Below are 122,302 nucleotides of genomic sequence, written 5' to 3'. Positions count from 1 at the left end.
ATATATATATATATTTATTTGAAATTTATATATATATATATATATATATATATATTTAAACATTTATATATGCATTTATTAATGTTTATATTTTTTTAAAATATATATAGTTTTTTTTTATAAATAAAATTAAAAAAAATATACTAAAATATACATGTCTATGAATAATAAATATATATAATTAAATAAAAAAATAAATTTTTTTTATAAAATAAAATTAATATATTTACATAGAAAAAATAAAAAAAAAAAAATTATTAAAATATTAATATATTTAACATTAAAAAAAATATTAAAATCCATTTATGGATATTTATATTTAAACAAATAAAATTTTATATATATACAATTATTATAAATATATTTTTTATAATTATATATTTATTTATTTAAAATATAAATAAAAAATAATAAATATAAAAAAAAAAATTAAATTTAATTAATTATAAATATTTATAAATATTTATATATATATAATATTATATATATATTAAATTTTTGAGTTTAAAATTTCAATTAAATAATTAATAAAATAATTTAATTACATAAAATTTAAAAAAATAAACTATAAATTATATTTTAATAAATTAATAAAAAAGGTTACTAATATTATTATATATTTATTTGTTAATTTTTTATTTTTTTAAAAATATTCATAATTTTACTAATTCAAATAATATCTTTGTAGAAAAAAATATATAATATAATTATAATATTTTATTAAATTTAATCTTTTCAATATAAAATATAAATTTAAAATAAAAATCAATAAATAACAATTAAAAATTACTTAGATGTAAAAAATTAGATCTATTAATTTTTGGCCTTTCCATACTAAAAATGTTATAGGGTAAAGCTTATTTTTAAGTTAAAAATATTTTCTTTGTATAAAAGCTATTCTTTCTATTTACGTTATTGCTTGTTTTATTATTCATTAAATAGTATCAATAGATTGGAAAATATTCTAATTATTTTTTATAACAATATGGGGATTTTATGCAACTTTTGCATATATTATGCTAAGTTTTATTCATAATTTATTAAACTTTAAACAGAAAAAAAATATTAGTCAAAATTTCGGTTTATTTGGAAAAATAATTCATGTGTTATTCGAAATTTCATTTTCAGTACAGCTTACAGTTACATTATTATATTGGGCAGTAGTATTTCCCTAAGAATAAAAAGATATATTTGAAATTTTAATAACTGCTTAATATCATGGAGGAATGCTTATTATTTTATGGATTGATAATATTTTTAATAACATAAAATTCTACAAAATTCATTTGGTTTTTTTATCTATTTTCATTACTGCATATTTAATTACTAATTGTATATATAGTGTTACTTAAAACGTTGAAGTTTATCCAGGTCTGAATTGGAAAACATTAAAAAGTTATGCTATGATACTTGGGGCTACAGCAATTGCTTTTTTGCATTTTTTTATTGGCCATTACTATTATAGTTATAAGTTAGCAAAATATAATAAAAATTAAGAGGTTGATAAATAAAGAATTACTTCATAATTAGATGAAGAAAATATAGAAAAATATATTATTGATGAAAAAGATTATGTAGAAGAAAAATCATCAACAGTAAACTAGGTTAATTAATAAGTAAAAAATTATAGATGAATAATTTATATGGAAATCATATATAAACAATAGCATTTATATACATAAATTAAAATATATTGTAAAAATATAAAAAAAAGTATAAATATATATCATAACATGTATATTTAATTAAAAAAATATAGGATATATTAAAATTTTTATATTATGTTAGTTTTAATAATTATTATATATATTTTATTTATTTTTTAAATATATTATTAATTTTATTCTTTTTATTAAATTTTATTTTATTTAATTTAATTTATATTTATATATTTAATTTAAAAATTTTCGCTATATTTAAATTTATACATTTAAAAAATATTAATTATTAATTATTAATTAATAATTAAATATATAAATATAACTATAAAAACTATAAATCTAAATTTATATTTTTTTATTCTAAATAAAAAAAAGAAATTATTCATTTTTCTTGTTATTGATTGAGTTTTATAAAAAAAATATAGAAAAAATAAAAATTAATATATTAAACAAAAAAAACGAGAATTATTTTAAAAATTAATAATTTTTATTTTTTTAGATATCTTTTTTTTTAATCATATTAAAAAAATAAATAAAAATAAATTATATGAAAGAGATTTCACTATATTTCTCAAACATAAAATTAAAACATTTAATTTACTTCTTCATATTTAGAATAATAAATTCAGTATAATAAATAAAGAGTATATATTTATATAAAAAAAAATATTTTATTAAAAAATAAAGTTCTTATTAAATACATATTATGTTCCTGATGAATACTGGCAATCGTTAGAAGTAGCTCATAAAGAAGTATTTGGTTATGGATATTTAAGTTGGGAATGGAAAGTTTAAGATCCAATAAGGACTCCATTACATATGTTAATATTTGCTTTTCTTTATAAATTTTTAAAAATAACAGGTTTAGATTATCCATTATTAATAGTTTATTTACCAAGATTATTATCTGCTTTTATAGCTTCACTTCATGATTTTTATTTACTCAAACTTGCTTAAATACATTTTGGTAAAATATATGTAGTCCCTGTGATGATTTTTAATTTTACTAATTGGTTTTCTTTATTTGCTTATCCTCGTTTAATCATAAATAGTTTAGAATCTACTTTATTTATTATAAGCCTTTATTATTACAAATTATCTTTTTAAATTTCTAATATTAAATATGATTATATTTCACGTTTATTAGTAATTGTAAATTTTATAATGAGACCTACATCTATTATTCCTTTTGTCTTTATTTGGGTATTAATTATTATTAGATAAATAATATTACATATTCATATTGTCTTTTTTTTTAAAAAAAAAAAAATCAATCAAAAAATAAAAAAGGTTATTAGCTAATTGATTTTTAATTATAATAATAATTTTCTTGAAATTACAAATGATTTTTTGTAATTTGTTATAAATATGAAAAAAAAAAAATTATTTTATATTAGAAAATTATTAGTCAATGGCCTTTTTTTATGTTAATTAGATTTTTAAAAAAATAAAAATAATAATATAAAAAAATCATATATAATTTTTATTAATTTATTTTAAATATTAAATAAAAAAAGCCTTTCAAATTGTTTACTATGTATGGAGATATGAGAAAAAAAATAAAATATTTTTTTTTGAATGTATAAACTTTATTATTGATGTTAACATTTTCAATTATTTTTGATATTTTATATTTCTAAAAATTTACATGGACAGTATTAAACTTCTTCATAGTAAAAAACAAATAATTAAATAAACGTTATAAAATAATATTAATATAAAATAATAGTTTAATGTAGTTAAAAACTTTAGTATAATATATGGAACACATGATAAATTATGGTATTTTACAGTATGTATTCCTCATTTCTTTTTAGCTAATCTTCCTTTTTTATTATTTGGCATATTTATAATATTTTCTTAAAAGTTAAAGTCAAAGATATCTGAATCATAAGATATTTTATATGGAACAATTTTTTATATAATTTTTATCAGTATGATAGCCCATAAAGAAAACAGATTTATATTAAACGGTTTATCTATTTTAATACTTTATGCTGCATATGGATATTAAAATATGACTTCTAAGAAATTATAAAAGCTTATTTTATTATTAGGTATTCTTTCCAATATTATACTATTTATTTTCATGGGTTTTTACTTTTAGTAAGGTTCTTTTTCTATTTTTTCAGAATTGAGAAACAGAATTTAAAACGTTGATTCAGTTTATTTTTTCACAGAATGTCATTCTACGCCTTTATATTCGTTCTTGCACAAAAATATTCCTATGGATTTCCCAGATTGCAGTCCTGAAAATAGACTATAAGAAATTTCAGACTCTCTTTTATTATTTAAAGATCCTTATAATTTTATTAATAATGCTCTTTCCCTTTTTAATTATAGTCATATAGTTTTACTAAACACTTTCACTAATTTAGAAAACATTCAAGAGCTTTTAAGTTAAAAAGGTTATTAAAAAATCAAAGAAATATTTCATTCACCTTTTATGGAGAGTCCTATAGGAGATTTATCTAATGTTTATTTTGTATTATATGAGAATAATAATAAATAAATTTGAAAAGTATACTTTATTAAAAATATAATATTTATTAAATAAATATTAATTTTTTTTATTTTTTAATAATAATAATTAACAAAAAGATAAATTAATTAATAAAGTTCTATTTAGATAGTTATTAGAAAAAATTAATTTATATATATTTATCTTTTAAAAAATAGTAATTTTATTTACATATATTTATAATTAAATATTTTCATCTATAAAATAATACAAAATCTTAAAAAATAATACAGTAAGTTTATAAATATTAAAAAAATTAAAACATAAATATCAATAAAATATTATAAAAAGAAATATATTTTTTATAATATAAAAATTGTTAAGTAAAAAATAATTATTAATTTTTTTAAACATTTTTTAAAAAAAAAAATGGATAGCAAAACAAAAATCCTAGAAAACAATTTTAAAATAACATAAACCATATAAACTCGTCGAAAATAATTATCTCATCCAAACGCATTATAATTAGATAACTAATATCTCGAAAAATAACCCTAAAAAGAACTCTAAAAATAGTCCGAAAAATAATTTTAAAAATAAAGCTAAAAATAACAATAACAACAACAATAACCACAAATCCCTTAATTCCAATTTAGAATAAAAGATCGCAAATTAAGTAATAATTCAATATTTTAATAATGCTTAGAAAACCCAAAAATAATAAAAATACAAAAACCTTCATAAACATATAGAGCAACAAAACTGGATTTTTTCTCAAAAAAAACTCCGTCCTAACCATTATCATCACGTGAATCTAAAAGCGAACAAAGTAATTTAATAAGGCTTTTGAATTTTTCAACTCCAAATAATATTATTCCTTCTCCACAAACAGAATTTAAAGCTTTTTAAAACACCACACTTAAAAATGAAAATGAACTATAAGATTAATTATTAAAAGAATATGATAAAATAATGAACTAGAATCCTGAATCAATATAAAAAAATATTCTTTTTGCACTCCAAAGTGTTTTTTAAAATCAACCTACGTAATAAAAAATACCATAGTCTTTGTTTGAAATGCTTATTTCATTTAAAAAAAAAGAAAAAAATCAACCTGATAACCATTTAAAATTAAATTAGTGGACTTATGAATAACTGAATTAAATATTAGCTAATAAATTATAATAATATTCTTTAAAAAATAAATAAATTCATGATCTTTTTACTTTTTCTATTAGTTAATCAATTCGTATTTTATGTAATGAAAATAAAGAAAAAATAAATTTAGTATTGTCAATATTAATATGCTTTTTAAAGTCTTCAAGAGAATATAGTTAATAGAACTAAACAGAGATATATAACGAAAAAATTGCTTCTTTAGAAAACGAAAAAAGTAAACTGTAGTAATAATTGTCAAATTTAATTAATTCATAATCTAAATATGAATAATAAAATAAAGAAGCATAAAACCAAAATACAAAATTAAAAAAAATAAACGAAATTACAAAATTCGAATTATTAAAAATGCAAAAAGAAAATAAAAAATTATAAGATTATTTAATAAATTTAAAATATAAAAATAATAATATAAATAATTCAAATAATAAAAGTTTTGATGCATCACCGCTTTAAATATCTTTTAATAATGTTTTGAATACTGCTTTAACTCCTGATAATATTAAAAAATAAAAAAAAAAATTAAATAATTAATCTTTTATATAATAAGTAATGATAAAGCATGATTACTTAGATAATGAAGGTATTATATAAATTAATTAAGAAACATAAACAACATAAAATGATAAAATATTTAAAAAATATAAAAGTGTAAAAATTTAAAGCGAATTAAGCGGATTATAATATTAAAAATATGATAAAATATTGTCTTCAAAATCAAAATTAGATGAAATTCTAACAGAAATAAAATTAAAAGCAGACATATTAAATTTAAACTAAGGAAATTTTGCAGAAGATAATATAAATAATATAGATTTATTCTCATCAGATTCATTTAATTCATCAATTAATAATTAAATAAATAATAACTATATAAATTTATAAAAAATTAATAGTTATAATAGTAATAATAGTAATAAAAATATTAATGATAATATTAATAATAATAATAATAATAATAATAATAATAATAATAATAATAATAAATTAGAAAAGCCAATTTTGACTGATATTTTTAAAGGACTTCCATATAATAAAATTAAAAATAAACCTACTTAAAATGCAATTGAGAAATTCATTGAAAATATAAGCGCTATTTTCGCTATATTGTTAGATAAAAAAGAAAAAATTAATAAGAATAATAAGATAATATTTAATCAAAAAATCTGAAATAAATAATACAACATTCAATTAAAAAAGAAGAATTAAAAGAAATACTATAAATGAATGAAATAAAAGAAGTTGATGAATAATAAGAAATAGACACTCCTTAAGTACTATATATATATATATATATATATATATATATATATATATATATCTATTTTAATATAATTTTTTTCAAGATACGAAGATCTTCTAAAGTATATATTAAAAATAATAAAAAAAAATTTAAATTAGCTACTTAAATTTTCGATAAAGAAAAATAATAATAATTATTAAAAAATTAAATCTAATAAACTATTTATAATAATATTATTTTCAAACTTTAAAGAGATAATTCTCCATATCTATTTTCATAATAATAGAGTTTAACTTAAATTGAAGAATTACAGTAAAGTCGTCATTCTTCGATCTAAAAAAATGTTTAAACTTAGCCAAATATACAAAATATCAGCTAGCCTACATCTCCTTCCAAAAACACAAAAGAAGATAATATTAACACTAATTCACTTAACTCTTTAGAATAAGATGATTCACATACCCAATACAATGATTAAAAGGATATTTTAAAAAATCAAATTATAATTTTTATCTAATTATACAATCTGGAAATAGAAAAAGTAATAAATTTAAAATTTTCATTGGAAGAATTAATTAAGCTACTAAGGGAAATGTATTAATTATGTAAAAGAATGTTTCTTCATATAAAAAGAACTTAAAAAAACACACATAAGTCAGTAATTGAATAATTTATTTAATCTCTAACTTCTATAAAATGGAAACTTCCGAAAGAGTTCGACATGTAATTTTTTGAAAAAGACATTTTAAAATAAGAAGATAATACTTTAAAGAAAAATATTGGAAATAATAATATATAAAAATAATAATATAATTCTAAAAAGTTAATGATTAAATACTTATAACATATTTAAAAAAATTAACCATTTAAAAAACTTACTATTTAAGATAAAAATCTACATACAGGAATTATTTTAATTAAAAAAATTAAAGAAAGTCCTTCAATTAAAAAATTTAATTGTTATCTTCCATTAAAAACAACAATTAAATATATTTAAAATTTATACGATGAAAGAGTTAGGATGATAAGAGAGAATAGACTTCCTAAAGACTAAGAAATGAGTATTTTTTCATTTAATAAGTTTTTGTAAATATTTGGCTTTAAGAATGTTGCTGAAAGCAAATTTCTTTAGTTTTTACTTTCTGTTTTGAATTATTAATAAATATTTAGGGTTAATAGTTTTGGGAAGTTAATTGGGATTTATAGAGATTTTTCATTAAATTATAATATTGATTAAGTTTAAAAATATTTTTAAGCTTATTAGTATATTATTAATGTTTCTAATTTAGGCCCTACATAATCTTGTTATTCAGAAACTGATTCAATACTTTTTGTAAAAAAAAAAAAAAAAAAAATTATAAAATAAATAAAACTAAAAGGTTTCAATAATAAAAATATTAGATTATATAAAAGTATAATTAGAAAAAATATTTCCGAACGAAGATATATTAGAACTCCGTTAATATGTAGAATAGTCAAAAGAAATAGACATGAAATCCTCTAGTAAAGTCCAAGTAATAGATTTTGATATGTTTATGTCTAAAGTATTATAAAAATACAAAATGATATTATAGAGAACATAATAACATGTCAAAAGTGCCTTTTTCGCAGCAGATTTAGACAATAATGAAAAAATAAACTTGAACGAATTTTTAACTTTATATAGGTTTTTGATGCCTTAGTAATTTAAGCTTTTAAAATAAATATAAATGTTTGATGAGCATGCTGATATATTAACTGAAACAGAAAAAAACATTTCCTTTGATAAATTTACAGCTTTGTGTATTGAATATTCTCTTTTTTCTACATAAATATAGTATTAATATATTGGAATAATTTCCGAAAATCAAATAAATGATAAATTTACATAAATCAAATAAAATTGGGAAACATCATAAAAACTTGTTATTTAAAAAATTTAATAGTTAAAACCTTTTGTAACATAAGAATCGTATAAAAGCTGGCTTCATATATTCAAAGTATTAGAATATAAAATTTGCTAATCAAAGCTAGACGAAAAAAATACTCCTTTATCAATTTTGATTGCATTTAAAATATTAAATGATGAATTAGATCGATTAATTGGAGAAGAAGAAAAAAATATTAATGATTTCGATGATAGTGAAATAGATATTTTTGATTATGAAAGTGTTAATAATGATGAAAATAATTAAAAAGTCAATAGTGATTTGGATGAAGAAGAAGATTTGAATGAAATTTAAAATTTATTGATTAATTTCAATTAGTAAAGTTGTACATAAATTAATTTTTATAATTAAAAAAATTGAACTACTATTTTTATTGCTTTATTTTTATTTTTGTTTTTTATATATTTTTATAAATTAATATTTATCTTAAATTTATTTATTATTAGGAAATTAAAAAAAAAAAACATTTAATTTATTATATTTTTTCTATTCTTTTTTCGTGTTCAATATTTTTATCCACCAGGGAAATATCCTTATTCGTATTCGATTCCACGAATATAGTCTAAAATATATAATTAAAAATAAAACTTTAACAAATATATTTTTTACAATTATCATTGTTAATATAAACGTCAGTTTGTAATTCATGTTCATCTGGATATTAGTCTTTTTTTGCTTATGCAATTGAAGAATCAATAACTTCTTTAACTTATTCATCAATATTCTTTAAAAAATAGAAAGAAAATTAATTTAAAAAAAAATAATAATAAAATAAAAATACTTCTAACTCTTCTTCAGTAGCAAGTTTATGCTCTAAAATAGTATTTTTAATCAACAAAATGCAATCGTGCTTTTATCTTTATTCTTTCACTTCATCTAATGTTCTATAAGTATTTCCAGAATCAGACATAGAATGACCATGATATCTGTAAGTTTTACATTCAATAAATAAAGGTCCATGTTCGATTGCATATTGTTTAGCCCATTTGAATCCTTCTTTTACATGGAAATAACTGTTTCCATTAATCTATACAAAAAGAATAAAAAAATTTACAAAAAAATAAATAAAAAAATTACTCTGATTCCAGGAATTTTATCACCTCTAGTATAAAAATCAGTATTATGAGAGCCTTTACTAACACAAGTACCCATAGCATAAAGATTATTTTCACAAACAAATAAACAAGGTAATTTCCATAAAGCGGCCATATTAGCAGCTTCAAATAGTTATCCTTAATTTGCAGCACCATCTCCATACATAGTAATTGCAACATTCTTCATTCCTTAATATTTAAGAGCGAAAGCTAATCCTGCACCCATAGGAACCTTTTTTTTTATTTTTATAAAATATAAAAATATTTTTTACCTTATAAAAAATAAAATATATTATTTACCTATGCTCCGACAATGCCATGACCTCCGTAAAAGTTAGTTTTTTTTCTATAAAAATGCATAGAGCCACCTTTTCCTCCTGTTGAACCTGTCTTTTTAGCCATCAATTCAGCAATAATTTAATGAGGAGTATCTCCCCTTGTATAAGCATGAGCATGACATCTATAAGCAGTTATTAAAGGATCATCAAAATTACAAGCAGCCTCAATTCCAGTTATTATTGCTTCCTTTTTTTTATTAATTATTAATTATTTATTTTTTATTTATATTTTATTTTACTTAACCGTCATAAAGATGGCAAAAACCTCTAATTTCTCTTTCTTTGTAAAGCTTATCACATGCTATTTCGATTTTACGTATAGATTACATATCCTTGTATAATTTCAAAAGCTCATCTTTTGAGACTTCGCTGTGTGTAGGAAGGCTTGGTTTATCTAATCTATAAAGATCATAAGGAGGCTTTTTTATTTAAATATATTAAGATAATATTAATTTGTTGATGATTTTTATATTTTAATGATTTTTTTATTTTATATTTTGTAAAATTATTATATTTTATGTTATGTTTAAAATATCTAATTATTATTTTAGAGGAATTTTGTATTAATATAAATTATTACTATTGCTATCTTGATAGAAGAAAAGTGTTTTTAGATAAGTCCATATAAATATTTTTATTAAAAATGTGGGAATACTTTTGAAATCATTTATTTATATATATATATATATATTATTTTTCTTGATTTTAATTTATATTTATTTTTTTAAATAAAAAAAATATTTATTATTATTATATTTTTTAATATAAATAAAAAAAAAATATATATGATTTTTAATTTTGCTTTTTTTATAAATTTTTTATTTTTAAATCTATTTTTTTTAAAATGAAAAAACAATTAAAATATTCTCATTTTTTATTTTTATAATTAATATATTTTTAAAGTTTAAACTATTTTTTTAAATTTAATTTTTAATTTAAAAATTGATTTTAAAATAAAATATTTTTTAATATTTATTTATAATATTAACAAATATAGTTTTTTCCTTTTTTTTTAAAAAAAAAAAACAGTAAATAGAAAATATTTATATTTTTAATAATTTTATAACTTTAATAAACAATCCTTTTTTTTTTTTTTAATTTTTTATATATATTTTTAAAAAATAATAAAAAGCAAAAATCAAATAAAAATAATTTAATACATTATTATAAGCATAGTAAACATAATAGTGAACAATCTTCTTATAAAAATATTAAAAAAGTAAACATAATAAAATAAAAAAATAAATAAAATAAAAAAAGCAGATATGAATTAATAAATAAAGCCACCATAATAATATAAACATTCTTATTAGAAAGAAAAAAAAGTAATTTTTTATAAAAAAGTCGTGTTAAAATTGTAAATTTTGTGAAAAAGAAACAACTTAAATATAATTTTTACTAAAAAATATACATAATAATTATTACGATGCTTTTAATTTTTACTTTGCTAATCCTATAAACGAAATATTAATAAATTGTTAGACATCTAAAGTTATATATTTTAAGGACTGTTAATTTTATTATGATGACAGTGAATATTTAAAAAGATATTACTAAAAAAATGAAACAAGTTCACATCTAAAGATTCTAACAAATTTTTTAAATAAATAAAGTAATTTAATAATGCCTAATACATTAATAACAAATTGTTCTAAAATAATGTTCAATTATAAATATAAGTAAGAATTATTAAAATAATAACAAACTTAATAAAAAAATTTAAATTTTAATAATAATTATAATTATAAAATATAAAACTCAATGAAAATATTATAAAGTAAATATATAAAATTTATAAATATATTTTTTTTTTTTTCTTTAATAAAAATTTAGCTCCACATTAATAAACATATGAATAAAGTAAACAAATAATATAAGATTTTGAATAATCTAAAAATCTTTTAAATTTAATCTTATTTGAAAAAGAAAATCCTCCAAATTTAAATTCTTTTATTGAAAATATGGTTAATAATAATAATAAAACCCAGTTTGATTTTAACGATTCAGAACGCTTTTTATTAAATTCATTAATTCTTGAAAGTGAAATGAAACTAAAGCCTTAATAAAAGGAAAAAAATTAAGAAAAAACATAAGATATGTAATAATTTATAATATAGTAAATTTAAAATACATATAAATGCCTGACTGACCGAAATCATTAAAATGAAACTTCTAAAAATAAAAAAAATGAAAAAAATAATTTTAAATAATATATATCTCCATAAAATGATAAAAAACCTTAGAAAAAACATATTGGAACAAAATTAGACCTTGAAAGTATATTAAAGCAATATAAAAAAAAACTATAATTCCACAAAAAGACAATAATATTTAAAAAATAATTATAAAGAAATAAGAAAAACCTCTTACAAATAAATAAACAGAAACCTAATAGTCTAATATGAATACACCTAGAGATTATATGTGTTTTATAAAAGTTAATAATACTGAAATTGGAGAAACTAAAGAAAACTAAAAGAGTATTAATAACATAAAAAACAATCGAACATAATTAAATAAAGAGAACAACAAATGCTTATTATAATAAATAGAAATTAAAACTTAGAGAACAAGTGCTTCTAATAATAATAATTAAAAGCAATAAATATTAAAAGTATCAATAGAAAAAAATAATTAGCAATAATAGTAATCTTTAAATAGCCCTCTAAAGATATATAAAAGTGAAAGACTTTCGTAAAATATTAAAAAAGTAAAAATATAATATAGAATGAATTAAAAATAACAAAAACAAGAGCCAATCAAAACTTACCTCAAACTAAATAAAATAAAATGAAATAATAATATAATAAAAAAAGCTCTTTTTTAAGCAATAAAGATCATGCTAAGACCAATACTAATAATATTCAACATTTATAAATTCTAAATCTTTTCATAAAAACACTTGCCATAATAAAATAATAAAAAACGTTTTTGATTATTATTAAAAGCTTAATCGAATTTGCAATGAAAAAAACAAATAACTCCAAAATAAATATCTATAAATATTCCTCCTTCTCCCCAAAAGCAAAATTTATTTAATTAATATGAAATAGAAAAACATTAAAATAATACATCTTATTTAAAAACTACATAAACTACAAATAGCACATATTAAGAAAATAAAGAAAATAAGTAAATTAAAATTAGATAATTAAGTAATAATTATATTAATGTGAATAATGAAAACATAAATACTATGAATAATATTGAAAAATAATAAATTAATAATAAGTCATTAGAAACTAATAAAAATATTAAATTATCTTAAAACAATAATAATTTCAGCAATATTATAACACTTAAAAAAACATAAAAAATATAATAATCTAATGGATTTTATTCATAAAGATCTATGTAATCAAAACAAATAAAAGGCCAAAAAAAATAAGGGGAATAATAAAAAAAGAGGTAAAGTATTAAAAAAAAAATGATAATAGATAAGCGAATAATGTAGAAAATAATATAAAATATTAAAAAAAAGATTCTTAAAAAGTAGTAATTCTATGATTTCAATTTAAAAATAATTAAATAATGATAGTATTATATAAAAAAGAAAAAAGAAGATAATGAAAAAATATATTAATTTAAGCTCTTTTAAATAATAAATGAACAAAAAAAATTAAATTAATATTTTTTAAATAAAAAAATTATATTTATAATAAAAAAAATATTTGATAAATGTATTTATAAATAAAATAATATATAAAAAATTTTAGATGTATTAGTTTAAAAAATATAATTTATTTTTTAAAATATTACATTTTTAATAATATTTTATTTTATTGTCCAATTTTTATATTAAAAATTAGATAAAAATTATTATATATAAAATTTAAAATTTTCTTTAAATTGATTTTTTTAAAAAATAAATAATGAAAATAAAAAAAATAATAAAAATTTAATTAAATTATGTTTTTTTTTTAAAATATATATATATATATATATATATATATATATATAATTATTATATATATTTTTTATATTTATAATATACTTATAAGTTATATAATATATTTTTTTAAATATTAAATTTTTTTTATTGTATAAAATATTAATTAGAATGCTTAAAATAATTATAATTAAAATATAAAAAAAAAATAAAGATTTAAAAATAAAAATTTTTAACTTAGTTTATTTTAAAAATATTAGTATTTCTTTAATCATCTATACTTTTTTCATTCTCCAATACATTTTACTTTAAATAAACTAAACCAATGATCATCTTTTTTTTCTTTTCTTATGCTTATTATAATTTAGTTATCCTTTATTAAAATCTTTGATTTATCAGCATCAAGTTTATATTATGTTCTTGGAACAGAGAATTATAGATTTTTTCCATTAAATTAATTAATTTTTAATTCAAAACTAGATTCAAAAAATCTACAATTGATTAAATTTTTATCATGTAAGTGTATTTTAGGAATATCCAATTATACTCTTTTATATAATTTAGTATTTATTAAAATTATCTTATAATATAATTAAGTTTTTTTTATTTTATTACCTTATCGTCCATTCTCCAAATTCATAGAATGAAAAATTTTTAATAGATTCATAGTAAATTTTTTTTTTTCATTTTTAGATATTGCTAATGGTTTAGGTGTATCTTTTTAAAAAATAAGTATAAATATGCATATTATTTTATTTTATTTACTATAAACTATATAAATATCACTTTTTTCAGAAAAATAATTTGTAAAAAGCATATTTAAATTTTAAATAGGTTTAGCACTTTTTTATAAAAAAATATTTAAAATAATTATTAAAATTCTTATTTAATTATTTAATAATAATCTTACTTTTCATTTTTTAATATTTAAATATATTAAGGATTTAAATCAGGTCTATATTAATGAATATCATTAATAAAATGAGATAATGTATAATCATTTTCCAATTCATTCTATGAAATTTCATGTATATATGTATTAAATTCTTCTTATTATTGTTAATTATTCTTTAAATGAATATAAACTTTCATTTTTTTAGATTAATTAGTTTTAGTAAATAACTTTTATTATTATTATTATTATTAAAAATCATAAAAAAAAAATTTAAAAAATAATTTAAAATAAAAATATTTATAATTAATATATTTTCTAGAACATTATTTTTAATTATCTTTTTAAAATATTTATCTTAATTTAACAACTCTAAAATAAATTTAGTAAAAAAAAAATAAAAAATAAAAAAAAATATTAAAAATAAAAATTTATTAAAAAATTCAATTTATAATAAATATATAATTAAAATAAAAAAATATAATTAATTAAAAATAAATAAATAAAATTATTAAAATAATTTTAGAAGAATAATATAAAAAATAAATAAAAAAATATGTATAAGACTAATAATTTAATATCTCAATAAACAGAATTACAGTAAGCAAAATCTTTTATATAAAATAATTCAAGTAAAAAAGGACCATAACATGTATTTAATTTACTAAAAGCTTAAAAAGATCGTATATAAATGTAAACGAAACTATAAGCATTATAAAGTCGAATTAAATTATTAGAAAATTAAGAAAAATAGAAAAAATCCTAATTTGTTACTACATAACGTAAATAATTTAAAATAATGACATCTAAAAATTTTCATACAGAAAAGCTTTAATTAAAATAATATACAAGATAAAATAGAGAATAAATTGAATAACAAAAATTAAAATAAAATTAAAATACAAGAATTACATAAATATAAAGTATTTAAAATTCAAGAAATCAAAGTAAGGAGAAAATAAAAAATGAAGTTTAATAATTAAAACTATAAAATGAATATTTAAAAAATTAAAAAGATAAAAGATGAATAAATTTTAACTTAGAATATAAACAAAAATTAAGAGATAAGAGATATGTAAAGAAATTTTAAAGAAAATTTATCTATTCATAAATCCAAATAAAAAAGCCAAATCAAATATTAATAAAAATTATTTATAGAATAGGAATTTGAAGATATAATAAATTATTAATAAATACTAAATGAACTTGAATATAAAGAATAATAAATGATTTTGAAATTATAAAATACATAAAATATATATAATAATGCTATAAAAGAATTAGAAAGGGCAAAAAGTTTATAAATTAACTAATCTTCAGATATAAAAAATAAATTAAAAAAACCAAACACTATTTCACCAAAATAAAGAAATCATTAATGTTAAGTTAATTAAAGTGAAAATAAAAATATATTTAAAACAGAATTAAATAATTTAGGAGAAAAATAAAAAAATGTATATAATAAGTAAAATTAATGATTTTATTTGTATATAGTTAAAAATTTAAAATTAAATTAATTTTAAATTAATTTTTTTGATGCATTAAAATATATTTAAAACAAAGAATTAATATATTCAAATTTAAATATAATATATATTTTTTATTTTAAATATTCTAAAAATTTTTTTCTTTTTTTTTATCTAAATAAAGTAAATATATTTTAATAAAAATATGCAAATTTTTCTATATGAAAAAAATATTATTATTAAAGATTTTTTTAAAAATTAACATTTTAATTTATAAAAACAATTAAAATTATGAAAATAATAATAATAATAATCACGAAAAAATAATAATTTTATTTCTAAATTAATTTATTTCGATATATTTTATCTTTAATCATTTTTTTTTTTTATTTTTTTTAATTTTTTTTGATTTTTTTATAGGACTAATTTATTCATCTTCTTAAAAAGTTTTTTTTTATTATTTTTTTTCCTTTTTAATTTCTAAAATATTGTCAATTTTATAATCTGATTCTATAATAAAACTTTCATCTTCATTATATTTACTTTAAGTGCTATTATTTCTTTTTAAATTTTTAAATTTCGAAAAGTTTAAATTATCTTCAATTATTTAACTGTTATTTACACTTACATTTTAACTTTTATAACCACTTTTTTTTAATAATTTATTTACTAAATTGGCCTTTAATTTTGAAAATTTTCTTTAACTTCTATTAACTGAATTATTATTCTTTTTATTTTTTATTTTTTTTATATAATTATATATAAAATATATTACAAATGATGTTTCATTTAAATTATGTTAAAACTAATTGTTTTACTATGTTTAGTTTTATATTAATTCTTCCGATTATTCTTATTATTCGAATTGCTATTATTCTTGCTATTATTATTGTTGTCCTTCTTTTTACTCTTCTTATTATACTGTGTATTAATTTAATAAGCTTTATTAATCAATTTCGTAAAAAAGATTGCTTGGAATTTGTTCTACTGAAATATCTAAATTGTCATTTATATTTTTATTTTCTTATTCATTATTTTGAACTATTTATTCTAATTATTCATATCCTTATTCTACACTTAATTGATTCTTTGTTTTCTTTTTTTATCAATTTATAATGTATCTTTTAACCTTTATTAATTTCTAATATTTTCTCTTTTTTATTCTAATATATTTATATATTTCTGTATTTTTTTATTTTTTAATAAATAGAAATTTTTTACTCCAATTTATACATAAATCATGCATTCCAATACAATTTAATAAATATTTATATTCTTAAACTTCTTTTAAAAATTCTTTTTACTTTATCTTTTTTGAATTATTTTATTTATTTATGTGAATTAAAATAATAATAATAGTAATATTAACTTCATCTAGCTATTTACTTTTGAATTATATTTTTTTTCTACCTCGATTATTATTTTTATCTATTATTTTACCTTTTTACATTTTGTTTAATTATTTTTGTTTAAACAAATTATTAATTATATTAAAAAAGGGTTAAAATTAATAATTTACAAATATTTTAATGATAAGAAAAATAAAATATTGAATTTTAAAATAATAAACATTAAAATATTACTTTTTAATATTATATTTTTAAAAATATGAATAAAAAAATCAATAATCTTTATTTTTTCGACTTTTTTATTTTTTATTTTTTTTTAAAAAAAAAGTATCAGATATAAATATTTAAAATAATATAAACATATTATAAAACAAATAAAAAATTAGAAAGTATTTAATAATATAAAAAATAAAATATATTTTTGATTCTTATTAAATACTAAATATTAATAATAAACAAATTAAATATACTAATAAATTAAAAAATTTATAATTTAATATATTAATTTTTTTTAATATTATTAAAATATTAAAAATTTATATATTATATATTCTTATTCATTTTTTTTCTATAATCAGTTTTACATATAAATATTTTAATTTTAAATAGACATACTATATATTAAACTAAATTTTTTAATAAATAAATTATTATTATTATATTCTATAAGTATATTTTTAACAATCATATTCTAATTTCAATTATTTTTAATATAAATAATATTCTCTTTAATTTTAATCAATTTAAATTTAATAATACTTTGAGAAAAATTGTATTAAATAAATAAATTATAATTTCTAATATATGAATAAAAGTTAAATTATTAATTAAATTTATAAGTTCTTAATACAAATCAATATTTATATTGTTTATTTATTATAATAAATCTGAAAAATTTTTATTACTTATTTTAAATTAGAAATTATAATTAAATGATTATTTTCATAAATATTATATTTAATCTAATTCTAATTTTATTTTTATAATTTATAATTAATCTTTCAAACTTCATATTAATTTAAAACTTGTGTTTGAATAAATAAAACTTAATTTTTATTTATTATTTCTCATAAGTTTAATTCAATAGAAATATAAGATAAATATTTATTTTAGATAAAGAAAAAAAATATAAAGAAAAGTTTTTCGTATTTATAGTAAAGATTAATAAATTAAATTATAAAAAAAAAAAAATTATAAAACTGATATTGTTATAAATAAATTATTCAATTAGATATGTTATTAAATGCTGAGTAAAAAAACTAAAAAAATTATAAAATGATAAATGATTAAAATTAATACAATTATTATAATAATTATTATTGTTAAATATAATTATTTTTATTATTAATATTATTATTATTATTATTATTATTATTATTATTATTATTATTATTATTATTATTATTATTTATATTATATATATTATATATATATATATTTTTTTTATATATAATTAACAATTTACATATTTTTTAAAATATAAATTGTTTATATAAATCATTAATTTAATATTAAGTTATAAAAAATTTATGAATTTAAAATATATATATTTTTATATTATTAAATAAAATTAAATAATTCAATAAAATAATTTTAATATTAATAATAAAATAAAATAAAATAAAAAATTTTTATATGGGAAATAACTAAATTTCTTAAGAATAATAATCAAAATAAGATATAAATTAATAAATATCTGAAATTCCATCTGTTCCTTATTTACTGTAACATGAGTAAATTCCAAATTTTTAAAATTTGTAAAATCTGAATTTATAAGATTTCGAATACTTAGGATATAAAGATAATGATGACGGTTATGGAGAAATAAAAGTATATAAATTATAAAATTAATATATTTAGAGCGAACAAGATAATTGTTTATATTGTGTAAAGAGAAAAATATTCGATAACTAATAAGAATATTAAGAATTTATTAAAATACTTTAATAAAAATAATAAATATATCATCCTCGTTTAGCGAATATAATAAAATATAATAATTATATAAATCAAAATTTATGTTCTAATATACACAAACTAGATATTGTATATGAATATTTTAATAATAACTTAAAATTAGAAATGTTAGCCCGATATGAAGAAAATGCTTAATTTGAAGAAAATGTAAAAAAATAAAAAATTTAATAAAAAATTCAATAAAAAATAAATAGGAAATATATAATCTTATAGAACAAGTAACTTTGGTATTAATTCATTTATAAGAATATGGAATAAGTCATGGAAACATCGAACCAAAAACGATATTTGTTGACAACATGGGCAATTTTAAAATCACTGACATATAATTTTTAACAGGAGGATTATGCGGTTACAAAAAACATTTACTTCATATGGAAACAGAATGTTTTTTATCCCCTGAATTATTAATGAAGTTAAAAAAAAATGAGACAATAGATGATGAAAAAGAAGGAATAGATTATGAAAAAGCAGACATTTTTTCTTTAGGACTAATATGTTTAGGAATGTCTAATTTAACAAACGTAGACGTAGTTTATGATTATGATGCTTATAAAATAAAAGAAAATGTTTTATTGGATCTTCTTGAACAAACAAAAAATAATTATGGTGAATCCCTTTATTTCCTTTTAGCTTGTATGCTCAATTAATACGAAAATAGGATAAATTTTACAGGTATACTTCAGCTTTTAATATAAATAAGATAAGGGAATTTCAAAATAGAAGACTACGAATAAAAAAAACTTGAAAATGAAATGTTTAACTCGGACTAAAAAATCATAGAAGCATTAAATAATAAACTTTTTTACAGCTAACATGTTCAAAATAATAACAATTCTTAAGGTATATAAGAATTTATACCTAGTACTTAATAAAAAAATAATATTTTAGAATATGATACAGATAATTTCGAAAATATAAAAAGAGTTGGAAATTTAAATAATAATCATTCTAGTTGTAATAATCATTAAATTAATAACAATAATATTTCAAATAGTAATTAAAATGATCAAAGTAATCATTCGAATGGGACAAATAAATAAAATACACCTACTTATGTTGAATATTAAAATAATTTCGAAGTTTAATAACCAAAATAATAATCTGTTCCTTCATAAAACTAAGTAAATTCTATGAATTAAATTTAATATTCTTCCAGGTTTATATCAAATAAATCTTCCTTTTAATAAAATTCGAAAGTTTAATTCTAATTTATTTCCAACAGAAATACCTTAAATGACAATTAGCATACTTTATAAGACAGTAACAATAATATTAGTGGATATTCACATAGAAAATATAAAGAAGCAATTGATTTAGACTAATAACCTTTAAAATTATTCTATGATAATCTTTTGACTGATGAAATTTATGTACCTTCTAGTAATAAATTTTAATAAAGTTATAATTCTTAGGAATAATGGCACTTGAAATCTAGTTTTTCAGAAAGTCCTTCCAAAAAATATAATTAATAGACTAATGTTCAAATTTAAAATTCCAATAATTAAAGCAAAAGTATATATTAATTATAATCTAATAAAAGTTAAAAATCATTAAAAGGTAAATTATAGTAAATTCCAATTAGTAAATAATAAGGAAAAGTTTACAAAAAATGGCAAATTTGAAGTTTTTATTAATAAATAATTTTACTATATTTGCCATATTATTAATCTTTTATTATTTTTAATAAAATATATTTATTAAAATTTAAATTAATAATGGCCTTTTTATGTTTTTTTATAAAAAAATAAACAGAAACGAGTATTATTTAGAATTTTTATATACACTTTATATATAAAAAAATTTATTATTATTAGATAAAAAATAATTATTTTATGTTTTTTAAATAATTTTACTCATTATTTTTAACTTATTTTAATTTTGAAAATATCTTTAATTTATTGATTAACATTATTTATTTCTTAATCTAATTCTTGTTAAAATATTCTATTGTTCTATTTAATTTAATTTAGAATTCCATATTTATCTTCGATAAATGAAATCTAATTAACAATATTCATTGGTCCTTTGTTTCTCATACAAACATCATTAAATGATAATTATTTCAAGGTCTATAATGTTTATATAGAAGATTAGGAATTCAAGTTTTTATTTTAAATAATTTAAGAAACATTATTATATTCACGAACAATATTTTTTTTAAGGCTTTTATATTCTTTAAGTTAATCTTCAAGTAAATATTATTTAAGTTTTTATGTTAAAATTATAAGTTCATTTTAATATTAATAATTAACTTTTTAAAAATATGTTTATATTGAATAATTATTAAATATTTTAACTTTTACAAATATTAAACTTTGTAATTTATTCAAACTAAAGTCTTAAACAAAATCGCATTTTTAGGAATTTAAAATCAAATTTAATATACTATTATCATTATATATAAATTATTATAAAAATTTGATACTTTTTTATCTATTTTATTATTTTTTGATAATCTTTTATAATATATTAAAAAATTCCTTTATTTATTTTTAATATATAATTTTTTTTTATCTTCTTTCTAATTAAAAAAAGAATTCAATTGATGTTATTCATTAATATGAGATGATTAATATTAATTAAAAATAATTTATAATTTATTATTATTATTATTATTATTATTATTATTATTATTATTATTATTATTATTGTTATTGTTATTGTTATTGTTATTGTTATTGTTATTGTTATTGTTATTGTTATTGTTATTGTTATTGTTATTATTATTGTTATTGTTATTGTTATTGTTATTGTTATTGTTATTGTTATTGTTATTGTTATTGTTATTGTTATTGTTATTGTTATTGTTATTGTTATTGTTATTGTTATTGTTATTGTTATTGTTATTGTTATTGTTATTGTTATTGTTATTGTTATTGTTATTGTTATTGTTATTGTTATTGTTATTGTTATTGTTATTGTTATTGTTATTGTTATTGTTATTGTTATTGTTATTGTTATTGTTATTGTTATTGTTATTGTTATTGTTATTGTTATTGTTATTATTATTATTATTATTATTATTATTATTATTATTATTATTATTATTATTATTATATTATGAAAAAAAAATCCTTCCTTTTTCATTTCTTATATTGTTATTTATTAATTTTTTACTTTTTATTATTTTTATTTAAAATATATCTTATTCGCTTTTATTATCAATTTCTCTATTTAATATTTTGTTAAAATTTAATCTACATGCGCTTTATGTTTTATAACTAATTTTTCTTTTCAAACTTTAAAAACATTTTTTTGATGATAATTTTCTTTTATTATTTGATTATTCATCTTTCTAAATACTTTTAGAACTCATTTTTTTTTATATATTATCTTAAATTTTTGTTTAAAATAATTATTCACAAGAAAATTGTCTTTAATTATTTATAATTTTAAAATATCCTTAATTTTGTATTTATTAAACTTAAGGCAATTTTTATTCATTATTAACACTTTTATGTCTTTTAGTATTTTAGTTTCTATATCTATAATAATAAGAAGATGAATGTAATAATTCTTTTTTTTTTTATTGTTGTTTCTTAAGGAGATAATTGTACTATTTTTATACTATTTTGCATTTTTTTTATTATTTCTGATATATTTTAATTATTGAAAATTTTAATTGCAAAACATTTATTTTTTTATTCATTGATTTTAACTAGTTAATTTTAAAAATTGTTTTCATTCATTTTTATAATCATTTATAAAAATTTAATAAAATAAATTTATATTTTTTCAATATTAGAATCTTTAAACAAAAAAACTTTAAATATAATAATATTTTAAAAAAAAAAAATATTTAAATAAAAATAATTAATTTTATTAAAATAGACCATAAATATATTTAATTTATATATATATATATATATATATTTATTATAATTAAATTTTAATATATATTAATTTATCAGTATATAATTTTTCTCATTTAAAAAGAATATATTTTAATAATTAAAATATTATATCAAAATAATTATTATTTATAAACTTATATAGTATAATTTTTAAATACATTTTATAATAATTATTTTAAATTATTTAATTAGATAATTTAATATAAAACTGAAATTCAAAAATAATCAAAATTATAATTTCAATAATTTAAATTTAAATTAAAATTAATAATAATTTAATTATTATTAAATATAAATAAAAAAAAAAAAACAAAACAAAACATAATAATTAAAAAAAAATTATATAATTTTAGTTTTAACTATATATTTATTACATATTTTAAATATTATATTAAATATTTTATTATTTAATTATAGATAAATTATTAAAATGTAAAATAAATTAAATTTTTTAACCTATATATTCTATAAAATTCATATTTCTATATTTTAATTTTAATTGTTTAATATTGTGTTATTTACATTAATATTATTACTCGCTACATCATTTTATATTTTTTCAGAAACTCTTACTTCTTAATTATAATTATTTTAGTATTCAATTTATTTATCAAATAAAGATAAAGTAGAGCTTTTTGGGCTTTTTACATTATCAATATCTTAATAATCCATTTTAATAAATTAATTTAAATTTTTAAGTTCTGCATAAGCACTATTTACTTTTATTTTATTTCCTTAGCTTCTATTACTTACAAATAATTATTTGATAAATTAACTTTCATTTAAACTCTAATCTAAAGTTTTAAAATCTAATTTTAATTTTTAATCTAGTTTATTAAATATATCATCAATATTTTATTTAAATTATTTTTCATATTAAGATAATAGAACTTAAGATTCTTGCAAAAAAGAAATATCTTATAAATTTTGAATTGATTCTAATTATTCTGAATATTCGATGCATTATTTTATTTTAGGATTTATTATTTTATATTTCTTTTATTTTATTGCTTACTAAATTATTAATTTTCCCTGTTATTTCTAAGTTTACTTATATTTCTTTATTCACTGGTAAATCCTTTATTAAGTTTGATAATAATTAGCTTGAAGTACTTGAGTTTATACCATATAAAAGCAACTATTCAAAAACTATTTTTTTTTTTATATAATGAATAAATTATAAAGATATTTTTTTTTTATGATGGAAACTATAAAAATGTGTTAAATATATTAATATATAATAAATAAAAAAAAACTATATTAAACTATTACTTTGTTCTGAAATTTTTAATTCATTATCTTGGTTTATATTTTATTAATGAATAATGTATTACTCGTCTGTGATTATTTGCAATTTTATTATTTTTAAAGTATTATCATGAATTTATTGGTTTAAAATTATATCAAAATCTTTATCATTTTTAATAATAATGTCTTTATATTAATCCTTTTTTATTTTTAATTTTTTAATACATTTTATATTTATTAAAAATAAATATATTACTTTATATAAAAAGTAAATATTATTAAATCCTTTTAAGTCGAAGTTTTTTTCACAGAATTATTTTAACTTAAAAAATGTTATTTCATTTACTTTTACTCTTTTAAAATTATTTAAATATTGTAATTTAATCATTTTTTTTGCTTTTTTTTTTTTTTGTAAAAAATTAAATAATTGGTTAAGTTTTTATTTTGTTTAATATAATTCTTTTAAATATTATGTTTTTATTAATATTTATAGAGATTAATAATTAATTAATATATTAATTTTTATATTTAAGAAAAGAAAATTATGGATAAATTAAAAACTTAATTTAAATATTAGTTTTTCCTAAGCCAGAAATTATTAGTATAATAATTCTTTTGAATTATTTTAATATTTATTAATTTATAATAGCTTATAAAATCTAGATCAAATTTATTTAAATTAATTTTTTTTTTTTTTAACAAAATAATTTAAAAAACATAATTAAATTATATATAGAAAGAAAAATAGATTATTAAATTTGAATGTATAAGTTAAGTTTTTCTTTTATTAATTGAAACAATATTAAAAAATATACAAAAATTATAATTGTTAAAAATTTCTTTTTCTTTATTAATAAATATACTATTAAATTTCATAGTAATTTCTCTTTTATATTATAAACAAATCTAGATAATTTCCCCACCAAATTTTTAGCAAAATTAAAATATTCTTATACTTAGTTAGAATTTTATTTTTATTCTTGATAATTAATATTTGCTTCCATAACTAAATTACTTAAATTTTATTGTGTCTCCTCGTTTATTTCTATATCATTCATAATATATATTTAGCTATCTATAATTAAAAAAATTAATTATTATATTAATTTTAAAAGATTTAAATATAAATACTTTATTATTGTGTATAAAATCCAAATTTAGCTATTCTGTTTGAATTTAAAGGGATAATTTCTTCGCATTATATATCAGTATTCTTTTTATAAAAATAAAGTAAATTAATTTATTATTTTTATAAAAATTATGTTTACATTATAAACTACAAACAGAATTTATTATTCTTATTAATTTTTAATAATACTTTTTATATAAGCTTAATGCCAAATATTATTAAAATCCCTTACATCTATACTCATATTTATTTGAGGTGTTTCTACTCTATTTATTTAAAAAAAAAAAAAAAAAATTATAAATTAAATCATAAATAGAAATTTTATATATTGTCATATAATTTTAATTATTTATAAAATAATTTATATATATATACTTCATTAATTAGCTATATTTTTATATTTATAATTATCTAACTGTTAATTTAATATCAACTTAATTAAGGTCTATATATCTTTAAAAAAAAAAATATTCATATTAATTATAAATAAAATTAAATTAAAAAAATAATTAATAAAATTATAATATTACCTGAAAATTATGTTTTACAATAATAAATTTGAAAATAATTCTAAATTATGATTGATTTTTTTGCATATAGGACATCGCTAATTTTTATAAAAAAAATATATAAATAAAAAATAATTAATTCAATATTCTAAAATATATAGGGATTATTTTACATTTTATTTTTAAAAAACCTCAGTTAAACAAAACTCACAAAACGAATGCCCACACACAGTTTATACGCAATTTATTATAACATCCATACATATAGGACATTCAATTTATTTTTAGTTCATATATTATATGAATAAGTCTTAATTATAGACTTTATTAAATAATTAATATAATCGAAAAATTATTAATATTTTTACTTAATTATAATTTCTAATTCTTTATAATATTTTTATCATTATTTTAACTATCTTATTTATCTATGTTAATTTGCTTTTTTTGTTTTTTTATTCGTTTATTCTTTAAGAAATATTAAAGAAGCTTTGATTATGTTATTATATAACATTTTTCAAATTATGTTTTTTTAGCTTTTTTAGATTGTTTGCTTTAGGTTGTTTTCAAAAACATGTTTATATAAATCTTTTTATTTTTTTATATATTAATTTAAAAAAAAATAAATAAATAAATTTAAATTAGAAGTTAGAGAAACTAAAAATTAAGTATTAGCTAATTTCTATTATAAAAATTTTTTTTAAAGTTATTTTATAAATAATTTAAATATTAAAAACATATAAATATATTTAAATTTAAAATTTATAATAAAATATGTTTTAAACACTTTTTTATTTTAGACTATTTTTTTAGAATATCTTATCTATAAAATAAACATGAATTTATAAAATTTATATTAAATAATATTTTTATTTTTTATAGCAAATTTAAAATCTTTATTTAATATTTCTTTACACAATAAAAATCTTAATTGATGTAAAAAATATAAGTATTAAATTTTTAAATTTAAATTCATAAATAAAGAATCTTAAAAAAAAATATAATTATAATAAAAAAAATATTATTTTAATTAATAAAATTATAAAATTAATCAAAAAAACTTATTATTTTTAATATTTTTTTTAATAAATATAATAAGAAATATAATATTCATAATTTTAATTTATTAATTATATTCGAATCAAATTTATTTTGATTTATAATTTTTAGAATATTTTAAAATATTGTTAATAACATTTTTTCTTAAAATTTATTATTCATGTATTAATTTTAATTTTAATATTAAATTATTATTTTTAAAATCAAATACTCATATTTATTTATATTTTTTTAAAAAATTTAGAGAATATTTTTTAAAAACTAAAATAAATCAAATTTAGTTTCTCTTAATATTTATAAATAAATTTTTTGGAATTTTAGTATAATTACTGTGCAATTAATTGATAAAAAAAAAATTATTTTTAAAAACACGTTTTCCGTATTAAATGTGAGTTAAACATTTTTTTATGTTTAAGATAAAAATAATCATTAAAATTAGTAAAGAACAATTAAATTAAAAGTTATTTTCGAGAAAAAAAAAAAAATGAAAGAAAGAAAGAAAGAAAGAAAAAGAATAAATAGTATTAAAATAAAATTAGTAATAAAAAATATAAAAATTATTTTTTTTAAAAAAAAAAAAAAAGGAAAAAAAAAAAAAAAAAAAAAAATAGTAAATGAATAACTTTTATTATCACGATTTACAATCTGAAGTAAAAATAATAAAGCCTGACTCAATAAAAAAAGCTAAAGCGTTAGGATTAACATCATCTCGTTTTAAAAATTAAGAAATGAGTAATTCAACAAAATAAATAATATAAGATGCCAAGAAGCGTGATAGGACTTATATGGACTTAGATGAATGGGGAAAATCAAAATATTATTAAACTAATTGGTGTAAATTATTAAAGGAAAACTGTCCAGATTAAATAGAAAGAATAAACTTTTAACAAATTTCAACTGACTTTTTTATTTAAAATTATGAAAAATAAGCAAAACCATGTGTAATCACAAATACTACTAATCATTTAGAGGTAGAAAAATATTGGACTTTTGGCCAATTATATGAAAGGTATAAAGACGTCAAGTTTAAAATAGGAGAAGATGATAAAGGCAAAAAAATAAGGGTAGAATTAAAGTATTTCTTGGAATATTTAGTCCATAATACCGATGATTCTCCTTTATATATGTTCGAGTCTGCAATTGAAGATATAAAGGAGGCTAAAAAAATGATTGAAAAATATGAAGTCCCTAAATTTTTTAAAGAAGATATCTTTTAATACATCGGAGAGAAAAAAAGACCACCCTACAGATGGTTTTTAGTAGGTCCAGAAAGATCAGGAACAACAGTCCATATAGATCCTTTATGGACTTCCGCATGGAATACATCATTTTAAGGCTATAAAAGGTGGATTCTTTTTAAACCAGAAGTCCCAAAATTTATAGTTAAAGGTAAAAAATACATTCCAGAAGGCGAAGATGATGATGCTATTTAATATTTCACAAAAATACTTCCCTAACTAATCAAAGAAGAAGGACGTGAAAAATTAGGTTTTTTATTTTTTTAATAAAAAAATTTATACATACATTTTATAAATAGGGGTTATTGAGTTCATTCAAAATCCAGGGGAAACAGTTTTTATACCAGGTGGATGGTGGCATGCAGTTATTAATGTTACCGATACAATTGCTGTTACTCAAAATTTTATGAGTTCCAATAATTATACGGTTGTGTGGAGAAGCTTAAGGGAAGAAAGATAAAAATTGGCTTAATATGCAATTAAAAAATTCAAATAAAGAGTGCCTAAAATGTATGATAAAATCATAGAGTTAAATAGAAAAGATAACCATCTAATGTATTATGAAAAAAAGAAGTTAAGAAAAAAAAATATGAAGAAGATGAATAACTTTCTAAATATAATCCAGAGGAGCCTTTTGATATTACAGAAAAAAACCTAAATATTTAAGTAGTGATTATACCAGTAATTCTTCATCTTCTAGTAGTTCTAATAGTTCTTCTTATTATAATACATCTTCTGATTCTGAAAGAGAAAATTAAAAAGGAAAAAAAATCATAAATGAAATTTTTCAAATTATAAAAATATATCTTTTTTTATTTTATTTATTAATGATAAAATTAAAAAAATTATTTATGATATAAAAATATTTTATAATTAATTATAATTTAAAATAAAATAATATAATTAAAAAAAAGAAATAAAAATTTATAAAAATAATTAAAAAATATTAAAATTAAAAAAAAAAAAAATACTAAATATCAGAAAGTACAATAATATTCATATGTAAATATATTATTTTAAAATGCATACTTTTATAAAAAAAAAATCAAAAAATTAAATATTTTTTATTATTATATTAACAAATATAAATTTTTTTATTAAAGCGATAACTCTTTAAATATAAAAAAAACATAATTATTATCATTCAAGATATTAATTTAGATAGTTTGTCTAGTGATTATATATAATTATTTATAATTAAATTTACAAATTAAATATAATAAAAATATAATAATAATTTTTATTTCTTTATATATATATTTAATATTTGAGAATTTAAAGCTAAATAAATAGATTTCTATAATTATTATCAATAATATAATTATTAGATTATTTATTTATAAGAATAAAAATTAATAAAGATAATAGCTAAAAAAAGGGATTGCTTTTACATTTTAAATAAAAATGTATTTAATTATTAATACATAAAATAATAAATTACATATAATTTATGATTATTAAAAAATTCAGGATTTTTATAATAAAATATTTAAAAAAAATTATTTTATTATTAATAAATATATTAAAATTTTCATAAGAAATTAATTTTTGAAAATTTTATCAAAATATTAAAAAATATTACATTCAATTTTATAAAAATAACATATATAGAAGTAATGTAATTATTATTATTATTATTATTATTATTATTATTATTATTATTATTATTATTACTTATTTATTACTTTATTATTATTACTTTATTATTACTTTATTATTAATAATATTTTATATATTATTATATTAATAAAAAATATTATTATATTTATTTATTTATAATTTATTTAATTATTTTTTAATTATTTTTTTTAATTTTTTTTTTTTTTTTAATTTTATTTAATAAATATTATTATAACCTAATATTATATATTTTTTATTTTTATATTTTAATTTTTTTAATAATATAAATTTTATATTTTTTTTATTTTAAATAGTTTACACATTATATTTTAAATATGAATTATTCCATTAAATTTATTATTTATACTATAAATATTTTATTTATTTTATTAAAACTTTATTTTTACTATACTAAAGATTTAAATTTATGAAATATTTATAAAATTTAATATTAGAAATCTTATTTCGAATAATTTAAATTCTGATATTTTTATTATCATAAATGTTTATATATATATTGTTTAAATGATTTATTTATTTTTATTGAAAAAATGATAATAAAATTAATTCTATATTAATTATTTAATTTTTATTGTTAATAACTGACTATATTTATTATTAAATTAGGATAAATGAAATAGCTATAAAGAATTTAAATATATATATAATTTATTTATATAATCAATAAAAAAATAGCTGAAATTTGTAAATTTAATAAAATAATTATTTTATTTTATTAAATTTAATTATATAACATTTTTAATTTTATTTATCATTACTTATGTTCTTCATTTTCTTCATTTCCAATCTAAGCTATATGCCTAATACATGCCTAAAGTGTAATAATTAAATATCCTGAGATGCTATTTAAAGTTTCTTTAGTGACGAAATTTTCAATTATTTTACAATGAGTAAAAATATCATAAATTTAACTTTTAACCAATATATAACAATAAATACCAGTTAAATTATCAGCATCATAAATAATATCTTTTAAACTTAAATTAAATTATTAGTAGAATTCCCTTATACATTTATTAATTATTTCTTAAGATTAAATAATAATTTTTAATTTATGTACAGGGCTGTTTTAAAATTAGATTTATTTAAATAATTCATAAGCTTATTTATAAGGTTCAAAAACTACGCCTGGCTTTATATTTTAATTAAACTTTTCTAGAGTTTTTTCATTTAAACAATATTGATCTTAAATTCTCATTTACTAAGGTTAATAATTTTTTAATTTGTATTTTATATTTAAATAGAATTATTTTTATAAATCAATTTCTATTTAACAATGAGAAATATATATAATATCATAAACTTTTTTTTCTCTTAATATTAAAGCGACAATAAAATGGATTAAATTATCAATAGTTATTATTTATTCAGAATTTTCACATAAATCAACTAATTTGTCAATTTGATAATAAAATCTTAAACTTTCTAAAAACAAAATTATAAACTCTTTAAAACATTATACTAATTCAAATAATATTTCTGCTGTAAAAAATTGATATTTCGAATATTTCTCTACAAAATAATAAATAAAATTATCTTTAGATATTTACAAAGGGCTATTAAACATTAAATCTTTCAATATATGTTTTTCAATGATAAAAGTAATTATCTTATAATAAATAATTGATTTCGCTATTCCTTTATCTATAAATTATATTTATTCAGAAGGTACTAACAAAGTATTATTTTTAAGTTTATCTTAATGAAATTCACTAAAATTAACATTTTATATTAAAGAGAAATTAAGAGATTTATTTTTCATTGAAAATGATTAAAAACTTTTCTAAAGTTTATTTTTTTATTTTAAGAATAATTCATATCCTGTTAGAAGCTTTAAAAATTTTCTTTTATATCTTCTATTTCTTCATTTAATATTTCAGAATTTTATATTATTTACTTTATATGTTCTTGCATTTTCTTTTAATTGAATTCTTTACTTATTATTTTTTTGCAATTAAATACTACTTCTTATTATTATTTTTATATATTTTATTACTAACTATATCTATTTTTTTTCACAATTTACTTAAATATTTTTTTTTCAAAAAATTAACTTTTTCTAGAAATTATTCTCATATTTAAATTCCAATCTTTGATTATGCTTATTTATTTTCCTAGATTAAAACAATCATTACAATATTAGTCTTATTAGAATTTTTATATTTCCTTTTCAATTAATATATTATCATGTAATGTTTCTAAATCTTAATAATTTGCTATTTATTATTATTTACTTGTTATTTCAGAGAATCTAGTCATATCCTATATATCTATATGTGTAACTTACTCAATTATCTATTCAAATGTTTTTGAAAAGTTATGTTCATGGTTTTGATTTAAAATAAAGCTAGTCTTTTAATTACATATTAGTAATTAGTCAAAAAAGTCTTAATTTTAACTATTCTTTTTTATTATTTTTGATTTTTATTAACCCATTTTTTTAATTTAGTTTAAATGATTTATTTTTAATTTAATATATAAATAATTAGTATATATCAATTATGTAATTAAAATATATAATAAAATAATAATATTTAACTATTTTTAACAAATATTTTATATCCTTAATTTGATTGTATTGTATTTTATCTTTACTTGATTTTAGCTTCAAAAAAAATATTCACTAAATAAATATAAGCATAAATATATATATTAATAATTTTTGGAGATATAGAAATAAAAGATTATATTTAAAATAAATTATTATAATGGTATAATAATATAAATTTAAATAAATATTAAAAAATTTTGATATTTTTTAAATATATTGTTTAATGTATTATATTATTTTGTGAAGATTAAAATAACTCAGTAAAAATACAAAAATTTAAGAATAATATTTTAAATAATTTAATTATAAAAAATTTAATTGATATATTATAGAATGAATTAAAACATAAATAATACTGTATCATTAAAACTTAATTCTTGTTCGGGTTTTTTTAAAGGTTACAAATAAAAAAATACATTAAATTTTTAATTTTTTAACTATTAAAAAAAGGCGAATAAGATCTAGGTTTTAATAATAAAATATACAACTACTTATTTTGCTAACACTTGTGTTACAATTTTCATATCATTTCATAATACAGATCAGGAAATAAATTTTTAATATTAAGGAATAATTAAACCATTATATTTTTAAATAAAATATAAATTTTATATAAAAGTTAAAAATATATTTTAATAATTAAAATAAAAAATTAATATATATTATTTATTTATTATTTATATTTTATAATACATTTTTTATTAATATATTAATTGTTAGTTTATTCAAGTTTTTATTTAACAAATATATTTACTTAGTTTTTATTTAAGAGTTATTTAAATTTAAATATGTTTACAATTATTTAAAAATTAAAGATATTTTTTTGTCAATATATTATTAGATCTTTCATTTTTTTTTTTTATAATTGAATTTTCATTCAAATTTTATAATATAATACAATTATTTTTTTAAATAATCTTATAATTATATATATTTATTTTTCATAATATTTCTTCTTTTTAGATTATGTTTTAATATTGTAAAAAAAATGATTTCAATAATATTTGTGATTATAATTCAAAAAAAAGATTAATAAAAATTAAATAAAACTTAAATTAATTTTAATCAAAAATTTATTGATTAAAATATTTTTAAAAAATATAAAAGTATATATATAATTATTAATAAATAATATACAATTCATTATTTTCTAAAAAATCACAAAAACAAATTAAAAATTACAAGATAAAGTAAAAATTGTATCAGTTTATATATAAATTTAAAAAAATATATATAATAAATAAAAAATAGTTTATAATTAATAGATTTTAAATAAAAATGTATTAATATGTGATGTTTAATTAATTATTTTAAATATTATATATTTATTTAAAATAAAATAATTTTTTTAAAAAAAGAAGCTCTAAAAAAGATATAAAAAATATATAAAAATAAATAATATATTTATTATATTAAATAAATAAACAAATATATAATTTATTATTATTTTTTCTTAAAAAAAATATAAAAATAATATTAATGTTAAAAAAATTAAGAGATAGGGTTTTACTCATAAATTTAAATGGATAAATTAATGATAAAATGTTACAAAATATATTTTTAAATATAAAATATAGCTGTAACATTAAAAAAAATATTTACAAGGACATATAAATTACATAAAAACTTACAAATTAGTAGCTTTTATAATATATAATTAATTGCGGTTTGTATAAACTCAAACGGAGGTAAAATATATATTTATATTTTATAATTAAAAGAATTTTATAATAATAGGATCAATTGTTTAAGCGAAAAACATACAAAATGCATTAAAATCATTATCATAATAAACAGGGTTAATTAAATATAATTTATTTTTTATTATTTTAATAATATATTAAAATTTATGCATAAAAGTGCTCCTGTTTACACTTTTGCTGAAGACACTTGTTTAAATAGTGCAAATATTATTTTAACTGCTGGAAATAAGTGTTTTGCAAGTATTTTTTTTATATATTAAAAAAAGATTTAATAATTATTTTTATTTTTAATAAATTTAAAAATAAAATATAAAAAATATAAAATTGTTTAAAATGAAAAAAAAAAAAAAATATAAATATATTTTCGAATATTTATTAATAAATTAAATTAAAAAATAAATAATAAACTAAGGTTAATTTCTCTTATAGGAGATTTAGCCTATACATATTAAGGGTTAGGACTTTAAAAAATTTTGTAAGAAAACTAAATAGATTAATAATTTATGTTTTAAGGAAAAAATAAAGTAAAGATGAATCCTTTTTGTGATTTTAAAAATGAAGATGTAGAATGGATGAAAAAAATACTATTATAAAAGAACATAGTTTAAAAAAATTAATTATTTCTAATAGAGCTAATAAATTTTAATACTTGAAATTAAGTAATGAATAAATAAACTAAAATATTCTAGAAAAACAATCTTTTGATTCAAAGCATGCACTTTAATACGGGTATATATAAATTCAATAAATTTTAGGTATTTTTTTTTATAAAAAAAAAAGATACATTGATGGTATTTAAATATTTGAAGATTTAGCTAATGAAATGTATAGTGATGTGAAAATTCATGATGTTTCTCATACTTTTAATGATTAAGTTACCGATCATATTAGATAATACATTGGGATATAAATATCAAATAATTGAATTTATATAATTTATTTTGAAAAAAATAAAATAAACGAATATATAATAATAATGAAATAAATATAAAAAATTAATAGAATAAATATATTTTTTTTTCATAAAAAAAAATAAAAAAATTCAAGGGTTAAATTTAATAAATAAACTAAAAATTAAAATAAAATAAACAAAATGTCAAAAAATAAAAAAAATAAACGAGTCCATCCTGAAATAGAAGATCTAGAACATAAAAAACAATAACTGAAAATTCAATAATAAGCAAAATAAAAAAAATAACCACCATAATAAATACTTTAAAACAACTCAAATGATTAATCATCATCAGATGATACAGATGATGAATAAGTAAAACAAACAAAAAAAACGATAAAAAACGATTGAATAAATCTTAAACTATTTTTAAAAAAAATAAAAAATAAAAGATATTATCTAAAATAGGAAGGGTACCTTGGAAATGGTACGAAAATCATAAGCATATGGGCTATGATGCAGATTTAAAATAAGTATAAAAACTATCTTAAGGTAAAATTTATAAAGATTAAATTGTTAGTATTTTAAATAAAAAAAAAAGATGATAAGATAGAGGAGTTTATAAAAAAAGCTGAAAATCCTAACTGGTGGCGTATAATAAAAGACGAACTTAATTAAAAAGAAATAGTTTTAACAGATGAACAGTTAAATTTAATTGAAAGAATTAGAAAAGGAAAATTTGCATCAAAAACCATAGCTTAAACAGACGTAAAAAATTAATAAAATATAAATTAAAAAAAAAATAGTATTCAGTAGAATATGAATGGAATGATCCCTTTCCATTAAACTTTAACCCTCCAACAAAAAAGAATTTTATGCCCTCTAAAAACGAAAGAATTAAAATTAATAAATTCATGCAAGCAATATAATTTGGTAGAATAGACCTAACTAGATATCTTCCTTAACCTGAAAAAGTTGAATCTGAAGACGAGATTCCTTTATATGACGTATGGGAAAATGATAAACCTGATGAAATTTAAAAGAATCTTCCTCCAGCAATATCAGCCCCGAAATTAAAACTACCTGGACATAATGAATCATATAATCCACCAGAAGAATATTTAATGACTGAAGTAAAAACAAAAAAAAATAAAATAAAAAAACTAAAAAATAAATAGAAAGAAAAAAAAGAATGGTTGCAAACTCCTCCAGAAGAGCGTGAAATATCATTTATACCATAAAAATATGATTGTCTAAGACATATATCTTTTTATCATAATCTAATACAAGAAAGATTTGAAAGACAATTAGATTTGTATTTATGTCCCAGAATCCGTAAGAAAAAACTTGATATAGATCCTGAATCATTAGTACCAACACTTCCTAAGCCCAAAGAATTGCGTCCATATCCCACAACATTAAACATGTAATACAAGGGACATAAAAGTAGAGTTAGGGGTATTTCTATTAATTCAAATGGACAATATTTGGCTTCAGCAGAAGAAAAAGGATAAGTTTTTATATGGGAAGTATCCACAGGAAGAATTGTTTGGAAGCATTAGTTTGAAGGAATTTGCTATTCTATATAATTTTAGCCTTAATAAGATATGCTTATAATCGCTTGTGCCGAAAGTATATATCTATTTAATATAAAGAAAATCCTTCCTAGCAAAAAATACCAAGAAAACGAAGAGAGTATAGAAACTGCACAAAAAGAACATAAACTTGATATTGAACCTTAATTAAAGTGGGACTTCGAAGAATTAGGAAAAGATGACTTGAAAATAAAAATAACTTTCAATGACGAAATTAAATAAGTCTCCTTCCACGAAAAAGGTGATTATTTCTGCACAGTAGCCCCCAAAGCAAACAAAAGAAATGAGCAAATATTCATTCATGCAATTTCAAAAGGAAACTCAACTAAACCTTTCACCAAAAGTAAAGGAGATGTTGAAAAAGTATCTTTTCATCCTTCTAAGCCTATTATTTTTATTATGACTAAGAAACACGTTTTTGTCTTTAATTTATAAAAACAAGTAAACTTTTATATTATTTTATAATTTATCATTTTTTTAAGTAAACAATGAAAAAATTACTCACAGGAGCTTAATGGAATTCATGTATTGATGTTCATCCTTATGGAGATAATGTTATTGTAGGATCATTTGATAAAAAAGTTACTTGGTTTGATCTTGATTTAGGAAATACTCCTTATAAAAATCTTAAATATCATGAAAAAGGTGTTAGATAAGTAAGCTTTAGTAAAAAATATCCCTTAATGGCCTCCAGCTCTGATGATGGTTTTTTTTTTTAAAAAAAAATAAATATAAAGATCATATTTATTAATTTTTTTTTTCATAATTAAAATAAAGGTACAATTAATATTTTCCATGCAAAAGTTTACTCTGATTCTTTCGAAAATGCTCTTATTATTCCTTTGAAAGTATTAAAAGGACATAATATACATAACAGTTTAGGTGTACTCGATATTATTTTTCATCCTAATTAGCCTTGGATTTTTTCTGCAGGAGCAGATCATCGTATATTCTTATGGACATGAAAAAAAAAAAACGAGATATTTATTATTTTAAAAGTTTTATTTATTTTTTGTAAAAATTAAAGATATATTTTAATTTATCTTTTATACAAAAAAAAAATATATATATATGTATATGTATTTTCATTCTTCTTTATTTCTAATTTTATATTTTTATATTAAATAGAATTTAGGAATTAAAATATTAAAGCCTTTTACTTTATCATCACATTTATTAAATTCTATATTTTTAAAATCAAACAGTTTAAACAATTTTTTTTCATTTATTTTACATACTTATAATTAACACAACAAAAATTGGATATTCCTCTAAATAAACTTTATCAGTAATAATTTAAAAAAAATGCGACATAAAGCCTAATATATAATATACATTTTTATTATATTATATATAATAGAATATAGTCTATTTTATTAAACAATTTCTTTTTATTATTTACATTTTCAAATTATTTTATTTTTATATATATTTATTTTAATTATTATTAAAATTGTTTTATTTATACTCGAAATATAATTGATTTTTAATCTTTTTATCGTTTTTATTTTATAAATTTATGATTTAAATAATTAAACCAAGATTAAAAATTTAGTGTCTGCTTATTCTATTTAAATTTTTATTTAAGTTATGCAAATTAAATTATTTTCATTATTTTAATATTATTTATTGTGTTATTATAAAGTTTTTATTTTAGCTTACTCTATATATTTTTAAATTATTAATTATTAATATTATTTTTTTTTCCTTTTTTTTAATTTTGAATATAAATTTTGATAATAATTGTTATATATTGGGTATCAGTATATCAATATTATATTATATTTTACAATTTTTAACATTAAATATTATTTATTAATTACTAATATAATATAAATCACAAAAAAAATATATTTAAATTAATTTAATTATAAACATAGATTTTATTATTATTTATAACCTTAAAATTTAAAATCTCAGTAACGATATTTTTAAATTGCAATAAAAAAATCTACATATTTAAATTTATTAAAAATATTTTATATTATTCATTATTTCTTATTTTTTGCATTTTTAAAAAATTCTTAATCTTCTTAAATTTTATCCTTTTTCTTTTTCTCAAAATAAGATTATGATCCCTATAACCATTCTTTAGGAGGCAAATCTATTTACAAAAATTATTATATTAATGAATAAATAAATATATATAAAAGTAACTTTTTTTATAAATTTTTTCTTCTAATTAAATTCCAAAAGTCGTACAATATCTCCTGTAAGTAACATCATCTAATAAAGCTGAGAACTAAACGCATCCATATGGATATTATTTAGTTTGATCATAATTATAAACTTCATTTTCGATTCTAGTAATATTACCATTTCTAAATAAAATTAATATGAATAAAATAAATAGATATTTAATTACAAATAAAGCCAATCAAATCTTTGTTTATGTTATTCAAGAGGATTAATTAAATTATAATATTTTTTATTCATTAATTCATTAACTTTTTATTCCATTACTTCGACTAATTTTCCAATATTAGTATTATAAAGTGCTGAAACAGGAATCGATGGAAAGTCTTATTTAAGAGCATCTTTATAGTCTACTTTATTTTTAACTAAATCCATTTTATTCCAAACTTCAATCTTTTTGTTAGATTTTGTTTGATGAAATTAAAATAAAAATTACCATTTTATTACTATAAAAAGACTAATCAAACTTTAAATCTTTTAAGACTTAAAGAACAGTTTATTTTTATTATTCAGTTTATGGATGAGATATATCTCTTACATGCAAAAACAAGTCCGAGTTTTGTACTTCTTCTAGTGTAGACTTAAAAGATTCAACTTATTTTTATTTATAATTATTATTATTTTATTTGATAAAAATCTACCTAATTCATGAGGTAGATTTGTTATAAATCCTATAGTATCTAGAATTATAGCTTTTTATCCTTAAATCAATTATATTCTTATATTTTTTATAAAAAAATAAAATAAATATAGAATGATTTTAAACATACTTTCTTGAAGTTGTTGATAAAGTTTAAAATAAATTATCTTTACTTTCTACAACTTCTTTTTTCACTAAAGCATTCATTAAAGCACTTTTCCCAGAATTAGTATATCCAATCTTTTTTAAAAAAATATTAATAAACAAAATAAACATTTTTTTTTTTAAAAAAAATAAAAAAACTAAGATAATATATTTTACAATACAAGCGAAATTTTTGGAATATTATTATGTTATTTATTTCTTTTTTCCCTAATAAAAGTTTATTATTATTAAACACCAGATAAATCTTTTTTAAGTTTGGAAAGTTTTTCATCAATTAATCTTTTTTACAATTCAAGTTAAGTTTCTCCTTAACCTGAAGCTTTACCCCTTGTTGCTCTACTTTTAGCACTAACGATTTCTATATTTAATTCATTTACACTCATTAAATCTCCTTTAAAAATGCTATAAACAGAACTAAATGTCTAACCTCCATCTCTCTAGACTTTAGTTTTCATATAATTTAGGAAACTAATTTCTATTTAAAGTTTAGAAATTTAAGTTTGGGCTCTTTTGGCAAAAATTTATAAGATAATAGTGAATCTATCAAAAACTTTTATTTTTCTATCATCATTGTCTTAATATTGATTATCTTCTTTTTTTTCCATTAAACCATCATCACTTTCAACTTCCGTATCAGAACTTTATTAAGGATTTTTTTTAAAAAATGCTTCTTCTTCTTTCCCATTTACTATATTACTCCATATTCTATGATTTTTATTTTGGTTTAAAAAGAATATACATATATAAAAAAAATAAACTTTTCTAAATTCTTTTATTAAGTTGTAGTAATTTCACTATTAATAAAAACACAATCAATATTTTTATCTTTAATATATAAACCTAAATCTAATAATTTTCCTTTAGTAAAATAAGTTTTGCCTATTATTCTTTTAACTTTCATTAAAGAACTTTTTGCAATAGATTCCCTTAGTAATCTATTTTACCATTCATGTTATAAATCTGCATCTTCATCACTTTCACTTTCTAAATCAACTATAATTCCTGATTTCTTTTTTTTATAATTTAATTATATTTTTAAATTATTAAATTTTTACATAGTATGTTCCTTTAAAATATGGAGTATAAATATAATCTCCATCTTTTAAATTTGCTTCGCCTGCTAATTCCCATCCTGGATGATTTTTTAATTAATTATTGGGTTTTTTAATTCTTCCACCCGGTGTTAAATCATATTAATCATCATCATTTGCATAATTCTCATCTTAATTTTTTTCTTTTAATTCTATTTATTTTTATTCTTATTTCCAAAAAGGACCTTATTCAATCTTTTATTTTTTTTAAAAAAAAAAATTTTTATTATTTTTTTGATTTTACAGCCCAATTTAAAGATTTTGCTAAACCAATAGCTTCTTCGGCTAAATATAATTCGATTTCTGGCCCTTTGCTTTATTTATTAGAATATTTTAATTATTTTTTTTAATTCTTTTTTTTACTTAGGATATAATACAGGATGTATAATTAAACATTTAATTTCTGGTGCAAAGCCAAAACTATGTATTTGTTTTTATTTACGAAAATCTAATTATTCTTTTGATTAATATAACTATCTTGGTAAATTAAATAAGGATTTATTTTAAAATTAAATTATTTTTTGTTATAAAAACTTTATCATTTTAATTTATTTTATATATATATATAACTAACATAATTTATTATTATCTTTTATTAATTAATAATTAATATATACTAATATATTTAAAATATTAAAATAAAAACAAAAGTTTATTTAAACTATATATATAAATATATAGTTTAATGTTTTATTTATTAAATATATATATTTGAATTTTAAAAAATTTATTATAATTTTTTTAGAATTTTTTTTTTTTTTGGATATTTTATAATTTAATATTTTCTATTTATAAAAAAAGCATTTTAAGAATCTTTAAAATATTAGTTTTACATAAAAATGCGAATATTATAGATAACATTCATTAAATAAATAGTTTTATTTTCATAAAGATTATTATATTATTTAATAAAAATAAAATTATTAAATAAGTAAATATATTATATTTTTTAATAATTAATGAAAAATTAATAAGTTTTTTTTTTTTCTTTGATAAATTTAAAATAAAATAAATTAAAGACAGATATTTTATATATTATTTTTATCTTATTTTTTTACTTTTTTTATATGAAATAATAAAATATTTTTTATTTTTATAAACTAAATATATTTATGTTTAAATTATCCCAAAAATAAATAAAATATAAATTATCTTAATTTATTAATTTTTGCATTTGCATATTATTTTTTGGTTTAAAATTTATCGAATAAGCAATTTATTAATAATAAATATTTCACATTTAGTTAGTTATTATATTATTCATATAATTAACAATTAAATATTAATAATAAAAAATAAAATAAAATAAATATGAGTGGATAATCTGAACAAACTAAAATAGATTTTACATTAGAACAAAATTATGATCAAATATACGAATAAGTAAAAGAAGAATTATTGGTTTATGGATAAGGACCAACCCCTAATTTAAACAAATTAGATTTAAATAAAGAAGAAGTACAATAAATAAAAGAAAATGGAATAGATAAATTTAAAGAAATCATGGCAAAAAATATTAAGGAAAAAATGGCTGAACATCAATCTAAATTTGATGAATAACAATAAAAATTGTTAAAACAACAAATTTAAGAAACTTAAGATAATGAAAACTAAAATCCTGAAAATAATTAAGAATAACAAAATAATGAAATAAAAGAATTATAAAAATAATAAAAATAACTTTTTAATCAATAATAAGACTTATCTTAAAATAATAATGAATAATAATAAACATAAGTTAGCTAAGAAAATTAATAAGAGTAATAAAAAGAAAGAGAAGAAAATAAAAATAATAATTAAGAAAATTTTCCACAAGAATAAATAGAAAAAAATTAGTAAGAAGAAAATGCAAATGAAATAAAAGAAGAAAATCTTTAAAAAGAATAAAAAAATGATGAAGAGAAAAAAGATGAATAAGAAGAAGAAAATAAAGAAAAAATAAACTAAGAGCAAAAATAGGAAAATGTAAGCTTACAATAAGAAAATAAAAAATAAGAAAATGTAAATCTTTAATAAGAAAACTAAAATCAAGAAGAAAAATAAGAATTAAAACATAACATAGACGAAAACTAAGAATAAATACAAAATAATTAAAACTAAGAAAATCTAAACCAAGAAAATCTAAACCAAGAAAATCTAAACCAAGAAAATCTAAACCAAGAAAATCTAAACCAAGAAAATTTAAACCAAGAGAATTTAAACTAAGAAAATTTAGACTAAGAAAATTTAAACTAAGAAAATTTGAACTAAGAAAACTTAAACTAAGAAAATTTAAACTAAGAAAACTTAAACCAAGAAAATCTAAACCAAGAAAATCTAAACCAAGAAAATTTAAACCAAGAAAATTTAAACTAAGAATTAAAACAAGAAAATGAATACGATAGAAAAGAAGAAGAAAGTAAAATAGAAATTAAAGAATAAGAAATTAAAAAAATAGAGTAAGAACTATCAAATACACAAAAATAACTTTTAGAAGAAATCTAAAAATAATAAAATTAGCTTTTAATAGAATAAGAATAAAAATAAGAAACATCTTAAATAGACGAATAAATTTAAGAAACTATAGTTTAGATAAAAAATGAAGAATCTAAATAGAGCGAAAATGATTAAATCTGGTCAGATTAATAATAAAAAGACTAAGCAGAAATCATCATGGATTAAAACTATGAAAATCCCCCACAGAATTCTTTCGAAAAGTCAATATCATAATAGAACCTCATATAGAAATAAGAGTATCTATCTTAAAATTATGATTGTATAAAAGAAGAAGAAAGTGATAAAAAGATAATAAATGATGTTCGAGATTTATAAGGTATGAAAATTGGATCAATAAAATAAATAATTGCTTAAGAGGAAGGAGAAAAATATATCAATTTGTAAAAATATAAACTTTATAATACTAAAGGAGTAGTAGGTCGTTTATATAAAAAGTAAATTGAAGTAGAAAACAAAATATAGAAAATGAAAGAAGACAAATAAGAAAATGAATAAAAAAAACTATAAACCTCTGTTTAATTGTGTAAAAAATCTTAGAAAATTGTAGAAAAACTAAAACTAGAAAAAATTGAAAAAAGGACTTAGTAATTAATTGATAAACATTAGAAAGAAATAGAAGAAAGAAAAGTTTAAAAAGAGGAATTTGAAAAAAAAAAATTCCTAGAAGAATGTACATTTTAACCTTCTATTTTAAAAAAATATCAAACTTAAAGAAATATTATTGAATTTTATCATTTTTAATAACAATGGCTTGAAAATAAAGGAAAAAATATTCTTTTTTAATAATTGGATATGTAAAAAAAAGAACTCTAAAGTATTACTTTTAAACCTAAAATCAACAAATAAAGTTATTTCTTAAATAGGCCTGAAAAAGTTGAAGAAAAGTTGCTTTCAGATTATGAGAAAATTCAAGAGAAAAAGAAAATTATGTTAGAATCTAATCAACCTTTGTTTAAACCTATTATTTTACCTAAGTCCTAAAGATTAGCTTAAAAAAGAAGAGAATAAGATTGTTAATTTTATAATGATATGTTTTCTAAAACTGAAAGATACGATTCTAATTATAAATCATTTAATCTTTGAAAATGATGCTCTATTTATGTTTATTCTTTTTTTTATTTTTTGTTTTAATATTTTATTATGATATAGTATTGATTAATATAAAAAAGATTGATTAATATATTTAATTTTATTTTTTTTAAAAGATAAATTGAAAAACATTTTTATTTTATTTTTTTAACAAAAAAAAGTTGAAACTTTTAATTAATTTAAATAATATAAAAATAAATAATTATAATTTTCCTTTTAATAATTGTAAAAATATTTTTTATTTTAAAAGAATATTAAAAGCATATATATTTGTAATTTTTTTCAATAATAAATCAAAAAAATTTAATTTTTTTAATTTGCGAATTTTATATTTATAAATTAGAAATATTGCTTTATATATTTTTAAATTAAAAGATATTATTATAATTAATTTTATTTATTACTTCTATTATTAATAATAATTTTAAATATTTTTTTTTATTATAATTAATATTTATATATAAATTGTTTTTCATTCTAAATTTTTATAAGAAATATAATAATTATTTAATAAAATAAATATAATATTTTATTTTTATTCTTTTTAACTTTAAATCTTATAATTATTTTATATAATTTTTTTTTTTTAATTTTATATTTTTTTTTATCATAACTCTTGTTTTAATTATTATTAAAAAAAATGAATTAAATATAAAATTTTATAAAAAATATTTTTTAAAATTATATATAATTGAAATACATCTTAATTTAAAATATATTTTTCTATTAATTTATAATTTCTACAATCAAAAATATAAATTAATAATATTAAATTTTTCAAATTTCTATATTATTATAAGTTAAATATGTTGATAATAATAGTACGATATTTATATAAATACAAATTAACAAAATAAATATATGATATTTAGCTTTATATAATTAAATTAATTTAAATAAAATCAATCAAATAAATAAAAACTTAAAATAAAAAATATAATAAAAAAAGAGACTTTTTAAATAAAAAATTAATTTTTATAAAATGGGTTGTGTAATAGTAAAATAAAATAGTAAAAAAGCTACTAGTTAATTGTAAAAAAAATCAACTTAAAGTAATTAAAATAATTCGAGAAGAGGTTCAATGAAAAATGCGGCTCGTAAAAGTTCACTAGAATATCATAAATAGCATTCAGGTAATGAAGCAATATCTGCAAATTAAATTGCTTAATAAAAGTAATAATATTATAATTATGGCAAATAAAATAAAAGATGAAAGTTTTTTGTTTATTTTTTTGAAAAAATAAATTAAAAACAAATAAAAAAGATAATTAGCAATTATTTTTAATAATGAATAATATTAATTATAAAATATGTTATATTTTGTTAAAAGTTATAAATGAAAAAATTATTATATATATTCATATATAAATATTTTAATTTTTTTTATATATAATATTATTTTGTTTATTTAAAACAAAATATGAATTATTTTGAAATAGTATATAAATTAGATATAAAATTATTTTACATATATTTCATTTTAAAATAATTAAAATTTATTTTTAAATTCATAATATTAAAAATAAATAATTGATATAAAACAATAATTTTCTCAATCTTAAAAAATGCTTGAATAATTTTCTTATTAATCTTCTTCTTCCATATGAGAATATGATTTCGTTTAATTATTATTGTGTTTTATAGCACTTCCTGATTATTAAGAGTATTCTTATTATATATATTTATTTTTATGATCGTTTTTTTCTTCTAACTCTACTTATCCTTCTTCTAAATAATTATTATCTTAGGATATTTATTCTTCATTATATTTTTTATCTGAAATTTCATGATATTCTTAAATTGAATTATTTTATTAAATTTCTTATTCTTCAAAAGTTTAGTTTTCTGATTCTTTATATTCATAACTTGCTTATATTTTCTCACTTAAAATTTCTAAGTCTCCTATTTTTAAATAATTAGGAACTCTCCAATATATTTACCCTTAGCAAGGTCTTCTAAAGTTAATAGATTCTAGAATTTCTTGAACTTAAACATTATATAGAATATCAAAATCTTTTTAAGTAAAAGGAATTATTGCAAAATCTTAAATAAGGCTCATTTTTTCAATTTCAGTATATTATTGAAATTCTCTTTTTTTTTATTTAAGTTTTAAAATAAAATATTTTTTTTTTTTTAAAAAACTCTTCAAAATAAAATAAATATTCCTTGAAATTAATAAATATTTATTCAATAAATAATTTAAATTCATCTAAAGTAAAGTTAATTTTATATTCGTCTTTATTTTAAATCATTTTTATTAATTTATATATTGCTTTTTCTACAGAAACCTTTTTTTTTATAATATAATTATTATAATTATATTATTGTAATACTTTAGAATTTTAATAAATATCTTTAAATATAGCTTCTGCAGTAAATTTATTTTTATGTAATTTAAAATATTTAATTCTTTTTTTGACATCTAAAGGTTGTTTATCATAAGATCGAAATCCATTAAGTATCAAACACAGCTACTCATAACAATTTTCTAGATTTTTGAAAGTTTCATAATTATAAATTAAAGCTCTATCCTCTACTTCTGTCCATTTTTTACTTTCTCTTATTTATTCTAATATATTTTTTTTATTTTAAAATATTAAAAATAATTTTTATACATTCTTCTAAAATATCATTATCATCTTCTAAAGCAGTTTCTATTAATTCATTATTTTATTTAGATTCAATATCTTAATAATTACTAAGAATAGAATTTTTAAGTTAAAAATCTGTAAATCTAAATAACATTTCAACTACTAGAAGTTTATTTTCTTCAATTTTTACAAATAATTTATTAACTATTTTTTTAAAAAAATCCACTAGTTTTTTATGCTCGATTCTCATCTTTTTTATTAATATAATTATATATATATATATATATATATATATATATATATATATATATATATAATATAAAAAAAATACATTAACTTCTTTATTACTAAGTACACTCTAAATTACCCATAAAAAGTCTACTTAATAAAATAACCATTCAGCCTATAAAAGAGTTTAAATTTTATTCAAATACTTAAAGACAGACTCATTAACTTCTGGAGAATTGTAAAGAATTTTTTCATCGTTAATTAAATACAAGACCTTATCAATAATTGAATAATCAGCCAACATCGCAAATTCAGACTGTAAAGTATATTTCCTTTCTTAAAATTGAGGTGTATCATCATCTTCATCTTCATCCTCATCTTCTTCATCATCTTCGTCTTCTTAATTTTCATGTTAGATTTGTGATTCTTATTCTTAACTTTCTTCTATTTTCTTTTTCTTTTTTTGCTTTTATCCATCAGGTAAAAAGTCTCCTTCTTCATCATCTTGTTCATCTTTTTCTATAAAATCGTTTAGTTCTTCTACCTCTTATTATTGTGTTTTTCTTTTAGCATTTTTTTTCTCTTTTTTTTTCTTTTTTCTTACTTATTTATTAGTTTATAAAGTTAACACTTTACCTTTAGAAAAGCCTTCCAATAAATCAAAAAATCCAATAATTAATCTTAATAGGCATTTCAATATTTAATCTTCCAATAAACCTTTTTTGCAAAACTCAAAACCAATTCTTAAAGCCTTAATAATATCATGATGGAATATATTCTACATTAATATTTAAGCATTTTATCTTGTTTTTTATGAAGAATCTAAATTCATTTCTTTTATTAATAAAATTAATTCCAAAAAGCAATTTATTGAAGCATAAAATATTTTTATATTGAAATCTTTTTTCTTATTATTTGTAACCTATTTTTTGTTTATAAAAAATATAAAATATTAAATTTTTACTTATTAAACAATTTTAGAAAAAATTAATTAAAACTATGTCAATTATAAACTGGCTGCAATATCTCCTAATTCAAGTTCATTATTTTTATATTAATAAATATTTAATCTAACAATTTTTAATCCGAAAGCAATCAAAACAAAATAGTAAATAATATCATATTCTTCCAATTTTTCACTATTAGCATAAACTAAATTATAACATTATTCAATAAGCGGACAAAATGAATATTTAATAAACTCAAAAGCTAATTCTTTAACAATTTTCTTAAAAGAAACTAGTTCTAATTTCATAAAATCTCCTCCTAGACCTTCATCATGGACCGGAATCTCAACATTAAGTTCAAAATGTAACTTTTTAGGGAAAATGCCTTCTTAACTTCTCAAAAATTTTCTCGGAACAGACTGTTATAGTTATTTTTGGGCAAAGTTAACTTCCATTTTTTTCCTTATAATCCTCCTTATCCTACAAAAGGATTATCTAAAATCTTTCTAGTATCACCAAACAATCTTTAGTACGAGAAATTTTAATAAAATCTACTATGCCTAACTGGAATTGAGCCTTGAATTTTTTTTTTCCAATTTCTATCTTTATTCAAAAGTCTCAAAAACTCCTTATCCTTTCCTGAATCGTCTAAAAACCATTCAGGATCAAAACACGCAAACACAAAATAAAATATTTCTAAAAATTAAACATCTAATTTTTATAAAATACCCTTATTTTCTGTCAAATTAGTTAAAATATCAAACACAAAATCTCTTTTCAATTATAAAATTAAATGATAATGTAAATTTCTTTTTAATTCATTATTTACCATTTCCCTATTTAAATTATCTTTATCTTCAATAAATAATATATTTCTAATTAAAATTACTATTAATTCAATCATTTATTTATGCGCTTTTTGTTCTCCAACTTATATACAATCTCCTAAATGGTGCATTAAAGTTCCTATTACTTAAGGTTTTAAAAAACTCAGTTTATATTCGATTAATATATCTTTCATTTCTTACAAAAAAACGCAATTTTTTGATACAGGTTCTGTTAAATTCACCATCAATAAAATTAAATAAAATGCCAATTTTTTATCTTGATATTATGTAAGTAATAATTATATTATGTCGTTTTCAAATGTGTGCCATAAACCTAATTTTTTACGAGTTATTGGCTCTTCTTGATCATCTTTTCGAGTAAATCTTATTAAATCTTTTATACTTTCCTCGCAATGGTCTCCTTTTACATATATTTCGATCTGATTTACGAATTTGTTTGAACCTAAACCTTAAACTGCAAACAATAATTCGGATGTAAACTTTTCATGGTCAAATATTTCATTTTGTTTGTCATATTATAAATCAAGATTATCAAGGTCGTCTTATTCGTTTAATTCTCTTTATAAATGTTCACCTTCTTCCATTTTATTTTATATAAAATAATTATTTTTATTTGTTGATAAATAATAAAATATATTTATTAGTTTTTTTTTAAAAAAAAATATATAATTATTAATAATGAGCCTTTTTTTTTATTTTATTTAATTGGCGCAATAATATAAATAATTTATTTTCTAAAAAATACAAACAGTTTAATTTCTTTATTTTTTTTAAGTATATATAAATAATTAATTACATTTATTATTAATTAATATTTCAATATATTATTTGTTTATCAAATTTTTAAACAAGAGATTACAGAATAAATTTTAAAATAATTATAGATTTTAGAATATCATAAATTATTTAATGTCCTCCTATTTTTTAAATACAAAATTAAATTAACTAAATTTAAATTTACTTTATAGAGTTTCTGTTAACGGTTTTTCTTCATATTTTTTTTCATTCTTACTGTGATTATAATTTATTAAATTTAATTTCTTAAGGAAAAAAAATTCAGAAAATTTCAAGATTATATACTATTTCTTGGAAAATTATTAATCATAGATGTATATTTAATAATTAATGAAAAAAATAATTTTTAATTTCTTTAGATAAAAAATTATTATATATATCAAATTAAGATTGTAATAAATATGAAATATATAGTAATATAATTAAAGACATACTTTTGGAGGTGGAAATTAACTTTTTATATAAAATAATTGCAATTAAAGGAATAACTCATACTTTGCTTTTAAATATTCTTATGATAAATAAAAATAACAACTATAATTTATTGACCGCGTAAATAGCAATTTTAAGGTTTTTTAAATAGAATAAATTAATTAAAATATATTTTTAATAATAAAAATTATAATATCTTAATTTTTAATTTTTTGAAAATAATAATAATAATTTTATTTATTTTTTTAATTTTTAATTTATAAACTTTATTGTTTTATTATAAAAAATTTTAAAAAAGTAAATTTAATAATTTAAATATTAAACAAATATCTTAAAATTATATTATACTATATAACATTCAAAAATTATAATATATATTAAAAATCATCATCATAAAAATTTATATATTAATATATAATAAAAATATATTTAATTAATTTAAAAAATAATCTCAATATGATTTGATTAATTTCTATAAAATTATATAATATTAATTATTCAAATATTAAAATTATAATTTATTTATTTTTATTTCACTATTAAAATTATTAATTATTTATTAAGCTTAACTTTTAAGTTTTCGTTAAATATTAATATTTTTAAATTTTTAATTTATTAAAAGATCCTTAAATATACATATCAATCAATTATGTAATTATAATCTCTTATAAATTTTAAATTATATTTTTAGCCTAATTTACACACTAGCTTAAAATCAATTGCATAAAAAGACACATTATTCTTAAACAATTATTAAGTGATTTATAAATTTTTTAAAAAATTCTTCTATTTTAACTATTTAAATAATTTTCTTTAATTATAAATTTTTATCCTTAATGACTTTTAATTATATAGAGATTTTTATATTTTATATTTTTTTATTTTCTAATAAAAATCTTTAATGTTATTTTAAAATATTAAAACAAAAATAATAAAAAAAAATTAGTTTAAATTTTTATATAAATGAAAAATCTGTATAGTTGAAGAAGGCATATTGAATTTAGCTATGTAAAATTAAAATAATAAAAAAATAAATTAGACTATTTTATCGATATAAAATAATAATAGAAATAGAATTATATATTATAAATTTAAATGAAAAATAATTTTATTAAATTAGATTGATTTTAAACAAAGAAATATAATTATAAATTTAAAAATATTACATAAGAAAAAAAAAAATTAAATTAAAATTTATATAAAAACTATAAATATATATATAATATTTAATACTAAATACTAAATTATTTTTCTATTATATATTATGATGACAAAATATTTTTTATAAATACAAATTAACATATTAAGTATATAATTATTAATTTAAAACATTATTTAATTAAAAATAAATATTTTTAATAATCTATAAATAAATATATAGATAGTGATATAATTTCTTATATTCACTTATTATATTATTGTTATTTAATATATGTTTTTTATTGTTTAAATTTTAATAAATTTATTTATAAAACAATAAATAAATATTAAATTCAAATTTTAAAAAATGTCCTGAAAATATAACAAATAATATTAATTGAAAAATTAAATTATTTATTAGATATTATAATTAATTAACTTTTTAATTATAAAATTATTATTGTTAAAAAACCTAAGTTTAATATATTTTAATAAATAAATTATTTATTATAATATTATTACATATCATTTTGATAAATTATTAAAATTCAATATAATACTATAAATTAATAAAAATTCAATTAATAAAATACATTTAATTAAATATATAGAATTCTAATTACCCTTTTAAAAAATACTCTTCTTTCGTTATTTTTTTTTACATATAGAAAATAATATTATAATTTAAAAGTTATTATTAATTATAAATAGTGATAGTAATTAAAGTTTTTATTGTAAACGAAAAAACTAAGTGATTATATATATTTTTTTTAAAAACAATAAAATAAAAAAAAAAAATAGTAAATAATATACAATATTGAAAAGAAAAATATAAAATGAATTAACTATAAAATAACGAATTTTACATATCTTTAAATTATAATTCAAATCCTAAAATATATACACAAAAGTTAACTGAAAGCCATTTTTAGCTTTATATATTAATAAATGAGCTTCTTCCTTAATTAGAAAATATTTAATCAATAAATAACTACATGATATACTTATAAAAAATATAATTAAATATATTAAATAATATATTAGAAAATGAAAAAAATGAGTTTTTATAAAAGATATAAAAAAATAATTTAATATTTATACGTAAATATTTACAAAGATATACCCGAATTTTTACAAGTATAATAAACCTTTTAAACAATAATGAAAATTCAAATTCATTTCAGAAAACTATTGAATATTTAGATGACGTAATTCCTTACGTAACAGCACAAAAATTTGATATTTAAAAAATCGAATAATTCAAAGAAACATTAAGATAAGATATGCAAAACATAAAATTAAATTTAGAGTATATAGAAGAATTTATTAAAATATAATAAGATTTGAATAAAAGTGAAATCATTTCTGAAGAACAAAAAATCTTAAAATCTAACATTTAAGAATTTTTAGAAATAAAAAAATACTAATATAATAAAAATATTATTATCTTAAGTTAAAAAAATGACCCTTCGAGCTAATTATATACAATTATTAATTTATAAGATAACATTATTAATATTTAATGTATATACGATTATATTTAAAAAAATTTTTAATTTTAAAATGATGAATTTTCTTTAGAATTCTATGATTTTTAATATTAAGAAACTTAAAATGTTAATTAAGTTAAATTAGCAAAAATAAAATTAAAAAAAAAATGTAAACACGTATTCAAATAAACCGCTTGTAATAGGTATTTCGGGTTCCACACGTTCAGGAAAAGGAATATTATGCTCTTATTTGTAAATATATTTTGGATCAAAATATCTTTGTTAAGATTAATATTTCGATTATGAAAAAATAATTAATGTTTTAAATGGAAATGCAGAATGTAAAGAAGCAATAAATTGGGAATCATTCATTTCTGATATTTAAAGTTAAATAATAAATAACGATTTTAAAGTTATTTTGCTTGATGGTTTTTAATTATTTAATAATTAATAAATAATTGATATTTGTGACGTAAGAATTTTCTTAGACGCCTCTTTGGAAAATATATATCATAGGAGAATGATGACTAAACCTGTTAAAGAATAATATTTTTGGAATTTTATTATTAATTAATATAACTTATATAGATAATTTGTTCTATACAATTAATCCATTAACATTATGGATTCTAATCAAGATTCTATTTTACTTTTTAATTAAGTTTTGGGCATTATTAAAAGATATATTTCTTAACTAAGTTGATAATTTAAATAATATTTTTCTAAACCATTAACATTATGGATTATAATTAAAAAAAAATTCTAATTTACTTTTTAATTAAGTTTTGGGTATTAACTAAATTGATAGTTTAAATAATTTATTGATTTTAAGTTATTATAATATATTTAAAACTTAATTTATATTTATTTATTATATTTACCATTTTTAATATCTAAAAAATATTTTCTTTAAATTTAAAAGTTTTTAACAAATAAAAATTGATATATTTATTATAAATATAATATAAAACAAAATGTTTGTATTTTTTTAATAATAAACCATATTCTTTATTAGAAATATTATTTGCTTAATATAATAATTATTTTTAAAAAAACTAATTTAATATAAATAAAAATAATATAAACATTATTTTTTTAGAGTAAAATAACTGATTTAAATAAAAAAGTTAAAATTAAAGATATCAAAATATAAACCAAAAATTTTAAAAAATTAAATAACTTCTCCATATTTTCAAATTACTGCAATTTAATTTGAATATGATGAATCATAATTTTTTAAAATTAAGATTTTAAACAAAAAATTATATACAATAACAAATTAAACTCATTTTATAAATAAAAATAATATTTCGTATATTGTTTATCCCCGATAAAAATTTAATGTTTTAATAATTAAATAAATAATCAATATAAAAATATTTAATCTAAATGAACTAAGATACAAAAAATATTGTTTTATTTTTTTTAAAAAATATGATTTTAAAAGTAGTTCATTTAAAATATTAATTCAAAATATATATATATATATATATATTATGTCTATATATATATACATATGTATGAATTTTAATCGAAATAATTTTCGAAATTTTCAAAACAAATTATAATTATAACTTTTTAAAGATAAACATTGATATTGATTTTCTTTTTTCAATTAAAAATAGTTAAAAAATTACAAACTAATTAAGCTTTACTTAATTCAATGTAAATTTATCAATATAAACTAAAATCATAAATTATATATAAAAAATAAACAACCCTTTTGAAAAATAAATAAATATACATTTTTTTAAAAAAAAAATAGAAAGAAAATAATTTTTTAATTTTTAGAACTAAATTAGTAATTATGAGAAAAATGTAAAGATTTTAAAACATTATTTTTTAGAGTTATTCTGTATATTAAATAAAATAACAAAACAACTATAATACTTATATATATTTAAATCCAAAGTGTTAAAGATAGGAATAAATCAAATATATTAAAATATATCTTAAATTAAAAAAGAAATAAAATTATTAGAAATAGAAAATATAATATATTATAAATATTAGATTATAATTAAAAATAAATTAATCATAATTTTTTTTTTAGTGTTTAACATACAAACTTTATAAAAATATAAAAAAAAATTAATATCAATTTATTTATTTAAAAATAAAATATAATATAAAAAATATATGGTAAAATAACAAAATTTTAATTAAAAAAAATCAAAATATATTTAAAAATAATTATTTATATAATTCTTAAATATTATTCACTCTAATAATACTTTTATTATAAATTTACAATAAGGACTTTTATGTCCTGACGGCATCTCCATTTATGATTAATAATATGAAATAGTGAAACATATTAACAAAATAGAGATTAAATATCATAAACATGGAAAAATACAGAAACATAATAGACTTCTATCAAACAATAGTAATAAAATTTGTTAATTAAATTTAAAATTCTATCGAATATAATTTTAATATGTTTTTAGTTTTAAATATTTAAGATATAGATACATTTTTATCTAAACTTCATTTAAAGTTTTATTTGTTATTTATCAAATTTTTTTTAAATTAAAAAAAAATATTCTAATTTAATTATTAAAAAAAAGTTTTAAATCATATTATAAACAATAAAAATTATAATTATAATTAATATATTTATAATAAATAATAAGAAAATAAAAATTAAAATATAATTATTAAATTAAATAAAAAATTAATAATAATAAGAAGATAAATAAATGGGTAATACTCAATCAAATTAAAATTATTGTTCTATACAAGGATTTTAAAATTATAAAGAAACATAAAATAGTCTAAAATATCCTAATTGTAAATTATTTAAAAATCCAGAAACAAATAATCAAATAATATAAATTATACAATTTTTTTCTGATTAGCAATCTTTGAAAGAATAAATATCTCTTTATGAGGCAATAAAAAATTCTAATAATTAAAATTTGTAAAATTTAATAGATTTTAAAATTTAAAATAAAAATACAATATGCTCTGAATTCTAAAAACTTCATGTTTTTTATGAATACTATACTTAAACAATAGCATAAGAAATATAAATTCTTAGAAGTTAATAAAAATATACTGAAACAGAATTTTTAGAAATAATAAAATAGCTTATAAATGCATTATGCTCTTTGTAAACAAATTAAGTTTTTCATGGAAACATTTAACTAAAAACATTTATATTACAGAACAAAAATAAATAAAATTAGCTTAAAATTTTAGAATGGATGATATTTTAAAAATAAATTAAATAATATAAAGCGAAGAAATTTCGATTTATTAATATATAAAAAAATATTAAGATCCGTTATAATAAGACGTTTTTTGTTTAGGAATTTGCTTATTAGAAATAGGTACTTTTGAAGATTTTACGGAGTATTGTATATAATAACAATCGATACAAGTAGAAAAAATAGATGAATTATTATAAATGATAAATGATTAGTACTCTTATAAATTAAGAAATTTTTTGAAAAATTTTTTTTAGGAAACAAGTATTTTTTATTTGAGAAAAGAATTTGAGCTGAAATTTCATTATAATAAAAATGATTTCAAAAATTAAAATTTATGTTAAGAATAATAATAAATTTTATGTAATTTTAATTAGATTCCTTCATAAAATATACAATTAAAAAATAATTAATAAAATATAAATATTAATAAACTTACTTTAAACTCTTTTAATAGAACGTCTTCTAAATAACTTTAGTTAAGTACTATGAATTTTGATTATTTTAATTCTACTATAAATAATAATAATATTTCCAAAAATTCTCAAAAAATTGTTGAAACAGTATTTGTTGCTAAAAGTTTAGGAAATGCTAAAATTAATTAGAATACTATTGTTACTTAGTTTTAAACATTAGAATCATAAAAGGTTAATATTGGAGAAAAAGATTTATACATAAAAAAAATACTGGAGGAAATAAAAGAAAATTAATAAAAAATTGTTTCAGCTAAAACTAATTGTACTAATATAATTGAATAAGAATGAAAAATGTAATATAAATATAATCGTAATAATATGTAATTTAAAAAAAAATGAATATAAATAATATATAATATTAAAAACATTATTAAGTTATAAAAACTAATATTTATATTTAACTTAAATTTCTTTTTTATATTTATTCTTAATTTATAATAAAAATAAATAAAATAAAAATATTTTTTTTTAATATAATATTTTAATTTAAAGTTTTTATAATTATAATAATATTGAATAAATACCATAATAAAATTCAGATAATATAAATATAAACTAATAAGAATTTATTTTTATAATACTAATATTAAAAATAAAAATAAAAGAAAGGTTACTATTATAAATTTTAAATTTAAATATTGTAAATATAATATATTAAAAACATTGGATTTCATAAATAATAAAAAAAAAAATTTAATAAAATTTCACATATATTTGTATAAAAGATATTTTTTAAAAATAATTATAATAGATTAATTATAAATATTTAAATAAATGTTAATAAATAAAATATATTTTAATAAATTAATTTTTTTTTTTTTTTTTATTTAAAATAAATATTTTTGATTCATGTTTATAATAATTGTAATTCCAACATTAAATAAAATTGAATTACATTATATTAAATTTAAAGTACGAAAATTTAGTAGATGATATTAAAAAGTCAGAAAAATTGATATTATTAAATTTACAAAAATTTAAAATCCCTTTAAAAAATGATTATATTTTATATAAGATATAAGCGTGGAAAATATTTTTAAAGTTCCTAAATAATATATAAAAAATATATTTAAAATATAAAAAATCTAATACATTTATTAAATAAAAATATAAAAAAAATAAAAATAAAAATTAAAATTAAAAGTATAATGTTATTATAAAATTATTTATATTATTATAATGGATTAATAACTTAAAGATAAATAATAAATCATATTATTAAAACTAAAATGACAGTATTTCTTATTTTAACATAATATATTTTTTATAAAAATATATTTTTTAATAATTAACTAATATTTAATAAACAAAATTATATCTTTTTTATAAATATATATTAGTTTATCTTTATTTTAATATTTTCATTTATCTTAATTAAATATAAATTATTAAGTAATTTTTCTAAATAATAAAAAAATTAACATCAAAATTAAAATATATATATATTTTTATTAAATATTTGTTCATAATTTTTTTAATATATTTATTTATCTTAAATTAAATTAAATATTATGTAATTTAAAATCAATAAATATATATATTAAGTTTTTTTTATTTATAAAAAATAATATTTATTTTTTGATTCCATATTAATGCATCAACATATTTTGTTATTTAATTCAAATAATATAATTTAATTTATTTGAAACTGTTTATGTTAATATACATATATAAATAATATTAAGTACATTATTTTTTAAAAATAAAAAATAAAAAATATTTATATATAATTTTTTAAAAAAATAAAAATGGAAAATGATCCACATATGAAATTCCAATTATTAAAAGCGTTTATATAAACGCATACCAAAGTAAGAATAAAATACAAACAATTAAATTAACGAGTTAATACCTAAATCGTGAAATTAAACAAATTACCTCCATTGTAAGTTTAAAAATCATTTCCAGTAGTATTTTATGATGGAAAAATATTATTAAATACATCAAAACATAGCTTAAATTATTCTGATTAAATATATTCTGGCTTATCAGTGTCGAAGATAAATACATCATCAATAGACATATTAACAAACCCCATACAATACTAATAATACAAATACAAATTCAAATGCAAATAGATAATATCTAAAAAAAATAGAAATGATAAGTAAAACATAACTTTCATTAAATGCCTAACGAATATTAGACGATTTAGGAAATAATTCAACAGTAGTGAAAGATTCTGTAATATAATAAAAAAAGAGAAAAAATAGCCGAACAATAAATAATAATAGTATAAGTATTAAAGGAAAAAAAACCGACAAAACATTTATAAATAACAGTAATAACATTGTATAAGATTATATTACTCCTATGGATTTCATTCATTTAATTAGAACTGATCCTGAAATTGCTGACGAATTTTGCTATTTAAATAGATAATCGAATCCTTATGATTTTAAAATAGTAGATTTTAATTAAAGAAATCCAAGAGAATATATGACTATTTCAGTTAGAGGTATAACTCATTTTATTGATAATGAGGCGGAATTCAAAACCATTGAAGAATGGGAGCGCGAATCAATGATGTTTCATAAACTGAAGCAGATTTTATTTTTCAAATAATATAAAATTTGGAAGAATTTCTAGATTTGGAAAAAATTAATGAGAAGAAATATGATGAGAGAATGTTCAAATGTACTTTAATAATAATTATTTGCTGTAGATAGAAATTTATAACCTGCTATATTAGAAATTAGAGGTTTGTGCTTGGAAAGTTAAGATTTTAGATATATGGATATGAATATATCAAGTGCCTAGAGATATGAGGAATTCAAAAAAACGTAAGAAGCCTTCCGATTATCAAACACTGATTTTAGCTTTGAAAGAATGGAAAGTGAAATAAAAGATTTAGTGGTCCAAAATTGCAAAAGATCATTATAATCTTTCAAAGAAGAAAACAGAATTCCTTTTAGTGACTAAAACGAAGAGGATGAAATAAAAGAAAAAGCACCTTTATTAGTCGGAGATGAAACAGGAAAGGAAATGCCTTATACGTAAGAAGCCACAATAAGGACTCATTACAAAAGATTAAATAAATTTGTTAGATTAGTAGACTATCTTATTGTAGATTCAAAAATTTCAATGATGAATAATTCGACTTAATCAATTATTAAATATTTAAAAGATCATAGTGAAAAACACGGAGAAAGGTATTCTTCATTGTCATCTATGATTGTGATTGAAGCTTATTTTGATAATGTTTACTTGAGATTTTTACCTGATAAGGAAATTCTAAAAAGTATTTTTGAAGAAATTGTGTCCAAAAGTATTTAAAGAATTTGCCAAAAACACAAATAGTTAGTAAATTTAGAAGAATTAAGGGAATTTATAAAAGTTGAAGATAATAATTAGAATAAAGAAGATGAAGATAGCATTGATTTATATTCCATTATTACTCAAGATTAGTTGTTTAGATAAAGCTAATTTGAAATTGGGGAAGTGCTGGGATATTCTTTTGATTTTGTAGAAAAATATGCAAATTTCTTAATTGAGTTTTTACACATTTATCATGAAAATAACTCTATATAATGGGATAAAGTAGAAGAATATGAAAATGCGAAATTTAAAGAAATGATTTAAGAATTTAGAGATTAAGATTCCCGACTTCAAGCAATAGAACCTAATAAAGAATTAGGATTAATATTTTTCGATAATTCAAAATTAAAAGATAAAATAAAAAATGTATCAATAAATTGCCTTAATGAATTAACAAAAATGCTTCCTGAACTTTTATTTAAAAAAGCTTCTAAATTTTATATAAAATTACATTAAGATAATTAAAGAATAGCAATAGCACCTGTGAATGTTGATCAGTTTATTCAACATAACGAAAATGTAAATACTATTGCTAACAAATTAGAAGAAATGACTTCAGAAAATAGCGAGATTTAAGAACTTTTTTTCCTTTTGGAAGAATTCAAAATTAAATTGCCAGAAATGTATAAGGTTAAAGTTAAAGAAGCAGCTACCTAAATATAAACTTTAAGGCAAAAAATACAAGATGCATAAGATTTGGCAGAGTAAAACTTGAAAAAATTTCAAAAATAACTAGATTCAATGGTTCCTGGAATAAAGGAAGATTTAAAAGACTTAGAAGAGCACCTTTCTTAAATTGATTATGCTAAAATTGAAGCTCCAATAGCAGAAACATGTAAACAAATTCTGGAAATAGGTTTAAAATTGGTTGATATAGAAAAATAGAGTAAAAAAATAAACGAATTTTAATTTGCAATGTAAATAGAATTAACTTAATTTGAAAAATTAGAATAATTTTCAAAAGAATTTAAAGTTATAGAAAAATTATGGACTGGAAAAAAGTAATGGAAAGAAAGTATTTAAAAATGGAGTTCTCAATAATTCTAAGAAGCTGACTTGGAAGAAATATAAGACATAGTTGAAAAACTTTCAAAAATAGCAAATAATTGCGCTAAAGAATTAGAAACAAACGATGTAGCTAGATTATTTAAAAAAGAATTGGAAGATTTTAAAATTTTTCTTTAATTACTTCATTCTTTAAAAGACCCTGCTTTAACAGCTACAGAATAACCATGGGAAGAAATAAGATCATTATTAAGAGGTTAAAATGAATTATTAAAATAATCATCTATTTTTGAATAATCTCCAAAGTTAGTCTATTTTCATGATATAAACGATCCCTAATATACTATTGGGTGGATAATCGATAATGATATAGTAAATTATAAAGACAAAATAGCAGAAATAGCTTTAAAAGCAGCGAAAGAAATTGAATTGAAAAAAATGGTAGCTCATGTTGAACATTTATGGCCTTCTTTTTAAATTTAGGTTTAGTAATATAAAGACAAGAACGATGCTTATATTTTGGGAAATAACGAAGATTTAATTTCTAAACTGGATGATACTTTACTAACTGTAAATAATATTTTAGCCTCAAGGTTTGTAGGAAGAATATTCGACAGAGTAGACGAATAATAGAAACTTTTTAGATATCTATAAGAGTTATTAGACGAATGGTATGTACATTAAAGAAATTGGCTGTATTTAGAACCTATATTAACATCTCCTTATGCAACAAAAATGATGCCAAAAGAAGCCAAAATATTCAATGCAGCAGATGCAAATTGGAAAAGATTAATGAAGTAATTAAAAGATAATAGTAATGCGAAGAAATTGGCTGATGATTATAAGAGTAGAAGCCATTATAATATGTTGAAAAATAATAATATAACTTTTGAAGTCATTTAGAAAGCACTTGATGAACTTTTAGAAAGGAAAAGAGAAGTTTTTTAAAGATTCTTCTTTTTGTCTAATGATGAACTTTTGGAAATACTTTCTTAAGCCAAAAATCTTAAGTCAGTTATTCCTCATTTAAGAAAATGCTTTGAAAATATTGTCAAATTAGATTTTGATTATTAGGACACTGCCACGTAATTTTATAAATATAATATATTTTTTTTTAGTATTTAATAATTTTCCATTAATTATTTATTAAATTTTTTTATTTTTCTTTCTATTTATAATGATACATAATAAATATCTATTCGTTTAAAAAATTTTTTAATTTTTTAAAAATTTTATTATGAAAAAGACATTTTATTTTAATTAATTTTTTTTTATATTTTTTTAGAGCTATGATTTCTGCAGAAAACGAGAGAGTTGCTTTGAAAAATTACCAAGCAAGAGGTGAAGAAGTGGAAGGATGGTTTAAAGATTTAGAAGATTCGATGAAACATTCACTTAAGAGTGTAATTAGATAAGCTTTAATTAAGTATGAAGATGAAAATACTGTTAGATAATAATGGGTCATTTCATTTCCTTCTTAAGTTGTATTAGTACTTGATGCTGTTTATTGGACTAAAATAACTGAAGAAAATTATCTATCAGGCGATTCTAATGGCGATTTATATGATTGGCTAGAAGGAAATATATGTAAATATTAAAAAAATATCATAAAAATTACATATATTAATATTTTTAAAAAATAAAAAGCATAATTGGAAGAATTAACAGAATTAATCCGTGGATAATTAACTGATTTACAAAGAAAGACATTATCAGCATTAGCTGTATAAGATGTTCATTATCGTGATATAATCGAAGAATTAGCTTAGCAAGGAGTAGAGAATGTAACAGAGTTTCGTTGGTAACAATAGCTTCGTTTTTACGTTGAAGAAGACTAAATATTTTGCAAACAAGTAAACGCAAAACTTCCTTACGGCTATGAATATATCGGAGCATAATCTCGTCTTGTAATAACTCCTCTTACAGATAGATGCTGGATGACAATAACAGGTGCTTTAGGAATTAAGTTAGGTGCAGCACCAGCTGGACCAGCAGGTACAGGAAAAACAGAATCATGTAAAGATTTAGCCAAATCTTTAGGCAAATATTGTATAGTATTTAATTGCTCAGACCAAGTAAATGTAAAAATGATGGAAAAGCTTTTCATGGGTTTATAATATACAGGTTCTTGGACATGTTTAGATGAATTTAATAGAATCAACATTGAAGTTCTTTCCGTTATTGCTTAATAAGTGTTGACCATTAGAGAAGCTCATTTAAAATTAGCTCATACAGGAGAAAGAATATTCAACTTTTTTGGAAAAAATGTTACTTTAGGGTCAACTGCTGATATGGGAATTTTCACTACAATGAATCCTGGTTATGCTGGAAGAACTGAGCTTCCTGATAATCTAAAAATTTTATTCAGACCAGTGGCTATGATGGTTCCTGATTATACTTTAATTGCTGAAATCATGCTTTTCGCAGAAGGTTTTTCCAATGCAAAAGGATTGTCAAGTAAAATGACTAAATTATATACTTTGAGTTCTGAATAACTTTCTTAATAAGATCATTATGATTTTGGTATGAGAGCTGTGAAAAGTGTTTTAGTTATGGCAGGAGCTTTAAAAAGGGCAGAACCGGATATTTCAGAAGAAATCGTTTTAATTAGATCTATGAGAGATTCCAACGTTCCGAAGTTTTTGAGTTTTGATATTCCTTTATTTAATGCCATTGTTTAGGATTTATTTCCTGGGTTAGATATTCCAGCTATGTAAGATAATTAGTTAGAAGAAGTAATTAAATATAGAATAAATTAAGAAAGTTTAACTTTCATACCTAGCTTTATCGAAAAAGTCCTTTAATTCCATGAAACGTTGAAAGTTAGATTCGGAGTTATGATAGTAGGCCCTACTATGAGTGGAAAATCATAATGTATATAAATTTTGAAATAATCATACTGTCATTTGAACTAGAAAATTAGAGAAAAAACGAAAAAGCACTAAATACACACTCTGATTTTTAAAATATTTTATTGTCAATACTTAATCCTAAATCTATTTCCATGGAAGAACTTTATGGAGATTTCGATCCTCTTTCATAAAGCTGGACAGATGGTTTGGCTTCTACGTTGATTCGAGAATATGTAAATATTGATAATTAAGATAAAAAATGGGTACTTTTTGATGGACCTGTAGATGCTTTGTGGATTGAAAATATGAACACTGTACTTGATGATTCAATGACTTTATGTTTGTCAAATGGTGAAAGAATAAAGCTTAAACCTTAGATGAGAATGCTTTTTGAAGTACAAGATTTAGCTGTGGCTTCACCTGCTACTGTTAGTAGATGTGGAATGGTTTATATTGATGAAGATGTTGTTGGATTAGATGCTATTGTCGATAGTTATTTTTAAAAGGAAATTTATCCAATACTTGAAGTCCATAGAGATTTTGTTAAGAGTTCTTTTTTGGGATAATTTAAAAAAATTGTAAGTTTTATGAAAAAAAAGAAATTAAATTAAACTATTCCTATAGTTGAGGCTAATATAGCGATTGCTTCTTGCAAGAATCTTAAAATTATATTACAATTAGATTAAAATGCAAATAATTCTTTAAAATAAGAAAATTCTAAAAAAGCCCTTGAAAAAATTCTTGCTTGGGCTCTTTCATGGGGAATAGGGTCTACTTTAGTTAGTAATAATGTGAAAGAGTTTATAGATTGTTTAAATGAATATTTCTCACCAGAAGCACTTCCTAGAGGAAATATATTTGATCATTATTTTACTTTTTCGAAACCTGAAGGGGAATTCGTTCATTGGGAAGAAATAATTCCTTAGTTTAATTATTCACCTGAAATGTCCTATTTTTAACTCGTAGTTCCTACTTCGGATACTACTTGCTACTCATGGTTTTTGGATAAATATATTAGTTTACTACTACCAGTTTTTCTTACTGGAATGACTGGAACTGGAAAAACTAATATTGTAAATAGTACACTTAATTAAATGAAAGAATAGAATTTTATTGCTACATGTGAACTTACTTTTTCAGCTAAAACAGGAAGTTTAGCTACTTAAGGATAAATAGAAGGAAAACTGTAAACATAAAGAAAAAATAAAAAATAAATACTTATGCCTCCACCTGGACGTATTTTAGTAGTTTTCGTAGATGATATAAATATGCCTTCTGTAGAAATTTACGGAGCACAACCACCAATAGAACTTCTTAGGTAATACTAAGATTATAAAGGATTTTATGATAGAAAATCTTTATTGTGGAAAGAAATTGATTAAACTGTTCTTATTGCTGCTGCAGCACCTCCTGGAGGCGGTAGAAGTGTGTTAAGTTAAAGATTTACAAGACATTTTAATATTATGACAGTTCCAGATAATTAAATAGCGTCTTTAACACATATTTTTAATAGTATTTTTTGTAAATTCTTAAAAGTGAAAAGATTTAGAAAAGAAATTATTGAATTAGGAGAAAATAGAAGCGTAGTTGATGCTACCCTAAATATTTATTAATACATATCAGAATAACTATTACCTACTCCAGCAAAATAGCATTATGTGTTCAATTTGAGAGATGTTTCAAAAGTTTTCTAAGGATTACTTTTGGCAAAACCTTAAATAATATCTTCTGTAGATAATTTAGTAAAACTTTGGATTCATGAAGCGAGTAGAGTTTTTTATGACAGACTTATAAATGAGGAAGATAGAGGATGGTTCATGGATACAATTCAAAAATAACTATTTATTAATTTCAAGGTTGATTGGAAAAAAGAATAAATTTTCTTTTCAGAAACACCACTTATTTTTAGTGATTTTATTAAAAAAGGAATAGAATAAGAGGATAAAGTGTATGAAGAAGTTAAAGATTTCTAAAAGCTAACTTCTATAATTAAAGATTATATGATGGAAGAAACTAAACTTAATCTAGTTTTGTTTAGAGATGCAGTTGAGCATATGTCTAGAATTGCTAGAGTTTTGTCCTTGTAAAGAGGACATTTTATGCTTGTAGGAGTTGGTGGTTCGGGAAAAAAAAGTTTGACAATAATGGCTTCAGCTTTAGCAGGATGCTAGTTAGATACTATAGAATCGAAAAAAACTTATGGAAAAAAAGAATTTAAAGAAGATTTGCTTAGAATGATGAAAAAAGCAGGTGTTTACAATAAAGTAAAATTTATTTTAATTATTTTTTTTTAATAAATTAAAAAAATAATAATAGAGAGTTACATTTTTATTTTCAGATACATAAATTTTACAAGAAAGTTTCTTGGAAGATGTAAATAACTTATTAAATAGTGGAGAAGTTCCCAATATGTTGTAAAAAGATGAAATAGAGGAAATAAACTAATTAATCTAGCAAGAAATAAAAGATAATAAAGTATCCGATACATATTAATACTTTGTAGAAAGAGTGAGAAGCTAATTACATATCGTATTAGCTTTATCTCCTGTGGGAAATGCTTTAAGGGTACGTATGCGTATGTTCCCATCAATAATAAATTGCTGTACAATTGATTGGTTGAACCCTTGGCCTGAGGAAGCTTTGTTTACTGTTGCAGATATGTTTTTGTAAAATCTAGAATTTGAAGGTATGACAAAAGAAGTTAAGAAAAGCCTTGCGTTAAGTTGTGTATTTGTGCATTAAAGTGTAGAATTATAAACATAGAACTTTTTTAAAAACTTAAGAAGAAGAGTTTATATAACGCCGAAAAGTTATATTGATTTAATTGAAGGATATAAAGAATTATTAAAAAATAAGCAGGAATAAATGGAGTCTTAAAAAAATAAACTATCTAATGGTCTTTTTAAATTAAAGGAAGCAAACGATATTATTGCTGAACTAAAAGAAAAGCTTACCGAACTTAAACCTGTTTTGTAAAGAAAAACTATTGAATAAGATGAACTTATTAAAAAGTTAGAAATTGATAGTTACGAAGCTAATAAAGTTAGAACCGTTGTTAAAGAAGAGGAAGTTCAAGTTAATGAAAAAGCTTAAGAAATTCGAGAAATGAAATTTGAAGCTGATAAAGTTTTGTAAGCAGCACTTCCTATGCTTGCAGCGGCTAATGAAGCTTTAAATATTTTAGATAGAAAGGTTATTTCAGAAATTAAAGCCAATAATAATCCTAATGAACTTGTTTTATTCACTTTATAATGTGTATGTTGTCTTTTTGATGAAAAATAAGATTGGGATAGCATAAAAAAATTATTAGCAGATCCTAATTTAGTTTCTAGAATGAAAAATTTGGATGTTTATAGCATTTCGCCTAAAGTAGAGAAAAATATAAAAAATAAAATAGCTTCAAATGAAAATTTCAATCCTTAAAAATTAGCTTCTATTTAAGCTGCGGCAAAAGCGATTTGTGAATGGGTTTTGTAATCGACTTTTTTCTTATTTTTTTATATATTTTTTTTAAATTAATAATTAACATAGAGCTGTTGCTAATTTTACAGATGTAAATAAATAAATAAATTCTAAAAAAGCTATAGTGGAAAAAATGAATAATGAATTGTAAAAAGCTAATAAAGAATTAAATATCAAGCAATCTGAATTAAGAAAAGTAGAAGAAAAAGTAGGTAAACTTGAAAAAGAATATAACGATAATAAATAAGAAAAAGATCGGTTAGACAAGGATATTTAAACTATTGGAGATAGACTTATTAGAGCTGAAGAGTTATCTACAGGTTTAGCGGATGAATAAATAAGATGGAAAGAAACTGTAGGAGTTTTAGGAGAATAGATTAAATTATTAATAGGAGATGTATTTATAGCTGCATCTTCTGTTACTTATTATGGACCTTTTACAGGCACATATAGAGAAGAATTAGTTTAATAATGGCTATAGAAATGCTAAGATTTAAATATCCTTGTTAGTGAATAATAAAGTTTAGAATATGTACTTGGAGATCCAGTTTAAGTATATATTTTTTTATTTTTTTAAAAAAATTAATTTTTAAAAAAAATATAAAAGATAAGAAATTGGAATGCAAAAGGTTTACCATCAGATAGTGTATCGATAAATAATGGCATAATAGTTTTTAGTTCAAGATCATTCCCTCTTTTAATTGATCCTTAATTATAAGCTTCTCGCTGGATAAAAAATTTATAAGCTGAAAATAGTTTATTTGCTTTAAGAATGAACGATGAAAAATTATTTTAAACTTTAGAATAATGTATAAGGATGGTAAAAAAAAAACTATAATTTATTAATTTTATTTAAACAAAAATAGGGATAACCATTAATAATAGAAGATATGGAAGAAACAATAGAAGCATCATTAGAACCATTATTAATGAAATAATTTACTTATTCAAAAAGAAGAAAAATGATCAAAGTAGGTGATTCTAATATTGAATATGACGATAATTTTCGTTTATACATCTAAACAAAAATTCCAAATCCAAATTTCCTCCCTGAAATATTCATAAGGGTATCCGTAATAAATTTCACAGTAACAGAACTAGGTTTAGAAGAATAACTACTAGGTGATGTTGTAAAAAAAGAAATGCCATAAGTCGAATTCGAAAAAAACCTACTAATTATTGAAATAGCATAAGGAAAAACTCAACTAAAGAAAAACGAAGATAAAATTCTTGAATTACTAACCAGTTCAAAAGGTATGATACTAGATGATGTTGAATTAATTGAAAATTTGAAACTGTCAAAAAAAACGTCAGATATAGTTAAAACGAAAATTACTGAAGCTGAAGTAAAAAGAGTAGAAATTGAAGAAGCACGTTCTTAATATAAATCCGTAGCTTAAAGAGGCTCTATTTTATATTTCGTTATCGCAGATTTACCTTTAATTGATCCTATGTATTAATTTTCATTAGCTTATTTTAACAAATTATTCTCTTTAATTATTGAAAATTCGCCTAAATCATCAAATATAAACGAAAGGGTTGATATTCTAATAAAACAAATTACACTAACTATATATTTGAATATATGTAGGGGTCTTTTTAATGATCATAAACGTATTTTTTCTTTTCTTGTAAGTACAGCTATATAATTAAGAGAAAATTACATTTCTAAACCCGAATGGCATACATTTTGTAGAGGAGCTCCAATTTTAAAGGAAAAGGCGTAGCCATAGCCCCCTGAATTGCAACTAAACGCAAAAGTTTGGTAAAATTTATGCCAGCTCTGTACTCATATTCCCTGCTTTGATTTATTAATAGCTAGTATTAAAAGTTAACCTAAGGAATGGAATTAATGGATTCATTCTTAAGAACCTTTTTTATAATAATTCCCTTCTAAATATAAAGCGGAGTTAACTGTGTTTTAGAAATTGCTTCTTGTTAAAACAGTTAGAGAGGAAAAAACTCTATATGCAATGACTTATTATGTAGAAAATTCGCTTGGAAAAAGATTTGCTTCTAATACAGCTGCTATTATGGAAGAAGTATATAAAGATACAGATTTTAAAACTCCTCTTATTTTTATTTTATCTTAAGGAGCTGATCCCCTTTTGAATTTATTAAGATTTTCTAAAGATATGAAGGTTTCTTAAGAAAAGCTTTCCATTATTTCTTTAGGATAAGGATAAGGGCCAATCGCATAAAAATCAATTGAAAATGGAATTAAAAATGGAAGTTGGGTAATTTTATAAAATTGCCATTTAGGTAAATCTTTTATGCCAACTTTGGAATAATTAATTCTTAACTTTAATGATTAAAATTAAGAATTTTCTCCTGAATTTAGACTCTTCCTTACTTCTATGCCTTGTGATTATTTCCCTGTCTCTATTTTATAAAATAGTGTTAAATTGACAAATGAACCGTATATTTTAATTTTATATATATAATATTTACATTTTTTTTTTTAAAAAGGCCAAAAGGAATAAAAGCAAATATATTTAAAACTTACGGAGAAATATCCGAAGAAAGATTAGAAAATTGTACAAAATTAACTTCTTGGAAAAAACTTCTTTTCTCATTATCCTTTTTCCATTCAATAGTCTAAGAAAGGAGAAAGTTCGGTCCTTTAGGCTGGAATATACGTTATGAATTTAATGACTCAGACCTTGATACAGGAATAACAATTCTAAAAGATATGTTAGAAGCAAATGAAGAAATTCCTTGGGACGCATTAAGATATGTTATTGGATAAATAACTTATGGAGGACGTGTTACTGATGATTGGGATAGAAGAACATTAATGTCAATATTAAATAATTTTGTAACAGAAGAAGTACTTAAAGAGAATTACAAGTTTTCAGAATCGGGAACATATTATTAACCTTCTGCATAAAATTTACAATTTTATAAGTAAAAAAATACAAAAAAGAATATATTTAATAAAAAAAAGAAATTTTATTGAAAATTTTCCTGCATTTGAATCACCCGAAGTATTTGGTATGCATGAAAATGCAAACGTAGTGTTTCAACTAAAAGAATCAAAATTAGCATTAGAAACAATATAATCAATATAACCTCGTGAAAATTCCTAAGGTAGTCAAGGCGAAAAGACAGCTGATCAATTAGTAGAAGAAATGTGTAAAATATTTGAAGAAAAACTCCCCCCAATATTAAAAAGGGAAACTCAAACACAAAAGAAATAAGAAGTTATCGACTCTTTGCAAGTATGCTTAAGCCAAGAATGTGAGCGTTTTAATAAACTACTACTAATAATCAAAAATAGTTTATAAAATTTACAAAAAGCATTAAAAGGAGAGGTAGTTATGAGTTTAGAACTAGATAATTTATCATAAAGTTTATTATTAAATCAAATCCCAGATATGTGGAAATCTAAATCTTATCCTTCATTAAAGCCTTTATCTTCTTGGTTTGAAGATCTAGTTAAAAGAATTGACTTTTTCAAAAATTGGTTATCTTCAGATTTTCAATAAAAAACTTATTGGATTTCGGCTTTCTTTTTCCCTTAAGGTTTCTTAACTTCTGTTTTGCAAAATTTTGCAAGAAACAATAGAATAGCTATAGATGCACTTAACTTTTCATTTAAATTCACTAAGTTTGTTGACCAGAGTTAAATATAAGATTATTCACTTAATGGAGCATATATTACTGGGCTTTTTATTGAAGGTTGTTAATTTGACTGTTACAAAGGAGTTCTTGATGATAGTGAACCTGGATAAATGTATACTTAAGCTCCAGTTATTGAATTCATTCCTACTGAATAGTATAAGCCTAAACCTGAAGATTATAAAATGCCTGCATATAAAACCACAGTTAGGGCTGGCACATTATCTACTACAGGACATTCTACAAACTTTATTATTGCTATAGATACCCCAAGTAAATAGAAGTCTGATTATTGGGTTTTAAAAGGAGCTGCTTTTGTTTGTGCTTTAAATGATTGATATAGATTTTCTATGCACATAAGTTTAATTTGCTTTTTTTAATTATATATAATTTACATTTTAAAAAAATATGTATTTATTTTAAGATTATTACTTTTTTTCTCGAATTGAAAAAATAAAATATCATTATAAAATATTTAAAATAATATTATTTATTAAAATAATAATGAAAATATTTAATTCTTTTTAAAAATTAAAATTAAATAATTTATATCTTATATATTTATTATATATTTAAATTTTTTTTTATAATTTATATTATAAACTTTATATATTTAATATAATTAAAAAAAAATGTTTGTTAATGAAAGTGTTTAAAAGTGCTATGATGCATGGAAAAGTCTAACTTTAAAAATAAAGAGAGAAAGGTATTTAAAAAATATAAATCTAATGTATATTTACAGAAATAAAATTAAGGGAAATAGTTTTTCATATGCATATCTTTTAAGATAATCAAGCGAAATAAATATGTTTTAATAAATTAAAGGAAAATATAAATGTAATTTTACATTTAATAAAAAAATAATAAATTATTTAAAAAAGTATTAAAAAACAAGATAATTATTTTACAATATGATTCTAATTTTTAATTATAAAATGATTATTTATAAATATTTTAATTTAATAAAAAATTTTAAACACATAAAATAAAGAGAAATTCAAATACAAAATTAAAGGCAAAAATAAAAATAAAAGTTAATAAAAAAAGTTTTAAATTAATTGAATAAATACAAAAAATTATAAAGAAGAATAAAAAAATATGTATAAAATAAACTTGAAATATAAAAACAAAAATTTTTTAAAATATGGAAAATTATATTTCAAAAAAAACAATAAGAAAACTATATTTCTAAAATGGCTTAATATATTTTTATAAAGAAATATATAAAAATATGGATTTAATAGTTTAGAATTAAGGAAAGACTTAAAAAAGAATAGGAAATTTTAAATTGGTTTGATAATTAATAAATTAGGCTCAAACAATAAGTTCCTAAATAAATAAATTTAAATAATTAAGTTTCTCCAATAAAAATAAATACAAATAAATCATAAATTGATATGATCACTGATAACTCTCATATTAGAATTTAATTTTTAAAAGATTAATTAGTTTAAATTTAAGCTGAAATTTAAGAAAAAGTAATAGAATACAATGATCTTAAAAAAGTATAAGTACAGGATTAATAAGATTTGAAAATTTATATGAGATCAATAAAAAATGATATATAATTAATGCTTTAGGAATTAGAAAAAATTAAAAAATAATTAAATGAATTTTGATTAAACTACTGTGTTTTTTAAATTATAACCTCCTCTTTTAATCATCTCTCCTCAGATTTGTTATTTTTTCTTTTATAAGTATTTTGCTTGCTTAAATTTAAATTTTTTATATAAATTATGTCTTCAATATTTTTTCAATTTAACAAATAAATTTAAATATTTTCTTTAATTAAATATATATTTTTTTAATAAGAAATATATTAAATTATAAAAAGAGTTATATTTCTCTTATAAAATCCAATTACTCAATAGAATATTAAAAATATTATATTTTATAATCTTTTTTTATACTTTTCTTTTGAAAAATAGATTTTTTCTTAAATATTTATATGAAATATTGTAAATTAATAATTTAAAAAATAAGAATAATAAGAATTTATTTATATTTAAAATTTATAAAATAAATAATGAAATATTATGTTTTAAATATATGAAAAAATATTTTTTTTAATAAATTAAAATCTATTAATTCATAATTAACATATTTAAAATAAATATATAATTAAAAATTATTTATAATAATATATTTATTTAATTTTTTTAAAAATAATATGAGAAAGAATAAAACTATTAAATATATTAAAAGTTCTGTAATTTTTATTATAATTAAAATATAAAATAAATAAATAAATTTGTTATATATTCCTTTTCTAATAAAGCAGGAAACACAAAATAATTAGGATTAAAGCAATTAATTTTTTTATATTTATGAATATACATTTTATTTCAAATATAATTCTTAATCATATAATCATGATTAAAAATTTATTTGGAAAAAATATTAAAATAAAATTTATAATATAATAAAACTTTTATCTTAAAAAATTTAAATATAAATAAAAATATTATGAATTAGCAATTATTAATTTACAATAAAAAATAATTTCTCATAATTTTAAGACAATAAATTGACAAATTATTTTTAAATAAATTCATTTCATATTTTTTCTTTTTATTATTAATATATTTTTTATAATAATAAGAAAATTATATGATAATTATTAATTTTAATTTATAAAAATAATATAATTAATATTTGATAATTTTAAAGTATCATAAATATTTTTAGTTCTAATGTTTTTTAATTTTTATATAATTTATTTTTAAAATCTAAAACTCAAAAAAAAAAAGACTATTATGAATTTTTTGTCAAGGCTTTTTTTTTTGATTGAGTTTTAAAATTAAAATTAGGAAAAAAAAAAAATATAAGAATAAATATTTTTTATAAAATTATTTATAATTGATTGACATTTAAAAAAAAAAAATATAATAAACTCATATTTTAATAAATATTATTTTTTATTATTATTATTCTTTATCCTAGCGAATATATATATATATAAATCAAAAAAAATTTAATTTACTAAAATTTAAAAATAAACAACAGAAAATATTATAAACACATAATTAAAAAGATATAATATATTATTATATTAGATTAGATATTAATCATTAAATTCATGTTTTTTATTAAAATTTATTAAATTAGTAAAATTAATACAGAACTTATAATTGTTAAATTTTTATTATAATCTTTAAAGTCATATTTAAAAAAATTAATTACCTTTTTAAAAAAATAAAAAATAAGCATTAATAATTAAAATAAACTTATAAAAATAATTATAAACGGATGTTTAAATATTATTGATAACATGATTAAATCGCGGAATGGTTTTATAAATAATAAGTTAATATTTTGATTTTTCTAAATTTAGCAATAAGCATTAGAAAACTAATATAATAATAGTTTATACTGTTTCTGAAAATCTATAATTAATATATTTTTCAATCATTATTTTAGGGTTAATAAAATAAATTGCTTTTTTAGGTCTTTTTTTTATTTATTTAGTTTATAAAGAAGATATATATGATAATCATAATTATAAAGAATGCTACTAAAGAAGAAAGTACAAAAAAAATATTAAAAATCTTATAATTCTTCTATTTTTAGTTTTATTATAACGAACGAAAATTTAAATAACCCTCTATCATTTTTATAATAAAAAAAATAGTAATATTTAAGATTCTCATGTGTGTTATTTATCTATTTTTTCTGTATTTATTTAAAAAAACTCAATCAAAATAAAAGCGATAAAATTATTGATAATGCCTTTTTTTTATTTTATTTTTTAAATTTTTTCTTCTTAAATAATATAAGAATTAACAGGAAATGCAATATTTTTTTGTTATTGAATATTTAGAAAACAATTATAATTATTATTATTAATCATAAAACTTTTTAAATTCCTTTGCTGCAAGAGTAACAATAAAAAAAAATATTTTTAAAAAAATAATTATTTTATTAAAATAAAAAAAAAACTGACTATCCGTTTTTAGTGTACCCCTGTTGATACTATTAAAACTATTATTAATGCATAAGATAATAAAATATAAAATCTATATTAATATAAAAAAGATGCTATTCAAAAAAATAGGCCTTAAATTGCTTTATAGAGGAATTACTCCTGTTTTATTTAGAAATGGGCTAGTTTATAGCATTTTTTTATAAATTTTATTTATTAATTTTTAATAAAATAAGCTATTAATTTCCTATATTTATAAAGCCAAAAAAATTAATTTGGGAAAAATTTAATTAAAATAGAGTTTGATTTAAATAAACATTATTTATATTCAAAAAATTGTGTAAGAATTAAATAAATATTCTATGAATATTAATAATATATAGTTATATAATATATATAAATAATTCATATAATTTTTTTTATACTATATATGAAAATTTTAATTTTTGATTTATATTTTTAATACTTATTTTATCTTATTTTATCTTTTACTATTATTACTTATTTATGTTTATTTTAATTTTTTTATTTTTTGTGGTAATTTAATATTTTAAAAAATAAAAAATAAATTAAAATATAATAATGGATTATCATATTTCTTTTATAGCAGGTTGTAATTCAGGAATAGCATCCTTTCTGCTTTCCTAACCTTTTGACTTTATAAAAGTACAATAGTAAACATATTTAAACAAATATAAAAATTTTTTTGACTGCTTTATAAAAATTATTCAATAATAAGGCTTTAAAGCTTTATTTAGAGGAGGATCTATGCCTTTAATAGCCCAAATATTTGAAGGATCCTTACTATTTGGAATAATAGATTGTTTAAAATATAAATTTTAAGTAAAATCAGATATAAGTATGTCAAGCTTATTTTGCTATTTTGTAGCAGGAGCCGTTGATGGTGCGTTTCTCTCTCCTTTTGAATTAATAAAGATTAGGTTTTTTTATTTTTATAAACTGACTGTGTTTTATTAAAAAAATAAAATAATAGACGTTAATTATAAAGCAATTAATAATGCTAAAAAGAAGGTATTTTATAAATAATAAGGTGCATTTATAAAGATAAAGGTATTTTTTAATTTGAATAAATTGAATATTTATAATTTGTATCTAAATTTCTATTATTTAATTATCTTTTTACAAATACAATAAAATATTTATATATATAAAAGGCATTTTAGGATTTTTTAGAGGATGTTCATCGACAGTATTAAAAGAATCTTTTGGAAATTCGATATATTTTTATTCTTATTATTATTCTGTGTCGTTACTTGATAAATTAAACGAAAGAAAAAGTGAAAAAGTGAGATCATTTGATTCTTTTCTTTGTGGTAGTTTTTCAGGTTGAAATTACTTTAAAAATGATATATATATAAAAAATATAATTATATATTTTAATTTAATTTATTTATTAGGAGTTGCTTACTGGCTTTTTATTTATCCAATTGATACTATAAAAACTATTATTTAATCTCATGATAAAAACATTCCTAATGTTTTCTAATATACAAAAGATATAATATAAAAAGATGGATTTTATAGATTATATCGTGGCATATGTCCTGTTTTAATAAGATCTATCCCCTCAAATGGTAATTAATTATTTTATTTTTACTTAATTAAATAAAAAAAGCCGTATATTTTCTTTCTTTTGAATAATCAAAAAATTTGTTAACATAAAAAATTAATATTAATTAAATTGCATTCTGAAAGTTTTAAATAAATACATTTATAAAAAAAAATGCATATTTATTTATCTTTTATATTAACTTTATTTTAAATAATTATTAATATTTCCTCTTTTATTTAACATAAATAAAAACGAAATAAAATACGATAAAAAAATAAAAATAAATTAAGTTTTTATATTAAATATTTTAAAATAAAAAATATTCATTGTTTTAGTTTTTTCATAATAATTTTGAATATTCATTTCTTAACTTTAGTAGACAATCTCCAGATATTTTATTTACATTTGTCTTGAGTATTTTATTTTAATAAAATAGTTTTAAGTTATTTATTATGGGTTTTTTTAATTAAGTCTTCTTATTATACTTATAATTATTTAACTTATTTAAAAATCAAATTATTTACTTCGTCTTTTAAATTTAAATCTCCTATAAGATTCTTATTTTTTAAAGGCTTTAATTTATTTAAATTATTCTTTTTAAAAATTTCTTATACTTTAATATCATGAACTCTATTTAATAAACCATTAATATTTCCTATTAAATTATCCACACTTTATCCTGTATGAGAATTATAATCTTATTAGTATTATTATTTATTTTGTTATTATTATTAAAGTATCTATGTCTTTTATTTCTTTTGATCTTTATGGATACCTAGTTGAATTTCATATTCTCTTAACTATTATTCAAATCCATCATTAGGGCAAACAATACTTCTTTTATTCTTGACTTAAGTATAAGTATCAATAAATTTAGTTTTATTATTTTTCATTAAATAAGCAATTACTACTGTACTACTTCTGCTCATTCCTGCTGCACAATGTACAAGAACACTTCCTCTTTTTAATCCTTCTTCTATATCTTTATTTGTTTTTCAAAATATTATGCTATGTTTTGGTTTTCAGAATCAAGTATATTATATTGCTTATGTATTATTTCATCTTATGTTTAATACGATATGTTTAAGCCACATGCAGTCGTAATTACTGTTTTTATGTTCTTTTGTTTTAAACCGTATATATCTAACGCAGCTGTATAATCTCCTAGCCATAAAGCGCCTAATTTTTTTCGTCTTTGTCTTAGGATTCATCAATTATTTTATTACAATTTTAGTAATTTGAATATAGACTTTTGAATAAAAACATATTTATTTTTAAATTTATTTTTATATAAAATTTTTTTCTTAAATTTTTTTTTTTTTTTTTTTTTTTTTTAATTAAAATAAAAATATTTTAATTATTTTATTATCATTCTAAATTTTATTCAATATTTTATATTTGCTTTTCTGTTTCCTTTCTATATATATGAACTGTAGTATATCCCCAAGACATATCTAAATTAATAGTTTCTAATAAATTCCAATCATTATTTTAAGGCAACTTTTTAGTAAATGTAATGAAAAAACTATCTTATTATTATTTAAAAAAAAATAATAAAAAATATTACTTTTATCTAGTAACAAAGAACATTTTTATAATTTCAACATTAAGATTGGTTCATAGCAAGTAGAAGCTGCAAAAACAACATTTGCATTACTCCAATCACACTTATAAAATAAATTATTATTATTTTTATTTTTTCTTTACATTTATAAAATCCCCTTTAATGAATTCTATTTCTGGTAAATTATATTACTATTGCTTTTATATTTATATCATTTCATTATTTATTTTTTCAAAATTAAAATTTATTTAATCTCTTAATTTTAAACTTATATCATGTAAACTTTATAAATATTCAATTCCGATACATTTTGTAAATTAATGAAGTAATGAAGCTGCAAATACTACTTTTCCTACTCCACAACCTAAATCATAAAAATATCCACCATATTATTATAATCCTTTGTGTTTTTCTTTTATTATTTTGAATATATAGGCTAAAGATTAAAAACTCTATAAATTTATTAAAATTAAATTATGGAATAAAATATTATAATTTACTGTTTCACCATAAATAAAAGAATTATATTATAGTTCTTTAGTTGATCTTTCTTATTTACTTGCTTCTTATGCTTATTAAAGTTAATATTAATTTGTAATCTGTTAATATATTATATATTTTTATTATAAAAAATTATCCTATTCATTCAAATTTAATATATTTATATTATTTTATTCGTTTTTTTATTTTTGTAGTAATCCTTAAAAAAATTGTAAAAGATCTTTTTTTCTTTCTTAACTTAATTAATTTATTAAACTTTCATCATGGTTAATCATATTAATAAATAAAAATGTATTTATTTATTTATTTATATATTAATATATTTATATATTAAAATAAATATTTATTTATTATTTTATTATATTTATATTTTATTTATTTATTTATTTATTATTATTATTATAATTTTAAAATTTTATTATACTTTTTTATCATAATTTATTTTATTAGACTTAATATTATTTATTATTTTTTTTGATTCAAAAAATATTTTTAATTAATTTATATATATTTTATTTTTATTTTAAAATTTCTATTTTTTATCTTTTAATATTAAAATAATCAATTTTAAATAAAATAATATTTAATTTTATATTTTTTCTAAAATCATAAATTTTATACATTTTTTTCTGAATTTTTGACATAAATTTGTTTTATTTTAAATTAAAAATATTTTTTATAAATACTAATCATTTATATATTTCTTTTTACCTTTTTTTTTTACAAATTTAATTTTTTTTTTTATTAATATTAAAATTCTTTATCATTTACAAATATTATTTAATTATTTTATTTTAAATGTAAAATTTATTATATTTTTACCATATCTTCAAAGTATAGCTTTTGCTCTTTCTTATTGCATTTTTTTATTTTCCAAAATATTTTTGAGAATATAAATTTTGTGAATCTCGAAACTGATTAAGGTTTATTTTTCTGTCCATAATATTTATTTTATTATAAGAATTTTTTGATATAATTTTATAATTTACTTAAATTTCCAATATCATAAGCAAACCTTATAATCTTATTTTTGCTAATAGATTTATATAAGTTGTATTTAATATAATTAATAATATAGGATTAATGTTGAATATTATTTGTTATATTAAATAAATGCAGTTTACATTAATATATAAAAAAAATTCATAATATTTTTGCTATATTATAATTGTTTCTATTAATATAATTTATATAATTTTTTTTTTTTAATATAGTTTTTGAAATAAGTTCTATTTTATTCATAAATGATTTTTTGATTTTATTATTTTATATATAAATATTATTTATAAATAGTTTATTTATTTTTATTAATTATTTTTGTTGTTTTCAATTTTTTTGTATGATTTTTAAGTTTTTTTACTATTTTTTTTATAAATATTTAAGGTTTTACCTTTTGTGTATTTTTTAACCAGCTGGTTATAAATACATATTATAAATTAATCTTTTTATATTAAAAATGAATATAATTAATATTGACTTACAAAGAAATTTATTAATAATATAAACTTTATTTTTTATAAATAAAGTTATTTTGATTATAAATTAAATAAATATATTTGCTATATTTTAAAAAATTACTTTAAATGTTTTGATTTGTAATTTATAAATTATAAATTTTTAATTTTAAAAATAAATTTAATATAATTTTAAAAGCAAATTATACAAGCAATAATATATGAGTTTAATAATCTTATTTTTAAATTTAAATATATATTAATGAAAAAAAATGTATAATTATATATATCAAATAGTTAATATCAAATAAATAATATTCTAAAATTATTAATAATAATTTCATTTATTAAAATGATAATTTTATTTAATAAAATTTAATTTGTATATACTTTTTTCTTCTTTAAATCTCTGAAATCCAAAATCTAAATTTTTAAAAATTTAATATTAATAAATAAGCAATTTATATATATTAACATAAAAATGTAAACAAATAATTATATTATTTTAATAATCATTACTTTCTATAAATTTATTTAAAATTAACATTACATTTAAAAATATTAATTTGAAAAACTTTTAAAATTAGCTTTATTTTATATATTTAACAAAATAAGTTTTTACATAATATTGTTCAATAATATAACTGATTGTAAAAACTTTTTAATTTCTTAAAAAATATCCCTATACAAAAGTAATTTTTTTCATTTAAAGCTAACATAAATAAATATTTTCAAACATAAAAATTAATTAACTTTTTTTACTTATATAATTTTAGATTCAATTGTATTTTATTTTTCTAATTTACATTTTATACAAATTAATTTACTTTGTAAAAATTCATTGTTTATGATATTTATTCTTATATGTTATCATACTTCCTGTTTTATTAATTATGAAAATTATTTTAGTCAATTAATATTTTTTTAAAAAATATATGAAAAAAAAAACATATATACAAATTGTTTTTAATTAATAAATATAAAAGGTATATTTATATTATTATTATTTATATTTAATTATTAAATATTAAAAAAATAATTATTTTTTATTACTTTTCATTTTTTAATTAATTTAATATAAAATAATTATCATTAAAGTGAATGTATTTTAAAAAAAAAAAAAATTATAAAAGATATTGAGAAAAAATATAAAAAAGTTAATATAAAATACTGAAATAATATTAAATATAAATTTAACACAATTCTTTTTATAAACAGATTTTTAATTTCAAAAATAACTACTAATAAATATTAAATTAAAAAAAAAAATTAATACAATAAAAAAAATGGGAAATTGTTGTTTAGTAAGAGAAAAGCAAACAAAAAATAAAACAATTAAATCAAAATATATAAAAAATATACCATTAAGTGCAACGAACACATTATAAGAACAAGAAATATAATCAAAAATACAAACACTTTAATCGCAAAATAATTCATTTAATAAAAATGAATAAGTAACTACAAACTTTAATTAAAAAGATTCTCATTAAGATTTAAATCAAAATATTAACTAAGAGTAGCATTAAATTATTATATCTTCATCTGAATAAATATAAGAAGAAAATATCAAATAAAACAAAATTAAATCATAAAAATAATAACAAAATGAGCAAAATAAAGGTATTTTTAATATGAGTTAATAAAATTAATATGATATAAGTTCGAAAAGCAAATTAGAAAAATAGGAAATAGAATAAGATGAATTTTTAGCTGAATTTTAAGAAATTTTAAAAAAATAAATCTAAAAAAAAGAAGAATAAGAGTCAGAATAAATAATAAGTTTAGAAAAATAGTCTGCAAAAACTAGTATAGAAAACGAAAAATAAACAAAGTAATAAAATTTTGAAAAAAAGATTATTTTAACCAAAACTTAAAAGAATTCATAATTAATATAATTAAAACCAACTTTATAATAAGAAATAAATGAAATTAGTTTAAAAATAGAAAAAGAAAAAATAACAAAAGAATAATATCAATCATAAAAATATAAGAATAAATTTAATAAAAAAATCAAAAAAAAATAGAAGCATAAATGATTGACGAAGAACTAAGAAAATCATAAAAAAGAAACCTTATTAAAAAATTTAATTAAAGTATTTATTCAGCTAGCCCATTATTTTCAAACTTTAATATAAATTCTAATAATGAAGGAAGTAAAATAGGAATATAGTCTTTGGAATCTGCTAGTAATAGTTAAAAAAATTTTTCCGAAAGAAATTCGAGATTTTCAGGAAAAAAATCTACATATAGTCTTAGAAAAACTAATAAAGGTATTTAATTCTAAGATACTGTTTTAGATAAAATTTTTATTCCAGAATAAAATTTACCTATAAAATTTTTGAAATTAAAATAATCAATAAGAAATATTTTTTTAAAGTTTTTTTAATTATATGTGAGCATATTTTTATTTTATTAATGATTATAAAAGTCAAGATTTATTTATTTTTAATTTTTAATAAAAATTTATAATAATTTTTTTTTTTAAAAAAAAAAAAAAAAAATAGAGTTTTAGAGCATAATTAGAAATTTTTATTCATTTTGAGATTTTTAAAAATATAGATGGATTTTATTAAGACGAATATTATTTTAGAACAAGCATTTTCTAAAAAGGAATTAATAAACAAATTATAATTATTCACATCCTTATTTTTTAACAACCGGATAATAAAAATTAAATGAAACCACAAAACAAAATATTATAAAATAAGCTTTTTATATGATAATTATTTCTACAGTAAAACTTTTAAAATTAAATATATTGACGAAGTTATTATTTTAGATGATATTTGTTATTTTAGATGTTACATTAGTGCTTTTCCTATATTAAATGATAATAATTAGTATATTTAATCGAATTAATGAAATAAGAAGAAAATTAATAAATTACTGTTGAAATTTATGAAGCATAGATTTTAAATGCCTTTAATGGAATTCATGAATTTCATTCTATTTTTTTAAAAATAAATATTTTTCTTAATTAGATTTTACAATATTTTCTTGCAATACAAGTATATAATATATAATAATAATTATTTAAATTTTTAATAATTTTTCCTTAAGATTTTTAATTTAGAAAAGAGGAAAATATATCAATTTAAACATTTGAATAATTTTTTGAGAAAAAAACAGAATTTTAAATCGAAAAAGTGAAGAAGTTTTATGATTTTTTTGTATTTTAATTTAGAAAAAATTAAGAAGATATGGTAAACTACTTTAAAGAAATTTGCTTGAAAACACTTTCTGATAAATCGTAGCTGAGTGTTTATTTATAAAAAATTAAAATAACAGAAATTAATTAAACGGAAATTCATGAGATTTTTAATTTACTAAATTAAGAAGAACGCATATAATGCTTAATTTATATTTAACAAGTAAAAAATTAATAATAATGTAGTTTTATTTTTAATTAAAAAGGAAATTAATAAAATTGCATCAAATCAATATTTTATATGGAATGAATTTACTAATTTTCTAAAAAAAAATTATTTGAAAATCTCCATTTTATTAAAAAAATAATTTGAAGATAAAATATGCAAATTTTATAATAAATTTATTTTTAGCTATTAAATTTATTCTAATAATTTATTTTCTTTCAATGAAACCTAAACAGGTAAAAATCACTAAAAATACGCGGAAATAATAAAAGCTTAAACTAAAAAACAAAATGAAAAATTTAATATTATATATTTTAATTTTAATTTAGAATAATTTCCTGTGATTTTTCATGAAGAAGTTTAATTAATTTAAAATTATTAAAATAACTAAAAAATTAATGGTCAACTTTATTAAAAATTAGATTAAAGGTATTTATTTTAAACATTTCATTTTTAAAATTATTTCTTTAAAATAAGTGAATGTCATTTGGTTGTACTTTAGCACGGTTTTTAAGGAAGTTCTTATGATATGAGATTAATTGCTAATATCCTCTCTATCCATTTTCCAGAATGTATTATATTAAACTCTTAATCTAATCAATATGATACTAACGGAGATATTAATTAAATGGGTAAAAAGTTAGCCTAAGAAATAAGATAATTTATAGAATCTTAATTTATATTTTATAATAAATAATTAAAAAGGTTAATCTCAATTTTTATAAGCGAAATTATTTTTATATTTAAAGGCTAAGCTTTATTGGACATTCTCTTGGAGGCGTATTAATTAGAGCTGCATTAGTTTATTTACAAGACTTATCACAATATTTTTATATTTTTATAACACTTTCTTCTCCACATTTAGGATTTTAGTTTAGTTAAAGTAAATTAATTGATGCAGGTATTTTTAGTTTTGTTTAAATAAATAAACATATGTATTTTTATTTTTTTTAATTATATTTTAATAAAAAAATAATTTAGGATTATGGGTATTAAAAATAGTGAAAAAAGCACTTTCATTAAAATAATTATCTATGACAGATTAAACTAATATATACGATACCTTTATTTATTAGTTATCATGCTAAAATACTATTAGTTAATTCTAACATATAATTTTAGTTAGTTCTCCTTAAGATTTATATGTACCATATTATTCAGCTAGAATGTAATATGTTGAAAAATAAGAAGAAGATTAAAATCAATAAAAAATATCTTTGTAAATGTTAAATAATATTTTCAAAAATGTTTAAGTTTAAAGAATACATAGAATTGATGTTTCTTTCACTATTTTAGGAAAGTATTTTTTTCTATTATTTAATCTAAGCATAATTTATATTATTTTTTTATTTTTTTTATAAGAAATATTGATAACTATATTGGTAAAACTGCTCATATTATGTTTTTAGATAATTAAGAATACTTAAATATAATTTTTTCTCATTTTAAAGAATTATTTAGTTGATTTTATTTTTAATAAAAAATTTATGTATATATACTATTTAAAAATAAATTAATTTATTCAAATAAAATATAATTAGTTATGAATTAAATTAATTAAAAATTGTCTGTATTTAAAAATAATGTATATATATAAATTATATTAGATAATAAATAATAAAATTATTTTTTTAGAGGGAAAATTATTAAAAATAGATATTAACAAATAAAAATTTTAATTTAAAAAAAAAAAATTTGAAAAAAATGGATTAACAATAACCTTAAATATAAGATGAATAACAAAATATCAATTAAATTAGTAAATTTAAATAAAAAATATAAAAAAGAAATTTATATTAATAAATAAAAGCTGAGAATATTAAATAAACGTAAAATTATGAATAAAAATATTAAGTTTAAAATAATTTATAAGAAAAAATGGAAATAGAAAATTAATAAATTAAACAATAATTATAAAATCAGAAAGAAGAGAAAAAAAAAGAATAAAATAAAGAATAATTAATCCAAAGTTAACAAGAGTAAATATAATAATAAAATTTTTTGAATTAAAATGAATAATATAACAACTCTAATCAAAAAAATAATTAAGAATTTTCCGAAAATCAAAAAATTTAAATATAAGAAAAAAATTAACAAGAATCATAATAAAAAAATGAAAAATAATTATAAGAAGAATAAGAATATAATTAAAAAGAAAATTCTTAAATTGATAAAATTAGTGATAAATAATATTAAGAAATTAAATAAAATATAAAATAACAGTATACAAAGTAAATATGTTAGGATTTTTAAAATAAGTAAAATCAAGAGAAAACCTAAATCAAACTTGATTAAAAAAATATATAATTTTAAGATATAAAATAAAATGAATTTATTCAGATTAATTAATAATAATAAATATAAGAAATTGAATTATAATAAATAAATAAAAAACAAGAAGATAATATGTAAAATCAATAAACAAAAGAAAATAATTAAAATAAATATAATAGTAAAATAGAAGAAAAATAAGAAAATTTAGAAACAAATTTCATATAAAATTAGCAAAATATTTAAATATAATAAAATTAATATATTATTTAAAAAAATATATAAAATGAATAAATTTAAATGAAATAAAATAAAAGTTAAGAATAAGATTAAAGTAAAAAATAAGATTATTATTAATAATAATAATAATAATAATAATAATAATAATAATAATAATAATAATAATAATAATAATAATAATAATAATAAGAATAAGAATAAGAATAAGAATAAGAATAAGAATAAGAATAAGAATAAGAATAAGAATAAGAATAAGAATAAGAATAAGAATAAGAATAAGAATAAGAATAAGAATAAGAATAAGAATAAGAATAAGAATAAGAATAAGAATAAGAATAAGAATAAGAATAAGAATAAGAATAAGAATAAGAATAAGAATAAGAATAAGAATAAGAATAAGAATAAGAATAAGAATAAGAATAAGAATAAGAATAAGAATAAGAATAAGAATAAGAATAAGAATAAGAATAAGAATAAGAATAAGAATAAGAATAAGAATAAGAATAAGAATAAGAATAAGAATAAGAATAAGAATAAGAATAAGAATAAGAATAAGAATAAGAATAAGAATAAGAATAAGAATAAGAATAAGAATAAGAATAAGAATAAGAATAAGAATAAGAATAAGAATAAGAATAAGAATAAGAATAATTAAAATAAAATTAAAAATAAAAAGAAAAAGAAAAATAAAAGAAAACTAATCAGCATGTTTAAGAATAACCATTAGTAAGATCACGAGTTTAAGAAAAATATAAATAATTAGAATAATAGAGTGGAATAATAGATACATATTATAAAAAAAAATATTAGGAAATAAATGAATATGATGAATACGAAATTTTAGAAAAGGAAACCAAAAGAAAAAAAAAAAAAATCGATGAAAAAGAAGAAATAAATATAGAAAATTTATTAAATACATAAAATTAAAAAAATAGTCTTATAGATGATCAAGAAGATGAGAATTAAAAAAATAAAAGAAAAAAAAATGAATAATTTTCCAAAATAGGAATGTGTCATATGTGCAAAAGAAAAAATCGACATGTATATGGATGTTATAGAAATTGGGTACCTACTTCTTGTAATAAGTTTTTTTGTATAGACTGTTTAATTAATGGTTTAAAAGAAAATATAATTCTTATTATTCAAAAAGAAGAAACTTGGAAATGTCCTTATAATAAAAAAACTTGCCTATGTAGACATTGCTTAAATAAAAAAGAAGACTTTTAAGTTCCTATCATTGAAAATGAGAACGAAATAACAAAATTATTTGGGGAAGCTTATTTAAAAAAATAAAATTTACAAGATTTGCAAGAAACGAGAACTAATATTAAAAATAAAATAAAAAAATTAACAGACTTTAATGGATAACTTATTCTTAAATTACAAAAATAAGCTAATAAACTAACTAAAAATGAAACTGTATTTTATAATAAACTAATTCATGATAATCTTTAAGTTCTTGATTCTTTATCTTAAAAACTTATTTAAAAAGATAAAATTAAAGAAGAAGAAGGATAAGGAAAATATCATTATTATTGATTAAAAATATAAATAAAAAAATATAATATTTTATTAAAATATATATAATTACTTTTTTTAATATATATAATCTTTAGATTAATAAGATATTATTTGAATAAACTTATTAATAAAACTAATATAACAAGCTAATTTTTTTCATTAACATGACTAAATTAAGATTTTAATATTGTAAAAAGTAAAAATAACAGCATATAATATATTTGAATATACCCAAACATGATTGCATTTATATTTAACCAATACATGTTTTTTATATTACATAATTAAATATATAAAAGTATATATAATAATAATTAAAGTTTCTATTTATTCTGCATTACGATAGTAGGCTTAATATTTAATTGAAGTTTGAACTCTAATAGATAAAAATTCATTTTTATTAATAAATAAAAAAAGTAAAGCCATTATTATTGAATCTTCTTTTTTTTCTATAAATATTTGCATATATCTTATTTGTTCATATAATACTATTTTTTCTAAAAATAAGGTAAATACATTTTTCTGGCTTTTTGTTGTTGATTGAGTTCTTAACAAAAAAATATAGAAAAAATACAATATAAGTAATCCATCAAAATATGCTTAACTAAATACTAATAAATTAAAAAAAAAAAAAATATTCTTATCATAAAAATAAATAATGATTGTTTATTTTACGAGAAAAATATATCCCTGAAAGTTCCCATTTATATAATAAAATTCCTTATATATATTCATTTGGAGCTTCTAACATTTTCTATTTTTAAAAAACTAAATAAAATAGCATTTTATTATTTAAATATATACTCCTAGTACTACATTAATTTTAAAAGATATTGAAGATTTTATTATTTTACCATTTAATTAATATTTTCATCTTTAAATATAATTGATGTTTTTCAAGAAACATTCTTATAAAATTGCTTAATCTTTTTAAAATTATCTGTATTTTAATTCTTTAAATCTTAAAAATAAATTAAAAATTATTTAAAATGCAATAAATTTTATGAATTTATATCTTTTTTTTTATAGTCTAATAAAACTTTAAGCAAATGTTTGCTTTTTTAAAGAATCTAAAATATCTTTAATTTACTTTTTTTATCAAAATTTGATTCTTTTTAAATTTTCTTTGTAGAATTTATAAAAATCATTTTTTTTTTTTTTTTCTCATATAATAATTTCTAATTCAAATGCATATATTTTTATTCAATTACTATAATTTTGATTTTTTTTTTAACTATCTAGTTAATGTCTATTGTCTAATAATAGTATTATATAACTATATAGATCTTAAGGAATTTCTAATATTGGTAAATATATTCCATCTCCTTCTTCCATTTAAGGCACTAGTTTGTTAAATAGTATGCCTTAATTTTGTTTTAAATATTTTTTTATAGTTTTCGCTAATTTTTGGTGTTTTTTCTTTTCTATTTCCTTATTATCTTTTTTTCAAAATAATTTCTTATTACTTTTTCATATTATGCTTGTTATTAATCTGTAATAATTATAGTATTGAAATCTAAAAAATCAGAAGATGATTAAGTACTATATTAAGAGAATTATAACCTTACATAAATAATAATTTTTTTAATAATCTTTTATTTTATTAAATAAAATAAACTTTTTGTTTCATAAAAAAGTGTTTCTCAATTTTCTTTTTTAAAATAAATAAATAAATTAGTATTTAAGGTTTAAAAATAATTTTTTAAAAAATGGAATATTTTATTCAAATATGAAAACAACCTAAATATTATTTTTATGACAAAAATATACTAAAAAGTGTTTTTTTTTAAATAAATTTAGCAAAAAAAAACATCATTATTATGAATTTAAAGCATTAATTCGATTTTTTTGTTTAAATAAAAATTACGAGCTTAGCTAAATATTTATTTATTTTTAAATTATTATCATTAAAAATTATTTGAATAGTTATATTTTAACTTTAAAAAATCACATTTTTAATTATAAACTAACTTAATCTATATTTTTAATCCTAAACTATAAAAAGAATATTAAACTTTAGTTTAATTTATGAGAAATGCTGAAATACATTGTATATATTTTAGGAAAAAAATATTTTTTAATTATTTTTTTAAAAATTATATCTATTATATTTACAATTTGCTAAAGAGTTATTTATTAAATCAAAAATTTCTTATCATTTCATTAAATATTTTTTAATTTTTCCTTATCAACTAACTTTAAAAACATAGTTAATATATAATTAGCTCATCATAAGTAAATTTTGCAAAAAAATACGAGTTTTTGACACATTCCTTTTGCACTAATTAAAAATGGATTATTTATTATTCTATTTATCCTATTTTATAACTTTATATAATAATTTATAAATAATATAAAAAATATTTTAATTATCTATTTTGAAAAAAGATTCATCTTTTTCTGGACAAAAGATTAAATTTCTAAAATACAAAATAGTACTTAATAAACCGAAAACGTGCGAAAGTTTTTAAAAATACTTTAGAAGCTCCTAAATGAACTTTTTTAAGAATCTACAAATAAAACGTGATTCTTAAAATTAATTTATAAAAAAAAAATTATATAAAAATCCAATAACAACAAAAAAGTCTATTATCCATTTTTTCTCCAATTTTTTTCTTTTTTATGATTGAATTTTTATAAAAAAATAAAAAAGTTGGTGTAATTAATATATGTTTAATATTGCATCACATATTTAGCTTTTTTGGTTATTCCTTTATTTATATTTTTAAATATTTTTTAATTTATTTTATACTCATAATAAATGATTAGTTTATTAAAAAAAATTATATAAATATCTTTTTTTATTCTTTCCTTTATTATAATTTCAGATATATATATTAGGAATTTCTTTTATTAATTTGGATTTATAAAACAAATTTTAGGCTTTTTAAAAAGACTTTTAATGAAAATATACTATATCCAATTTTTATATATTAATGATTTTTAATTATTATTTTTATTTTATTTTTTATAAAAAGTTGTATTTATTTTCAATATTTTTCTCAATATTCTATTTATTATATGTTGTAATTCTATAATTTATATTTATTATTGTTTGTTAAATTTATTTACATAATATATTAGTTTCAGTTTAAAGTTTTATATTAATCTTAAATTTATTATATTTTTTAATAATTTTAATAATCTTTTTAATAAGGTTGAAAATTCGTATAAAAAAAAGCTTTTTTCAATATGTATTTTTTACACGTTTTTCTCAAGGATATCATATTTTTATTTATTATTTAAATTTTTTAGTTTATCGATTTATTATTTTTTAATATAATAAATGGTAGAGAACATAATTAAAAAGAAAGTAAATTTATCTGAAATAAGGAAAATAAAATCAATAAATAAGAAAACAGCAAATTAATAAAAATTATAAATACTTTAGTTAAACTGAATATTTTAATTTAAATTTATTGATAAATATTTTTAAAATTAAAATTTTTATCAATTTTTGAATAAATATAATTTTATAAATAAAATTATATAGAAATAATAAAGTTATTGGTTTTTTATTTTCCAAATTTATAACATATTATAAATATAAAAATATATTTTGATAATAATGTATTATTAAAGTAACCAACCAAATGAAAACTAACCAACTTATAATCAAAACCAAAACATTAATTAATAAAGATAATAGATATATGCCTAAGAGTAAAAATAAATAAATAAAAAATTAAAAATAAAAAAAAAGTGATTAAAATATCTAACAAAAAATAAATTATATAATCTAAAAAAACCCAAATTATTTAAAATCAACATAAGAAATCAGTCAAAATAATTTTTCTGATTAACAAAAGTTTTAAAAATAATAAATTTAAATAGAAAGCAATCAGTCAATAAATGGATCATACTATATGACCTCAACAAAGTAAAAATAAACAGACTTAACATAATAAATAAATAAAAGTATATTTCAGTCGCCTGAAAGGCATTTAAATTCAAATAAATAAAATAAAAATATAATTTTTGTAATGCCTAATAATCAAAAAAAATACTAATATTATACAGAAAAACCTTTAAGTAAAATAAAGTCAAATTTTAATTTAGATTATAATAATTAAAATTAAACTAACAATAATATTATTTTAGAAAATGAGTTTTTTTCCTCAAATAATAAGTAAATAAAACAGTATAACAGTGATAAATCATTTATCTTTGAAAATAGTTTTTTTAATTATATTCACCCTAATTAAAGAGAAGCTTTTTATTTATATTTAAAAGAATTAAAATAATAAAATTATCCATTAAAGTAAGAATAATAATAAAATAATCCATTAAAGTAAGAATAATAATAAAATATTTTTTAATCATAAATTGAATATAAATATGAAAACTTAATTTAAAAACTAAGAACTTAACATGAAAATATTACCCATATGTTAGAAAGAAGGAAAAAAATAATTAAAGAATATTAAGAATTAATAAAATAATTAGAGAACTTACATTAAAAATACTATCCTTTATAAAATATTACAAATTTCTATGTTTTTGAGCCATAAGTATAACATTATTTAGAACAATTAAAATTAATAGTAGATGAAGTAAAAGAAAAATCAATAGGTAAAATATATATTAAATATAAATAAAAAAAAATGCATATAAATATTATTAGAAATTAAAGATTTAATAGTGATATTTAATAGGTTCTTTAATAAAAATTAAATTCAAAATAAGGAAAAGAGTTCATAAAAAGTTTAAGAAATAGACTCTAAAGGTTTAGAAATAACTTCATAAATATAATTTTATATCCAAACTTTAACTTTAAATATAACATAATATAAAAAATAAGCAAATTTAGACCAAGAAAGTGTAGTTTCTAACGAATAAGCATAACAATTATAAACAATTATGAAATAAACAGAAGAATTTAGTTATAAAATAAATACAAATTTATAATAATTTAATGATGAGATAATATATGACTTATAATAAATTCTAATAGGAGAAGAAGAAAAAAATAATTTTTTTACTAATTTTTATTCAGAAGTATAAGAAAATTATGACTTAATTATTAAACTTTACTTTTAATATAAAACAAATATTTTAAAAATAATGGATGAATTCTTTTCTTATTAATAAGAATTACAAATTCTTATTGAAAGCTTTTTTGAAAGCAATTCCATAGTATTCGATAATAATATAAAGCTTTTGTAAAACAAAATAATAGAAATTAACTAAAAAAATAAAAAACTAAGATAAAATATAAAAGCTTTACGTTCTAATAAAAATAAATTTTAACTTTTTAATTAAATAAAGATTAAAATAACAAAAAAAATTTTGTTAAAAACTGAATAATTTAAAAACATGATTATTTAATTTTAGGCTTAAATAAATTTTGTAAATTCAAATGATTTCAGGAAAATAAATATAATAAATTAAGAACTAAAACAAATTAACAAAGGGATAATTTAAAAAAATAAATATAAAGAAATTATTAGTAAGTTAAATTGGCTTTTAGCAGCATATAAAAGTGCCTAATAATTTTTAAAATGGAATAATAATAAGCTATTTTTTATTAATTAAATATTAGAAATTTAAAATTAACAAAACTTAATTTTTAATGAAAATAAAAAATAATAATTTTAATAGGAATTTCTCAATATAGAATAATTGCAAAAAGAATATTTATTAGAAATATAAAATATCAATAATAATAAAGAAATTTTCTTTAATTTTAATTAGAGTGAACTTAATAATAATAATATTATGAATGCATTATCAAAAGCTTAAAAATGTTCTGTTATAATTTAGTAGGTTTTGAATTAGGATAACAATAACTTTATCTTTAAAAAAATCTAAATATAAAATTAAGTAGATAAACATTTATTAGAAACAGCTCATATATTTGTGGAAAATATCAATAATTTTAAATTAATTAATTTTTCTAATGTGAATTTTTCAGTAAATAAAAATAAATAATTGAATACTAATTTAGATTAGCTAATTTAATTAATAAATGATGTAATTTTTTAAAAAAATATATATTTTTATAAATTATTATAAAGGCAGAATATAATTTATAAAATATAAAACTTGATTAAAATAATTATTAGGCTCACTGTCTGTTTGAAAATCTAATAAAAGATTTTATTCGAATGATTAAATAATTGAAATAAGCAATTACATTTTGGATTAATGGAATAAAAGAGATATTAAATTATATAAATAAATAAAATTCTCAATAACGAATTGTAGAATAAAACATATAAACATTAAGTTAAGCTTTAAATAAGAAAATAAAAAAAGATATTCCTTAAAACCTTTAATTTATACCTATACTTTACCAAAAAATTAAAGAAAGTATTTATTGTTTAATTGTTTATTTTTTTGACAAAAATAATGTGAATTTTGAAATAAATTAATAAAATTACGAGTAAATAATAAATAATTTATCAATTGAAATATAAAAAGGTGAAAATAATTTAACTTTTATTTGGAAAACATATCTATGTGTTTAATTTTTAGAGATAAATTTAAATAATAATAATACAGTTAAAATTTAAAAATAAATAATTTAAAAATTAGATATATTAAGAAGTTAAATTACTAATCATTTTTTAAGACATTTACATGCTTACACTAATAATTTTGATTTTTAATATTGTATACATCTTGCATTATTAAAATATATAATCACTGGTGAAAAATTATAATAAGCTTAGCTTTAATAATTAGTAAACATATGTATTTATTTAAATAATAGACTTATTTTTGCAGATAAATTAATATACGAAGTAAATAATAAATGGAACTCCCAAATAAATTTATAAAATCAATAATATGTGCAATTTTTAACTAGTTTAATTTATTTTTTGTAGTTAATTTAATCAAATAAATTGGATCAAATTTTATTTTTAGATTAATTACCAAAAAATATTATTTAAGAAATGAAATAAATAGCCTAATCTAATAAAGATTTATTAGTTTAAAAAATGTAAGTATTTAATTAAATATAATTAAATTAGTTAATATAGATAGTTTAATATATTTAAGCTTTACATATTTATAATTAATATATAGAAAAGTAAGATTTTTCTTGGTATTAAACTGATTAAAAAGATTTTATTTTAAACAAAATTTAAGAAAATATAAAAATTTTATAAACTAATTAGTGTTTATATGATTTTGAATATTTGTATTATAATAATAATTAATATAATTAAGGTTTTAATTTAAATTACTTAGGTTTATTCAAAGAAATTAAAGGAATACAAAAGCTTTAGTGTATTAAATAAAATATGAATGAAATTAAAGTTTGGGAAAAATATATTTTAGATTATTATAGAAAATTTAAATAATAAATAAAAATATAATGAAAATATTCACAAAGAACTTTAATAATTAAAATGTTTAAGCTAAAATTAGTTAAGTTTCATATAATATATAAATACTTAATATTGATTTGAAATAAAATAAATATATTTATAATAATTATTAAATGTAAAAGTAATGATAAATATATAGATTTATAATTATTAATAAAAATGAAAATATATAAACTGATTTTTAAATTTAATATAATCATATACATCTCTATATTTATTCTTAAAAAATCTAGTTATTTTTTTAAAAAAATAACAATAAATAATAATAAATAAATTATATTTATTTTATTTAATTCTTTAAAAATAATTTGAAGAAAAAAACATGTAAATTATTTATTTAATATATAATTTATAAGTTAACTTTTTTTATCAAAAAATTTATTAAATATCGCAATAAATAAATAGATTTAAATGTTAAGTTTTTGTTAATTTATATATTAATAAAAAAAAATAAAAATATATGATTAAATATCATTATACATAAGTAAAATCAATGCTTTCCACATTTTTTACAATGTTCTTATTTTTTAAAGTTCCAACCAGTTCCACAGCATTTTTTACAATATCCTCCATGAGAATAACATTTACCACAAGGATATTATTTTCCATGTTTAGAAACTAAAGCATCGCCTCCACATTTCTTACAACCAGGGGTAGGATTAATCCTAGGCAAAGTCTTTCCTCAAATCATAATACCTTGTTATTATTAATATCGAAATCCAGGTCCCGGAGGACAAACAGCAAATCCAGGTCCAGGAGGACAAACAGCAAATCCAGGTCCTGGAGGACAAACAGCAAATCCAGGCCCACTAGGAGGAAATCCAGGTTGAGGATATTGTCCAGGATAAGGTTGTTAAGGAGGAGGATATATAGGTTATTAACCATTAGGGAATCCTTATTAAGGAGGGAATCCTTGTTAAGGAGGGAATCCTTGTTAAGGAGGGAATCCTTATTAAGGAGGGAATCCTTGTTAAGGAGGGAATCCTTGTTAAGGAGGGAATCCTTGTTAAGGAGGGAATCCTTGTTAAGGAGGGAATCCTTATTAAGGAGGGAATCCTTGTTAAGGAGGGAATCCTTGTTAAGGAGGGAATCCTTATTAAGGAGGGAATCCTTATTAAGGAGGGAATCCTTGCTAAGGAGGGAATCCTTGCTAAGGAGGTAATCCTTATTAAGGAGGGAATCCTTGTTAAGGATAACCAGGCTATTATGGATAACCCTATTATGCATCATATTTAAATTCAAAATCAACAAGAATTTATCCAGAAGAATTACCTTTTCTATTTAAGCTTACCCATTCCTATTTTTTACAACCAGGAGATGAAATAACATTTTATATAGAATAAGATCCTTCACCTTTTTTAGAATATATTTTCAAAGAAATTTTTTTTTTGTAATTTACCTATAAAATCATTTTATGAATTATTATCGTAATCTGCTACTGTAAATTTAATAAGCGTTTCATTTCCTACTTTAAAAGTAAAAGTATCTATCCATGATGGATTTTTACCAGCATCTTTAGCTACAGCAGAAGTATACTTTTAATTACCAACAAATGCATTTACAAATGGATCCTTGATTATTAAATTATATTATAAATTTTTGAAATTATATTTATTTGAATTACCATTTTACCGAAAAATTCAGTATCATATGTAAGCTTTGCACACTTAGGTTTAACAATTAAAGTACCAGGCATCTAAATAATTATTTTTATTTGTAATTAAATATAAGATTTTTTTATATGATAATTAAAATTGATAATATATTTTAAGCCTTAATATGAAAAATAAAATGATATAATAGAATAAATTATTTATTTATTTTTAATTTGTATTATTGAAAAAAAAAAAAAAAGATAAAAAAAAAAATAATAAAATTATGAATATAAATAGAATAATAATAAAATAAAAAAAACATAAATTTAAAAATTAAAGAAAATAAAATATGTAAAATAAAAATATTAATATTATTAGAAAATATATAATTTTTTGAAAAAATTGTATTAAAAATATATATAAAAAAATTAATATATATAAAAATATATATATATATTATAAATATATATTTTTATTTTATTTACATATATATTTTATTATATTTTTTTTTTATTTTTAAATTATTTTTTTAATTTAATTAAGCTATGATATTTTTTTTTTTATAATTATTAATAAAACTTAAATCAATTAAAATTATTGTTTATAAGAATATTTTTTATTATTTTCTTTTTTTCATATATTTATAAAATTATAATATATTATTATAAATTTATATGTTATTTTCTTTTATAATAATTAATTTTATATAAATTTTTTATTTATATTTAACAAAAAAAATTAATTTTTTAATTTTAAATAAATTAAATTAAATTTATTAATTTTATAAAATAATAAAATAAATCAAAACAAAACCAAATAAATATAACATTATTTTATATAAATAAAATATATAAGACATTAAATGTATTAACAAAATTATTTAAAACATAAAAATTCTTATAATCAATTATGTAAATTTATTTTAAAATACGATTTTTTAAAAGTTTCACAAAATATCAGTCGCAATTTAACTTTTGTTTATTATTTCTTTTTTATTTTAGGATTATTTGCATTTTTTATAGCTCTTACAATTTCTCTATATCTTTAAAATAATAATTATGATTTATATTAAATAAGAATTTTTTAAGCTAAGAGAAATTGGGAATATAATTAAATTGATGAAATATTATAAAAAAGTTAAATATTTGTATAAATATTATTAGATTAAAATAGAAATATTAATCTAAAAATGGAATACTAAAAAGTATTAAAAGACAATAATTTTTAACATAATTATTCATATATTCCAAATGTTTTTTTATAAGCAAATTTAGATTTAAATAAAATAAAGACATCAAATTAATATAATAATTTAAAATTTGAATAACTTAAAGAAAATCAATATTATAATTTCAAAAACTAATTTATTTAAAAAATAGAATTTTATAAAGAAAAACTCAGTATAAATTAAATGATAAAATATGGTATTTGTTAAGATTACAAATAATGCAAAAGATTATGTATTGAGAATTTAGGAGAGATAAAAATTGTAAAAAAACTCTCAAATAAAGATAATAATTATAATCATAAATATTGTTATTCCGATTTCGTACTTAAATAAATATGTTTGGTTTCTTAAATAAATCATTAAAATAATTGGGAAATTTACGGAGGATGTTTTGAAAATAATTAGAATCAATTATATGATTTTTAAAACAATATTATTAAAACTCAAATTATATTAAGAGATAAAAATGACCCTTAGTTAATTGCTATTAATTCTTCTAAAAATTTTACAACCTAATCTTTACTTTAAACTTAAGAAAGCTTTTTGTCTTAGATTCTTTATATTAGCAGTGCCTCAATTTTTTTTATTCTTATTATTTTAACAGCTCTTATAAATATTAAAAAAGAAAAGGAAAAAGAAAAATTCTTGAATGTTTATAAAGTATCCCATATTTAGCCTCAAAAATTTTTTTAGTGAATATTTACAGATGGAAAGTTTTATATTATTTTTAGATTATTACAAAATGAAAGAAATTTTTTAAATATAAACTTCTATTTTATACATTTTTATATATTTGCAAATCGATAATTCGAATCGAATATTAAATTAGATTTATTTTATAAGTTTTTATATATATTATAAAGAAAAAAAATAAACATAATTTTTCTAAAAATAATAATATTACTAAATTTAATTGTTTATATAAATTATAATTTAAAATAATAATATTACATTTTTTTATAAAACATTATTCATAAATAATATATAATATTTTTTCAAATGTTTGATTTGTATGTTTTAAAATTATGAAAGAATATTCAAAAATATAATTTTAGAGAATATTTTATAATTAAAAATACTTATTTTTAAAAATTAATATATATTTATAATTAGCATAAATCTTTTAAAAATAAAAAAATTAATTCCCTAAAAAAAAAAGGCAAATGTGAATTTTTTCCTTAATAGAAATTCTGCTTTCAATAAAATGTGCTAGTAATGCTTGATGCTTCAAAAAAAAAAAAAAAAAAATTATGCATTTAGAAATCGCATAGACATGTTTTATGATGAGAATCAAGTACTTGGAAATATTTTTGTTTAATTTTCATAAGTATGTGATAGCACAATTTTTCGATTACATAAATTTTATCAAGGGACTAAATTTACCTTTTTTTTTAAGGGAATTAATCTGTTTTATTTTTAAATGGTGTTTGGTAATTCTTAAAAATAAAATTGATGTTTTATATAAAATCATTATGTAAAAAAAATAAAAAATGAGTAAATAATAAAATGCTCACAATTTAATACTTACTAAAGGTAAATAATATCCATTTGGCATAAATTCAAACCGTGTAGAAATATCTATTTAATTCATTTTTATATTATTATATTCAAAATTCTATAATTAACAAAGGATATCGCTAGCATCTATGGTAATTTGACCTCCTTTTTATTTTTATTAACCTCGCATTATCGTAACATGGAATATTTTTTATCCGCCTTATGCTTTTTATTATTAAACATCTTCCTATGTAATCAAATCCCTATCCAAAAACTCTTCAATGAGAAAATTAGTAATTTCTTTTAAATATTCCTAAGATTATCCTGGTTCGATTTAAGCATATACAGTATTAGCTTGCTTTTCATTTTTTCCGAAAAAAGAAATACCTTTTAAGTTAACTTTTTTAGTTTTTTCCCCAAATATTTATATCATTTATTCTGCATTTCTCATACATTCACTTGCTTTTCGTTGTCTTTCGGGTGTATTTAGTCGAAGCATTAACAAAGTTATATGAATTTATCTAAAATCTTTCAGAAAATTATTCGCATATTTTTATTCGCCAAATACTGAGTTTATGTTATTACTTATGTCCTTTAATTTTTGAATCAACTTTTCTTCTTTATATAATGGAATGCTTATAAAATGAGAATAATCTCCCGTATCAATCTGTTCAGCTAGTTCTTAGGCATTCAAAATGCGTACATTTTCTCCTAATTCTTTATTCCATTAATTTGTTGGATAAATATTTGATTATTAAGGCATCCTTTATTGCTGAAGTTACTTTTCTTGTTTTTATTATTAATATTGTTTGCTATTTTAGATTATATTAGTGTATTACTTTTCAATCTTTTCCTCAGCTTTTTCGGCCTTTTATAATTCAGCCTGATTTATTGCACATACTCTAAAAATTCTTTTCCCAACTTTTTTGTCTTCAAATTATGGATTTTCGTTAAACATATTTTTTTTATTTTATTTTTTTAAATTTTATTAAAATCTAATTTTATTTATATAATTATATATTTACTAAATAATTTTTATACATACTTATATATTTTTTGTATTTTTTTTTAGATTTAAATTAAAAATAAATTTAATTGCTTTAAATTTTAGTTTATAAAAATAAATATTAATTTCATAGTAATTTTATGTATATTTACATTTAATTTCATTAATTTTTAATATAAAATAATAATAATTTGATATAATTTTTAATATTTAGTGAAGAGAAAAAAAGAATGAAATAAATTAATTTATATTTATTGTATTTTAATATTTTTTAAATAAAATTAAGAGGAAAAAAATACTAAATCAAAATATATAATTATAATTTTCTAAAAAAAAAGAATAATATTTTAAAAAAACAAAAACAAAAAAAAGTAAAATGAAAAAAGGGAAAAATAACTAATAAAATAAAGATGATGATAATTATAAACATCCTGAAATAGATTTATTATATTTATAAAGAGCAAATACAGCTTTGAGCAACCGATTAGATATATAAAAAAAGGACCTAGACCAATTAAAATAAAATGAATAAAATTTTAAAAACAATATAAATAATTATGAGTTTTTCTATGCTTCATTTTTTTCTGGATGGAAGAATTTCTTATTAAAACTTGAAAGGCTAAACTAATTAATTAAAAAGTAGGGAGCTGAAGATAAATTTTTGGCAAGATTTAAGGCTATATTTGAAAATCTGGGTGACATGTCATAAATAATAGATAATATAAAAGATTATCATAAAAGCTATTAATAGTAAAATAACTTGATACAAATGCAAGATTTATAGAAAATAATAAAGTAAAAAGTTGAATAATTCATAAAATCCTTTGAAACTGTTTATACGGAGGTTTTAATAGAGTATGGCTAATACAATGAAAGAACTAATAGTGCATTAAAATATTTTTCTTAATAAAATAATGATATGAACGAGGCTACTCGAAGAGTTTTAAAAGACTATAATGAATAAAAAGGGAAATTGAAAGAATGGGAAGTTTATTTTAAAAAATAAATATCATTAGAAGAAACTGAAAAGGATTTTCTTTAAAATTATTTCAAATAATGTTGCAATTAATATGAAGCTTTATAGGATTAAATAAATGAATATAAAGAAATTATTGAAAAATAATCTCGTTTTATTAGAAATTCAATGGATTTTTCATAAAAATCACTTATGAAAAAAATAAAAAACGAACTTTAGTTTTCTTCTTAAATAGATGAAGAACTTCTAGATTCAGAGGGTTTCGAATGTGTATGTGGAGGATATTAAAGTGATTATTTAAGCTAAAAATTTGAAAATGCTTTAAAATAAATTATAGATTCTAATATTAAAATTGATTAACAACAATAATAATAATAAGAATTTAGGAATGAAAATAGATAAAAAAACGTCACTTCTCCTTTCAAAAATTAAAACTAAATAAGCAATGAATCTTTAGATGAAAATATTAGTGGAAACTAACAATCTAATAATTAATAATAATAAAATCTGTTTTCAACAAATTAGTAAAATACTGCTGATATTTCTTTATTATCAATAACAATTAATGAGCAATAATAATAATAGTAATAATAATAATAGCAAGGCATTTATTCATTCAAACAAATAAATTACACTAGCTTATTAAGATGAAATATAAATGCTAAAAAAATAAAACGAAGAGCTAGTAGTAGAAGTAAGTTAATTACAAAAAACGATTTAAGAAATAAAACTCTAGAATAATAATTTAGAAGAAAAGTTTTTTAATTCTAATGTGTTTAATTCAATCGTATATTAAGCTTAAGAACTTTTAATATATAGTAATTCGCTAAAGGAATAATTATATTCTGCAAAGTTAAAAATATAAGAAATAGAAAAACTTCGATTTAAAGAAATAAATGAATTGGTTGAAAAATTTAAATAAGAAAAATAAAGTTTGCTTTTATAATTACAAGAAGCTAGAGAATGTGCACTACCTTAATAATTAAATGAAAATATGAAGAATATTTTGAATTAAAATTTCAATGTAGAGACTTACACTAAACCCATTTAAGAAAACTATGAAAAGATTAATAACGCTTTGGAGTTATAAAGAAAATAAAATAAGTTTGTAGAAGAATAAACAAAAGAAATATTGCTATTTTAGAAGAAAATTAAAAACAAATTCAAGAACTAAATGTAAAAGTAAGTTCGTAAGAATAAATAATTATATAAATGGAGTTAAAATATTAAGATTCTCGGAAGAATTTTTTAGAAGATAAATAATTTAAGTATTAAAAATTTAAAGATCTTTTATAGGTTCTTGAAAAATGATTGAATAATCCAATAATTAATCTAATTCTAAACTATTTAAAGAATTCGTAAGTTATGTAAAAGCAAGAGAAGATAAGGTAAACTTGATTGAATAAAAACTAAAATAATCATAAAAAGAACTTAAAAATTAAAAAAGTTAACTTGAAGAATTATTTAAAACATTAGAATAAGTAGAAAATAATTATGATTAACTAAAAGATACGTTTGATAACTAAACATTATAATTAAAATAAAAAGAAGATCATGAATAATAACTGTAAAAATAGATTTTAGAAGTAAATATGAAGTTTGAATAAGAAAAATATGTCTATAAAATAAAAATTTAGGCTGATTAGTAAAAAGAAGATACTTAAAAATAACTTATTGAAAGTTTGGAAGAAATCAACAAAAACCATTTAATGAAAAATGAAGAATATTAAAAATAAGTTGAAACTTTTATAACAGAATATGAAAAAATAAAAAATGAACTAAAAGAAAGTAACCTTTAATTATACTAAAAAAAATTAGTCATGATCTTTTGGCTTAAAAATTTGATGATTTGCTTTAAATAAATAAAGAAAATATATATTCTATTGAAAATTATAAATAAAAATTAAAAGAAACATAAGATATTCTAGAAAATACAATAAATAAAAATTAAACTTAATAAGTAAAAGAATTACAATAATAATTATAAGATTAAAGACATTTGCTTTTGTGTAGTTGTGGATAACATATTAAAGATACTATAATTGCTAAATGTTATCATCCTTTTTGTAAATTTTGCATTAAAAAATAAATTAAATTAAGAAATAGATAATGTTCTATATGCAGAACTAATTTCGGAGTAAATGATATTAAAACTCTATACTTATCTAATTGATTTTTTATTTTTTAACTATGCATATATAAAATTTATATATAAACATTATATTTTTAGTTTTATTTAATTTATATTTTGTAACTTTTTTATTTGTTTACTTTTTTTTTTTGTTTATTCAAATAATTGGAAAAATTTATATAAAACCAAAATATTATAGTTAAGAAAATAAAAAATAAATGAGAATTTATTTTTATAAAATATAAAGTAATAGAAAGGATATTAAATATTTTAATAAATTACTGACATATTTTTATGTGATTTAAATATATTTAACAATATTAAAAAAAAGATTAAAAACTTTAGAAAATTATAATACTAAAAAAGATATATAATCTTATTGTAGAATTAAAAAATGCAAATACTTTTGAAATATTATAGAAAATATTATTTTACAAATTAATATAATTTCAAATAAATTATTTAAGATATTTAACAATATAATGATTAAAAAATATATAAACATAAAAATTTATTTTCAATTTAATAAAAAATTATAAAAAATTTTAAATGCGTAAAAGAATTTGAGCATTACATAGTTAGTATTAACGAATAAAATTACTTGGGACTATAAAATATTAACAACATTTTTTTAAGAATATATTAAAATAAATTAAATAAAAATCATAAAAAACATTGGCAGAATAAAACTTTAAAAAAACTAGTATTTATAAAAAAAAAAAATTAATAATAAATAAAATAATAAAAAAACCTATTATATATAATATTATAACTAATATTGATTTGCAACTATTTTTTTATCTATAAATTAAGAAAAACTAATTTAATTTAAATAAAAATTTTTATAATTAATAATTACGAAATAATTTTTTATGTTTTTAAAAGAATGAAAAATTTATACTTACAATGCAAATAAAACAAAATTATTTGATAAATGATATTATTATGAATTATCACGTGATTTGCTATAATAAATATATAAAATCTATTCTTTTAATTATAAAGGGAATAAATATTTAAAAAAAATTAATAATCAAATTTAATAGTTAAATTATAATTTAAAATTTATAATTTATAATTTATAATAGTGTCGAAAATAAAAATTAAGAAAGTAAACTTATTTTGGATTTATTAACAAATGACATAATTTAAAATTAAAGCTAAATCTTGAACTTTACAAACTTATTAAAACTGGTAAAAAAATATAAAAAATTATATAAATAAAAAAAATATATTATATTATTAATTAAGAAAAAAATTACTCCTTTTAATTTTTAATTAAATAAAATATTAGTATATATTTATTATTTATGATTAAAAATTATAATTATAATTATAATTATAATTATAATATCATATAATTAATAAAAAAATAATATAAAGTCTATTAAAGTAATTTAAAAGATTAGTCTTAAATGCAATGTATATATATATTATAGAAAATAACAAAAATTAATATAATAAAGTAAAAAACTATTATTTATTATATATTTCTTTTAAATAAATAATAATTTAAGAATACAAATAAATAATATAATCTATTTTTAAATATAGTTAAATAGTATTTATGAATTCATAAATAATGTGAAATATTTTTTTAATTATACTCATTATAATTTTATTTAAAAAAAAAAATATTTTTTCATGTTTAAAATAAAAAAAATTAAAATCAAAAATATTATTAAAAACATAAAAATATATAGTTATTTAGATAAAATAGTATCTATGTTATTTAAAAATATTTAATAGTTAAAAATGATTAATTAAAAGTTATAGAAAAATAATTTAATTTACAAAGAAAAATAAATTAATTTGAAGATATTAGTAATTTTAATTAATTAAATAATGCTAGTAATTTAATTTAATAAAATATTATATATACAATAAATTTAGATAATCCACTTTTTATCCTATAAAATAAAAAATATTCAAATAAAATTAAAAACATAATGTAAATAATTAATTTAAAAATACTTAAAAACTTGAAATACATATAATATTTTAAAAAGATTTTTTTTTTTAAACATCATAAATTTCATAGATAGAATAAATTTTGAAAATTATTATTAAAACAATATATGCTTTAATATTTTTATATTATTTAATTATAATTAGATTTTTAATTAGACTACAAAAATTTAATTACTTTTACTAAAAAGTATTTAATTAATATATTACTCAAAAAGTTATTTTTAAATAATTTTTTTATTTTTACACTTATACTAAAATTTAAAAATAAAAATAAATTCATTCAATTAAATCTTACAAATATTTTAACCTTTCTACAATTTTAAAATTCTCTATTTACTTTCTTTTAAATTTAATATATTTGTGTTTTATATCTTTTTCCTAAAATAAATAAATATAAATTCTAAAAATATAAATAAATACTCCATATAAAAAGGTTATTTTTATAATTATTATTTCCTAATTATTAGTGTCATTTTCTAAATCAATTTGTTTAATTTATTAAGGTTTTATTTAGAATTAAATTTTTTTGTTTTCACAATTAAAAAATACAATAAGATTTTTTAATAAAACAAGTGCTTTACTTACATATTCTTATATATTATTATTTAAATTTATTTATTATCTATTAAAATTTTAATTATTTTAAGAATCATGTATAGGTTCTTTGACAATAAAAGTATCCACAACCTCGTATTCTTCATTTTCATCAAATAAATTCCATAAAACTTATACAATAGTTTCTTCTTGCTCTGAAATTTCTCTAAAATATTATACATTTTCATACATTATTCTAGGCATTCTCATCCTAGTATCCCTTGACCTGTCATCATAAACAGCAAAAATACTAGTTAAACCTTCTGCAGCTTTTGCTGTAGCATCTAATGCTCCTGACAATGGTTTAGTAAGAATTCCAGAAACTCCTTTGAAAGCTCCTTTTATAAATCCAGTAAGGCCGTTTTTTTAGCCTCCTTAATAAGGATGAACTACAATACCTGTTAATCCACTATCTAAACTTTAATAAATTGATTATCCAGCTTATTTTAGTCCTTATGATAATTTTTATGGTTTATTAAGCATGAATTTTTTTCTTTATTAAATATAATCATAATCCTTTACATTTATATATAAATATATAAAAATATATATATATATATATAAATATATATATATATATATATATATATATATATATATATATATTTAAATACGCTAGATATTATAGTTAAACATGATGCTAAACTTCCACTAAATTTATTTACTGAATAACATGCACCTGCAATTGTATTCTTCATTAAAGAACCTGTTCCTTCCATCATTCCTACTCCTAAACCTAAAAGACCTTCATTTTATAGACCTTCAAGGGGTTTCATGTAAAAATCTTCGATTCCTATTTTAATTTTTCTAAATAAATTTATTGGGTTTCCTATTATTTCTACAGAACCTAGCAACATAAATAATGTAGAAATAATTCTCTTTTGATAATGTTCCTTTATTTTATGAATTATATTTGATGTTGTCCCAAATTATTCTTCAATTTTGAAACCTTAAAGTTTTACTGGAGCTTCATCTATATTTTTAAATGCTGTTCCTAAAGCATCTGCTAGAAAATCTAAAGAAAAGCTTTTCAATCCTTTATTTTCTTCAACCTCTTCTTCTTTTACAATTTTAGTGTGGAAAGAAATGTTAAATTTTATTTTATTAACTATCATTTCTCTTATATATATATATTATTTCATTTCAGGTATACTTGAATAAGTCCATTCATTAATTAATTAAAACTTTTCAGCTTTTTAATTGATCTTTATATTATAATTTTTTATTATATTTAATTTAATTTTTATTATTTTTAATAAATACAATTTCCTAATAAATGTTTTTTGGGAATAAATAATCTGTCAAATGAATTTCTTTAGTATTAGAAAACTTATTTTATTCATAAAAAAATTACTTAATATTATCAATTGCTTCTAACAAATGATTTACATATTCTTCATCTAATTTAATAGTAGTCGGAAATATAAACACATTTAATTTATTAATATTTAAAATCTAATTTTAATACATAATATAAATTAAAATTTTAGTAAATAAAAAATAACATTTACTGAAGAATTTTAATGTTCTATTTCTAAATAAAGTTCAAAATAATTTATTTAGTTTTTAGTAATTAAATTATTAAATTTGGGAGTTAAATTAACTTAAGTTAAAGCTTATCTACTTGAATTATTATCAATTTACAAATATTAAATTTAAACATTAGTGACTCTTTTCTCAAATTTTGATTAACTCATTTCAATTGTAATCCCCTATAAAGTTATATAATTTAATTCTCTATTTTTTTTTTTAGTAAAAGCAATAAAAGAAATTCCAACAAGATCTAAATTAATATAGTATATACTTTCAAAAGAATCTATATTTTATTCTTATCCTTCTTATAAATTCTAGGTATGGCTTTTATTATTTTTATCTTATTTTAAGATAATAATTTTTGTGTTTTTTTCAAAAAAACATTAAATCATTACTTCATTTGAGTCCCCGTTTTACTTTTTAAAAGAAATAGTTTTATTAGTTTAATAATTAAATAAATTTAAAATTTCTTAATGAACTAAAAAACCATCATCTTCTTTAAATTCAATTTTAATTTCAGGTTTAAAATCAGGATAAATCCAAGCAAATGATCTTAATTAATTATTTTCTAATTAAAAAGATTAATTATTAATATCATTATAAGTCAAATTTTATTAACAATATACAATAAAATCTTCACATTAATTTAAAAAAACATATCCAAAATCTTTATCATTAATTTTATTTTCAATAACTATATAAAAACTACAATTATTCATGCTAATAATAATTTAAAAAAATACAGCACCAACATATGTTTAGTTTTTGTTATAATTTTATTATTATTATTAATTTAATAACAAATTATTATTGGGATTAATGAAAAATTATTCAGTTATTACATGAGAAGAAGAAGAAAAAGATGAAGATGGTAAGGAATATAATTCATGTTATTCAAATATATTACAAAATATATTTACAGTTCTAATAGCTTCTAAACAAAAAGGTCCACTCCACAAGCAAATTTTATTATTTAAAAATTAATTTTAATTAATATCTTTTTAAGAAATTCGTATTTAAATTTGTTTCCTATTAATTTATTTATTTATTTATTTATTTATTTATTTATTTATTTATTTATTTATTTATTTATTTATTTATTTATTTATTTATTTATTTTTTTATTTATTTTTATAATTATAATAATTCATTTACTCTTATCTACAATCTTTCCAATACCATGCTAATCTTTATTCCCCTTTTTTTATTTGCATATATTCTTCAAAATTATTAGATTATGATATATCTAAATCATACTAAGTATTATTTATAATGACATATTTAGGGTTTACTTATATAATCTTAGTATATTCTTTGTATTCTTATACAGCTTATACTAATTTAATATTAATTCCCAATTCATAAAGTTGTGTTTTTATATTTATTTTATTGATTTCTTTTGGAATTTTAGCTTCCATAAAGCTTTATCCAATTCCTTTTATGCTAACTTCATTTGAGATATGCTTAATATTATTCATTTTCGAAAACATTAGTGTTTTTTCTTAATTCATTAGTATAATTTTTTAATCATCTGGAATTTAATCTTATTTATATATTTTCTAACCAACTAATTTTCTTGGTTTTTGTTCATCAAAATCATAAAAAATTAAATCATTAAAGTTAGTAGTATTTATAAGTACTGTTTTTACGTAGAAATAAATAAAAAAAGATTTTTTTTTCGAAATTTATTATTCATTTAAAGTTTTGAATGCTTACTTAGCAAAATCTTTGATATTTCTTGTGGAAGATTTTAAATTATGATTTTCTTAAATTACAGTATTCATATAAATATTTACAGCCTTTCCAATATTTTATAGGTTTTTATAATTTTAATTTTTTTTTTTATGATTATTATAATTATTATCATTATTACTTTAAACATTTTAGTTTATATAATCAGAAGTAAATAAATTTTCATTTTCATCATAAATTTTGATTTTTTCTTGTATAAATTTTTTTTTTTTTTTTAATTTTTCGTCATTCATTACACATATTTTCTCACTTTTTTACATATTTTCTAAGTTTACTTATATATAAATGTTATGATCATAAGAAGCCATATGCTCTTCATAAATTTCCTGTTTTTCTAAATTAATTGAGTAAATTTTTTCATTTTAAAAATATTCGTTTTCATATAAACCTTCTCCTTCATCGTTTTCTTGATTTTATTTATAGTTTTCAGATTTGTTTTTCTTCTTTTTTTTTACTTCTAAAATAATGTCTATTGTTATTTTTTTCGGCAAAGCATTTTAAAATTTTAAAATAGATTCTAAAATTAATAATTTTCGTCCTTTAAAATCTTCATCTTCCCTTTTTTTAAAATATGAAGTGTATTAACCATGTTTTATTTCTAAACTCTCATCTTCTTTTTAATTATTTATTATTTCTTCGAGTCTTACAAATTTACTTGCTTTTTTTTATTTTTTTTATTTTTTTAATATCATTTTTTGATATTTACTTTAATTTTTTATATTTTTTTCAATAAAACTTAAAGAAAATTAAGAATCTATATTTTAAAATATATTCTAAAGGGATTGGATATTTTTCTTAAGGCTTTATTTATAAAATCAATTATTAAACATTTTTTTTATCCATAACAATCTATTAAGAAAAATTAAAAAATATTAAAATAAAATAAATAAACTTAAATAAATTTATTAGTAAGATTATAAAATAAATATGGCGAAGATAAAATAAGAAACGTTTTAGTATCTTTAACTTAAGTAAAAGCCATAAAGCATTTATCTTAGCATTATATTCTATTTCCTTCCACATAATCTACAATCCACCAGTTATATTTAATTATTTTTTACTTATTAATTTTGATATTTTTAATTACATATTCAATATTTTAACTATCTTCAAAAAATAAATCTAAACTAAGTTCTTTATTGAAATTGTTTGCGAAATTTTCTTCATTGGAATCAATTTCGATATCAATTTTTTGATTATTTTCAACTTTAACTTCATCAAATTTTCCTTATATTTTTATTTGCGTAATTTTATACCCAGTTTAATTAAATATCGTAAAAATACAAATTTTTTCTTATTTTTAATAGCAAGATGACTACCTATCACCAATTTTAAAAAAGCTTTATTAATTAGACAATTTTTATTTAATGTTTTCTTCTTCCTATTTTTTGACTTCGTACAATTATAAGTTATTTTATCTAATTAAATCTATATATTTTTACCATTAATTATAGGCATTCATTAATATTCCTATCATAGTATCAGATATTGTTAATTTTATAATATTCTTTTATTATTTTTCTTACTTGTTTTAATTCTTCTGTTCTTATTATAATTATTGAATACTTAAAAAAAATTTCGGGTTTACTTCAGTACCTCTAATTAAATTTACTAAAAACTAACTTTTTTCTAAAATTGGCTCCATTCTACCAACATAAGGGTTATAATATGATAAGTATAATATAATTATTCCGTCTAAAAGACTTCTGTCTTATTAAGATACTATACATTTTTATATTTTATTCATTTATTTTTAAATTTATTTTTTACCAATTGATAAATTAGCTGTTATATTTTAATGTAAAACAGGTAAATAAGAATTCGCAATATTATTAATAATAATTATTTCTATTCCTTCAATAGAAAACTTTTTAGTTGTATAAAATTAAATCCTCGCCTGTTAAAATTGATTAGTTATGGTTTTTATTATGTTAGTCTTTTCAGTTTCTTACTTTTTTTATCTACTAAAATATTGAGAATTGATATTCATATATATTTATGGCGAATCTACTTTTGATTAAAACATTATATTTTCTTAAAAAACTAAGCTTTGACTACTCATATTTTTATTTTTATTTATTTTTAATTTTTAAAGCTTGAATGTACTTTTTTTTATACATATCTGCCTTTTACTTCTGTTTATTTTTACTAATACTTATCTTAAGTTATAAGTTAATTTGAATTATTTTTGAACACATATACATTTTATTTACTTTGATATTCTTAAAATTCATCATATTAATCAATAATATTAATAGAATCAGATAATTCAGAATTAATTTTATTGAATTCTATGTTTTCAGTATTTTATTAAAACTAATACGAACTTACATTTGTAGCTCCTGTATTCATAAATTGCAAATCAAATTGTGATTTACTTGTTCTAATGGAATTAAGTTTTTTTTTTTTGATAAATTTATATTATTATTGTTCTCGTTAATGCTATTTTATTAAACAAAATTAGTTTAAGAGATTTATTTTTTTTCTAGAATATTTTAATATGAATTCTTTTTAATAAAATTATAATCATTTAAAATTGTTTTGAATTCACTTATATTTTGCATTTATTATGATTATAATAAAAAAGTTTCATAAATAATAGCTAAATCTTTATATGATAATTTACAACGAAGTTTTTGGATATCTAGATTGCTTTCGTTGAAATATTTATGATCATCACATAAGCAAGAATAGTTTAAGCTAACAAAAAATATTGTGCATGGGTTAACTAAGTTTATTCTATTCTATTTTTATTAATTTTATTAAGTTTATTATAAATTAAATCTATTAGTGTATATTTCTAAATCAGTCGCACTTATTTTCATTTTTGAACAAGGCGAAAACAATAAATTTTATTACTTTTAGTTTATTTATTCATCTACAGTTTCTTATTTTTTTTCAAATTCTTATTATTAAGTATTATGCAATTATTCATGTTTATCTTAGCTTTCGTTTTTTGTAAATATTATTTAAAATTTTCCTTTTGTTTATTGTAAAAAAATTAATATTAATATTTTATTTTTATAAACCTTGGCATGATAGACTATATTCTTTACTTGTTCCTTATAAATATATTTAAACATTCTTAATATCAAGAATTAAAACCATTGGAGAAGGAGTTACATATACTATAATTTTTTTTCTATAATAAATATAGTAAAAAATAAAAAATACTTGGAGGTTCTACAACTGTGACAGTATCATCAATATAAGTAAAATTAATTATATTAAATAAAACTTCTACTCCAAAAAGATAAGTTGAATTTTTTATAAAAATATCTATTTCTTTATCTCCTTCAGGTTAAATATTGCAATTTAAAACAAATTAATTTTCGTCATTTATTTCATCCCCTGCTTATTAATCAATTATCCAACTACCAAGCTTTTGTACTGAATCGTTACTTCTAATTTATTACCTAGTGGATAATTTTTATTTATTTTATTCCATACCCAAAAAATAATCATATATAAAAATCTTCTCTTCATCTCGATCAACATCAAAACATTATAAATTATCAAAAAAGCCTTAAACAGTATATTAAATAGTGTCATCTTGAAACAATGTATTTGCTTAAAAACCTAAAAGCTAAGAAGCCTTTAAAGAAAATTCGTTTTTTCTAATTTAAGTTTTTTTGTAAGAAACTCCACAATTTTTTAAACTTAATGAAATTAAAGGCTTTTCAAATTATTGATTATTAAAATCTTTATTTTCTATTAAATCATTCATTTATAAAGTTAAAAATTTTGTATTTAATGTATATAAAAGAGGCGTAGATTAATTATTTTTTACTTATTCATAATTATAAATATATTTATAATCTAATAAATCATCGTAAAGTATATTATTAAATATAAATTGCATTAATGACATGTATTATTCTCTTAATAGACATAATTTTAACTCCTAAATATCCCCACTAATATTTATTTATTGATCAAAATCTATAAAAATAAATTATAAAAAATAATACATATATAATATACCTATTTTATTTTTATAACAAATCAAATAATCATTTTTGAATAATACCCTATCAATCTTAATATAGTAATTGAATTAATTAGATAACAGTTTAGAGCATTAATTTAGCTCTAAAAAATATAAAATTTCTACTTTTTATAAATCTATATTCATTTTTTCAGCCCAAACTTCTTTTAATTTCGAATGTGGAGCTTTGAACAATTTCTATGCACTTAAGTAAGGAGTAGAATAAATATTACAAGAAGCCAAACTTACCTGAATATATTTTTTGAAATAAGGACAGGGTTTAATATTTACAATTCCATTAACGACACTAATTTTTAGGTTTGTAAATTTTGGATTAGTTATCCCTTTATAAATTTCAGTAGGATCATTTTTTATAATTAAAGGAATATTATAATCATTAATACAAACAGGAATGATTTATTCATTAATGTAATCAACAAGTCTTAATATTATTTGATTAAAATAATTTAATTCTATGTTTTGAAATGTTAATTCACATACATTAATTATATTATTTTATATTTTTGGATGACCCTCATCGAATCTATTGAATATCATTTAAAACATATTTTCTTAGGATTATATATTTTTTCTTTATATTAGTATCATTTTATTATAATCCATATAATATCTTATATTCTAATTATTACCTAAATCACTATAGGGATAATTTGTTTCATCAAATAACTTTGATTTATTTTATAATAAATAAAATATATTATAATATTACTTTTAAATCTTAAGATTAACAAGTCATGTTTATTTCATATTCTTTTATATTTATATTAATAGATGTTTTATATCCTTTCAAATTTAAAAAGAGATATTAATTAGAATTAGTATAGTTATTCATATGTACTTCCAAATTTAAAATTTCAAGATTAATTTTAAGTAAGTTTTCTTATTTCTCTATTTGATTTTAACTAAACTTATTCAGTTAAGTTCTTTGTTTTTATAATTATTATCTATTTTTATTATTGTATTTAATAACGAAAGTTTCCCAATCAAAAACAGAATCTAAATAAGCGTTTTTTTATTTTTCTTTTAGAAAAAGTTCTTCTTTTTCTTTTAATTTTTTAGACATGAAAAAATTGATTATTTCTTCAATTTATTAAGCTTTCCAATTAATTTCTAGGAAAGAAACAAAGACAGATACAATTAAATTACAATTATGAATTTGATAAAAGGGATGATTTTTTTCAATATTAAGAAATGAGATTTTAACTACATAATCATATTCTTGATTTTTTTAGTCATTTTTTTTTCTTTATTAAAAGGAATGATTATTTTCACACCAAATTATCTTTTTTAGTTTTTTTACTTTGTAATGAAAAATGTAATCACTTAAGCAAAAATATCTCATTTTTACTTCAACTTAATATTCGTAGATTTTTTATTTGTAAATTACATTTAAATTTCTTAATTTTAGTTTCATCCATTTTTTTTTACTTTCATTTTTAAATATATTTAATTAAATGCTCTGACAATATCCATTTATGAATATAATTTCTTATTAATTTTGTTCGTCTTCTTTTAAATTGTTTTCTTTTGTTTCCGAAAGAATTTCTTAACTTTATAATCTTTCACTTTTTATTATATTTTTTATAATTTCGACCCATAGATTAATTTAAATTTAAGATTCACAACAAAAATAATGACATTCATTATTGTTTTATTCTTTAATAAGTTTAAATTAATATTGAAAGCAACCAAATTAATCCTAATTATTTTCATGAACTTTCTATAATTTGTATTCAGCTAGATTTATACACATCGTATAATTTATTTTTTCAGGATTTTAAAATAAATATAAACATTAATTAGTTAAAACAACATAAAAATCATTCCATGATTTATATGTATTACCTCTTTTGAATAGAATTCCAATTTTTAAAGCTTAATCTAATATTTATTTTCTCTCTTCTATTGCCAATTATAAGCTAAATTCATCATCTTGATTTTAGATTTGTTTTACTGCTTATTATATTTTCAAAAGATTTTTTTCGCTTATATTTAATTTTATACTTTACAAATCTGTCATTACTTTTAATTTATATATATTTTATTTCTCTGCTCTTTTTTTCTTATAAAAATGTCTGCTGTAATTGTAAACTCTTAAATTATCTGTTTTTTTTGTTTAATTTTTGGTTTTTTATTTTTTTTGAAAATATATTACTTTATTCAAATTATCTTACATTAACTTTTATTTATTTTATAAGTTTTCTAAACATAATTAAAATGAATCCTAAAGCTACATTTGTACATTTTCTATTGTTATATTAACTTAGTCATAATATTTTTTATCTTCAATCAGGCCTTATTATTATTCATGATATCCAACTAAAATATCGCCTAAATCTAAAAGCCAGCATTCTGGATCACCATTATTGGCAAAAGGAATAATAATAAATGGAGATTTAATGCTAAAAATGACATCAATAGTTTATTCGCCTTCAAGCATTACTTTTAAACCATTCTATTTTTTAATAATAAAAATATTAAAATAAAAATAAAGTAACCATAGATTAAGCTGAGAATTTATTAAAATTTTTCATAGCCATTCTTTTAATATATTAATTTTAAACTTTGTTTAATGAGAAAAGAGAGATAATTTATTAAATAGTAGTAGGATAATAAATAAAGTAAATAGACTACATACAAGATTTAATTAGTATTTACTAAATAAAATTAGTATAAATATTATTTTCAAATTCTATTTATAAAGAAATTAATGGTTCTTTAATATTTTCATGAACTTTTTTAATAATTTAGTTTTTTTTATATATTATTTAACTTTCTTCTAATGTATTTTTATATTCTAAAACATTTTTTTCATTTAAAAACTAACTTTTATAAGTACACATAACTAATCCGATTTCATTTACTTACAAAATTAAATTACTTTTTTATTTAGATTATTAATAGTCAATTTCTAAACCATTCCATTCAAAACAAAGTTCTTCTAAATTATTTTTTATATATTAATTTACTTTAATAACTCCTTTTTTTATTTACAAATTAAATTTTAACCAAATATATTATAAAGGGTATAAATCTCGATTTAAAAAATCACTAGTTCCAAGATATATTTTTTCTTAATTCATTCTTTCTCTTAAATATTTTTATATATTGTTTGAATATTAATTTTATTATAATTATTTTTAGTCACTATTTTTATTTGTATTTTATTAAGAAGAATTACTATTTCCCCAAAATTTAAAATATGAAAAGTATGAATAAACGACATTTCCAGAAGAAGAAGAGCTATTATTCATGCTACTGCTGCTTTTTTATCTTTCAATTTAATTTAAAACTTCTTTAGCCCATTCAAATAAATCATCTTATAAATCTGAGCAGCGAACAATGTATTAATATAGAATAAATTAAGAGAAAGTTAAAGCATCTTTTATTTTTTTTAGAATTAAAAGCAATTAATAACAATTTTTTAAATCTATTTTTTCTTACTTTTCTCAAAAATAATTTTGAAAAAAATAAGTTGTGAAATTTTTCCATCTTAAGTTTTCTTTCATTACTATATTTTTATAAAGAAAAAAGCTTATTTACATCAGGTAAGAAAATTTTAAATTTATTATTTTCTAATTCTAAAGCATTATTATATTATTAAAAAATATCATTGAGCTTTAATAAACATTATAATTAAGAACTATTTATATTTATATTAATATCTTCAAATTAAATTTCGATTTCTAACTCAACTTTTGTGAATTATTTCTTATCTAAATTTATTATATTTTTAGCAAGTACATTTAGTTATATTAAATTGTTTTATTTGTATTATTATTTATTAAAAAGCATCATTTTGTGCTTTATTTTTTTATCTTCTTTAAAACACCATAACTTGCATTCATGTGAATTACAATAAAAGCTTAAATTATTTAACTCTATTAATTTATATATTGGTTTGTTTTTATTTTATCCATAATTTCTATTAAAAAATGTTGGAGTACGAAAATTTTCTTCAGTAGTTTACACAACTAACTCTTTAAAAAATATACCACATGTAAAAAAAGGTCTTTCTAATGTATGTTCATATCTTAAATGGAAATTAGTAATTTAAATTTAAACATTATCAATAATTTTAGTAATTATTCTATCCAAAAACCCATCTTTTTTTACTGTCTATTTTATGTTCTGAATATTATTTGTATTGAAACTAGTATTACTTATTGAAGATTGACTTTAACTTAGTTATAAATTTTTGATTTAATCTTCTAATAATTTCTATATATATATTTCCAATTAATTTTATTTATTCTCAAAAGAATGAACTTTACTTAAATTCCAAGTCTCTTTTGGTGCTATTATTGCAAATATATTATATAAATGAATCTTTACTGGTTATGAGAATATCTCTTTCCAAGGTATTGATATCGATAATTTCTGGATAAAACTGTATTTTAATTATTAAGGGATATCTAATGCATCTATTATATTCTCATTAAATTGCACATTATGGATTTATATATCTCCTTTCATAATTCCTAATGATAAATCTCCTTTGTTTATTTCCTTTATGTAATTTCCGAAGTAATTTAATATTAATTTTTATAATAAACCTTCGAACATTATATATTTTATTGAAATTTTCTATAAATATATTCAATTTTTTAAAATAGTATTTTATTTTAATTATTTTTAAAAAAATAAATATTTTTATAAAAATACAAATTTTTTTTTATTTATTAATAATTAACAAATATGTATATTATATACATAATTATTGATTTATCATTTCATATTAAATCTTTAATAATTCATATTTAATTAACCTTTTTATTTTATAATTAGATAATAACTTATTATAACAATTCTTTTAAATCAGACCATTTATCTAACTAAATAACGTCAATATTAATATTAAGTTATTAAAGTTCTCCAATACTTTCATATATCTTTAAAATATATAAATTATGTTTTTTTTTTATTTTTTTTTCTTTAAACTTGGGATAATTATCTATTATTTATTGGTGTTATTGAAAATTAATTTTAAAATAAAAAAAATAATAAAAAACTCTTTAAAAATAATTTATATAAAAAAAAAGGATGAATTGGACCCCAGTTTTATAGAAAAAATATAAAATTTAATATATATTTTACCTATTTTTCTAATATTTTCATTCTTTCCTTAGTATCATTTTCAGCTTCATTTATCCTTTAAATGCTATTGAATTAATTAGATTTATTTTTAGGTAATTAATTTTTAATTTATTATAATTATTAACACATTTCAATTAGATATTCATATTTATCTATTTATTTAATAAGTTCTTCAATAAGCGATTAAATATTATTTTTTCTTTTCTAAAATCCTATAGATTTATTACCAATTTTTTTTCTTTAATCCGTTTCCTGCCCATAAATTGAAATTTTTTATTTTTAACTTATTAAATGGGGTGAAAAATAACTTTTTTCTTCTATAAAATCATTATTTTAATTTTTCTAAGATGTTTATTAATAAAGTGCAGTATCTATAAATGATTATTTTTACTTATATATAGAATCATTAGGAGCAAAAATATTTTATTCACTCTAAATTATACTTAATGAGCTTTATTTTATATCTTAATAAGTATTTTATTTTTCTTTAGTTTCTAATATTTTAGTATTATTTCTATAATTATATTAATAATCATAATTTTCTCGATTTATACCTAAATATTTCTATTTTTCATATAAAATTAATAATAATTTTTTTTTTAAAGTAAATAATTAATTACTTTAGAATATTTATTCAATTCATAATTTTTATCTCCAACTTATTAATTAATATAATCCTAATCTTTAAAATTATCTACTTTATTTTATAAATAACTTAAACTTTATCCAATTAGAAAATTATTTTTTTTATTTTCAGGGAAAAAATCTGAATAATATTTATCATTAATATCAATACTAGCATAATTTTAATATTTTTAGCTGGGTAAACTATTAATAGAAGATTAGTTTTTTACTTAAATTTTACAATTAGAATTATTTAAGCTAATATTTGCTTTTTATTCTTCTTTTATTTTTCTTTTTATAGATATAACTAATGCAGTTTATTAGCTTAATATTTTTTATATATTATCTTCTATTTAAAAAATGCAAATAATAAAAATAAATGTATATATTTAAACCTATTTAATTAATTTATTTCATATAGATATCCAAATTTTAATCTTATTAAAATTACTGCTATTATTACTATTAAGAAGTTTTTTAACATTAAGTTATATCTTGATTTCCTATTTAAGATTTTGGAGAATTTAATTATTATTTTGAATTTCGAAATGTATTATGGCATTCTAAACAACTTCCAATATCTGAGTTGTCCTAAAGTTATAAATAATTTTATTAACATTTTATTTTATTATCTAATAAAGTTGCTTCAATTATTATTTTTTATTTATTCTCATTTTGTTTTTATATTTTTTAAACAAATTCTTTAGAAAAATAGTTTCCAAGCATACTAACTTTCTTTATTTTACTTACAAAAGAATTCTCAATAATTTTTATAGCTCCCAGATCTGTAAAATCATTATAATTTAAATACAATTCTTATAAATGAGAATTTTATTTTAACAAATTACTAATTTATAGGGCATGAAAATCATTAATTTACATATTAGAGCATCCTAATATTTAAATATTAGCATTAAAGTTATTTAATTATTAAAAAAAATCATTATCTAATGAAAAATTAGCTAATCCATCTACAAAAAATTCTTTTAAAAATATTTATTATTTATTATTTAAAAGTTTAAGTAAATAATGTAAAGAATCTTAAGTTAGTTAATTAAAAGATAGTAATATACTATTAATTTTTTAGGGATAAGAAACATGTAAATCTAACAAAAATTTAAATCCTTAATCAGTAATTTGGTTTTTTTAAAAATTAATTTTGATATTTTTTTGGACTTTTGGTAAATCCTTTAAAATTATTCTTAAAATAGAATCATTTATGTTTAAATTTATTAAATTTAATTGATCCATATGATTTTAATCATTTATTAAATATTATACATCTTGATATAAATTTTCAATTTGTTCGTTTTTTTATATTTCGCAATCTATTATTGATATTATTTTTATACTTGAAACAATTTTCAATATATTTTAAATTAATTAAATCTCTTTTTTGCCAATACTTTCATTTTTTATATTTAGTTCTTCATATGGTTTGCACTATTCCGAATCTTTTTTTAAAAAAATATTTTATAATTTATATTTTATTTTACTTAATATATCTGCTAAGGCTTATTTTATTGATTTACTTATTTCAAATTTATTTATTTTTTATTATGTTATGTAATTTTTCTTTATTTTATATTTTTAAAACAAATTTTTATAAATTTAATATATTTTTTACCCATAAAACACCAATTTATTTAGAAACATTTTCAAAGCTTTAATAAAAACTATCTTAATAATTTATATATTATACCATTTCTTTTAATTTTTTTTAATTTCCCAACACAAAAATACTCATAAGCTTAGGTTATTTTAATATATTAACTTAAGCTTAATCGGAAATAAAGTTTTCTTCTAAAAAAATTTTTTATATTTTGATTTGATAATTATCAAATGCATTAGTTAATTTATCTAATCCAATATCTGAAATCAAATTATTTTTTAAATATAAATTCTTTATTTTACAATTCTTGCTTTATATAAACTATAAAATACTATCTATTCCATCATTTCCTAACTTTGTATTACATAAATATAAATCCTCGATAACTTAATATTAATTCTATAACACTTAAGCAAGTATTTAAATTCCTTTACTTGATAATATGTTATTAGTAAAATTCAAAGATTTACAACAATATTAAAAATCTTCACTTTTTTTTACAATCTTTTTTATGAATTATTAAATATTATAATTATATATTTATTTTACATTTAAAAAGTCTATTAACCCATTATAAGTTAAAAGACAATTTTCGAAATTTATTTCAGGAAACTTAAAATATTAATTAAATAAAATGGCCCTAATATATATAAAAAATTAAAAAAATAATAAATATAAAATTAAATACATAGAATCATCACTTAAAGGATTGTTTTAAATATAAATCTATTTTATTTGTTTATTTTTTTTAATTCCATCTATGAAAATTTAGAACCCGATATATCCAATTTGATTTCTACTTAAAGAAATAAGTTATATATTTTAATTATTTTCAATAATAGCCATCAAAGGAACTATTGTTTTGTTGTCAATATTACATTACTCAAAATATATTTATCTTAAATATTTATAATTAGAAAGAGCATCTGAAATAAGTTGAATACCATTTAAAGTTAATTCATTTTTTACAATTTTAAATTTTTAAATTTTAATATTTTTGCTTTTCATAAATTAATTAAAATTTTAAAACGAATTTGTTGTCATTGAACAATTTTCCATATATAATTCTACTATATTTTCACTCTATATAATTTATTTTTTTATTTTATTTATTTTAAAAAAAAAATTACAACTATCGACTTTATCAAATTAAAAATATTTGAGTTTATGTAAAAGACTTTCAAATAAAAACTTAAATTTAATTAGTTAATTACTATTACTTAAAAAATCAACTTAAGTGATGAAATATTTATATTTCTATCTAATATAAATTAAATCATATTTTTATCAATCAATTTAAAATTTTCGTTAAAATTAAAATCAATAGGAACTTTTTATTCCTATTTTATATTAAATATAGCTAAATAAGCTGAATAATTTATAAATATTATATACTTACTTAAAAAGTTTATTTAAGCTATTAAATAAAGTTATTTAAAATTGTATTCTACTCTTAATATTTATTAATTGTTTATGTGTTTTCCATTAATTTTATATATATATATAAATTATTAATATAAAATTTTATTTTAATCTGTTAAAAATAAAAAGTATTAAAAAATTAATTAAATAAAATAAAATAAAATAATAAAAAATAAAAATGAAAAAATTATTAATTTTTTTATTTCAAAAAATTACTGAATTCTGTTATAATAATATCAAAATATTTTTAATTTTCTAATTTAATTAATCTTTTTATAAAAACTAAAAAATCATATATAAAATTATATTTTGTTATAATAAATATGTAATAATAATTAAAATTGTTTTGATCAAATAATTTTTATTTATAAAATAAATTTAAATATATATATAAATTATTTTCATTTTTTATATTTAAAAATAATTTTTATTTTTATTAAGAATCAATCATAATGAAATTAAAAGCTATTTCTGTTATAAAATGTTCCAATTCAAAATATATTTA

General features: G+C 17.1%; 15 protein-coding genes across 15 annotated transcripts, besides 122 other annotated features; 6 read left to right on the top strand and 9 right to left on the bottom strand. All coding sequences in view use genetic code 6, as the record gives it.

Moving 5' to 3' along the window:
* Positions 1-55: a microsatellite.
* A 279-nt stretch (positions 56-334) lies between these two features.
* Positions 335-389: a microsatellite.
* Positions 352-403: a microsatellite.
* A 46-nt stretch (positions 404-449) lies between these two features.
* Positions 450-491: a microsatellite.
* A 1,307-nt stretch (positions 492-1,798) lies between these two features.
* Positions 1,799-1,858: a microsatellite.
* Positions 1,835-1,899: a microsatellite.
* Positions 1,848-1,887: a microsatellite.
* A 39-nt stretch (positions 1,900-1,938) lies between the features above and the next one.
* Positions 1,939-1,968: a microsatellite.
* Positions 1,969-2,348: 380 nt separating this feature from the next.
* IMG5_115110 (plasmid maintenance protein, putative) lies at positions 2,349-4,179 on the top strand (the record flags this gene model as incomplete). The annotated part of the gene is made up of 3 exons (XM_004034689.1): positions 2,349-2,864; positions 3,179-3,334; positions 3,391-4,179. Coding segments are annotated over 3 exons (1,461 nt in total), but the record flags the coding sequence as incomplete, so codon positions are not given.
* Positions 4,180-4,666: 487 nt separating this feature from the next.
* Positions 4,667-4,735: a microsatellite.
* Positions 4,736-5,907: 1,172 nt separating this feature from the next.
* Positions 5,908-5,962: a microsatellite.
* A 234-nt stretch (positions 5,963-6,196) lies between these two features.
* Positions 6,197-6,284: a microsatellite.
* A 292-nt stretch (positions 6,285-6,576) lies between these two features.
* Positions 6,577-6,619: a microsatellite.
* Positions 6,620-7,382: 763 nt separating this feature from the next.
* Positions 7,383-7,427: a microsatellite.
* Positions 7,428-8,888: 1,461 nt separating this feature from the next.
* IMG5_115100 (pyruvate dehydrogenase e1 alpha subunit, putative) lies at positions 8,889-10,605 on the bottom strand. The gene is made up of 7 exons (XM_004034688.1): positions 10,482-10,605; positions 10,141-10,320; positions 9,864-10,088; positions 9,547-9,795; positions 9,251-9,496; positions 9,079-9,193; positions 8,889-9,031 (listed from the first exon to the last, which is right to left on the bottom strand). Exons 1-7 carry the CDS (start codon positions 10,566-10,568, stop codon positions 8,973-8,975), a joined length of 1,161 nt encoding a protein of 386 aa, XP_004034736.1. The 5' UTR covers positions 10,569-10,605; the 3' UTR covers positions 8,889-8,972.
* Positions 9,500-9,539: a microsatellite.
* Positions 9,810-9,865: a microsatellite.
* Positions 10,361-10,394: a microsatellite.
* Positions 10,606-10,778: 173 nt separating the features above from the next.
* Positions 10,779-10,833: a microsatellite.
* A 280-nt stretch (positions 10,834-11,113) lies between these two features.
* Positions 11,114-11,157: a microsatellite.
* Positions 11,127-11,160: a microsatellite.
* Positions 11,161-13,466: 2,306 nt separating this feature from the next.
* Positions 13,467-13,543: a microsatellite.
* A 219-nt stretch (positions 13,544-13,762) lies between these two features.
* Positions 13,763-13,799: a microsatellite.
* A 21-nt stretch (positions 13,800-13,820) lies between these two features.
* Positions 13,821-13,917: a microsatellite.
* Positions 13,827-13,875: a microsatellite.
* Positions 13,840-13,920: a microsatellite.
* Positions 13,921-14,945: 1,025 nt separating this feature from the next.
* Positions 14,946-14,980: a microsatellite.
* Positions 14,981-15,069: 89 nt separating this feature from the next.
* Positions 15,070-15,112: a microsatellite.
* Positions 15,072-15,112: a microsatellite.
* Positions 15,074-15,123: a microsatellite.
* Positions 15,124-15,132: 9 nt separating this feature from the next.
* Positions 15,133-15,191: a microsatellite.
* Positions 15,135-15,202: a microsatellite.
* Positions 15,151-15,191: a microsatellite.
* A 1,322-nt stretch (positions 15,203-16,524) lies between the features above and the next one.
* Positions 16,525-16,564: a microsatellite.
* Positions 16,565-18,797: 2,233 nt separating this feature from the next.
* Positions 18,798-18,923: a microsatellite.
* Positions 18,894-18,949: a microsatellite.
* A 110-nt stretch (positions 18,950-19,059) lies between these two features.
* Positions 19,060-19,121: a microsatellite.
* A 507-nt stretch (positions 19,122-19,628) lies between these two features.
* Positions 19,629-19,662: a microsatellite.
* Positions 19,663-22,074: 2,412 nt separating this feature from the next.
* Positions 22,075-22,534: a microsatellite.
* A 719-nt stretch (positions 22,535-23,253) lies between these two features.
* Positions 23,254-23,287: a microsatellite.
* A 407-nt stretch (positions 23,288-23,694) lies between these two features.
* Positions 23,695-23,734: a microsatellite.
* Positions 23,735-24,112: 378 nt separating this feature from the next.
* Positions 24,113-24,157: a microsatellite.
* Positions 24,158-24,812: 655 nt separating this feature from the next.
* Positions 24,813-24,860: a microsatellite.
* Positions 24,861-27,208: 2,348 nt separating this feature from the next.
* Positions 27,209-27,277: a microsatellite.
* A 162-nt stretch (positions 27,278-27,439) lies between these two features.
* Positions 27,440-27,477: a microsatellite.
* A 367-nt stretch (positions 27,478-27,844) lies between these two features.
* Positions 27,845-27,884: a microsatellite.
* Positions 27,885-27,890: 6 nt separating this feature from the next.
* Positions 27,891-29,187, top strand: IMG5_115090 (jumonji domain protein; the record flags this gene model as incomplete). The annotated part of the gene is made up of 2 exons (XM_004034687.1): positions 27,891-28,764; positions 28,814-29,187. 2 exons carry the CDS (start codon positions 27,891-27,893, stop codon positions 29,185-29,187), a joined length of 1,248 nt encoding a protein of 415 aa, XP_004034735.1.
* A 948-nt stretch (positions 29,188-30,135) lies between these two features.
* Positions 30,136-30,260: a microsatellite.
* Positions 30,237-30,293: a microsatellite.
* Positions 30,279-30,353: a microsatellite.
* Positions 30,306-30,337: a microsatellite.
* Positions 30,354-33,298: 2,945 nt separating the features above from the next.
* Positions 33,299-33,359: a microsatellite.
* Positions 33,360-33,928: 569 nt separating this feature from the next.
* Positions 33,929-33,970: a microsatellite.
* A 110-nt stretch (positions 33,971-34,080) lies between these two features.
* Positions 34,081-34,143: a microsatellite.
* A 1,228-nt stretch (positions 34,144-35,371) lies between these two features.
* Positions 35,372-35,422: a microsatellite.
* A 165-nt stretch (positions 35,423-35,587) lies between these two features.
* IMG5_115080 (hypothetical protein) lies at positions 35,588-37,861 on the top strand (the record flags this gene model as incomplete). The annotated part of the gene is made up of 5 exons (XM_004034686.1): positions 35,588-35,676; positions 35,754-36,434; positions 36,480-37,337; positions 37,379-37,601; positions 37,674-37,861. The coding sequence occupies exons 2-5, from the start codon at positions 36,177-36,179 to the stop codon at positions 37,859-37,861; spliced, it is 1,527 nt and encodes a 508-aa protein (XP_004034734.1). The 5' UTR covers positions 35,588-35,676; positions 35,754-36,176.
* Positions 36,436-36,491: a microsatellite.
* Positions 36,437-36,490: a microsatellite.
* Positions 37,862-38,304: 443 nt separating the features above from the next.
* Positions 38,305-38,362: a microsatellite.
* Positions 38,363-38,884: 522 nt separating this feature from the next.
* On the bottom strand, positions 38,885-41,530 carry IMG5_115070 (hypothetical protein; the record flags this gene model as incomplete). Its single annotated transcript, XM_004034685.1, has 11 exons — positions 38,885-39,000; positions 39,054-39,217; positions 39,262-39,485; positions 39,529-39,686; positions 39,734-39,810; positions 39,863-39,972; positions 40,059-40,602; positions 40,656-40,906; positions 40,953-41,183; positions 41,233-41,302; positions 41,352-41,530. The coding sequence occupies 11 exons, from the start codon at positions 41,528-41,530 to the stop codon at positions 38,885-38,887; spliced, it is 2,124 nt and encodes a 707-aa protein (XP_004034733.1).
* Positions 41,110-41,158: a microsatellite.
* Positions 41,320-41,350: a microsatellite.
* Positions 41,531-42,301: 771 nt separating the features above from the next.
* On the bottom strand, positions 42,302-44,551 carry IMG5_115060 (hypothetical protein). Its single transcript, XM_004034684.1, has one exon. It carries the CDS (start codon positions 43,519-43,521, stop codon positions 42,490-42,492), a length of 1,032 nt encoding a protein of 343 aa, XP_004034732.1. The 5' UTR covers positions 43,522-44,551; the 3' UTR covers positions 42,302-42,489.
* Positions 42,940-43,015: a microsatellite.
* Positions 43,077-43,346: a microsatellite.
* Positions 43,374-43,418: a microsatellite.
* A 919-nt stretch (positions 44,552-45,470) lies between the features above and the next one.
* Positions 45,471-45,519: a microsatellite.
* Positions 45,520-46,642: 1,123 nt separating this feature from the next.
* IMG5_115050 (Yip1 domain protein) lies at positions 46,643-48,176 on the bottom strand (the record flags this gene model as incomplete). Its single annotated transcript, XM_004034683.1, has 3 exons — positions 46,643-47,130; positions 47,189-47,414; positions 47,496-48,176. 3 exons carry the CDS (start codon positions 48,174-48,176, stop codon positions 46,643-46,645), a joined length of 1,395 nt encoding a protein of 464 aa, XP_004034731.1.
* Positions 47,433-47,485: a microsatellite.
* Positions 47,746-47,792: a microsatellite.
* Positions 47,749-47,792: a microsatellite.
* Positions 48,177-48,736: 560 nt separating the features above from the next.
* IMG5_115040 (Yip1 domain protein) lies at positions 48,737-49,771 on the bottom strand (the record flags this gene model as incomplete). Its single annotated transcript, XM_004034682.1, has 2 exons — positions 48,737-49,050; positions 49,570-49,771. The coding sequence occupies 2 exons, from the start codon at positions 49,769-49,771 to the stop codon at positions 48,737-48,739; spliced, it is 516 nt and encodes a 171-aa protein (XP_004034730.1).
* Positions 49,772-52,076: 2,305 nt separating this feature from the next.
* Positions 52,077-52,136: a microsatellite.
* Positions 52,088-52,141: a microsatellite.
* Positions 52,142-54,517: 2,376 nt separating this feature from the next.
* Positions 54,518-54,562: a microsatellite.
* Positions 54,563-55,010: 448 nt separating this feature from the next.
* Positions 55,011-55,053: a microsatellite.
* Positions 55,054-55,188: 135 nt separating this feature from the next.
* Positions 55,189-55,238: a microsatellite.
* A 396-nt stretch (positions 55,239-55,634) lies between these two features.
* Positions 55,635-55,731: a microsatellite.
* Positions 55,732-57,831: 2,100 nt separating this feature from the next.
* Positions 57,832-57,863: a microsatellite.
* Positions 57,832-57,875: a microsatellite.
* Positions 57,876-57,977: 102 nt separating this feature from the next.
* Positions 57,978-58,017: a microsatellite.
* An 815-nt stretch (positions 58,018-58,832) lies between these two features.
* IMG5_115030 (hypothetical protein) lies at positions 58,833-71,328 on the top strand (the record flags this gene model as incomplete). The annotated part of the gene is made up of 13 exons (XM_004034681.1): positions 58,833-58,839; positions 58,981-59,884; positions 60,518-60,885; positions 61,015-62,140; positions 62,341-62,642; positions 62,703-63,790; positions 63,979-66,171; positions 66,224-67,380; positions 67,439-67,922; positions 67,977-68,189; positions 68,236-69,788; positions 69,839-70,276; positions 70,317-71,328. 13 exons carry the CDS (start codon positions 58,833-58,835, stop codon positions 71,326-71,328), a joined length of 10,845 nt encoding a protein of 3,614 aa, XP_004034729.1.
* Positions 71,329-73,010: 1,682 nt separating this feature from the next.
* Positions 73,011-73,056: a microsatellite.
* Positions 73,020-73,070: a microsatellite.
* Positions 73,071-73,394: 324 nt separating this feature from the next.
* Positions 73,395-73,451: a microsatellite.
* Positions 73,452-74,876: 1,425 nt separating this feature from the next.
* Positions 74,877-74,910: a microsatellite.
* Positions 74,911-75,025: 115 nt separating this feature from the next.
* IMG5_115020 (mitochondrial ornithine carrier protein, putative) lies at positions 75,026-76,840 on the top strand (the record flags this gene model as incomplete). Its single annotated transcript, XM_004034680.1, has 7 exons — positions 75,026-75,097; positions 75,520-75,586; positions 75,652-75,853; positions 75,907-75,983; positions 76,088-76,258; positions 76,331-76,507; positions 76,821-76,840. 7 exons carry the CDS (start codon positions 75,026-75,028, stop codon positions 76,838-76,840), a joined length of 786 nt encoding a protein of 261 aa, XP_004034728.1.
* Positions 75,279-75,317: a microsatellite.
* Positions 76,417-76,446: a microsatellite.
* A 97-nt stretch (positions 76,841-76,937) lies between the features above and the next one.
* Positions 76,938-77,630, bottom strand: IMG5_115010 (hypothetical protein). The gene has a single exon (XM_004034679.1). It carries the CDS (start codon positions 77,303-77,305, stop codon positions 76,997-76,999), a length of 309 nt encoding a protein of 102 aa, XP_004034727.1. The 5' UTR covers positions 77,306-77,630; the 3' UTR covers positions 76,938-76,996.
* A 129-nt stretch (positions 77,631-77,759) lies between these two features.
* Positions 77,760-77,802: a microsatellite.
* Positions 77,795-77,820: a microsatellite.
* A 1,022-nt stretch (positions 77,821-78,842) lies between these two features.
* Positions 78,843-78,942: a microsatellite.
* Positions 78,849-78,970: a microsatellite.
* Positions 78,897-78,953: a microsatellite.
* An 887-nt stretch (positions 78,971-79,857) lies between the features above and the next one.
* Positions 79,858-79,908: a microsatellite.
* A 233-nt stretch (positions 79,909-80,141) lies between these two features.
* Positions 80,142-80,201: a microsatellite.
* A 137-nt stretch (positions 80,202-80,338) lies between these two features.
* Positions 80,339-80,379: a microsatellite.
* A 61-nt stretch (positions 80,380-80,440) lies between these two features.
* Positions 80,441-80,483: a microsatellite.
* Positions 80,484-81,322: 839 nt separating this feature from the next.
* Positions 81,323-81,843, bottom strand: IMG5_115000 (hypothetical protein; the record flags this gene model as incomplete). Its single annotated transcript, XM_004034678.1, has 1 exon — positions 81,323-81,843. A coding segment is annotated over one exon (336 nt), but the record flags the coding sequence as incomplete, so codon positions are not given.
* A 2,067-nt stretch (positions 81,844-83,910) lies between these two features.
* On the top strand, positions 83,911-84,846 carry IMG5_114990 (zw18 protein, putative; the record flags this gene model as incomplete). The annotated part of the gene is made up of 4 exons (XM_004034677.1): positions 83,911-84,086; positions 84,131-84,282; positions 84,363-84,681; positions 84,744-84,846. The coding sequence occupies 4 exons, from the start codon at positions 83,911-83,913 to the stop codon at positions 84,844-84,846; spliced, it is 750 nt and encodes a 249-aa protein (XP_004034725.1).
* Positions 84,847-85,476: 630 nt separating this feature from the next.
* Positions 85,477-85,538: a microsatellite.
* Positions 85,539-85,765: 227 nt separating this feature from the next.
* Positions 85,766-85,828: a microsatellite.
* A 127-nt stretch (positions 85,829-85,955) lies between these two features.
* Positions 85,956-86,002: a microsatellite.
* An 8-nt stretch (positions 86,003-86,010) lies between these two features.
* Positions 86,011-86,543: a microsatellite.
* Positions 86,544-86,545: 2 nt separating this feature from the next.
* Positions 86,546-86,589: a microsatellite.
* An 862-nt stretch (positions 86,590-87,451) lies between these two features.
* Positions 87,452-87,500: a microsatellite.
* A 3,028-nt stretch (positions 87,501-90,528) lies between these two features.
* Positions 90,529-90,569: a microsatellite.
* Positions 90,570-91,078: 509 nt separating this feature from the next.
* Positions 91,079-91,112: a microsatellite.
* A 540-nt stretch (positions 91,113-91,652) lies between these two features.
* Positions 91,653-91,724: a microsatellite.
* A 3,393-nt stretch (positions 91,725-95,117) lies between these two features.
* Positions 95,118-96,485, bottom strand: IMG5_114980 (xyppx repeat family protein; the record flags this gene model as incomplete). The annotated part of the gene is made up of 3 exons (XM_004034676.1): positions 95,118-96,103; positions 96,150-96,321; positions 96,375-96,485. Coding segments are annotated over 3 exons (954 nt in total), but the record flags the coding sequence as incomplete, so codon positions are not given.
* Positions 95,466-95,555: a microsatellite.
* Positions 95,637-95,943: a microsatellite.
* A 272-nt stretch (positions 96,486-96,757) lies between the features above and the next one.
* Positions 96,758-96,815: a microsatellite.
* Positions 96,759-96,815: a microsatellite.
* Positions 96,782-96,841: a microsatellite.
* Positions 96,808-96,850: a microsatellite.
* A 3,177-nt stretch (positions 96,851-100,027) lies between these two features.
* Positions 100,028-100,060: a microsatellite.
* Positions 100,061-101,623: 1,563 nt separating this feature from the next.
* Positions 101,624-101,652: a microsatellite.
* A 1,264-nt stretch (positions 101,653-102,916) lies between these two features.
* Positions 102,917-103,004: a microsatellite.
* Positions 103,005-103,305: 301 nt separating this feature from the next.
* Positions 103,306-103,339: a microsatellite.
* Positions 103,340-104,234: 895 nt separating this feature from the next.
* Positions 104,235-104,269: a microsatellite.
* A 110-nt stretch (positions 104,270-104,379) lies between these two features.
* Positions 104,380-104,440: a microsatellite.
* Positions 104,384-104,418: a microsatellite.
* A 62-nt stretch (positions 104,441-104,502) lies between the features above and the next one.
* Positions 104,503-104,547: a microsatellite.
* A 772-nt stretch (positions 104,548-105,319) lies between these two features.
* Positions 105,320-105,375: a microsatellite.
* Positions 105,376-105,430: 55 nt separating this feature from the next.
* Positions 105,431-106,863, bottom strand: IMG5_114970 (PH domain protein; the record flags this gene model as incomplete). Its single annotated transcript, XM_004034675.1, has 3 exons — positions 105,431-105,532; positions 105,929-106,264; positions 106,363-106,863. The coding sequence occupies 3 exons, from the start codon at positions 106,861-106,863 to the stop codon at positions 105,431-105,433; spliced, it is 939 nt and encodes a 312-aa protein (XP_004034723.1).
* Positions 105,746-105,788: a microsatellite.
* Positions 106,274-106,354: a microsatellite.
* A 1,448-nt stretch (positions 106,864-108,311) lies between the features above and the next one.
* Positions 108,312-108,412: a microsatellite.
* A 1,282-nt stretch (positions 108,413-109,694) lies between these two features.
* Positions 109,695-109,759: a microsatellite.
* Positions 109,760-115,504: 5,745 nt separating this feature from the next.
* Positions 115,505-115,533: a microsatellite.
* Positions 115,534-117,623: 2,090 nt separating this feature from the next.
* Positions 117,624-117,662: a microsatellite.
* Positions 117,663-117,672: 10 nt separating this feature from the next.
* Positions 117,673-117,715: a microsatellite.
* Positions 117,716-121,337: 3,622 nt separating this feature from the next.
* Positions 121,338-121,374: a microsatellite.
* Positions 121,375-121,942: 568 nt separating this feature from the next.
* Positions 121,943-121,975: a microsatellite.
* Positions 121,976-122,180: 205 nt separating this feature from the next.
* Positions 122,181-122,232: a microsatellite.
* Between the last annotated feature and the right edge of the window lie 70 nt (positions 122,233-122,302).

Source organism: Ichthyophthirius multifiliis, assembly GCF_000220395.1.
Source record: "Ichthyophthirius multifiliis unplaced genomic scaffold scaff_1120509250937, whole genome shotgun sequence".
In the NCBI taxonomy this organism is placed as follows: domain Eukaryota; phylum Ciliophora; class Oligohymenophorea; order Hymenostomatida; genus Ichthyophthirius; species Ichthyophthirius multifiliis.
Note: the sequence above shows the minus strand (reverse complement) of the source record. Positions and strands in the feature narration are given on the sequence as shown.